This window comes from Brachycentrus maculatus, unplaced genomic scaffold (genome assembly GCF_059751285.1).
Source record: "Brachycentrus maculatus isolate JH-2025_06_01 unplaced genomic scaffold, ASM5975128v1 h1tg000329l, whole genome shotgun sequence".
NCBI lineage: Eukaryota > Metazoa > Arthropoda > Insecta > Trichoptera > Brachycentridae > Brachycentrus > Brachycentrus maculatus.
Genome location: NW_028281078.1, coordinates 223546 through 367724, shown reverse-complemented (window position 1 = coordinate 367724; position 144179 = coordinate 223546). Strand labels below are relative to the sequence as shown.

Below are 144179 nucleotides of genomic sequence, written 5' to 3'. Positions count from 1 at the left end.
GAAAGCAGTCAAAATTTGATCTCTCAGAAGAATGTGCGGCAAACCGATGCATGATAGATGTTCGAATGGTGAAATAAGGAAGGAATGCAAAGCTGAGATAAGCATTATCGATAAAATTAAGAAAGGTGTGTTGAGATGGATTGGACTTGTGGGACGAATGGCGAACGAACGAATGAATTTTAGTTAGTTAGTGTTACTTTTAGGGATCAACCTTATTCATTTATTATTTACCACACACATTTAATAATAATAAAAAAATATAAAACCCTTATCCGCACCCAATGGTGCATAGGGCACTGCGTCATATAAACGCAGTGTTATCTTGATCGTTTACACATGAAGGAAAGGTGATTAGCCCTCCGCTTCAGGTATTAGTCCAGGGTAATATTGAATAAATATTAGAGTGAAAAAATCACTAATATTTATTTTACCCTCCTTGGGAATCGAACCCGGGACCTCCAGAACGGTAGCCGAGCGTGCTGACCATTACACTACGGAGGCGGACAAAACATTACTAACATTTTAAAGTTATAAAAAAATAAATATGCTATAAATCCGTCTACATAATAGGCAAGGAGAACATTCTTAGGTAGGTAACGTATAAATATTTATAAAAAAATCGATTAAAATGAAGTGTTTATTAATTTTCTTAATGAAAATATTAAAATAGCCAAAATATTTTTTGTATGACGATACCAAAAATAATATTTATCATAAAGATGGTAGAAGATACCTACACATTTCTGCAACGAATCCTTTTATAATAACCGTGTATCACACACACCAATACACCACAGTCAGATAGACACGTCCTCCTTCCCCAAGGATAACTTGGGGGATTTTACTATCCAGGAAATTTATTGAGCGAACTTTTATCGTAAAAAATACGATAAAATTAAGTTACTCGCAAGTGCTAACAAAAACAATGGATTCAATACATTTTAAGGTTAGCATTTTTACAATACACATGCTAAGATATATTAAAGATGTCTCGACAGAAACATGGTATCTATTTAAACGATGGTTAAATGAAAACCAGGGCATTAAAAGGGCTTATATATTGTCATCGGCTACCTTATGTCCAGAGATTCATAGGTTTTCTTTCTTATAAAAATATGTTTTCTATGTGTTGAGACTAGGCATGATCCACCGAATAAAAAACCTAAATTAAATAACGTGTTGTTTAAAAGAAGTCATTATTTTATTAGGTTTTTCGATCACACTTGAGGGTGCATATATTTGGTTGAATATGACATAAGAAAACAAGCTAAGAAATTTAAACAATTTTTTTTTATCCTAATTGGGTCTCCAAAAACATTAAACTTATCCTTTACTCATATTTCTAGTTAAAATATAATGAATGGGCAATGTAGGTAGGAATTTTTTTTTAATTAAATTGCGTCGGTTGTTAAAATTATTAGTTTAACGATGTTTTGATAAACGTGCAAAATTAGTGTATCAAAAAATACTTGAAATGTTGTTGTTACAAGGTAACAACAACATTTTTTTTATTAACTTCTCGATTTTGGCTTAAAATTTATAAAACTATGAATGTATTATGGAAAAAATAATTTGACAAGTGTTGTTAGTGAAATTGTCATTTTTGTTGGATGTGTAATGTATTAAATTGACATGTTTTATAATCACTCTTTAATCCGTATTTATTGTTAAAATTCAAAGGTTTATAAATTAAAATGGTTTAAAATATTATTGGTATCTATAGGCTGATGCTTTTAAAAAATATTTTTCCTTTATTATATCGCTGAAAACGTTTTTAAAGGTGACAAATTATAGCATTTTTTAACAGAAGATAAGCTGTCAATTGGCGATTGTCAATTCAAAAGGTTATTGTATGTATGGACAGTTAACGGATGGATGAAAAATGAAAAAAAATCCTTTGAGATAGATAGATGAAAGGTGCTCAGATATTTTTATTTTAAATGAAAAGATCTGAGAAAGTAAAGAAAACGATTAAGGTTTTCAAAGAAGTCTTTGTTTGGTTTACTGGCACCAATAAATTACTCAATGAAACAAATTAAATAAAAAATATATTTCATACTTAAACTTTTTATTGATTTGGCATTAACTTTATGGAATGGCATGTTGATTATTTAAAAAAATAAACACATCTGTTAGACCACGTAATGAGTATTATTTAATTTTACATTTCTAGATTCGAAAACTACAGATGTTTTCATCGACAGGTGATCACAAAAACATTTGTAATCATCTGTCGATGAAAACATCGGTAGTTTTCGAAACTAGTCGTGTGAAATGAAATAAAACTCAATAAGTGGTCTTAAACAAGAGTTTTAAAATATTTTAAATTTAATTTCTTTAAAAAATGGAAGATATGACTGTATTTAAATGGTCATGATATTTAGTGGTACACTAAATTGTAAAAACAGGCCCACTATATAATATAACTATCTTAAAAAACTGACTTACTATCACGTCGCTTCCCTGCAGGGGTAGGCAGAGAGAATAGAATGCCATACCAATCTGTCCTAAATAAAATGTGTGAAATAAAACAATGTTTGATTTATTTTAACCTGAATTGTTGGAAATGGTAAATTTCTCTATGCCCTTTTTATAAACTGAAAACAATACGCGGCACATCAGCTCAGTATACCCGACTTTCACACACATTCAATTACAGCAAATAAAAAAAAAACAATTAATGAAAAAGGAAACCACGTATTCCAGAAATTCGAAGAACCCACATATTGTTATTTCAACAAAAAAGTGGTTTATTGAGGTAAACTCATTGTTTCATTAGCAGTATTGTGCCGAAACACAAGAGGATTTTTACGTGAGTTTTTGGCATTTAGAAAAAAAATGTGCTCAGTTAAATTTATAAAAACAAAAAAACGTATCACTACGTATATCGTAAGCAAAATTATTAGTTTAAAATTTGTTTTTCTATTACGTTTAATATTAAGAAAATGAAACCTTGAGGGGTTTCTAGCCAGAGGATGAATAAAATGATTTTTAATAAAACAACGAATGGCAGAACAGAATTAATATAACGAAATAATTTGAAATTTTTCTCATTTAAACCCATATTTTGTAAAATTCTGCTGTGATGGAATTTAATTGGAAACAAAAACAGAGATTTTTTGTTGTTGTAAAAGATATGTTCGTATCAGATTCTTAAAAAAACGTAAACGACGTAATCTTCGACTGAATAATGTAGCTTAGCTTTTTTCCATTTTGTGTATTATCCAACATTTTTAAAATTTTGATTATTTAAATTACGTATTTCAAATTCTTAAATGTGATAAGGTGGGAGAAAAAATGGACGGGTATGGATGAGGAGATGCATGAAAATAGAAGAGGCGAAGATTGTTTTGCGAAGATAGATTAGTGTGGCGTTATATTCTCTTTACCTTTTCCTACAGGAAAGTGGCGTAATAGTGTATTATATTTTTTTAAGATATTTTTTTGTGAGAGAATATCTGTGGCTGATTTGAGTAAACTGATTAGCAGAGATCTTTTTACTCAAATATTTGCAAGATTTGAGATTACTTTACACACTAGGAGACACTAGAAAACGTGATTTACAATTATAAATCAGTTTGAAATTCGACTGGTTATTTTATTCACAACATTTTGGATACATTTAAACCTTGTTCACGAATTTGTGAACAAAAATTTAGACAAAAATATTCAATAATCCGATGTTATTCCCTTGAATTACGTTTTGGATTATACGAACTGCAATTCCGCTGCGTTATATAGTAGAAAAGTTTGAACAAGTTGTCTGATATTGAACAAATAGGATTCCAGGTTGAAGTCCTTATAAGATGTTATCATTATATTTTGGATAAAAGCAGTAGGATTTAGTCGATAAGTCTGAATATGGTGTCTAGACCTAGACGATATCCATTATACCGAGCCTCGAATCAAAGAGGAGATAGACGATTATGTGGACATTATTTTTGAGGTCTCAAGAATGTGGAAATTTGAGCATTTACAGGGTTTACGACCGTCAAAAGCCGGTTTAAGTGATCACTGTGTAACCCACACAATGTTACATACGTGTAACATTCACCAATTCTACCCATGATTGACAACCACACTACTGAATAATTCTTGAAACTACTAGATATATTGGTCAAACCTGAAACACCGTATGGGGAGAGTCTATTGAGACTTTTTAATTAATAGAGTCTCTTTCATTTGTATGTGAGGTCCGAATCCTGGATTATATTCACATACTTAAGAAAACATAATTCTCAATTTTTAAGCTTATATTAATTTGACCAGTTTATGTACCTACCTACAACATTTTGAGTGTGTGAAAATGAAAAACTTTCTGCCTAGTAAAAACTTTCCTTATCTCACCATGTATGTCGTTAGTACACTGTGTTTCGAATTTGATCATATATCCAAAAGTTTCAATAATTTGAGTAGTTTGGTTGTCAATCATGGGTAAAATTGGTGATCAGCCTATCACGGTCGTAAGCCCTGTAAATGCCCAGACATACATATTTTTGTTCTTCTATGTTAAAATGTCAAAAATAATGAAAAAATTAACTCCTAATTGGAGATAATCCAGATTTATAAACAAGTATTTAAACAGACTCAAAATGTTGTAGATTGTGTGATTTTCAAATTTGACATTTCCTTCAATTATATTCGATATTTATTTACAGTTCAGCAAGCCAAAATCTTATAATTAATCTACGTTATTCGCACCTGCTGCTGTAACGGCGTTAAAATTGTGTATTACGTAACACGTAAATACATTTGGAGAGAGTTACCAAACACTTTTGGTGAATTTTACTTGATGTATGATTCAACTAACATGAAATATTCCCTTTCTTCGGTGGGATGAGTAAAATAAGCATTGTATTCGCATATTACTCTAATTATATTAATAATTTAAATTATCCTTCTTAGAAATAAATACTCTTTTAGAAATCTGTGTAATGAAATAGTTTTTACAATAATTCGCACACTTTATTTGATTTACTTTATTAAATTAAAATAGCTTAGATACTTTACCAATATTTTGAGTAGGTTTTTGAAGAAATAAACTTATATATTATATCATCTTGGGGCTATAATTAGGATATCTGAAGACAGTTTTTTTGTTTAAAATGGTAGAATAAAGTAAACGTTAACGACCTCTCATAGGTTGATTTAACCGATTTCTTTATATTCTGTAACATTCGTTATTGCGTCTTTATTTTTTAAAATTCTTTGTTTAAGCTACAAATTAGTTATGTTTTAAGTATATTTGGTTTAAAAAAACAATTTGGTCCGCCTCCGTAGTGTAATAGTCAGCATGCTCGGCTACCGTTCTAGAGGTCCCAGGTTCGATTCCCAGGGGGGTTTAATAAATTTAAGTGATTGTTTCACTCTAATATTTATTCAATATTATACTGTACTGGTACCTGAAGTGGAGGGCTGAACACCTTTCTTTCATGTGTAATCGATCGAGATAACACTGCGTTTATATGAAGCAGTGCCCTATGCACCATTGGGGTGTGGTAAGGGTTTTATCAATTATGTCGAGTAAATATGGTATGATAAATCACAGATTAAATGAATGTTTCATTAAAGCCTACTTAAACCAGCCTATAGCGAGTCTTTGAAAATAATGGCCAGAGTTTCTATACCATTAAAAAAAAAACTTCCCTCATTTTGAGATATTTGTACTATCTAGATATTTTATCGATACACGTCACATTTTTGTACAAATTTACTTTAATAATAAATTTTTTATTATTCGTTTTCGTAATATTTTAAAAATGAAAATGATTTGTCCGTTTCTATTTCTATGGTGAATTGAAATTTAGGGTGAAAGGTTTTTAATCGGTTTAGGAATAATGTTGAGTAATTATTTATTTTGCAACTTACTCAGAAAAATCGATTGAATTGCCGATAAAACTATCAACCTGTCACTAAGTTCATTAGCTTGTGCGAGTATGACTCATAAACGTGATCCCAGATAATTGGGAAACGCTATTTCGAAATCTTGTCATCTCTTTTGAATGTGCCAACTTCCAACCTTTAACCCATATTTCCATTATGCTGGAGGGGGAGGGAGGGTAGGTCGGGGTCAGGACACCCCACAGGGTGCAGCGTCAGCAGCTGTTCACCCCCCATTGTGAGAACCTTCCCCACTCGCCGTAGCTAAGGCTTCAACCCGACTTATTGCTACGGAAAAATACAAAAGAAAGATGGCGTAATTTAAATACATTTAAATGGCTGAAAAAAGCAGATGAATATTGATGAATTTTGATTTTAAATAAAAGAGAATTATTGTTTAATCGAGGATACTAAATATTTCATAATTCCGGTATTCCAATTTGTGATACTATAAAATCAAATGATGATAATTGCTACATTTACATTACTCGGCAATTAAACACCAAACGGAAACACCATTTAGGTTTCATTGTTTTATTAAATTGGTACTACATAAATAATGTTAAATTATTTCTTACTTTCATAATACAATGGTACTTTAAAAAAAATGGGTTTGTGTTTGATTTGATTCATATTACAAATATTTGGTATATTTAAAGGATTAACTTTTGTATATTTTGAATATTAAAGGCATTTACTGTGTGAATCATTGTGATATATTAATTTGGAAGTAATAAGACTTTGTTTTTTGATCCCCTCACATTAGGTAAAAAACGAAATCGTTTTATTTCTCAAAATAATACATTTACTTTTTGTTATTTTACCAAATGTTAATTCGATGGATTAAAACCACTTACCAAGATTTTGGTTTACCGATTTCGTAACTGGTTTCTTTATAAAGACAATTACAACATTGCCATAGCATGCCAGCAAAACTATTCACCACTATTATTGCACATATCACACACTTTAACCTACTAAAAATATCACAATTCGTTGTATCAATTGTTGTATCGAAGAACTATATGCATTAAATGGTGATAGTTTTAATTCACAAAGTCGAACCGTTTTCCACTGAGCTGACACAAAATTCAGAATGTTAACACAAAGTAGAGAGGCATTATGCATATGTACTATAGTCAACCTGCCTGAAGCGAGTTCTCTTCATTTTAAATCCCGTTAATCTATGCAAGAAAGGTGCTCCACTCACGATCTTCACTCCGCCATACTTAATGATGGATACAAAGCCGCATCTAGCTCATCTAAAAATAAATTCATACTTTTATTACAGACTTTACCTTCCATGTTGCTGAAAATTTTTGAAGGGGGATGAAATATTTTTTAAAAATAATAAAATTTTGATGCTTTAATGCACTTCGTTTTATTAACTAACTCGCGAAAGTATTTAAAGTATTTAAAGTAGTACATTGAAAGTGTAGTTTTATAATATTCCAAGATGTTTTATAGGTGAGTAACTTATATTTATTTATTTATTTTTCATTATACACATAAGTAATTACATATTGCGGTTAAAATAATGTGTCAAAGTTCTTTTGACCAAAAGAGGTATGGGTTTGTTTCTGTGTTTTGGATTTTGTAGTTCTATCTACGTTTACATAAAATATGTTGTAATTTGTGTACTTTACTGGGAGATGCTTTCTTGTATTGTGAGAGTAATTCCTTAATTTATTTATTGATTTTCGTTTAATTTGTAGAACTCGATTTTAATTAATTATCAATTGTTAAATCAAACACAGATTTTTTGAGTCTACTAAGATGTATTTTAATGTTAAAAAACACGTAAAAAATAATATTGTGACAATAATTTTGCCTAGTTATGGCATTTTCAAACGAATGTGAAGATTAAATGAACTGACGGCTCTTACAAAGCTATACAATTCTAGGTACTTAAGTGATAGTTTTAAAATGTGCAGTAATAATTTACGGGAGACAACAATAGTTAGTGGGGCATGTAGGTACGTATACTTATATTTATTTTCTGGGAAAGGAAGACTCTATTGACATGGCAATAGTGAGAGAATTATTGTTTTTAAGCGTTTTTACGTATTTTTAACAATAAAATACAACTTAGTAGACTCAAAAAATCTATGTTTGATTAAGCAATTAAAACATGAAGTAATTCTTTAATCTATCACAAGTTGTACTATAATTTATTGAATATTTCCTCTGTCGGAGTCCATTTTGGAACATGAAGTATTATTTTCATTATTGATAGGCATTAATACGCAGTTGATAAATGTAAACTTTCATAATTGTCTGATCCTTACCCAGAGAAAGAAGGATTAGTTTTATGTGCTTAATGTCAGATGGTGTTAAAATTTGAATGAAATTGGGATTTCGCTAATTTTTCGCTTTCGATAAAAGTCTGTTTTAAGAATTAAAACGCCTGTTCGAAAATCACAGCATTTAAGTTAACTTTTTGACACAAGAGTTATTATTCTTGTCATGTAATTTATCAGTAATTATTTTTGATTTTCTTAAAAAAATATACATTTCTTAAATGCTCAACACACAATTGATTGTTTTTTTCTCGGGAATAATTTAATGTTGAATACAAAGAAGTATAAAATTTTACTTACAAATTTCAAGAAAGGTTCATGTCGACAAGTTTTCCATCCTCGTCTAAAGTTACACGCTGCCTGAATGTCCATTTCTCCGATCGTACTGGACACTTTTATTTTTTTATTCTGCCTACGTCAATAAGTAAGAGAATGGAAGTGAACTGGGTAGGATAAAGACATCGTCAAGATTCTTTCAATAACTCCTTCTTTTCTAGTCGTTCTCTCCTCTCCTTTTCCGTATTGATTTGTGAATATCACACGCAATAAGATTTTCAATTCTATATTAAATTCATTCTATAAATTTCAATTTCAGCAGCTTAATGCGTTTATGATTTCGCTAAAACATAACAGTCGGTGCAATAATTTTATTTTATTTTATTAAGAAATCATTTTATAAGTGAATATTATACAACATCTACTCGTATAGGTAACTATCAAACATTTGTATGGATAAAAAAATAAACATTGAAATATTATTTACCTTGTATCGTAAAAATTATTATAACAAAAAAAAAATCATTTTACAAAACTAACAATAAAAATAAAACCTAAATTATAAACTAGAAATCTCAGCTCACATTGCCTAATTGTGTAGAAACAGACGATGTTCGCATGTTTAACTGGATTATATCTCGGTTTTGACAAAGGTATCAACCCAAAGTCAATACCAATTTAAGTAATACTGAATCGCAATGTATGGAAAAGGCTGAGAGGGTGTACAATCAGGAAAAAGGGAGATCTATATATTTTGTAAAGATAATCTGATTGTGTTTTTAGATGGAACATAGTTCGGAATATGTTTTTAAGATATGTTTATGAATCTGCTTGTATTATATTAGATTCACAAACGTAATAAATAATCAAAATTAAAGAATAAAATTTATGTTAAATAAACACATAATAAAGGTTTTTTTCAAAGAGATTCTAGTTGATAATTAAATCACAATAATTGAAAACTAGGATTTCTCTGTAAAAAATTAAGCTATGTATTTTTAACAGGAATTTTTGTAATTTTAATTTGGACGATAATTACGTACTATAAAATTAAATATTTATGCATTTCGAGAAAATAGTAATAATAAAAAAAAGTAATTTAAATAGCGCCATTTTCGTAAAATATTACCTCAAGGGCGCTTAATGATACACGCTTCCTGGATTTTGGTAAGAATTATGAATAATAAACACTGAATTGTTTTGTGGACTGTTTGTGAGTATTTAAGTGAATGTAACGGGAATATCGAACTAGCACCTATCATAGGCGATTTCTAGATTTATTTGAAAGACTCTGAAATTGCGAAAATTGCTTTACAACTGACCATTTACTGTGAAAAGGGATAGACGAATTTGAGTCAAAATTTTAGGCCATCCCTTGTTATTGCAAATGATAAATATTTATGCCTTCACCAGAAACTGTCGTATTTTATTGTTATAACAGCCGGATAGTGTCTGGATACACCGAATGCAAAACCTCGGCAATGATTTCGCGGACCATATCGATATCTGGAATATGTCACTTTCTAACTTTAAACTGTTTAGTAAAAAACTAACTAACTAACTAACCATCACGCAGCTTCCCCGCAGGGGTAGGCAGAGAGAATAGAGCCACACCACTCTGTCCTTGCAAACATTCTTCGCCTCGTCCACGTTCATGCATCTCCTCATACATACCCGCCAATTGTTACGACTCCTAACTTGACCACTTTCAAGTATTTGGCATGCCTGATCGTGCCATGTTTTTCTCGGTCTTCCTCTGCTTCTTTTCCCACTAATATTCGCCTCATAAATTTGTTTTACCGTTCTTTCCTCACTCATTCGTTCTACATATCCAAACCATCTCAAAACACCTTTCTTAATTTTATCGATAATGCTTATCTCAGCTTTGCATTCCTTCCTTATTATACATCGTTTTGTCGCACATTCTTCTGAGAGTGCCAACTTTATAGTATAAAGCAATAATAATAACAATATTTCTTTATTATTAATATTCCTTGTTTTACATTTTTAAAGAGAAAAAACATATTATTTGACCATATTATTTAATAAAACATGTACGTAAATTGGCTACGGCCGTTAATAAAGGAAAAAAGAAAAGTCATGCCAATATTAACATATCTTAAAACACAAGTTTTCATACAATGTAACCACACCACTCATAATGATATGTTTGTGAGAATTACGCATTTTATTTCTCTGTATTTTTGATACATGTCTTTAGATTCATTCTCCTTCTAGTTGCTCGTTTATTTTATCACTTTTCTTGTAATGAATAAATTATGTCGTACATTTTTTAATTTTTCGTCGGAAGAAATAAATTGCGAGTTGCTATTTTCATGATACGTAATCTCCGAAATGGAGGAGAGTTGAAAAATGTTGATTGTATCTTTTAAAACGCGAAGTTTCAGCGTGGATGTGGTAAGGCGATGGATAAATAGGAATTAAGGCTAAAAAGCCAAAAAGCCAAAAAGAGGCGACCGCATTTTTTGTGCTCTGTGAAGAAGATAAGTACGTTCATATTAGCATTATATAATTATATGGCTTGAGATCAAATGGGATTCCAACCACGTCCATGCCGAAAAAATGTTGTTTATTATTTTTAAATAGTATATTAATGGTGCAAAAATAAAAACGCAAATATTACGAAGTTTTGAGTGTGTCCAAATACTTGCTCACGTATTTGAATTATATCCAATTATAGGAGTTATTTTTCGTATTATTTTTTTACATCTCAACAAAGATGAAGAAGAATATAGCAGTCTGGGCATTTGCGGGGCTGACGACCTATTTTCATGATGTCTCTAGTAAAGTTTTAGTGAATTAAGAACAATTTTTCAAAATTGGTTCATATATACATATGTATATATATATATATATATATATATATATATATATATATATATATATATATATATATATTTATATATATATATATATATAAATATATATATATATATATATATATATATATATATATATATATATATATATATATACATATATAAACATATAAGTATATATATTTATGTATCATATATATATAGAACTTCCAAAAAATTGAGAGAATGGTTGTCAATAATAGGTACAATTGGTGAATGTGACACGTGTGTAAAGTGATCACTTAAACCAACCTATGTCGGTCATCAGCCCCGTAAATGCCCAGACTTCCATATTCTTCTTCATCTTTGATGAGATGTCAAAAATCGAATAACAAGAAAGAAAGACATTACATTAGTTTACACTTACACAGTAGTTTGATGATGCCATAACACGGCGAAACAATTGTCACAAATTTAATTTGAATACAATTTCGTAGACTCTGAAAATCAGTGTTTCGTTTAAAAATTTAATATATAAATTAAATGCAGGTCTTAAAATTAAACGCAAAATCTTAAAATAAATAAGTAAGAGAGAAATATACTTTTTTTTTTATAAAAAGAGGTTCTTATATAATACAAGTGTTTTATTTTTATATTAAAATGAAATTATTGTTCTACAAAGTTAAATGCGAAAGCCAAATCAATAAGCTTTTTTACAATATAATCGATATCTTGAAATTGTAAAAATTTAATATTAGAAATAATTTAGCTTAAAAATTTAGCTTAAAAATTAAAATACATTTTTACTTGAATTTTAAACAAAAAATTTAGGAACGAAAAATGGTCTTAAGTGTTCGTTTGAAATGGTCTCAAAAGATGAATCCATTATCATGAATTGTAAAATATTTGATAAAAAATTATATTTGATTCAATAGCCGCTTCAATTTTTGATGAAAATCTTTGGAATTTAATATGAGTAACAGTTTCGAAATGTTCAGAAAAGTGAGTCCCAGACATACCATGGGTTTACTTGGCACTAGCGCTCAGGCACTTGCTAACAAGAGAGAGGAGAATGATGTGCTCGTATTAACTTACAACGCATATATTCCTACCCATTTTAAGTAAGTGACAAGGTGCTAGGTCAATATAGATCCGACGCTGTTTTAAGAAACATGTAAATAATATTTAGAAGGTTTTTTTGTATTTTTTCTTGTTGCGTAATTTATCATCGATTTTTTTTTTCAAATTCAAAGGATGTAACATTTTAAATTTAAATTTAACAGCAGTTTGATGAAAACATTGAAAGAATTGAATAATCATGGTAATCAAATTTGTTTTACGCGGCTTAAATGTTACCCAGATTTAAAATTTATCATGTAATGTATACTATGACTCATCACTTCATCATTAGTACAATAAAAAAAAATTGACATGAATTGAGCTTTATTTGCTTCAGAAATGACTGCTATAGTAAAACGAAGCGCTGGATTGATAACTTTGCCTTCATTCAATAAACGATCAGAATAACGCTAGATTCATATGATGTAGTGCTCTATGTACCATTGGGTGAAAATAAAGGTTAGTAGAAGAAAAATAAGAAAAAATCCGAAGGTTCTATTCAAAATAAGAATTTTAGTGCTTGAAAAAAATTGAAAATGTTTTTTTTAAGTATATTGTAAAATATATAATAATTTTAATATCAATTAATGTTAATGTCTTTATGATTTAATCTCCCGATATATACTTGAGAAAATTAATAAAAAAGAAAATACGTTTTGTGTGTCTTCATATATATTTCGTTTATCGTATTGAAATCGTAATTTTGCGACGTTTGAAGTGGACGGATTTCCAGATAGTATTTTAATATCATATGAGATCTACAAGTGAGGTACTAAATTACTTGAAGTCGAGTCCAATACAACGGTACACAACATTATTATAATCTTGCTACGGCACTCGTACAATATGTCTTCCACAGAACGCTTCACAATATTTTATTGTACTCAATCAGGGTTGGTCCATATCTGATCCAGTAAAGAAATTTCAACATAGCCCAAAATGGATTTTAAAACGGTTGACCGTAATCAAAAAATCAATTCATTCATTTAAGAGTTTCTTATGTACATGAAAAGAAAAGTGATTGTTCAATTTATGTTTAAAAATAATGAAAAAAGGGATAGTGGAATGCGAACATCACAGTTTACAGATGAATTCACAATATAGCCACAAATCTCCCTGTCACATACTGTTAGATAACGTTAGGGTTGGTCTACTATCGAGGTTTGGAAAAAATATAGATGTTAATATTTACACAATTACTAAAATTTTAGTAGTTCAATTAAAAATAAAATATTTTTGAAATAAAGTTAGCTGTAATTATTTTTACTTCATAAGATTATTTAATTTATTAAAAAATAAAACATGAAAAAAACTAGACTCCTAGTTTTTGTCTACCCAAAAACTTTACATGAAACTGAAGTTTTATATTAATATAAATATTACAATAATCATTTTACATTTTTTTATCGTAATATCTCACGTACCCTTAAAGGCAGATAACAGAGAGGTTTTAGAAATTCACCTATGATATTCTTTGACCGGTGTCAAAATTTTATAGTTAACAGTATTATATATAAATTTATACACAACTCCATGCAAACAAAACTTTAGAAAAAAAAAAAGTTTTATCTGACAGTTATTGTGAAAATGCGTTACTATTTATTTTCAATACAAAGTTTTTTTTAAATGAATTGTGCATTGTATTAAGAGTTTATTTTTTTGAGTAAATAATGCTTGTATTGTATAAATGGTGATTGTAGAAAAACAACTGTGACTTTAATCAAGTATACGTAAGAGCGATTTAAGGTATCTTTTTTAGTAATATTTTAGTACCTGCTCCAAATTTTTAAAACTACTAAAAATTCATAGTTTTTAAAACTACTAAAATTTTATAAGTCAATATTTTTTTATCTTTCTATAGTGTAAAAAAAAAGAACTCGATATTGTTTGCGCATCTTTTGTTATTCTACTTTCATTACGACAGGTTAATAAAGTAATTGAATTTGACCTCAAATATATGATTAGTATTTAATTGGGTGAATAAAATTTAAAATTAAAACAATTTTACTAAACTTTAAAGTGAATCCTTCTAAAGTTTAGGGGATGTTGTGTGATTTGCCACCCCTAGCTGTGTCGTCGAAATTTCTATCGGATAGACGTGTGAAGCGTTGGCAGCGATCAGTAGCGACCGTTACCGATGCCACGCCGCGCGGTAACGGAGCGTCGCGACATCGACTTGCTGACTTCTAGCGCCTTTCTAATAATATAGACTAATTTTGATACTTTGCGTTATATTTTAAACAGAAAAAATGTAATTAATTTGATACGTAAAATATTATGCAGTACAAAAGTAAAGTTGTTTTAAATCGTAAATCCAAGTTATTTGAAGTGATCGAGGGCACGTTATTGTGAATTGTAACTTGTAATTATGTGTAAGATAAAAAAAAACGTATAAAAAGATAAATTATTATTGAAACACCACTTGTTAAAAAAAGTGTTTTATTTACCGTAAAAGAATTTAGTGTAAAGAACCGGTGAGTTTGAAAAAAATATAACTCGAATATCATTACATTTTTGATTAATCATTTTCTGCATTTTTCGGTGAAAAATACTTGTTTTGTGTAATAGAAGGTTATAAAACAAATCATTAAATTTGTTCCGTGGCCTATACAGGAAAATTTTATTTAAAATAGTACGTGCGATTTAATTGTTTTGTGAAGGTTTTGTGTAATTGAAAAGTTTATACTGTGACTGTGGTTTTTGTGAATTGAAAATATAAGTGATTTGTTTTATTTTGAAAAGGGTTAAAATTTGTTACGATGGATCCGGAAAAGATACCCTTAATTAGAATACATGTAAGTTAAAAATAAAATTCATTTGATATTTTTTAAATAGAATTTTGTTTTCATATTCTGTTTTTATTACATTATAGGTATCATTAAGTATTTGAAACCAAAAAAATATTTTTTAATATGAGAATTAATAATAACAATCGTTTTGTCAACAACCTTGTCAGGGCATTATCCAAACTGTGTGTAAATCTACTTTATAATTTCAAATTTATTTTTAACAAATAATTTAGTTCTTTAACCCTGAATTTATAACAATTTTTTTTCATGTGTATATATTTTTTTAAATACTGAGAAATACACGAATAAAAAAATAAGAATTTAAATTTATGTGAAGATTTGAAATGTTTTTTTTTAAAGACAAAAATAAATTTTTCATGTTTTTTTATGTTTTCACACTTTGGCTCACCAAATCCAATTTTTAAGAGGTGATGCCAACCGTAAAATTATTTGCAAGTTTTAATTAAAAAATAATTAAACGACAATGTTATTTAATAAAATATAGTAAACCAAGTTTTGTTAAAAATGGAAGGCAGAACTGTAATTAATTTTGTATGCTGATTTACTGAAATTTCTTATTGAATAAAACTAATTCATCCAAAACAACAGTAAAAATTATAAACTCTATTAATAAATAAAATACAATTTTATTTCACTTGCATTTTTAGTACCGTTATTCCAAATATATAGTTTCAAAAGGCACTGGTTAGAAAAATAGTACCAACAAAATAAAGCGGTTTAAAATAAAATTAGCGTTATATTCATTTATAAAGTTTATTAAAAATGTCACAAGCTATCAGAAAAAAAAAACATAAAAAAATTGAATATTAAAGTAATGTTTAGCTTAAACATTTATATTTAAGAAGAAGAAGCTTGACGTTAAATTTTTGCGATTATTAGTCTCGATTGAAGCAACGCACGTGTACGCTTCGTTATAACATCAGAAAAAGTTCACAAAATTCTACTCTAACAATTCAGCTTTATGATTTCATATCAGTACATTTTAATATCCAAGCAAAGATCAAAAAAAAAAAAAAAAAAAAAAATATATATATATATATATATATATATATATATATATATATATATATATATATATATATATATATATATATATATATATATATATATATATGTACGTTTGCCGATGTTACGTATAAAATATGGTTCATCATACTTTACGAGTATTTGAATAATTTCGGTATGGCTTCATTTACATTAATTTAAAATCTTCGTTTTTTGTTATTTTACTCCCACATAGGACTTTGACGTTTTTTTTTTCAAAGAATGAAAATGATCATATTTTATGTTTTCAAATTGCGAAAATAATTTGTTACGTAACATAGGTTTTACAAACACGTGTACGTACCTAAAACAAATTAAGAACGACAAATCCATTTTATAAACAATTGTAAATTCATTAAAGCTTTACTTATTTGTCATTAAGATTGAAAGATATATTAGGGATTTTATTGATATTGAATAATATTACCCGATTTAATTAACATGGATCACATAAATGACAATATGATCCATTAATTTATCAAATGTGGGTTAAAAGATTAACTTGCATTTATGCATTGATACGTTGATAAGCATATTATAATAATATTGAAAAAAACATAAACAAATGAGTATATATCTCAGTAAATTCCTTTATCTTTTTCATCAATATTACGATATAATTATAAAAAAAAAGAAAAGTGAATTAAACAAAAAAAAAGTAATTGATTAATCGCTCTGGATTGTACCGACCCTACAGTTCGTACCGTTTTTTGGGATATTATCTAATAAAAGGTCATTAACCCTTTTCGCCGACGTTTTTACGAAAGAGGAATGACACGTTGGATAACATAGAGAAATAAAAACGCTAAAAGGACGTTTTCATTAAGTAACTCTTCCATCACATAATTATTTTTGGCACGTTGATCTAATTAAATTTTGTCATTCAATGATTCAGTTATCTCCCTGGTTGTTTTCATATTACTTTATCTATTCTCGAAGCTTTAAATTTACTTTTGCTTTGATTCCTGTACAGGAATTTAATTACGCCATGTCTTTTGGTCCTTTCATGATTTTTAATTCCGACAAAATTCTCATTGTAAATCTGTTTAAATGTTTTTCCTGCGATTTATTTCCCAGGCTCGTTTTCGATTACTGGTTGAGTAAACACGATAATGTTGATTTAGTCAAGGAGTTTCACTTTCATAATATGGTACCCTCCGCTGGCATCTGATGTCAAGTTGTGAGTGATCTCTACCGTTTTGTAATTTGCGATGAGGAATGTAGAGGATCGATTAATATTATGTCGATGGATTCTAAGAATACCTACTCGGATATTTGCATACTTGATTCCAACTTTACACGATAGGCAGTTGAAGGTATACACTATTCGAATTTATATATTATAGGTGCCTCAACTGAGACAAAGCAACTTTCATTTTTATACAAAGGAAGATAGAAGTCTTAGCATTCCAGGGCTAATGATCTGCCATTCAGCGTGATTTACTTGTTTAAAGTTCACCATTTTACCCTTTATTGATCATCAACTTTGAAGGTAGGTAGGAATTGTAAAAGAGTGTTAAAGTGAATATAATTAAGATTTGAAAAAAAAAACAAAAAAATTAAATAAAATTAAACACTCTCTGGCTAAAGTTTTATCCAAGCAGAAGTGAGGGTCCTCTTGGTAACTCCTTCCCAAGCCACGAAAGTCCCGGTTCACAAGTGAATGTCGTGAAAAAGGGACTTGCCCTTCCTTTGTTACTCGTTATGCGAAACATCGCTCGTTAAGAGAGCAAATTTTTAAGAATTTTTTTGCTCGCTATGCGAATTACTCGTTATGAGAGGTGCTGTTTATGAGAGGTTCCACTGTATTATTTCTATGTTGAACTTTCATATCTTCCTCTGTAGGTTAATAGTTAGGTGTTTGAAAATGATGCGGAATGCATCGAAACACGTGTCATAGTAGATTGTAATAAATAGTGGTATTTACTAAGAAAAACATTAATTAAAAATAATACTAAAAGGGCTAAACAACCAAGTTTTCCTGGTTCAATTCACGCTACGACTGATATTTTCGACGAGATGTACCTGGCTAAGCGTTATTGTTACTCAAAAGGTATTATTTTTTGTTAATGAAAAACACATATTTCTGAAACTATAGTTTCACAATACTTGTAAAGCAATGAAAATATTTTTTACTTAGAGTATACCACTATTAAAATCTATTTTGACATGTGTTTCGATGCATTGCGCACCGAAACACGTGTCACAATGGATTTTATGTAAAACTTAAATTTTACTAAGCAAAAAAAATGAAAATGGATAGATTTTACCACAAAGTGACAGCCGAATCAATTAATGAAATCAATAAAAATATATTCAAAACAATCTATGAAACGACAATGCAATCCAAAACAATGAATAACCACTTAAGAAGCATCGTGTCCGCTATGAGCATTGTTTAATGTTCTGTGCGTTGCTGCTCAACAGATTGCTGCCATCAAGTATTTTTTTCACATAGTACTTGTTACTTTACTTTGACAGCATCTATCAAGAAGCACGCTGACCGCTATGGACATCGTTCAATATAACGTGTATTACTGTTACATTCAACAAATAGCGCTGCCATCGCAGTATCGGTGAATAACTTAAGCATATTTTAGTTTTTGAACAAACGTCAAGTTTGTAACTCCTGTAATTGGAGATAATCCAGATTTTGTGAACAAGTATTTGGACACACTCAAAATGTTGTAAATAAATTATCTGGTCAAATTATAAGCTTAATAATAAAAATGAAAATGGTATTTTCTGGCGTTTCTCATGTGTGTGATTATAATCCAGGATTCGGATCTCACATACTAATATAAGAGTTTCTGCTTAATAAAAAAGCTTCTTTACATCTCACCAATAGATGTCTCTAGTGAAGTTCTAGTGATTCAAGAACAAAGTTTCTAAATTGGTTCATATATATAGAACTTACAAGAATTTGAGTAGTGTGGTTGTCAATAATGGGTAGAATTGGTGAATGTTACACGTGTGTAAAGTGATCACTCAAACCAGCCTATGACGGTCGTAAGCCCCGTAAATGCCCAGACTTCCATATTCTTCTTCATCTTTGATGAGATGTCAAAGAATAATATGAAAGTAACTCCTGTAATTGGAGATAATCCAGATTTTGTGAACAAGTATTTGGACACACTCAAAATGTTGTAAATAAATTATCTGGTCAAATTATAAGCTTAATAATAAAAATGAAAATGGTATTTTCTGGCGTTTCTCATGTGTGTGATTATAATCCAGGATTCGGATCTCACATACTAATATAAGAGTTTCTGCTTAATAAAAAAGCTTCTTTACATCTCACCAATAGATGTCTCTAGTGAAGTTCTAGTGATTCAAGAACAAAGTTTCTAAATTGGTTCATATATATAGAACTTACAAGAATTTGAGTAGTGTGGTTGTCAATAATGGGTAGAATTGGTGAATGTTACACGTGTGTAAAGTGATCACTCAAACCAGCCTATGACGGTCGTAAGCCCCGTAAATGCCCAGACTTCCATATTCTTCTTCATCTTTGATGAGATGTCAAAGAATAATATGAAAGTAACTCCTGTAATTGGAGATAATCCAGATTTTGTGAACAAGTATTTGGACACACTCAAAATGTTGTAAACGTCAAGTTAGTTCAAAACGTTATTAATGACAAGTGAAATTTAATAAATATTGGAATTATCTTATGTAGTACTCTTTGCACTATTGGATATAATAAAGTTTTGTAATAAAAATATAAATTTTATTATATGGTAGACAAGGTCACAAAAGAAGCAGCAACTTATAAAATAAAGAAAAAATCAGAGACTGCTTCGATTTTGATAATATTCCGCAAAATTCGTTCTCAATCTTTTAGCCGAAAAAAATGTAGCAATTTTGCGCGAATAACCTAAGGGTTGACTGGGTTCCTTGTATTTTTCAATAAATAAACGCCATTTATTTTGGTATTAAACTAAATTCAATCGAGCAAAATGATAAGCAGGAAGTATTTACTTTATCCAATACAGGTATGCTTAAATTTTATATTGCTACAAAATATAATTCAATATCCTTTCGACGTATTTTTGGTACGTTGAATCCAATAATTTTTAGGATTTCTGAGATTATCTTCTTTCACTCAGATTCCACCCGAAATTCGAAATGACGCTTCCTGAAATATTGTAATATTTTGAAAATGCGATACCATGTAAGTACGTTTCCGCTGTGGCAAAATAACGGAATAGGCACGATATATATCCAAGTACACGAAAATCGAGAAAAATCGAGTATCTTTTTCGTTCTGACAGTAAAAATAATATTTTCTGATCGAATATAAGGGGAAAATATTTTATTTCTGATATTCATTTATTATTTTCAAAGTTTTAGTTACATTTTTTTTTTCGTTTCTAACGGAACTCGATTTTCACAGTTGATGTTGCTTATTTCAAACGATGTATGGGTTTTGCTATATTTATGTTGTATGCTTACACAAGCCTGTATGATTACGGATATGTAGACTCATGTACCCTAGCCATTGTTACATTTTTTTCGTTTCTAACGGAACTCGATTTTCACAGTTGATGTTGCTTATTTCTAACGATGTATGGGTTTTGCTATATTTATGTTGTATGCTTACACAAGCCTGTATGATTACGGATATGTAGACTCATGTACCCTAGCCATTGTTACATTTTTTTCGTTTCTAACGGAACTCGATTTTCACAGTTGATGTTGCTTATTTCTAACGATGTATAGGTTTTGCTATATTTATGTTGTATGCTTACACAAGCCTGTATGATTACGGATATGTAGACTCATGTACCCTAGCCATTGTTACATTTTTTTCGTTTCTAACGGAACTCGATTTTCACAGTTGATGTTGCTTATTTCTAACGATGTATGGGTTTTGCTATATTTATGTTGTATGCTTACACAAGTCTGTATGATTACGGATATGTAGACTCATGTACCCTAGCCATTGTTACATTTTTTTCGTTTCTAACGGAACTCGATTTTCACAGTTGATGTTGCTTATTTCTAACGATGTATAGGTTTTGCTATATTTATGTTGTATGCTTACACAAGCCTGTATGATTACGGATATGTAGACTCATGTACCCTAGCCATTGTTAAATTTTTTTTCAGCCTATTTTTTTTATGATTTCGAATACTAATGATACTTATAAAAAGGCTGTATATAGGGGAAATGTCCTTCATATAAAATTTTAACAATTATTAAACATTCGTATCTTGAATTTCATAAAAATTATTAAAATTGCTTGTTTACAACATTTTCAGTGTGTCCAAATACTTGTTCACATACTAATATAAGAGTTTCTGCTTAATAAAAAGCTTCTTTACATCTCACCAATAGATGTCTCTAGTGAAGTTCTAGTGATTCATGAACAAGGTTTCTAAATTGGTTCATATATATAGAACTTCCAAGAATTTGAGTAGTGTGGTTGTCAATAATGGGTAGAATTGGTGAATGTTACACGTGTGTAAAGTGATCACTTAAACCAGCCTATGACGGTCGTAAGCCCCGTAAATGCCCAGACTTCCATATTCTTCTTCATCTTTGATGAGATGTCAAAAAATAATATGAAAATTGCTTGTTATGAAAGTAAAATTCTTCTTCTTACAATGGTACATAGGGTACTGCATCGTATTGACGCAGTATTATCTTGATCTTTACTCACATAAAGGCAAATCAGTTATGCGCTTGAGGGACCAGTCCAAGTAATATTAAATAAATATTATAGTGTAAAATCACATTTAAAATCAAATCACAAAATAAATTATTGGAGTATGTTAAATTCAAAATAAATTTACCCGGGGATTGTTTGCATTATAATCAATTGCTTCGTTTGCTAAATTTAATAAAGGTGAGTGATAGGAGAAAGCTGTTTGATCTGATTAACTTATACAAAATTTTAAACATTATTTTAGACTGTCCCCTGTTATTGCAAATGATAAATATTTATACCCCAACCAGAAACATGAGAAACTGGCAAATATTTTACTGATATAACAGCCTGATGTACTATTCCTTGTCCAATATGTTCATCTTAGGTTAATAAACTTAAAAAGAGATCAGTATTTTTTACACCAATTATTACATGAATTATATTTATTTTGTATAAATTGGCTACGGACGTAAATAAAGGTAAAAATGTATATATCTATTTTCACCCCCCCCTGGAAATCGAACCCGAGACCTCCAGCATGGTAGCTATATGCTAGCTATTACACTACAGCGGTGGACTTACTACAAAAGTAAAATTTGAAACAATTAATAAAAATATTTCAAATGTGTACATTTATTGTTTTTCAAATCATTAAATCTCGTGTTCAAAGTGTGGGCAGTTTTTTTATCTAAAAGTCATGCTATAAACAAAAACATTTGTTGTATTTTTATCTAAATTATTCGGTTGATATTATTGAACCAAATATAAATAACAAAGGTTATCCAAGGAATAAATTTGTTTAGAATACAAAGTTATTCTTTGACTGCTTTGAAATTTTGGCAAAGCGTTGCATTCAAACACGCGCATGATTTTATGAGCTCTTTTCTTTCTTTTCCGTTTTTAACTTGACCAAGCTCTAGCAAGACGTAGCATATAACACCATTTGAAAAAAAATAAATTGAACGGTCAGTTGTATGAAATCGCCGATACTTACGTTAGTGAATATATTTATATACATATCCGTACAAGTCTCCACATATGTGAAGATATTTATGTGTTTATCCGAAAGTTTGTCCAAGTATAGATGTTATTTTCAATCAATATACCTTTTAGTTTGGAGTAAAGTTTCCTAATGTGTTTTATATTACACTATTTTTGTGGAAACTTGCACACACCATCATACCACAATAGAGGTTAGAAAAGTAACAACGACTTCAAAGTGTGTAGTTTATATAGAGGAAATTTCCAGATTACTTGGCTGGACGAATTACAAAGGATGTCTTTAAACGCACGAACAAAATATAATAAAATACGAGTACAAAAAAACTTTTAAAACGATATTAAAATTCAAGATGTTTAAATTATCTTATTAACTATAATGATATACTCTACATGAAAAACATTTGTTTTTTTACCACTGGAGATTTTTTTATTATGGCGACTAGTTTCGGAAGATATGCTTCCATCTTCAGGTCAAAATACACTTAAATATTCTAAAAGTTAGTTTATATTTACACCTGAATATGGAAGCATAGCTTACAAAACTAGTTGTCATAATAAAATAAACTCAAGTGGTAAAAGAAAAAACAAGTCTTACGACAAAGTAAATGCTGAAACAATAAATAAAATATGATTTACTCGCATTTGCTCATAGTTTACGATACATGCGAAGCTCTATGGAACATTGGTCCCTGAAATGGTTGGTAGAGAATATGGAATTGAAATAACCCTTTTTTAAATTATTTATATTTTCGGCATTCACTTTGTAGTTAAGATATGATTACATTATAAATAACATTTGTTTTTTTTACCACTTGAGTATAATATTATAACGATTAGTTTCGCAAGCTACGGATGCTTCCATCTACAGATTTGAATAAAAACAGTTTTTATTCAAACCCGTAGATGGAAGCATCTGTACCTGCAGAAACTAATCGTAACAATATATTACTCAAGTGGTACAAAATAAGTGTTTTTTTCATTTTAGTTTTTATTTGATTCATGTTCCTTTTGAGTCCGAACCATACAATGGTGCATAGGGCACCTCATAGGACCGAGACGGTGATTCGCACGTATTCACGTTCTCAATTGTTAATAAAATTAGCTCAGAGTAATCAATTAAGATGATATGGGAGTGGAATATATTAGATTGGATACAGACAACATAAGTGAATAAGATAATATATCTCTAGATAATAAGAGAGAAATATATCTCTGCAGTACCAGTAGCAGGTATTGAGAAGGAAATGGTGGAGCAAAAGTAGGTAGGAAAAGATGAAAGCAGCAATAGGTTTAAAAGATTTTAAAAGTCTTGAGTAAAAAAATCAGCTATGCTAAAAACTATGAAAATACTGTTTTAAAATCTAATTTACCTCGTCATCTCAGAAATTGTCAATTTTTTTTATTGCTTATTCACAATTTGAGCCATTTCTCTTTGTTAATTTGAATGGCATTCAGTCCAATCAGACAGCTCATGGCGGTGGCAAAACGGCCCAGTAAAAAGATGGTCGTGAAACGGTGATTAAGGAAATGCAATTAATTGGTGGCCTTAAAATCTTCCACTCTATTTCCATCGTTATTTTACTACCTTTAAAAATTTATTGACTTAAATCCTTTATTTAACGAGAACGGCGATGTCGACTATTCGCGATTTAAAATAATTTTTAAAATTATAAAAAGTCTAACTTACTTAACTACTAACTAAACGTCACGCCGTTTCCCCGCAGAAGTAAGCACAGAAAATAGAACGCCACACCAATCTGTCTTTGAAAATAATCTTCGCCTATTCCACGTTCATGCATCTCCTCCATTGTTGGAGATTGTTCCATTATATTATTAATCGTACCATTTTATTTTTAATTGGTCTGGGTGTTTGTGATGTATTTTTTTACATTAACCTTCTATATCCTTACTATCCTACCTGCAGACAAGCCTTTTAATGTAGGGGCTTTGCGGGTTATTCCTTTAAAAAAATACATATATAGAATGAACACGATTTTTAAAGTAGTTTTTTGTGTTTTTTATATTGATATATTATAAAGGTGTTATAAAAATATGTTATAATTTTTAATATTGGCTTTTAGTGTCAGATCTAGTACATGTCACTAACTAAAAAGGCACAAGAATACGAATTTGTAAACTTAAACGAACGCCTTCCTTTGTAAGCCAGTACCAGTACAACAAAAATCTGTGTACATCCGGTGCCGGTGACTTTATAACGTTCAGGTGATAAAAAGTGCAACTACAGTTCTAAAATTTTTCTGATTATTTACTAATTTTCTGTTATAAAATAATTTCTTTAAAGTTAAAATAAAAGTACTTCGGTGATAGTATCTGCCACCCTTTTTCAAGGAAATAATATCTTTGATTTTCTTCCTGAAAACTGGTGCTTAAAATATAAAAATGTATCGGCAGTAAAATCTTCTACTCAGTTAAAATTTTAACAGGGTTGTTTTTACATTTCAATTAAATGCTGAAATTTAAATGACTAAAGAAATACCTAAAAAATGTTTTATTTTATTTATTACTTCGTGTTTAAGGTTTTATACAACAATTGTGAGTACATTTGGTTTATAAAATTTACGTTATTTTACATTTTAAGGAAAAACTTTTTTTACTGACGTTCTGAATACAAAATCATTTGTATTCAGTACATCCTTAAGAAACTCGAATAAAACAAAATTATAATTTGGGAAGGATTTATGATTTTATTTATGTTACTTCAATTTTTTTTCAAAGCAAATGAAAATATCATAGTACGCATTAAAAACACTTTTGCAAGAAAAATGAAAAAAAAATTGGAGTTATTATTAAAAAATCCGTGCAATCAAATATCATGTTTTGATTAATATTGATTAACGGCTGTATGTAATGATCGGACATTTTTTAAGAAAACATAATTAATTGATTCGACAGTCATAATGTAGTAATATTTATCCATTTTAATTTAATTTTCACTTATTGAAGAAAACTCTTGTTTTTATACCACTTGAGTTTATTTATGACTACTAGTTTCGAAAGCTAAGCTTCCATCCTCAGGTCAAACTAAAACATAATTATTAATAAACAAATAGTCATAAATAAACTCAAGTGGTATAAAAACAAGTGTTTTTTTTAATAGTTTTAACATGTCCTACCACAAAGTAAATGCCGAAACATAAATAAATATAATAAGTTTCACTTGATAACTACCATTATTTGTAAAAACCTATTTTGACACTTGTCGACCCATTCCGCATCATTTTCATTGAAACGCGTGTCACTTTTCGTTAGAATGACAAACAAAAAGTTTAGAAGATTTTTCTCTATAAAATTTGTCTGGTATTCTTTAGTACAGCAGTGAAACTTATATCGCTCACTCCTTTCAAGAACGTCATAAATTAAAAATTGTAAATTTTTAGTTGCGCATGTTTTTGGAATGCTCAGAAAATGTACAATATCCCAGCAAAAGAGGCATATTTTTTACTTAATATTTACCCGCTACAGGGCAGAAATTGTTGTTTTTGCATTTTGAAGAAAAGGTAGTGTTTAATTATTTTTTGTAACTTTCCTAAATAATTTTCAAATGTAGAAAAAACCTTCAGATTTTACCTTAAAAGGTCTGTTGCACAGTAAAAAGTTCAATAAGTGGCTAAATATTTATTTTTAATACATTGTGTTATATTTTTAAACTTTAAAAACGTTCTCGTGAAATATCTAGTTTTTTTATTTATGACGTTCTTGAAAGGAGTGAGCGATATGATGACTAAGAGTAATAGAGAAAAGAAACATTCGAATTGTGGTGTTGGCATGGGATGGAAAAAATGGCTAAATGGAAAAAGAGAAAGAAACGAAGAGGTTTTAAAAAGAATAAATGGAAATTAAACTAGTAAAAGAAAAACACTTTTTTTACCATTTGAGTTTATTTTATTATCACAACTATTTTCGGAAGCTATGCTTCCATCTTCAGGTCTAAATGTAAACATAATAAAATAAACTCAAATGGTAAAAAACAAGTGTTTTTCTTTTACTATTTCATCATGTCTTACCACAAAGTGAATACCAAAGCAATAAAATAAAAATTAAACTTATTAGAAACAAAAAAAATACGGAAAGGAAGGTAAATGACGTATTCTTTGGTACGAAGATCTAATCACTTCAATAACAGAGGAAAAATAGAAGGAAAAACAGTTGTATCGTATAAAGTTCTGAAAAATGCGTTGAAAAAGAGAGGTGGGAGATGCAGCACTGATAAGATCTTAGCCTACAAATTGAAATAAAGAAAGAAGAAAAATAATGTACACATATAAAGTCAGTTAATATCCTATTTCGATACACGACCGATAAAAGGAGTAGTAAATTCGTGAAGAGAGAATCGAAATATATATAAATAAATGAATTCGTTTCCAGGCCTATCGACAGGCGAGTTGACATAATAATTGTTTTTTCGATGCATGAAATTATGTTCAAAAGCACTTGATGTGTAGTGCTACGTGTAGGTACTCGAAACAAAACAGGGCATCGATTACATACGGAATAGAGGTTTAACTATATAGTGTATATAATTTAAACATTGGAATTTTCATTTATAATTACTTTAGAATTTTTACAGCAGTTGTCAATTCGTTTTGGTGGAAGTTAAAAAATAAATATTGATTAAAAAAAAAGGTTTGTGTTATTTATACTAGGCAGTTTAAACGTTAACTTTCGCATATGATTAATCCGTTTTACGCCAAGTATAATAAATAAGGTTGGCTTATTTTAATATTTAAATTATTCATTTATTTACAACATTTTGAGTGTGTCCAAATACTTGTTCACAAAATCTGGATTATCTCCAATTACAGGAGTTATATTCATATTATTTTTTGACATCTCATCAAAGATGAAGAAGAATATGGAAGTCTGGGCATTTACGGGGCTTACGACCGTCATCACTCAAACCAGCCTATGACGGTCGTAAGCCCCGTAAATGCCCAGACTTCCATATTCTTCTTCATCTTTGATGAGATGTCAAAAAATAATATTAATTTATTATTTGAATGGCGATTACAAAAGAAGTTTAATATTTTATTTATTTTTTCGACATTAATATAGTGGTACGACATGATGAAATTGTAAACGAAAGTACTTGTTTTTTACCACTTGAGTTATATTTATCTTATCAACTTATTTTGGAAGCTATGATGCTTCTATCTTCGGGTCTGAATATATGGTAAACTAAAACATAAATGATTATCTGTACTGTAATATACTATTTGATGATCCATATTTGATGTGATTTTTATTATCCTTATTCTCACGCAAATGTTTCGCAGGGTACTGTATTGGATCAATGCGGTGTTAACTTAATCGTCAATTCTGCCAATTACATGCAAACAAAGTGATCAGTCCTGTGCTCCTTATTTGAAATGAGTAAAACATATTTGATAGGTCGTTCTCGTTATGTTCTCCAAATATCATTTGTTCTCTATTCGTTTATAATATAACCATTCTCAAATAACCTTTCTTAATATTTCAACTATCCTTAATTCATCTTTTCTTTTCTAGTTTCTCATTTGTAAAATCTCCATTTTGAACAGATGTTTCCAAACATTCCTCTAAAGGATCGCATTTCAACCTCATTCACATACTTTTATCTTATTTTGATGTTTCCACATTTCACTTCCATACGTCAGTATTGGCACTAGCAATCAGTAATGTTCTATTGTATGTTAGGTAAAATTATTAATATATTTTTTGCTGAATTTTCAAGAACGTTTATAAGTAATTTAGTACTTTTTGCAAATCATTTGGATGTTTAAAAAAATCTTAGTTGTAAAAAGAAGGTCAGAATAGTATTTATATTAATTCAGTTTTTATTTTAATTTTAAAGGAATAACCAGCAAAGCGTCTATTTTGGATGCTTGTCTGCAGGTTGGATAGTAAGGATAGGGAAGGTAAATGTAAAAATGCATCACAAACACCCAGACCAATTGAAAATAAATGTTTTTTGATTTTACTATGCACTTGGTAGGAATCGAACCCGTGACGCCAGTTTCGCAGTCGAGCGTCTATCCAACTACGCCACAGCGCCTGACAACAGTGTATTGTATTATAAACAGTTTCGGAAAATCATAGGGTTCTACGTAATACGAGTATTATCAAACGTTCCAGAACTACGCATATTAAGATAAATTATTGTATTAATATACTCGTAAATTAACAAAATGGAACTGAATGGTTTCCTTTATCAAATAGAGATAATATACTATAATATATTTTTGGGGCAGGAATAAATTAATTAGTTAATTTACATTAAGGTCGTTATATTATTTATTTGTATATCCGTCTTCATAGTGTAGTGGTTAGTGTGTTTATTAGGGGGACTCAAATTTCAATATTGAGGGAGATCAAAATAAAGTGATTTTTCAGTTGAATATTGATTGAATATCACCCTGGACTGCTATTTGATACGCGGAGCGATTGACTACCTTTATTTCGTGTCATAAATGATCAATGAAACATTCTTTTGATATGATGCAGTGCTATATGCACCATTAAACGCGTATAAGATAGGAGAAGAAAAGTAATTGAAGATGCATTTTATAGTAGTTGACAAATATTTTTTTCAGATTAAAAACCTGAAATGTGTACCTTGCGTAGTAAGGGTTAATACAAGAAAAAATGTTTTGTTTCAAAAAAATTGTCCGATTAGGCATTGTAGTGGTAAGTGTATTTGGCTAACGTATTAAGGTTCCTGGGTTCATTTTGAGGGGGTTAAAATAAATAATCTTGATCTCAATGCGATTTTGCAGAAAAATGGCACAATGACGTATGATAAATGTTCGAGTGGTCTTCTTCTTCTTCTTCTGAGGTTAGCATTATCGATAAAATTAAAAAAGGTGTGTTGAGATGGTTTGGGCTTGTGGAACGATTGAGTGAGTAAAGAGACAGAGTAGTGTGGCGTCCTATTCGCCTGCGGAGAAGCAGCGTGATAATTAATTAGTTAATTTTAATAAATAACATTGATTTATATCGTTTACATTTATTTGTAATGATGTATGAATGAATGTAACCTTGGTAACTGGTACAGGTTAAGTTTCTTTTACGAAATTAACGATTATGATTACTTTTTTATTGTAATTGCAGACAGTTGGTAGAATTCCATATTGAACACAGTGTTAGATAATGCCCTAAGAAGACAAAACGCGTCACGTATTCAGATATAAATAAATAAATGTAGAATTCAATCCAACAAAAACCTTGTTTTATTTTGGATATATTACCCAACAATTGATTATGATTACATTTATTCTATGTGATACAGTGTCCTATGCACCATTAAGTGCATTTGAGAATAAGGAAGGAAAAATGAGAAACTTTAAATGAAGTGGTTTGTCGATTAAATAGAAAATCAATGGATTCAACTGAATATGCTTTTGTCTGGATAAAACTAGTATATAGATTTTTCCTGATTGTGATTTTTTTAAATATGTCTTTTAATTAACCAATTACAGCGTCGCTGGAAATGAACCGCGACCAAGCAAGTGACCGGATATGATTTATTGTCCCGGGTACGAGAAAGGCGCAGCGTACAGCCGGCGAGGGTAGTCTATAGGGGTAGTTGCGAGGCTTCCACGGTATGATCGATCACTGGGCTTGTCTAAATAAATTAAACCTTACAGGTTTAGCGGTTCGTTACACAAATTACTCGGCAGTATCCTGGCAGGATAGTCTTCTATCCATTCTCAATTCTGAATGGACATTAAGGATAACGAAAACGCTTATTTAATCCTAGTTTCAAAGTAAAATAATGGATCTTTTGCACACGTACATAAATTATGTTGAATATGCAATAATATACTTGCCAATATTATTAAAAAAGGCTCAAAAATATACAAAATACGAATGTCTCAAAGCGAATAGACGAAATCACTTTTTGATACAGGGAATTTGTAGATTCACAAAATTTTTAGTGTCCTAATACTTCACAAATCTGGGGCTCTCCGACTGGAAATCATTTTAACATTTTTGATATCTCAATAAAAGTGAGGATAAAGATGAAAAATAACTACTTAATAAGAGTTTCAAAAATTTAAGAATTGTAATTAACGATCATGGGTAGTATTGTGAATGTTAAAAGTGTGTAAAGAGATCACTTAGCCAGCTTATGACAGGGAATAAACCCTGTAAATCCTCCGACTTCCATATTCTTCTTCATCTTTGTTGAGATATCAAAATTGTTATTTGTAGGTTATTAACGATTATTGGGTTAAGTAATAATTTTGTAAATTCGTGTTATGTTCATCAATTTGTAATTTTTTTTAAAACAAGTATATACGGGTACATAAATTCAATATGCAATCATTAATTTATATATAAGTTCTACGCGCTATATGATATTAAAAGCAGAGACCTTTTTGTGATCGTATGTGACATTATTCATCAAATATATTTGAAATGTGTGCTTTCTATTTCATTTCTTTTTCATTTGACAAGACTGAGCCACAACAACGCCTGGCTAATTCCATATAGCCAGTAAATTAAGAAAGTACTTATCAACCGTTTTTTAGAAAACCTCTCACAAATCAAAGGTCATTCAAATTGTACATTAACAGTAGCTTGAAGATTGTAATGAAACCGAAGAAAACTACTAATTATTATTCTCAATATTATTCATATTTAAAGCGTTTACTTTGTGGTTGGTCATTTTTACTTTTATTTTTAGTTTGCAAAAATGTTAAAAGTACTAGTATATAACCACTTACCGAGATTTTTATGTCTACCGGTTTCGATACGTACTTGTCTCTTCGTCAGGACAATCACTACCACAGCATGCAAACCCTTCACCACCATAGCACCATTAACACACTTAAAACTACACGAAATGTTTAACACATGCAATTTTTGGTCGACCCGAAGACCAACATGCACTTAAGGTTTCAGCACAAACATATTGATTATTAATTTATCCATTAATTATTAACTTTTGTACTGAAATTGAGGATGCAAAAGATTATTTTGTTCAGCTCTATTTGAGTTTCATTGGTTGCTATTATGAACATAATATTCCCACTTATATTTATATGGATTTGAGTTAATAAAATAAGCTCTTTCCATGTTCAGGAAAATGCCACGAATGGGACGACTATTAGAATACAAATTCATATAACAGATGGCATAAGTTTGTTGGGATTCGTCTCACGTACTCGCCTCCTTGACATTTCGTATAGCGCAGGATATTGAAGGTAGACCAACTTATTACTCATTAAACAACTTTCCCGGTATTAACGTAGATAAATTGGCTTCTTATTAAGTGAACTTTCTACAGTACGATGACTTTATACGGGGAATCTGAAGAACGAATCACGAAAAAACATATTTATTTATTTATTTAAATTCTTGTACAAAATAAAAGTATTTTTTTGTTTATTAAAAACATTGTCAGCATTTAAGTATGGTAATATAACACTCTCCTATCATGCATCGTTTTATTTGTTCGTAAATGCCCAGAATTCCATATTCTTCTTCATCTATGTTGAGATGTCAAAAAATAATACGTAAAATAACTCGTATAATTGCAGACAATCCAGATTTGTGAACAAGTATTTAAACGCTCTAAAAATGTTGTTAATAAATTATCTGGTCAAATTAAAAGCTAAAATAATAAAATGAAAAGGATACTTTCTGGCATTTTTTATGTGTGTGATTGTAATCCAGGATTTGGACCTGACAAACAAATATAAAAGTTTCTGCTCAATAAAAAAGCTTCTTCATCTCACCAATACATATGTATATATCTAATGAAATTCTAGTGATTCAAGCACTACATTTTAAAATTGATGTTTATAAAACTTCCAAGAATTTAAGTAGTGTGGTTTTTAATCATGGGTAGAATTGGTGAATGTTACGTGTATAAAGTGATAACTTAAACCAGCCTATGGCGGTCGTAGGCCCGTAAATGCCTAGACTTTCCTATTCTTCTTCATTTATGTTTAGACGTCAAAACATAATATGAAAAATAACTCCTATAATTGGAGATAATCCAGATTTGTGAACAAGTATTTTGACAAACTCAAAATGTTGTAAACTTATATGTTATTGAAATAAATATGCAATTTGATAAATAAACGGTTTTTCAAAGCTTTCTGGAATTTTTTGAAAAATGTATATACAAATACTAAATCCCTGAAAGGATACTTATATTAAAAATATATGTTTATAAATCTCATTGTTGGTGTTATGTTTTCATATTACGTTCTCTCCGACGCAGCTTATTATGAAGTTAAATTAATTAAATTTTTATGTAAATGTTTAAAAAAAGTGGCAGTAAATAAACATCCTTTGACATCAGAAGCTCAAATAATATTATGTGAAAACATTATTTGTTTGGCAAAGTCATTTCGCGTATATATGGCTTCGAGCTTCTAGAAAAAACACATTTAAATTCAAATCACGCTACGATGCCACGTTATGGGGGTTTAATGACAAATCTTTGTGGTTTTATTGCTGCTCTACGATTTTTTTAAGGATTTCAAGTTCAAAATTAACGATTTCAGCTTCTGAAACTATTTGGCTTAGAAGATGATTTAAACAAAAATTAATTTAAAACAAAATTTGATTGCATTTTTCATGAAAAAAATTACTTATGTTCTATTAGAATGTAAATAACGGTTCATAAAAATGTAAAATACGATTTTTTTTATTGTAAAGCGCATTTGAGGGAATTTTTAAGAAAACAAGTCACTATAATTGGCCATTAGCACAAATATAAACATTATTTAGATTATTATTTTTTGATATCTCATCAAAGATGAAGAAGAATATGGAAGTCTGGGCATTTACGGGTCTGACGACCGTCATAGGCTGGTTTAAGTGATCACTTTACACACGTGTAACATTAAATAATATGAAAATAACTCCTGTAATTGGAGATAATCCAGATTTTGTGAACAAGTATTTGGACACACTCAAAATGTTGTAAATTATTTAGATTGTTATATACTATTCTACAAATATCTTTACAAAAAATGGTACAGTTTAGAAACGATATTGATATGCACACGTGTTCCTCCGTTAAATTAGTTAGCACACTTGCATAAATGAAATATATTTATACTCATTGTATATACAATAAACAAAAATCGTAATTTAATCATTTGTAGTGTGAATAAGTACAGGACAGAGTTTTAGATGAATTTGTTCCTGCATCCGGCATTTCCGTTCAAACTTCACTTTGGTGGTTTCACGTCCAGTATTTCAGGATCTCGCCTAACCGCACTTTACACCCTCAACCCTTCCCCATTCACACCCCAATTATTCACGTCAAGACAAGGTAATTGTATAAAAGGGAAAACCGGGTTTGTATGCATAATAACTTCTCGATCATGAAATAATCACAGGAATGTGTATTTCGTGGTTAGCACGTTATTTGGGAATACATAAGTAATAGGTTTCATGCTATCATAATAAATGTTTGGGTCTGTTTTTGATCACTCTATTTCGTTTAATTGTTATATGCTTGTTTTTTTTATAGAACAATCTCTTATTTGAAATATCTCTATTTGAAATATCTCCATTTGAAATATCTCTATTTGAAATATCTCTATTTGAAATATCTCTATTTGATATATCCCAGAAGCTACTTATTGTATCGCTTTGCTCTAATTTTCTGCGTAATCTAGAGGTTATTACTAAAGTTCTTGGGTTAGAATTCCCCCTAGACTAGTACGAGAAGCGCGAGACTAATCAACGATCAAGATAACGCTGCGTTGATACGATACTATGCTCTGTGCACCTTTGGGTGCAGAAAAGGGTTAGAAAAATAATTCTTCATTTATTCAATGTTTTTTTTCTTACAACATTTTGAGTGTGTCCAAATACTTGTTCACAAAATCTGGATTATCTCCAATTATAGGAGTTATTTTCATATTATTTTTTGACATCTCATCAAAGATGAAGAAGAATATAGAAGTGTGGGCATTTACGGGGCTGACGACCGTCATGAAAAAAAAAACAAAAAAAAACATACAGAATAAGAATAGTAAGAATATATTTCCAAATAAAAATTTAAAATAGTAAATTAAAGCACATGTTTTAAGACAGAATAACATTTTTCAAAACCTGTTTTACAGTTGTTTTAATTAACGTATGTCAAAAACAGACGTTTAGTAAAATAATTTAAATTATCGTGTCGTACTACTTTTCTTTACATCTATTGGTTAGAAATGGTAGACAAAAAGTAGAAAAAATATGTGTCTATTACAATGATAAACGTTACAATTAGTCTGTGAGTTCCTATATATTTTTCATTCCTTCTTTCCCCATCCACTTTTTACCTGTAAGTACCTAAGCCTTTAAAATAGAAGCGGGTTGTTCCTTACAAAGAACATTTTTTTTACGAAAAATGGTAGTAAGCTGAATTTTTCAAAAGGGGTAGAAAGGGTTAATAGTGTCAGAATATCAGTCCTAAGGGATGAACGTTTTAAGAGATTTATGTGCAAACCTGATTACAGGTGTAATCTAAAATTTATTTCCACCGGTAAAAAAATCATTACTGTGCCAAAAAAATAATTAATTAATGCAAAATTTCGTCTCTTTGCGGTCACAACGGTTGACCTACATAATTGGTAAATGAGTGGGAAACGATAAAGAGGTTCCACGTGACATTTTTATATAAGATTAAAATTTCAATACATAAAAATGGAATATTGAAATTCACAATTTATTGTGAATGTTGAATTCTGATAATAACCCTTAAAAACTTCAAAAATATATTATGTTTTCGATATACAATGTACATATGTATATCGAAAATATTAAAACACATGGTATGTAACATACAAAAGATAGGTAAATTAGTTTCATTATCATAATTTCAATAAATATAATTTAGATTTACACATTCAAATTAAAAGTTTCACTATTTCAGTCTTAAAAACAACCATCTAACATTTATGTGCTCCTGGAATCTGTGCTTTTTGAGCCAGCAGTATCTTTGGTCCATATTTCTTTGAGAATGCTAGAGGCGAAGCTATAATTGTTATCGGTGATCGTAACATGTTGCTTAAATTATTTTTTTGTACTAAATTGAATCAATCAGGCTAACAGAATATCGTTCCAACACGATGGTGCCATAATATGTTCAGTGTACAGCTGTGTACAGTATATGTTGTGTTACGATGCAAATTTCGTCAAAACTTTTCCCGGTCTAACCTTATGAAAAAGTGACAATAACGATCCCAAATTTGACCACATTATTTCCTATAAAATTGTTGTATTTTTATTATTTCTTTTCAAATAAAATTGATAAGTGAACAAAAGTAAGCCATTATAATCCCTTTGCTTAATTTGAACATTCATAAAGAAACTACTGAAATACAACGAGAATTTTGAAAGAAAGTTTTAAAATATATGATTCGATTGAAAATTAGACTGTGCTGCGGACCAAGGCAGCTATTTGACAGACATTTTTTCCACTTATAACTAACCGACTAACCACCACGCCGTTACTCCGCAGGGATAGGCAGAGAGAATAAAACGCCACACCAACCTGTCTTTGCAAACCATCTTCGCCTCTTCCACATTCATGCATCTCCTCATACATACCCACCAATTGTTATGATTCCTGACCTGACCACTTTCAAGAATTCGTAATACTTAATTATGCCAAGTTTTTCTATATAATTACGTATGTTATGGTAAAAACCATTTAACCAAAAAGTAGTTTTTTGAATATACTTTGTGCACATTTTATAAAACTGTATAAAATAAAACAAGAACTTTTTTTAACCACTTTTATTTCTGTTACTTTTTCCAACCAGTTTCGATAAGAACCTTTGTCATCTTTAGATTTAGTACATGTCTATCCCAGATTTTAAAAACAAAGTTTTATACAAAAAAATATAAACAATTATGTTGTTTATAAAAATTGTTAAAACAAACATCAGCCTGGAACTTGAAGCGCACCTGACATCATTGAAAAAATATATACTCACCGTACTGAGAAGAGTTCGATGAAAGTATGTGAGTCTCGGATATGTCCTAATTTAATCAATATTGTATCAAGCATTATAAAAAGTATATAAACCAATTTCTTATCCCCGATTTTCCCCGTCAAAGAAGCGTATGTAACAAATGTTTTTCAGATTTACATTTAAAAATTAATTACTGATGACAAACGTCAACATCAATGGGAATCTACCCATAGAAAAAGTCGAAAGCTATGTTTATCTTGGTCACAAAATCACCATCGGCAGAGACAACCAGACCAGCGAGGTGGGTAGAAGGATAAATCTCTCTTGGGTGGCTTTTGAAAAGCTTAATTCCACATTCCGAAGCCCCATTCCCAACTCACTCAAGACTCGAGTGTTTACCCAATGCATTCTCCCCCTCCTAACCTATGGCGCGGAAACAATGACTCTGACCAAGCAATCCTCCCATAAGTTGCAAGTTGCACAGAGGAGCATGGAGCAAATTATGCTTGGAATAACATTAACAGACAGAAAAAGGAACGATTGGATCCGACGCCAGATACAGGTCTGTGACGTGGTAGAGCGAATTGCTTGGCTGAAGTGGAAATGGGCCGGTCACGTAGCCAGAATGACCGACGACACATGGAGGAAACGCGTTCTGGTGTGGAGACCGAGGAACCAGAGGCCTCAAGGACGTCCACCGATGAGATGGGTGAACGACATCAGGAAGTTTGCTGGAAGACAGTGGATGGGGACGGCGTAGGATCGGGAGGAGTGGAGGCGGGAGGGGGAGGCCTATGTCCAGCAGTGGACCTTAACGGGCTGATATGATGAAATAATTAAAATATGCCATCAAAATATGTAAAAAAATACCCTAAATAAACATGGAAAGGGTTGTTTTTAGTTCGAAAAATGCTATCCAAATTATTTAATATCTTCATAACGAGCCCAAAACACAAAACTGCTGAATTGTGTGAATTTAAGGGACAATAATAAAAAGTTAACACAATTTCTTTCTAGTGAGTAAACGAAATAATGTAATTATTTTTTCATAAATTCAAAATTCAATTAAAATGTTAAACTTTTGAACACATTATTAAAAACGAAGTTAGAAAAATTGAACTCGATTACTCTGATGTCCAATTAAGAGCTATATCTAACTAAGCTTTACAATCCGCAATCGTATTTTTATTTTTTCATTTTATAAAATTTTATTTACTTATCAATTCCATCATATTAATTAATTTTGAATTATTGAATAAATAATTGAAATTTCTTTAATTTTTCGATTTACATAGATAGTTGACTACATAGTTAATAAAGTTTTTTAGAACCTGGGTTTGAATCTTTTGATTTGAGAATTTACTTTCACCATTTGAAATGATGTAATTAAAATTGATGACAAATTTGTAATTAACAATTAATTCACTTTAAAAAATATTTACTCTTTTCTTTATGCATTTCTTATAAAAAGAGTTACTTTTTCTATTATTGCTAGTAATTCAATTTTTTGCAGTTTAGAAATTAAACGCATAAATAACTTTAATGGGTTTTCTATTTTTCGTAATAATAAAGTCTGGGAGGTAACAGGATGCTTGTATACATTATATATACGTATAGGATATCCTTTATATAGGACGATTTACTTTCCGGACCAATGAACGCGAACAACTTTTAGCCGTCATCCTACACACCCTGTGGCAGGAGTATTCAACGCTAAATATAATTAAGATATTCCTTTTTATTTCCTTCAAGATAATAAAATGAAGTAATATAAAGCTTTAAAATTTCATATATGAGTGGTGTTGTCTTTTTTCAATACAATTTATTATAAGTATCAAAAATCAACGTTCGGATATTCTATCATGGGCGGAATATAATGAACGTTATAAATAAGTAATTTCTTATAACTAAAATTATTTCTCCAAAATTATATTTTGCCACGTACAGTTATTTTTTTTATAAAACTTACTAACAATTTGTCTTTGCAAACAAACGTCACCTCTTCCACATTCATGTGTCGCCTCATGCATATCCGCCGATTATTCCGATTTCTGACCTGAGTACTTTCAAGTATCTGAAAAACTTGATCATGCCTAGTTTTCCTTGGTCATCATTTCTTCTATAAAAAAACGATTATTCTAGACGTTATATGAAAAGAAAGAAATACAGCAATTATTTATTATACTAAGTGATTCAAAAACCAAGTTTTTAATGAAGTTTAAAAATTCAGATATTGATTGCATTCTTTTTTACCTCTGAGCGGTTTATTTGTGTTTATTCTTTCTACGTTATTATTAATTTATTAACCTAAAACTAGAATAATTATGAAACTTAACCAACATTTTTGAAAAAAATCTTATTAGAATAAAGATTTTGTTAAAAACTAAGCTAAAAAGTTGACAATTCCTGACACACGCCCCACATGTATCCCCATGGCAACCAGGGATATATCTCACGCAGGTGCTCTCTATAAAAATCGGTTTGTGAAGTGATGTGGATGATGAAAAAGATCGTGGTCAATTTAAATTAGATACACGAAAGAACATGAATCGATATATCGTCATACATAGATACGGAATACTTGCAATAAAATTTAAAAATTATTATTAGGTATTAATGTGACTACAGCCCACTTTATCATTTACTGGTTAAGAGAATAATTTCTTTTTTCGTCAGATATTTGCGAATTTTAATTAGATACACGAATGAGTATGAATAGGATATATAGTCATGCATAGGTACAGAAAACTTTTGAAAAAAAAAATTAAAACATTGTAATTTTTTATTGTCAGCTGCCTGATATACATATGTAAAATAGAACCTAGTCAGGGATCCAAAATGAATGAACTGAAAAAATACTTCATGGAAAGATATTTGTGATATTATTTTTTGACATCTCATCAAACATGAAGAAGAATATGGAAGTCTGGGCATTTACGGGGCTGACGACCGTCATCGGCTGGTTTAAGTGATCACTTTACACACGTGTAACATTCACCAATTCTACCCATTATTGACAACCACACTACTCAAATTCTCGGAAGTTCTATATATATGTATATGAACCAATTTAGAAACCTTGTTCTTGAATCACTAGAACTTCACTAGAGATATCTATTGGTGAGATGTCAAAAAATAATATGAAAATAACTCCTGTAATTGGAGATAATCCAGATTTTGTGAACAAGTATTTGGACATACTCAAAATCTTTTAGATATTTGTGATAGTGATTAGTTATATTTTCTCCTATTTTTTCTTTTATCACGCTCCTTACCGTCTATTGCTTTATATTATACATTTGATCCTGTGTTTTCTTATTTGTTTTTCAGTCTTGTTAATCTTGATCCCATGTCTAGTGGTAGTAATGGAAATTACTCATCGGGAATATTATAAATTTATCTTCTTATTATGACTAACCATACTGGTGCATATGTATATTTAAATAGATTAATAGATTTGACTGCTTAAATTTTGAATTGTTGGGTAATATATCCAAAATTAAACAAGGTTTATTGGATTGAATTCTACATTTGTTTATGTATTTGTCAATATATGACGCGTTTCGTCTTATTAAGACATTATCAAACACTTTTGTGTTTAAACACAATTCAATAAGGAATTCTACCAACTGTCTGCAGTTACAATAAATATGCTTAAATTTTTTCACCTAGGGCAAATGAAACTGGTTTAAAAAATAACATAAAATAAAACATATACGCACATACACATATACACGCGTGCACACACACACACACACATGTATATATATATATATATATATATATATATATATATATATATATACATATATACAAACATACATATTTGTATGTATATATCTTTATTTACGAAGATGTCTGTCGTGTGTTTGTCGTGCAGATTAAAAAGCTGGAATATGTTTTCATTCGCGGAATGGGGGAGATACGAAGACATAAGAAGACATAAATCGTCTCCAAATGAAGGAGTCGGGAATATTTCATATGGAATGTAGGGGTGGAAGTAGTGCTCGAATTAAATGTGAGTAAGCTGTCAAACGGAAAAATGGAAATTTAAAATATAATATTATTTTGTTCGTGGTAAGCTGTTTGTGATTGTTTCTTAAGAATGAAAAAAAATTCTTGTATTTTGTATATATTTTATGTTTTATTTATTGTTTCGGCATTTAATTTGTAGTAAGACATGTTACAATGATTAAGGAAACACTTGTTTTTATACTACTTGAGTTTATTAATGACTACTAGTTTCGGAAGCTAAACGTCCATCGTCAGGTCTGAATAATAACTATTATTCAGACCTGACGATGGAAGTTTAGCTTCTGAAACTAGTAGTCATTAATAAACTCAATCGGTATAAAAACAAGTGTTTCCTTAATCATGTTTTATATTTAAAAGCATTGATAATTTTGTGGGATGGTAACAAACCCTCTCTTCATCATCTATTGTTACTAAAGTTGTATTACACACTTTTGTAAAAGTGGTATTACACAAAGTAAACAATGGGTAATAAGGAGATTGTTTTATTTCATACAAACTTATTCCAATATTTTATTGATATCTCAAAACCGATAAAATATGTGCCCTTAAAAAATTGTGTTTCCTATAAGAATAATAAAAGGACTGCATATGTAGTGAGGTAACTCGGGTAGGTCCCTAAAAAGACTGCGGACCTGTCAAACTGTCAAGTTGAGAACAGTGAGTTAGCGAGAACAGTGACGTGGCGAAGGCTATAAAAGCCCTTACACACTAAATTTGCAATCACTCTGTTTTCACCAACCCGCTCGACCAACTGCATCCAGAGCCAGGACCTTTCCGCGGCAAGATTATTGTTCAGTTAATTAAGTTATTTTTATTCATTAAATAGCTTTAGAATTCTTAAATTTAAATGTTATTTTCAATCTAAATTACTGAACAGTGTATTTTAAGCAAGTAAGTACTACTTAAAGCAAGTAAGCAAGTAAGTAAGACTTTCATAGCTAAACAATATTTTGGTGAGTACAAAGAGCAAGATATTCACAAATCTTCATACAATACCCTCACCTCAATAGCAATCTTAACAAAGAAATGGGATAAATACTGGGAAAATTTATATATTTTTTTAAAAGAGAAATATTCGTGTTTTCATTATTTTCATAAATATTTCAATTTCATCCTATTGAGCATACTATTATTCATATCTGTGAGCCTAAACGGCTCATGATTAGAAATAGGTATCAAATTTCGGAAGAGGGGTTCGAGTCCGTGACACTAACTACGGGACCACAACCCGAGACTGACGATAATTTATTGTTTTATGACGATAATTTATTTTATTCATTTTCATTCAAACCCTTATCTGCACCCCAATGGTGGATAGGGCACTACATATATAAAAACGCAGTGTTATCTTGATCGTTAACACATGAAGGAAAGGTGATCAGCCCTCCGTTTCAGGTATCTACTATGACGTACAGGTATAATGATAAACTTTCATTAATATTTCAATTTATTATTTTACTCAGTACACAGAAGTAGCTTGTGTTTAAAAATAGGAGTAAATTATAGCAGGGTGGTACTGAACTTAGAAACTTGAAGTCCGCGACACTAACCACAGCACCACAGCCCGATTCATGTTAGTATGCTACTTCGTGATATTTATGAAGGTTGGTCCAAATTGAATCGCTTTTTATAATAAATTGAGGTTTAAATAATTAACTATTTATTATATTTTGATGGGTCTAAAGGTCTCATCCAAAATATAATTTCACTGTTTAAATTTATTTTACATCAGTTCAATTTAATCATCCCACAATGAAATGAAATTTTACCTTTGCTCTTTAGATATTTTAATCAAAAAATTCTTTTGGAAATAATTTTGAGAGTCAATTCAAACCTGTTTCGGAGTTTCAAATAAGAAATGTAATAATGGTTTCTGAAAAATGTTGCTCTTCCTTTTTGAATGTGACTTTAACATAACTTTGTACTTAATTAATAATAATTTAATAAAGCAACTCTAGAAAACATAACTTTTAAATGTTTTTATATGTTATGTATATTATGTCATGAAAATCATTTATAATATATAGGCGTTATAACTTATTGAAAATTTCACTAAATTTTACGAATTTCAACACTAAGACGGAGATATACTCATGGCTAATTAATTGAAATAAATGGCATTTAATTATAATTGGTTATTCACACATATACAAATATTATTTTAATAAATTTTACTTCACGTTTACGTAACGTGATTTTAATTTATCACCTCGTAATCATGGTCTAGTACAGAAACACCCCAAGTTCTTTTTTCTTGCGTTTTATCCCACGTGATATTTTATTTTACAATTTTATCATATCCTAGATATTTCGAATATTTAACAATTCTTTATTCGTCTTAAAGGTGAATGCAGGCAACAATTTATGAATTTTCTTGGATTCGATTTGTATCGATTCATTCGTCCTACCAGAAATAGCACTTTTAAATCAAAGAAGCTGTGTTTATTTTTGGGAAAAGTAATTTTTACTGGAAAATATATATCAAAGTAAGTTTTCTTACAGAGATTTATTTTTTGTTGATTTGCTAGTATAAATAAGGGTTATTTTGGTAAAAAATTATTTCTTTGGTTTTAAAAATATGAAAATAAGTCATATAAATAAACTTGCATCTACGATATATAAATTCAGCGTGATACAAAAATTTGTGAATTGGTTATTCCGAAGATAATATTTTTATATATTAAATAACAATAAATTCCACGATTTTATCAGATCTAAGCAGGGGTTAAAAATAACCATCTCATTGAAGTCAGTTTATATAAATTTCATTTATATCATGAAACCTTTTTAGTTCAGCTAATATGTTTGTTTTTGTATAAAATAAATAATGCCCAAATTTACCCAAACACACAAAGTATTATGTAAACTTACTCTTACTACAAAAGTAAAATGAACTGCTCAGTTGAGTAGAGGCAATATTGTAAATGAACACCGACTTCAACGTCAGTTATTGCAAAACACGAATGCATCCACAGCGACTTATTAAAACTGTTGTCAAAATATAACTAATATATATTTGAAAATTTCGGTCATTTCACTGATATTTTTTAATGAATCTGAATTTTATAGGAAAAATACCTACATAGCTTTTTCAATTTAATTAAATTTGACCATTGACTGGGTATCATCGTTGCTTGGTATCTGGTCGAAAAAAATAAAAGCACGAAAAGCTATATAGTTTGAAGACTATTTTAGAATAAACATATATAATTAAAAATAATGTATCGGTACACAAGTTTAAAAAAAATGAAGCGAATATTCATTTTAATTATTTGCGAGGAACACAGGTTGTTACGTAAAAAAAAGTAGAATATTCATTTCGTTTTATAGGCGAATGCTGTTTTTTCTTCCAATTATTACGAGGATATAGGGTATCAACATATTTTAAGAATATAATTTAAAAAAATAACAAATAAGGTAAAACATTGCATTAGATCTTCCACTCAATGCTGTCGAGTTGTTTTTGAGCTTAGGTAAGATAATGCAAGTCATATTCGTACCATTAATATTCGCACGAGTATTATTGTGAGAAGCAGCATGTGATGCCTTGCAAAAATCGACTACACTACCTTCCACAATATTATTCCAGCGAGTGGTTGGAACACCAAAGTGAAACAAGGGTTGAGAACAATAATACCGCGCTAAGTTAGTACTCCAGTACTCTCGTTAGCATGTAACTTCACCTTGAAAGCCTGACCAGAAGCCTTACACAGTGCCGGAGAGCATGGACGGTAATGTAGAGTCGTGAAACATCGATCGGCCGCATTAAGGGTAGGTTTTTTACTAACAAATATAATGGCACATCTGAAAATAGTTATTTATTTATATTTCAATTTTTGTTTACCAAAACAATATATAAACAAAGTATATCATTAAAATATTATTATGCAATATTTCGTACAAAATTTATTTCCATTATGTTTTACCATATCCATTAAAATATTTATGGTGAAATATTTAAAAAAATGCAGAAACAACAATAAATAAGAAATAAATATAGCATACGAGTATGTTCACAAAGTGGCTGACAAATATAATAAAATAAATATTGATTTATGATGGACGACGTGACCAATGTATCAAAAAAACTAAAAATTAAATTTTAAAAAATAACAGATAATTTTTAATTAAATAATAACAGATAATAACAGATAATTTAATTTTTTTGATAACAGAATCATTTTTTTAATATTTTTTTTTAATTACAGATAATTTAATTTTTTGACCGTCCAATGTATTAAAAAAACTAAAAATTAAAATTAAAAAAATAACAGATAATTTTTAATTGGTCTGGGTATTTGTGACGTAAATTTTATAAGTGTTCTTATTATCTTACCTGCAGACAACCATATAAAAGAGAGGTTTTGCGGGTTATTCTTAAAAAAGGGCAATTAAACACAAACTTATTTTTTAAACATTTTGTTTTCTAATACAAGGCTTGTGTTTCATTAAATTTTAACAAGTTTACAAAATTTGCCAGATAGAGAACATAAATAACTTTTTTCTTCAAATTCATGGAAATAATAAGTGTATAATTTTACTGGGGTTATTGCTATGAAGGTTATTGCTATAAACGCTATCTTAGTAACCAAGTGTAAGCTAGTGATAGTTAAAGAGTGCCACAATGAGTGTGAAAAATCGTTAGACAAATATTGCTACTACATATAAATAATATAAAGTTGATAAGACTTACAAATTAATAAATTTTAAATAACGAATATAACAGTTGTTTGCCGCATATCACACACACCATATACGTGAAAAGAGGAAAATCGTGCCTTTAAAATAGAGATTTTACTAGCAATTTTTGTGTAAAATACGTACAAATCAACGATTAAATTTAAATTCATCCGAGCTATTGTCATAGCTGGAATTAAAACTGAAGAATTAATGGTTAATTTGTTTGTTATGTATATTTTCTAACTAAGCCATGGCTTGACCCGTTTCCTACTGGATTATTTCTGTGTTGAACTGAAAGCCCGCTCGAATGAAAGGTTTAATTTTTAAACCCTTATTAAAGTAAAATAAGAGACACGAAAAATAATTAAAACCTGCAGATTACGTTAAACAAACCATTTTTATCTTGAACATGAATTCGACCATGTAATACATATTATTGGCTATTAAAACAGGCTTAGATTTAATTTGCCTCTTAAAAAATACGTTTATACTTTTATGATCAGTTTTAGGGATAGGGATATAATCCCTCAATCTACGTGCCATCATAAAATACCAGTGAATTTATTTTCCCCAAAAATTAGCAGTAGTGATTCATTAAACTTGTCTATGCTCCAAAAATATTAAACTGCGTTAAATTTTTATCCAGAACGCCAAAAAATATACGACCACTATACTCGTATGTACTCGTTTTTATAACATTTATCCCTCAAAGGACTCATTATTTATTTTGATTATTTTATATTAAATAATGAGGATTATTTTAACAAGTTTTTTGATTACAAAATTTGACGTGTGTCCAAATCTTTATTCACAAATCTACGTTTGTCCACTTAGGAGTTACATATTTATATTTTTTATGTTTTCAATTTTATTTAAAAAAAAAATGTTTTTTGATAGTCAAGTATTTTTTGTATTTTATATTAACACTATTATTCTAGTTGTACTTATAATACCTATACCCCTATACCCTTTTCTATGACCTAAATTTTATTGTATACCCACACACAGGCCATGCCTTTGTGGGATCTTTTTTTGTATTTATATTTATATTTTATTCATATTTTTTTGTATTTGAATTTATGTCATGTAATGCAAAAGAATATTGTGTAGGGAGGGGGGGTTAAGGAACAACATTTTATTGTAAAAGGAAACATTGATAATAATAGTGAATAAAATATAATAATAATTCAAAATATTGTGAATAAAATCTAGATAATTGTACTATATTAACTGATGTAGTATCCTATGCAACATTATAAGTGCGTCCAAATACTTGTTCACAAGTCTGGATTATCTTCAATTATAGGAGTTATTTTTCATATTATTTTTTACATCTCAAAACAAATGAAGAAGAATAATAATAATAATAGAAGTATTTACTATTACGTTTAAGTGATTAGTATTCACCGATTCCACCAATATATATATATATATATATATATATATATATATATATATATATATATATATATATATATATATATATATATGTGTAATAAAATACCTAGGTACCTACCTATATATTTTATTAAGTACTTACAAATAGTACCTACATAAAACAGTTCTACCACCAGATGTCGCATGCGTCGCACAGAATAAAACAAAAGACTTCCGATAGAAAAAATATAATATTCTGAACTGTCAGAATCAGATAGATAGATAGAAAAAATATTATAAAGATAAATTAAGAATAAACTTTAATTATAAACTTTAATTACAAAGCCACGCATTGTTTATTTTATTATTATACACCCACTTTACACATTATTTACACCCAATTTACAAAGAAAAATATTACCACGTTATATATATATATATATATATATATATATATATATATAATATATATATATATATTTATATATATGTATGTATATATATATATATATATATATATATATATATATATATATATATATATATATATATATATATATATATATATATATATATATATATATATATATATATATATATATGTATGTATATATATAAACAATTATAATCCTATTTCTATTTATTGTACTTGAATCACTAGAACTTTCACTAGAGACATCTATCCTATATATATTATCCTATGCATAATTGAGTCCAAATTAGAGACAAATAAGTTGTACTTATCATTTTTTTGTTCACGTTGAAGAAGAATAAGATTCCACGTGAAAAATGTAATAAAATTCAGGGAAACGTCTGAATGTTGCGAATATCTGAGCATAATATTTGAGTTAGTCAAGTGGCGCCTGTGAGTCCAAGGTAGAGAAGCTCTGGCCACGGGTGGGAGTCGGGACTGAATTTTATTGATTGAAATAATGTATTAGAAACATACTCGTAAATGGACTTCCTCAAATATTATTTTATTTATTGTTTGTATGAAGTGTAAAAAGGATATTGTTTTAAGCTCTGCTTATTATTTAAATTATTATTAATTTTTTATGTTTTTGAAAATTTAACCTTTATCTTTAAACCATTTTTTTTCGTAAAAAAACTATTTTGGTTAATTTATATAGCAATGATTTTGTAGAAAAATGTCTCAAAATATGTTACTTATTGTTAAAAAATATAAAGCTTTGTCCGCCTGAAGCCCTCAAATGACTCAAAGGTATCAAATCTGACTCACTAACTTAACTGACTATCGTGCCAATTCCCCACAGAAGTAGGTAGAGAGAAAAGAACGCCACATCACTTTGTCTTTGCAAATAATCTTCGCCTTATATACCTATGGTAATATTTATTTTAAAAAAAAAACAATGATTTTTTTTTTTGTTTAAAAAAATCTAAGTCTTTAAAAATTTCGCCTACAAGTAAGATTATTTAAAAAGTAGGAAATTTCGAAATAATGTTGGTGGAAAAACACACGTCACGGAAAAAAGCACTCGTCATACATATGTTTGTATGGCGAGTATGTAGGAGATAATTAAATGGAAACCGTATCTAGACGACGATGAGACATCACGCTATCATTGTCTCGGTGGCAATTTTATTAACTTCTTATAGTCAACACGCCAAAAAAAAAGTACTGTTTAGTTCACAAAGATATATGACGTCAAATATAACGTCAAAAAGTGATGTTTAATTATGTAGAAGTCCGCGTCTGATTAAATTAAGAAAATTTAATATCCATGAGGCATTCCGTCTTCAAACTCTTAACCAGAAAAATATAAATGTTTATCCATACAATTTTCCATAAGTATTATAAAGACAGACACCTTGTAATTGTGATTAATTGTAGATAAGAACTAAATAATTATAAGGGGGGTCTAAACACTCCCATTTCCTGCCGACCGCAGATTATAGTGGATTATAGCGAAAACAAGTTAAATTTGCGAAAGTTTTCCCCGACCAGGATTTGTCATTCTGTCACAAAAGGTAACAGTTTAGTCAAAGTTTCAGTTGACAGTAAACATCAATATTCTCCGAAGTGACAGGGATACCGGGTTATCAATTTGTGATTGAAAAATTCAGTCATTTTAATAAATCTATTACTTTGCCCTTTTCCTGAAATGTTCAAATTAATTGTAGTTCATGCTTGGTTTAGATTTTACACAAATTATTGTCTCTTCGTGAAGAGATACCAGATATCGTGATACAGAGATATCGTGATACCAATGTATGTAGTTCAATATAAGCCCCCTTGAGGTTTTATTTTTTATATATGTCAATGATTCCTATCAATTTCTCAATCAATATAATTGATTATTTGTTATGTTATTATTGATAGATAATTGATTATTTTTTCTTATTAATTGATTCAACAGTCACTTCATGGCAATGTCTATCTATTTTTAATTCATGTTTTACTCGTAAATATAGCTATTTTTTGTTTGCGGTGTGTGAAAATGATGCAGAATAAATCGAAACATGTGTTGTCACAATGAATTTTAAGTCATAGTGGTATTTACCAAGTAAAACTAAAATTCCTTCTCCTTCCTGCTAAATGTTTTATTTTATATAATACCCTTTTTTTATCTCTGAATGTTTTTTATAGTTTTATAACATAAATGTGGAATTGTTTAATTGGCTTTTTTTTAACGGTACTATTTTTAGATAATGTAATGTAATGTTTATTATTGTTAATATAACAATTGTTTATTATATCATTTTTTATATGTTAGCTGTACAATTCCCGAATAAATAAAAAATAAAATATACAATTGATTGATTCGAGGTGATATATAAAGAAAATCCATAAACAATGCACTAACATTAACTCTCTCTCTATCTCTCTCTCTCTCTCTCTCTCTCTCTCTCACACACACACACACACACACACGCACACACAATGAGCGTTTCAAAAAACCCTTTTCAATCCCAGTTTTGAATCGCAGTTTATAAAAGTTTTAAAATGACTGTTTCATTAAAGAGTTAACTTGTTTTAAGGGCTGGGAAACAGAACTTTACTAACTACTCATTTGTGGTGTAGATTAAATAACAGTAAAAGTATTAAATAGTAACATGGATTTAAGGCCTTTACTTTTCATAAATTTGATATTTTGAAAATGCTAGTCCATTTGTTTTATATTCAGAAGTTAAAAAAAACCGACAAAAAACATGGATATTTGTTATTTTATTGACCGGAAATAAAGGTTACCCACACTGCGTTGTTAAAACGTTAATCTCCGCACGTAATCGGTGTCCAGAAGTTGCTATAATTATCCAAGAAAGGTCACTCACCAAAATCGAGTTGGTATCACAATACAAATCCTATCGACAACGAAAGCCAAAAATAACTTAAAGGTCATAAAAAATTTAGCTACTTTTAATCCAATTAAGATAACCGATGGATCAACTTCTCACAGAGTGACATGATTTTTTAAAATAATTATAATAACTTTAAAAAAACGGTGTTTGGTATTTATAAAAAAAAAAACTATTTAATGTTGGTTGGTTCATAAAACTGCTTCAAGAGAAAGATTTTTAAATTTTGGTTTATACATACATATCTTAGCTTTCCTTGATAAATTAACATTTTAACTGATTTAGTATTGTTGAAATTTAACACTCTGTATCTAGGCCTTTTAAAACTAATGACAGCTATATATTGGTTTAACAGCGATGAAAGCTCAGTGAACTAACCACTGTGTTGGCACTCTTCCAATTATTCCGGAACAAATGTCTTAAAAAATCCAAGGTACAGTCGACAGCTCTACCAGGTATCTTCACATATTTTTCCAAAAAAATATAATATTGTAAATCGTCTGCGTTCTTAGTACAGTTCTTTACGTGTTTATTTAGTTGTAAAGCTCCACTGTCTTTCCTTTTTTCTCTGAGGAATGACAAAAATAGTGAAAGCTCTCCAACGTTCTTCTACGGTCATGAAACAAATAGAGTTTGATTTAGTGAGGTAAACACAACTCGACTTTAAGTTGATCAACGCAAAGTGTTTCGAGAGCTTTTGAAAGTGGCAGATAAACGTGGGCGAACAAAAAGATTTTTTTAAAGAAATCCTTTTGCTATATGGTATACATATAAATTTTATTAAGGGCAGAGGACACAAATAAAGGAAAATACAAAACAAGAAATGTAGACTGTTTTTGAACATATTGAGAAAACGGCGATGGGATCCAAATTTCGCGTTTTTAGCCCACAACAGAAAAATGGTTTAGTACAAGAAATGTATTTTACGCTACTACGCATTATATAACTGAATCTAATCTGCAATATCTACAAATATAAATATGCACCAGAATTTACCATATGTTACTATTACCTTTGTAATTATTTTACAAATCCCTTGATTGGTTCCATTTGGTCAATTCAGCTAAAACAGCCAATTCAGCCAATGCGGCTAATTTAGCCAATTCAACAAGTACGGCCAATACAGCCAATACGGCCAATTCAGCCAATACGGCCAATTCAGCCAACACGACCAATTCAGCCAATACGGCCAATTCAGCCAATACGGCCATAGCCAATACAGCCAATTCAGCCGATATGACCAATTCAGCCAGTTTTCGATCATTTTTTCGATCAGACCAATTCGATCATTTTTGTAATTTCGACCGATTTGGTACATTCTTTTAATTCATCGATTCATCATTTATTACATCTATGTACTATTATTTACTGAAGAAATTATCATATGTTTATACATACACGTCTATACGGGTGAAATAATAAAATTTAAAAAAAAAAACTAAAAATGTCAAAAAGTTGTTTTCGAGCGAGTGTTTCGGTTCGTTCTTTTTTAATAAATATTTTTTGAAAAAGGATTCTTTTTTCTGTATTTCCTCAATATTTTCTATATTTTTATTTATTGAATTTATGAAAAACAATTCAACTGTCACTGACCAAACACAAATGAGCCAGACGGGTGTAGTGTGTAGGATTTTTTTCTATCGTTTACATTAATATTATATAGAATAATCCTCAATTCAAGGATTCGAAAGCCATCGAGTATTTTGTGATCCGGTATTTTAAAAAAACGGAAAATAAGACGATTTTTTTTTTACTTATTTTAAAAGTAATCCTATATATTAAATTTATTATATTTCAAATCTTAAATGTATTGAGAATCTAGTACTGGTAAAAATGCAGGTTATAAATACGTCAACCAAAATGACAGTTTGAATTGAAAAATATATATCCACCCGGTTGTCATTATGGATTTCACTTCTTGCTATTGTCATTCACCCCACAAATCCTGTTTTTGTTACTTAAGGAAGCTAAAAAGAAAGTAAAGTTGTTTACGTCAGTGGTCCTAAAAAGGGCAGTTTATATTGCAACTTTACAACCGGACGCACTTTCCAAGGACGAATAGACGAATAAAGCCGTAATGACCCATTTGTTATTGCTGCTATCCTGGTATTCCAATATAACGGATACAGTGTATCGGAACTAACGGACCAAGATATAAATTTGAAACGGATATATTGCGGATTTCGGAAGCAGTCTAAGCTTCCAGAATGTTAAGGCGTACAAATTGGAGAACAGGAATATATAAAATGAAGAACGATCGAGTTTTTAACTCTTTCAATCCAAACCAATTTCAAATTTTAAAAAGTGTTTAATACTGTATGTCAAATTTCAATAATAAAATTCAAAACCATACTCGTATTGTATCAGTCGTACACTGTTATTATTTTATTTAATATTAAATATTAATGAATTATCGTCATAAGTTTAATGTTCTTATTAATAAAGATTTAATTGAAATCTCAATACTTATACACTATGTAAAATTAACTTCGTTTGTGCTGTATTTCGTTTAGCTACCGAGCTAGAGGTCCCGGGTTCGATTCCTATGGGAAGGGGTTGAAAGTAAATAAATTTATTTTACACTCTAATAAGTTTATTATTAGATTAAAACCAATATTTTTAGCTTTTCCACTTTTATTATTTGACCAGCGACCGGGTTTTGTCGTTACCGACATCCAGTCTGATGATGTCGGTAACGACGAAACCCGGTCGCTGGTCAAATAAAAAAAGTGGAAAAGCTAAAAATATTGGTTTTAATCTAATAATAAATTAAAAATGCAATTCCATCACGAAGTGTCAGTGGATAATATAAATCTTTTAAAAACTCTAATAAGTCCCCAATAGGTCCCTGAAACGTGATCACCTTACCTTCATGTAAGTAACGATCAAGAAAATTTACTATTTTACTTATATTATGATTGACAATAATGCTGAAAAAAAATCAATATCCTTATGCAAAATCAGAAAGTACTTTACATATTTTTTATTTAGGTCACATGAAATAAAAATATTTTTCAAGATTCAAAGTGTTAAAATGGATTTGAAGGACGAGAGAAAACGACTCGGGATGTTTATGATAATAGATTGATTTTAAAGCTATCAGTAATTCTCTTTTTCAAGTTCTTTGAGATTGCCGTTTCCCATTGATTTATCATTACTGTAAATGATAAGCCGTGTGAATTCATCCAGTTTGGCTTTAAATCTTATTTTAGGCAAAAAATATTAATCTTCAATAATGTAAGTTGTAAATATTATATAAGACATGTCACAAGAAATTCTTGAATGGATACTCTGCATTAGTTGTTGTTTCTTAGTTAATCTATGACATAATTTTCAAGGATATGGCGTATGAAATGGTCATATTTATTATGTTATTAAGATTTGTTCCTTTTTGCAGCTAATGATGCATGAGGCACCACATCGGATCGATAATGCGTTACATTGTCATTAATTATGTAATGTGTGCAAGTCATTTTCAAGCGCTTCGCAATATCTGGGTTCGGATCTTGAATACAAATTTAAAGGTCTCTGCGACATAAAACCTTTCTTTATCCAATCAAAAATGGCTGTTGTGAACTCAATCACGGAATGTCATGAGATGGATCATATATGGTATCTATGACTTCCAGATTTGAGTAGTGTGGTTGTCAATTATGGGTAGAATGGTGAATGTAACTCGTGTGTAAAATTATCACTTTATTAGCCTATGACAGGTAGTAAGCCCTGTAAATGCTCAGACTTACATTTTCTTCTTCTTCTATGTTGAGATTTCAAAAAATGTAAATTTTTATTCGTTTCATAGAATTTCATTACAAGTTTATCTCCTAAAACGAAGTATTTCAAATGGTTATAAATGATAATTGATACATGATAAATATACGGTCTCATTATTTTGTAATAAGATGAAAAATATTTTTTTACAGAAAAATCAACCATCTTCTAAATAATGATGTAATGAGGGAAAGTATGGAAAGTAAAAAATAAGATAAATCTAATTTCTCTAATTGGAGGAACATAAAAGAAGCAATTTGATATTCAATTAGATTATTCTGGATCATTATTTATTATAATTGATTTTTTTTTAAATTCTCAACTAAATGCTAAAATTTTATCTTTAAGCATATTTAATGAGATAAATTATTGTGATCACAGCAAAAGTATGCTGAAAATAATTTTAAAAAATAACAATAACTTTGATTTTTGTAATTTAAAGATTACACAAAGAAGGAAATATGAACAAAATAAAGTAAAACAATTCTTTGTATGTAAATTTGAGTAAATAAATTTAACTAAAATATACATAAGGTCAGATTTATATTGAGTCAATAACTGACTTTAAACACAAGGTAAGTTAATGGTGACTTGGTGCTGCTGTCACATAAATTGATTTCACGTCAGTACCTACAGTGCTGGCGAACCAGTGCTGACTTCAATGTTCTCGACTGATAACTACATTTAAAGTAGTGTAAGTCAGCTATCAGCCCCAGTAATGACGTCAGTAACTGACTCAATGTAAATCCGCCTTAATAAAATTTTAAAATAAACATGAGTAGACAGGTTCAAACGTACAATTTGTACCAAATATTCTAGATGTAAATACAAGGAAACCTGAAGTTAAAATATGTAAAAATTCATTTCAATATTACAAAGGCAATTGATAAAACGAACAATGAATAAAATAGAGCATTCAATGGTAAGATTTAAAATTCATACTGACATTTCTTGATGGAACTGCATTTTTAAAAATAATTTAACATCTACATAGTTTTTAGTTGGAAACAGTGACCGGGCTTAGTAGTAACCGACATCACTAGTCTTATGATCTCGGTTACGTCAAAACCCAGTCACTAGTCAAATAAAATATATGTGAATAAAAATAAATAGTTGTTATTTTATAGTATATTTTCTTGTGTAGAAAAAAAATAGTTTCCCTTGTTAAAGATAAAATAGAAAACATTTCAGTTAGCAGTATTTTACTATAAGTACAAAAAATCGAACATTTTACTTTTCTCAGATTTTCCGAGACCCACAGAGAACGGTTTAAGGTCATATTTTACCATAGCGACATTTCAAATGGCTCCGCAAAATAGTTTAGGCAGCCACCAAAATAAAGCCCTTTCCGTTACTTATTTCAAATTTACGATTTTAATTCAATGCCAGCGATGATAACTCATTTTCGGTAAAGTTTGTTTTAAACGAAGTAGTTCAAACTTTAAATGGAATTCAAACTTATGTTACTCGTTTTAAGATAGGATGAGATTTCATTTTTTATCGTTTTAAAGCAATATTTTTATATTAAAAATAATAGAGTAATTTATACTAAGGAAACGAATAATTTATTTTAACATTAACTGAACCATTTGCGTTATTTCTTTGGAGTTATTATATTTAATTGATACCGCGTAAACAAATTGATTTGTTTTTTATTTTTATTTATCAAAATTCCAATTCTCACTTATAGTCACGAGAGAAAGCTATTCAATCCATAACTCAACACAGGCCATGCCTAAAGAGCCGTAATACATATAATAAATGTATATATGAAAAGAATATGTATATTTGAATGTATCTATGTATTATGAAAAAAATAATAATAAAAAAATAAATAAAAAACGTTTTAAGAAGATGGTAACTGAAATACGATTTCTACCGAGATACGAATGCGACTGTTACAATACTGCATATATGCAATTTAGTATGAATAACTGTGGTAATATGGATGGCCAGAATGATGAACGAAATTCTTAAAAGGGATTTGGAAGGGTCATTATAAAAATTAAAAATTTAAAAATACAATAAAAAATAGAAAAATAAAACAGAGCAAACTAGTTGATTAATTAGTTTAATTTTGTAAATTCATTCAAATGTATTATTGTTAATATCACATATTAAAAAAAATATATATATTTTGAGCGTTTAGAAGTGAATTTGTGAAAATATCAAATTATATCGTGATCCCCAGCATGGTTACCCAAATGTGCTCACCACTGTTAGAGTGGTCAAATATTAACGGATATTATTTATTTAATCGGTTTTAAATTTTCACCAGGATTGTTTTCAATATTATGTTGGATGAATAATTGCAATGAAACTTTCAAAAAATAAAACAGCTTTTCGAATTTACATTTCGATTAACAAAAGATACATTTCATCACCGTTTTGATATCAGCATAATTATCTGGTCCATTATCAATTATCGCTAACGAGATAAATGAGTTTGCACGTTCCAAACAAAATTGCATTGTTCTATTCATTGTTCAAAGCCATTGAGTGTTGATACAATTCAGTAAAATACACATTTCAATGAGTTAGTCCAAGCTCAAAAACTAATTGATTACTTTAAATTTAAACTGGAAAACATTCGACATAAAAGCGTCTCATTATTCGGCTTAAGGTCTCAAATTATTACTCTTTTAAAAATTTTCAATTAGTTATTTATTGTAGAAGAAAAATAAGTTTGATTTTTACTCAAAAAAATAAGTGGTAAAAAACAAGTATTTTTCTTTTACAATTTCATCATGTTTTTATCACAAAGTTAATGCCGAAACAATAATTAAAAAAGTTATTTATTTTTTAAATCTCTTTTCAGTTTTGTTATTCAAGTACAGAATCATGGGGCTTTAAAAGTTAAACTTTCGAATATGCATATTATGTACATGGAATTAAAATTTATACAAAATTTTCGCAATAAAAATAAAAATACATTTAGTTATTTGAATGTTTTTAATGACTAATAACTTTATTAAAAAAATCTTACATTGATTTCGAACGATTTTTTGGTACTATTTTTCTAACCTTACGTGTCCATCCCTGAAGAAAAAAGACGCTAGTCAAAGCCTGTTTCATTTAAATACGTGTACGGTAAAAGCATTTTCTCCAAACCTTGTAATTTTTAATTTTAAATTTGAGAAATAAAAAATATAATTCTTTAAAAATATGAGTATTCTTGTCAATTCCCTGTAGCAAAACTTTAGACCTGAAAAATCGTGAACAAATAGCTGTATATTCTCGTTTCGCAATAAAAATGCCCTAAAGTATTTATTTTTTGCCAATAAATAAGGATTACTTGCTCTGTGTGCTATTAGTAGTATTGCTTTTGGTGCAATAACTTTGTAAGATATGTATTACATCTATAAATATCTCAGGGGGTCGGCGTAACACAACAGTTGATATGATCCTGACTAACGCAAGCGGGGTAAGATTACTGAGGGATGATTGTGTGATTTAATAGGGTTATGTGTTTTATGTAGGTAAGGATATACAAATTTCCCACGTGTAGTTTTGATACCTTGTACATTTTGTGTCAAAATTCATCAATATTGACGTTATCGGTAATCTAATCTGGTGGTACCACAAGGATCACAATTTGTGATAATATATAATAATACTTATTTAAAGCTACTTCATCGTTTATGTATTTTGAGATAAGATATTTAGGAATTAATACTAACTGAGACAAATTTATGAATGAGTGACGTTATAAAGCATGTCCCACCGAGGTTTCCCATGCCGAGGGCACATTTTACAATACACTAAGACCTCACTTTGCGTCATAGATACGTTCCAAAATATCGCGACGCGAAATTGAAACAACGCAAAGTGAATTGCTATTTTCCATTGGAAATCATATATACATCAAAGATAGGTAACCGTATTTTATTCAGTCCTTCAATATTAAAAAAAAACGAAGAATATTTACATAACAAAACAAAAGTAAAACTTTGAAACTACGCAAAGTGAAACGATGCAAAGCGAGGTCTAAGTGTATTTATTTATAAAATCTTATGAATGAAAATGGATTATAACAATTAATCAAATACAACATGGCCGAAAAATGCGATGTATTTCTGATTCACATATTTCTATTGTCCATTTATGAATAGCTCTTCTATATTTAGTTTATATTTATAATGACTTTATGGATTGCATAATAATAAGTCCTTTTTACCAAATGAGATGTGTTAATTGTGAGTGAAATATATATATATATAAATATATACATATATGTAAATATATATATATATATATATATACATATATATATATATATACATATACATATATATATATATATATATATATATATATATATATATATATATATATATATATATATATATATATGTATATAAATAATACTTCTCTTGCGGAACATAGCTGACATCTTTGGTACAGTAAAAACAAGATACTCGTATTTGTATTGATTTGGTCACAGTTTCCAAGATTTAAGGTTTAAGACCAATTTTTAATCTAATATCTGCTCTGTTCAGATCAACTCCAATCTAGCTTCTCATGCAATTGGTCCTACAACACATAATTAATAATTTGGTAATTATGTTTCGTCAGGTGGAGGAGCCCGACCAAGGAATGCCAGGAGGAGGTTCATCCGAGGAAGCAGGGGGCACAGGATCTCAGGGCCACTCGCTGGCCACTTCCAGGGACGATGACGATGATGACTCCAGCAACAACGCAAGCTCAGAGGGGAAGAGTCCAGGCCAAAGGTGACAATACAGATTCTTTGATTTTTATCTGCTTTTTATGAATAAGTACCAAAAAAATCAACTAATTTGGCGATTGTTTTTTAAAACATGTTTTTTTGTTAAATACAAAGAAGAACAGTGATTTATTATTGTAGGTAGTTGTTGATGAATAATACATTTATGATTGTAAATATAAAGAGTCATATTTATACATTATGTTACTTTGACTGACATTTTTTTATTTATTTTTGGAAATCATTAATCCTTCTTCCTCTTAAAATCATGAATTCATATACGTATAACTATCGTTTATGTGTAACTCGTTTGAGGATTTAGACAATACTTATTTTTCTTACTTTAAAAGGACACGTAGTGCCATTTATTTCAGATCTACCGACTTCCATTATCCATTTGTGAATAACTCTTAACATTCCTATAGCCTTCTCTCAAGCTTTCAAACCAGGATATGAATATTTAATTCTATTTTATTGTTTTGTCTGATAATTGATTTGTTTTTTTTTATGTTAAAAATAACCACTGTCTTTCTTAATTTCCTCGATAGACTTAGAATTAGATATGAATAACGCACCAATTTTAGGAAGCTTCACTCCCGTCGAACTTCCATGACCGTGGCGCCTTGCTCGTCCCGGGTGACGTCACCCCAGAGTGAGAAGTTGCTAGAGGAGTGTCCTGACGAAGAGAGGCACCCGATACGGAGTTACGGAACTAGGGGAGGCGCGCACGGTAGCCGGACCGGACGCAGGATGTCCGGCAGCCAGAACTGGAGCAATGTCCGGGCGGTCATGGCTTATTATTGCTCCTTGAGGAAGATCAAAAGGTTCGGGACTCTCGCGGAGGTGGCGTAAAGGATTATGCCGAATGCGTGAAATTGGCCACAAAATAACAACAAAAAAAATCATAATACTCAAAACATTTTGGCACTTTCCAAATTGAACAACAAACAGTATAACGTTTGCGAGATTTAATTGAATTATTATACATTTTTTCACACAATACTTATGATTTTACGAAGCATTATGCCACATTTTATTCAACGTTCTACATTCTTAGTTCTTAGTTCTTGATCTGCTTGAGCCAATGGACCATTACAAAAAAGTTCAAATGACTACTTCTACAGCATTTTTCACTTTTTTAAATGAATTATATATCAAAATGCATGTTTTTCTAGCCCTATCTGTATTGAGATGAACCAAAAGCTACCGCACTCGATTAAAGTGGTGTTAGTTCGATCATTAATTATATGGAGACAAGTTTATTAGCCCTACGCCAAACCTTTTTGAATCTAGGAGGAAAGTAAAAGAAGGGGCTCAGTGTGAAAGACAAAACTGTTATACAGGAGAATAAATATTTTTGCTTGTGAGATTGAAAAAAAGTAAATGGCAAGGCACTTAGGATTTGCAACTCATGCTTATTTCTATACTGCTAATGTGTACAAGTACCTTAAAATAGAACATTTACTTCATACCTGAAAGAGTCATTGATTATTTTTTTGGATTTTAAAAGAATTATTAACTTTGTAATATTGTAATACAGCGCTTTCCTTATCATTAATCGTTCACTTTGTGTAGTACTACATACTTTATAAGCAGTATACTACAAATCCAAAGTGGCATTACGCAAAGTGAACAATGAATGGTAAGCTATTGTTGTTTTTGTTTCGCACAAAAGCAAAATTCTACCCCTGAAGGATTGATATCGAGGTATTATTTAAAATATTTATGCTTAACTCAAACTCTTGCAATGAAATCTAATTGAAAATTAAAAAATAATTTATTGCATTCATATTTAATATGAATTGGTTTCAGATACATAATTTAAGGTCTGATTTTAGTTTAAAACTGTGAAAAATGCTTTAAAAAAATCCTGTTTAAATATGAATCCACCCTTTTGCGCATATTAATAAATGGTCTTTTGAGAAAACGATCACGAAGAAAGTGATTTTTTGGCGATATTTTGGAGCGTATCTGAGTCTCATTAAACATAGATGCCATGCGATCCAAAAATCGTCAAGAAATGCATCGCACGTCATAATAACCCAGAAATACTCCATCAAAGCACTAATCACATTCTCCATCTTTCTTCTTCATCATTTACAGAATTCTGGGAATTACTTTTATTAGCAGTAACCCAAACCACTGCGTTGCAAGTTATGTATGTTTCTAGGTGTCCCATACCTGCGCAAGGTATATTTCATACTCTCGGCCTCTTCGGAACATCGTGTTGCCAGTGTTTGAAACAGTAAAAACAATCATCTTATCTAGTTTACTGCACTTGGAAAATGCCACACAATTTACACAAACCAATAGCGAAATAAGAATACAAAATAGGTACAAACCACTTATTTGTATGTTTAGATGATAATCCTGAACACGAGCACTCTTTATTGAATAAGTTAGACGGAATTGCCGACCTTTCCTACCCTTTTAACTTAAACTAAATACACTTTAGATAAGAAAACTAAATTACCTAAAATAAAAATATCTATGAAACTAACAGAGAATTGCCTAATATACATCTTTTTAATAGATTTACATTATCCACTGACACTTCGTGATGGAATTGCATTTTTATTATATTATTAGATTAAAACCAATATTTTTAGCTTTTCCACTTAATTTTTATTTGACCAGCGACCGGGTTTCATCGTTACCGACATCATCAGACTGGGTGTCGGTCTGATGATGTCGGTAACGACGAAACCCGGTCGCTGGTCAAATAAAAATAAAGTGGAAAAGCTAAAAATATTGGTTTTAATCTAATAATATATTTATATACCTACATCTTTATAAAAAAATTATAAATATACATTTCTCACATTTCTCTTCATTCTTATTATTTTTCACATGGTATTCTAAAATTGATCTCATTTTTCATTCAACGGTGCGTAGGGCACCGCATTCGGTCAACACTGCGTTAACTTGATTGATACAACCATCTGAATGACATAAATAATGCATGGAAATGAAAAAAAATGAGAAAGAATTGTAGGCTGGAAAAAGAGGACAGTAGTTATAGTGACGGCACTCGGCATCGCATACTCGTAGTCGTTTAAGCTATTGTAAATTGCGTACAATAATATCTTTGAAAATTTTAAAAGAAAACAACGCTACTTTTGGAGAAAAGAATATTAGAACATTTTGAGTGTGTCCAAATACTTGTTCACAAAATCTGGATTGTCTCCAATTACAGGATTCTATGACGGTCGTCAGATCCGTAAATGCCCAGACTTCCATATTCTTCTAAAATAAAAATAAAAAATAATACGAAAAAAATATTAATTTGCTTTGATTATTTTTTTATATAATAATATATTTTACATGAACGTGCTTGGCAAAAATTGCAATAACCGTCTATTTTACTAAAATTTATTAGTTGTTCCATATCATTTTTATTACTTTTAATACAAGTATAAAATACCAACAATACTGATCTTCTTTTATCTGTTATCTCGACAAACATAGTGTGTATGTGACCTAGATAGCGAAGTGAGTAGGAAGAATATAAAAGGAACTTAAGTTAATCACGGAATTAACCGATGGATGCAGTATCATCCCTCTTCATCCCTTAAGGAACGTCTGTTTAATTAAATAGCTAGTCGAGATAAATAAAATTACGAATGAGAAAATTTCATTGATTCAATTTGAGAAATGGATTTTCCATAGACTCATGCAATAAAAAAGTATTGTTTATAATTAAATCTCCAAATGAATCGTTTATAATGTTGTGTTATGTGTTTTGAAATACAATTATATAGTGGAATAAAAAAAACATAATTTTAAACATAAATTAAATAAAAATATTGGATTAAATATAAATTATAAATAAAAAGAGTTCGCTGTGGTAAAGAAAACTTGCAACATTGACGCTAAATTACTTTTCTTCTAAAAAGATTAATATTTTGAAATCCGTTGTAACATAACAGGTCTCGTATGGAGTTGTTACCAATAACTGTTAACGTAACACAAAATGCTAGGATAATAACTTAATATTTTACTAAGGACGTGCCTTGATATTTTATTATATACTTGTCAGACTTGATATATAGATACTTCATGTTCGATTTTTTTAAATGACTGCAAAAAAAACAGATGACTGCGTTTCCCGAGCTCAAATTGCAACCTTTGATTGTGCAGGCGATTAAAGTACTAAAACAGTATTCTTCTTCTAACCCTTATAAGCACTTAATTATGCATTGGTAACTGTAATGTATTGACACAGCTTTATCTCCCTTATTACTCTTACATCGAGATACGGTGATCAATGCTGCACTTCAGGTACCAGTCCATGGTAATATCAAAATTCATATACGCGTGATAAGTCATTCGTATTTATTATTAACCCCACCCTTTAGAAATAAAAATCTCGGGGCCTTCAACACAATTACAAAATATTATTTATTGATTCGGCATTAACTTTGTGGAATGACATGATTATTTCAGTTTCAAAACACTGATTTTTCGATGAAAAATGTCCTAACGCCATGTGTTGGCAATCTGAGAATTGAAACAGTTTTGTCAGCAAAAGTATTTTATTATTAAAAATTATCTGGAAATACCTTCTTAGAACATTGGCTTGGGTAATAAATGGAACAATTATGTGAAAAGTCTATTCGGTATTGTTGTATTTATATCCCAGTATCTTTTTATTTCTTTCTCGTCTATACTAAAGAGAATAAAGAAATTAAATGATAATCTATTTTGATATTTAAAATCATTTATCAAGTTGTGTAGCTACATACGTACGTACAAATTATTGTATGGTAGCAAATATGATGCAAATATCCATTTTAATAAAATGGAGGTTAAGTTTATAAATATGTCTTCGTAAGTCAATCTAAAAAGCTTATGTTGAGTTCTGTTCAATCAGAAAAGCGAGAGTCATAGATTTAAAATAGACAAGTGTAATTTAACTTATTAGAAAATATTTATTAAAACTGCATTCCTGCAGTTTTTTAATTCTATCAATAAATCAATAAAACTGGTTTAAAATAGCGTTAGTGCACGGAATAATTGATAAATCTTGAAGTAGAGCAAAATTATTCTTTGAACGTTTTTTTTTCCAAATTCGATCACTGAAAAACGTTTTATTAGAGTGGCATATCCTTTACGAACCTAAGCTTGCGTCACATATTCCTTCTGGTAATGCTACGTGTGACTATAGCTGGAACAAGGGTCTTCGACCTCACTGGCCTTCTTCTTCCTCGTGACTTAGCTAGTGGAAAGGGAATGGAGCTTGGATGTGACTAGCGGATCTCTTGATTAGAATTTTGCGGCGAAAAATCCTCAACGGATCATTTCCTAGTAAAGCAAATTCACAAAAAAAAACTAACGATAAATATGTTGTAAGGATAAAAATAGTAGCGTTAATGTCCCCATATCTGACAGTCCCTAATATCGTTCTAGGTGCTTAAAACCGGACACATTTTTTCTTAAGAGTGTATCGACCGTTGAGTATTTTTAGCTGATTTTTTAAACTTACTTTCATTAATATTACAAATATTTTTCGTCATTGGTGTTTAGGTAAATATCTAAATAAACATTGCAATGTGTGTCCTTAAATTATCTTTAGAAATGATATAGATTATCATCACCTGTTGATTTATTTAACTTTCTTTCTTATAGCAACTGTTTTAGTATGTTTCTGAGATGTGTAATTTTAAAAATGGTTTCTTACTTCTTTTAATATACTTGATTTAGAATTCTTAAATATGTTAGATACTAGATGTGATTTCAAACTTGTTACCTATAACCTTTATATGAATGTTTTATGTATTTGACTTTCATTTTCCTACAGGCATTTAAAAATAAACACGACTAGAATTAGATGTAATATGAAAAGATGTTTCAGTAAAAAATATTTTTTAAATCAGTTTTATCTTCGTAAGCATTTGGTGCTATTCTATGATCTTATTTATGATTTTAATATTTCAAATAATTTATATTATAGTGAGGAATATTTCCTGAAAAATTCACTGAAAATATATAGATTCTGTCTTTCTGTAAACTTCCTTAAGCATGGAGTACATATGCAAGAACTTGAGAGGTTTGCACGATGTGTTATGACTTGTATGTGTTAATTACATTGTTTGTTAGATAATAATCATACATAGATTCATATTTTGTTTAAAACATCATATTAAATTCTTAAACGTCATTTGTTTTCCTTTACACAATTAAATCTAAGTTTCATAACGGTTTCACATTTTGTCAAATGTGGTACAGAATATAAGTAATTTGAATAGTAAAAGATTGCACGAAATATAAAACTTTTCGATCAAAATTTCAAGAAAACCATTCTTGAATTTCAAAAACCTTTTTGTAAATAAATACTCATCTCTTTACATATATTAGCACGCATTTAACAGTATTTAAAAACGTTTTTTGTAATTCATAGGACGAAATCGAACCAACGGTGGATGAAGCTCCGCACAACCGTTCAACTTAGTTCAGCAATTTCTACAATTCAGAAAAAACCACCACTTAAAAGAGAAGACTCATTTTTGAAGAGGTTTTCTACGAGACAAATACCAGAGACACAGGAAACAGTGAGTAAATGTTTAAAATTATACATTTTTCTTTATTAATCTGTTTATTTTTTTCGATATATCGTTTGTTTAATCTCCCATAAGATTAAAAATATTCGGTAACGATTATTTGGTACAATAAAACTATTCATACGCGAAATTCTGCCGCTGGAATCTCACGCCCGAGTGAGTAATGGGACGTCATTCATTTTTATGGTTATTTCTCCGGCAGTACCTGCCTTAGGAACCCCTACCTACCGGGGGTGACAAATAGTGAGCAGTCAAGTATCACGTTTTTGATATGGCTACATTATTCTGCGTGTACTTTAAGGGAGAACAATAAATGGGTGAGGACTTAATAATTAAGTAGGTATAATCTACAAATTCACTTGATATATTGAGTGTAGTTATACCTAGGTACTCGTGTTGATATCATTTTTGTAACAGCGATACGATATGGTTATTAACCCTGAAATTTATTACTTATTTTTTTTACAAAAATGTTAATAATATTAGTTTATAACCACTCAACAAGATTTTTATGTCTACAGGTTTCGATACGTACCCGTCTCTTCGTCAGGACAGTTACTACCACAGCATGCAAACAATACCACCCTTCACCACCATAGCACCATTTACACCCTCAAAACTACACAAAATATCTAACACATGCGATTTTTGGTCGACCCAAACTGTGGTACTGTGGTAGTGATTGTCCTGACGAAGAGACGGTTACGTCTCAAAACCAGTAGACATAAAAATCTCGGTGAGTGGTTATATACTAATATTATTGACATTTGTGTAAAAAAAAGTAAAAATGATTAACCACAAAGTATATGCTTTATATATTAATAATATTGAGATTATTTATTAATAATTTAATTTTACTTACGTTATTAGTGAAATTTGATTTAACGTACATTATTTGTACAACTTGTTCATTATTTGTGATTTATTGTAACAATCATCTTTATTTAATAGTTCAGAGGATACAAAATCATTATAAATAATTATTACATATCTTTGTTGTTAAATTAATAATTAGGGCGATTGCGGGGGTGAAATGGCCTTTTGGTATTGCAAAAAGTGTTGTGAGTCATTTGAAAACATGTAAAAACTGTGGCATAACCGAAAACAAAAAAAAAATTGGTTAAGGCATCGGTTTTATCAATGTTCATCCATATCCTGGAGTTATCGACACTGAGAAATTTAAAGTTAAAAAAGAAATGATTCTGATAATGAATCTAATTATTTATAAAACCAAAGAGTTCTTTACAAGAAAAAATGTTTTGTAAACAATAAAAAAAACATAAGAGCTTGTTTTTTATGTTTACCCATCTCACACGAGAGTACGGCGAAAAATCTAAAAGCAACGATATAAAACCAATAAAATACTACTAAAATCATTCAATTTAAGTTGATCATAATTATTAACTATCTTGTTACATATTATAACAAAGAATTTTGTTTAGCTTCCCAACAGCCTGATAGTGTCAGTAACGACAAAACTCGGACACTGGTCAAATAAAATAAATGTGAAAAAAACTATGAAGTTGTTATTTTATTACATAAAATGGGGTTCAACCAAGCTCTTATTAGTACAAAATTGCTCTTATTAGTACAAAATCTTGCTCTTATTAGTACAAAATTAAATATAATATACAGTAACAACGGTTTAAATATAAAATACCCGTAATAGGTACCATAAATAAGATTACAGCGCCTATTTTACTAACGACATGACGTCAATTAAACGCACTAAAAGGTAAAATGTATTTCGAATATCAAACAATTGCAGTTAAGTTCCCTGCATGTAATGCTGAAAACAATTACCTGAACGTGATTGACTTGATATAACTGCTCTAATTAAAGTGATTGCACTCCGTTTTGATGACACATAAAAGTGATCAGTATTAATCTTGAAAGCCTCTTTCCATCCCTCCGCCATACAGCCCCGAGAGTATTATTCGTAAGAGGGAAGCTTATTCTTGTGAATGCAGTGTTTCCGTAGGCTTTGGAAGACGTTTTATGTTCTCTGTGTTTAGCGTCGTAGCGTTCCCTTGAAATCGGATCTCCTTTATGCAATCTTCTCCACAGTGAAATTTGAGAGCTTTTTTCAAAAGCAAAGAGAGTAAATTTTAAACTCTTTTTTTAAAAAAAAGATACTTGAATTCTTACTTAATAAAAAATTCTCGCCTTTTCGCTGGACTCGTCTCTTATAAGATGAATTCAAGAAACATGAATCATTAATTGATATGGGAGTTTGTGATATATTTTTCATATATTTTTTCCCTCTGCATACTACCTCATTTACTATGTCCTATTAACTAAAATATTTATGTTTATATATATAAATAAATATATATATATATATATATATATATATATATATATATATATATATATATATATATATATATATATATATATATATATATATATATATATATACATATATATATATATATATATATATATATATATATATATATATATATATATATATATATATATATGTGTGTGGCGTTCGATTATTTCTGCCTACTCTTACGGGAAAGCGGCGCGATGTTTAGTTGTTTAGCTAAATAATTATGTATTTAATTCGGGATATAAATCAATGCAAAAAAATCTATTTTGTCGTACATTACTTATGTCGAGATATCAAAGACCTCCAGACGTCGCGACGTCCGACGCGTCCGGATGAAAATAACTTGATAATTTTTATGTTTGAATAAAAATCCCTCGGTATAACGTTTTAACCCCTAATTACTGCTTAGGGCGCTATAACCACTAACCGCTATAATGTCGAAAATATTTGCGGTAACCTTCGTTATTAGGGTTTATATGTTGGTACTCAATTATTGCCTTAAGGGCATTTAAGTACATATGTTAGATATGGTAGAGGTAAAGTGAGTGTTAATGTGAATTTCCAAGTCGATTTTCAATATTTATAAATGATAACGTGATTAAAAATTATCGAAGTATACGAATATTTAATACAATACATACACATATAGTTTTGACACCTCAACAAAGATGAAGAAGAATATGGAAGTCTTAGTATTTACAGGGCTTATGACTTATCGTAGGCTGGTTATTAGTCCTGTAAATTCCCAGACTTCCATCCTTTTTTTAAAAATGTTTTACTTAGTAAATACCACTATTTCTTAGTAAATATCACTAATTAAAACATTAATTAAAAATGTATAGATCTTACCACAAAGTGACTGCCGAATCAATTAATGAAATTCCATACTTTTTCTTTACTTTTGTTGAGATTTTAAATGTGAAAATAACTCATACGGAAAAAAAATAGGGAAGAAAACAAGATAGAATTAGTTGCATGCCCGTACTAATACTAGCTTGTATAACTTTGCCATTGATAATAATTGGTATTCATAAGGATGAATGAAAAACCTTCAAACTCACTAACTAAAATTTAAAATGATTTATTTCTTTAAAAAGTTAAATATTTTTTTTCCACTCTTTTCTTTAATTTTTTTCATCCTATGAAGTAATAATGATGGATCAAATAGGAGGGATGATTCTGGGTTATGTAAGAAAATTATATCTCTGAATTACAAGAAATTTTAGAGGTTGTTTTTATGGTAGATTATTTGTCCGTCAGTGGGCGTACTTCGTGACGAATGTGCTAACGTAATAATTTAAAAAAGTCTTTCATCTTCCTGAGCGAACGTTATATTTTCCGAATGACGCACGACCCCTAATTAATAAGGGTTAAATAACGAGACGCGATCCGAAGGCTTCGTTTCGGGTAAACATGGAAAAGTTTTAATTGCTAAACTTATAACTACAGTGAAGCCATTCCATCAGATTGAGTAATCTGTAACTACACTAAACGTTTTTCTTGACTCAATTACCTGTTTTTTCTTCTTCTTTTTCTTCTCATAACCCCGTAAACATCAGCCTGGTGCTGGCGGTGTCAAAAGTCTGCTTAATCGGAGGGCATGTGTGACTAGATGTATGGATGTGAAGGAGGCGAGGAGTGTATGTCAGGACAGAAAAGTATGGCGTTCCATCCTCTCTGCCTACCCCTGCGGGAAAACGGCGTGATGGTAGTAGTAGTAGTATTATTTTTCGTTGATTGAGGGACATCTCTGGTTGAAATTGGAAGGGTAGCAGAAATGTACTCCCATCTCAATGGGTCATTGCATCTATATTTTGAGATTATCCAAATTTTTGTTGAAAAATCTGGATTTATCTATTTAGAGGAGTTATTTAAATTGATATCTCAGGGTAAACGAATAAAAATATGGAATAATGTGTATTTACAGGGCTTTTTAAAGATCTATGCTAATTACAAATAAAACTGTCTATGGTTAATTCAATCATAGATGTGCCAAAAAGTAGCAAATAAAAGAACGTTTTAATTGAAGCATAAATACCATAATGACCTGAATTTGAGTAGTGTGGGTATAACAACGAATGTCACACGAGTAAACTTAAACCAACCAATAGGTCATAAGTTCCGTTAATACTCAGATTTTCATATTAGTCCTTATTTATGTTGATATATCAAAATGTTTTGTGTACTATAAGAAGATGTAAATATATATGATGTAAATTAAGGTGACTGAGGAAAAATGATGCGGAATACATCGAAACACGTGTCACAGTAGATTTTAAGAAATAGCGGTGTTTACTAAGTAAAACATTAATAAAAAATGGATAGATTTTACCACAAAGTGACTGCCGAATCAAATAATGCAATTAAAGTAAAAATGTTGATAGTCGACCCATTGTTAATGCAACGTGTGTTGTCCCAGGTAGAGGACACCGGGTCGGAGGGCGGCGGCGCGGCGGGCGGCGCGGGCGGCGGGCTGCACCCGCGCCGCCGCCGCCGCGCGCCGCGCCCGCCGCGCTCCGTCGTCAACCCGGACGAGAACTTCTACTTCTACTGGCTGTGGGTGCTCACGGGCTGCGTGCTCTACAACCTCTGGACGCTCATCGTGAGGCAGAGCTTCCCGGAACTGCAGGTACACTTTACTTTAGTTATTTAAACGTATTACAAACATATTAAACCATATCCGCTCCCTAAGTAGAGCACATGGACTCTACAAACTATCTCTTGGCTTTTCTGTCAGCTGCCAGGTCCTTTGTATCTCCCAAGTCAGATCCGCGCTCTGAATTTCTCTCGAGAACTGCTGACGAATTTTTAGTGTTTCTAGGGTTCGAACCCAATCTTTCACAATTCGATACCCATTTTGAAGAGATTTGAAAATACTTTTAATACAACCACTTATTTTGTTTGTCACGGAGGTTGCATTATACCAAAGTCACATATTGAAATGTGATTATTCTCAATGATATTTCTAATAAAAAAAAAGTTTTAAAAAAATCCCTCGAAAGCGTCACAGCAAAAGAATACATAAATTGATTTCTTGATTTATTTGTCACTTACATAATTGACGGTAAATTTGAAAGTGTAAAGGCCAAGTGATTTATTTTCTCAAGTGGCACTTTTCAGGAAATTTCTCGCGAGCTCAGCAGAAAACAGGAGTGATTCAGTTCAGACAAATTATGTGAGAGAATTGCTGCCTCGGAAGATTTACTTCAAATAAATCGTGAACCATTGTGATTGTTCGAATCAAACCAATATAAAACACTGATTGAATCGACTGTACATACAGGAATACCTTTATAAGATTCTGGGGGTGTGAGTATCACAATTACAAAAATGTCGGGTTGTAAATAACGTGAAATTATTCCCCACGGGTCTCGGGGTAGGTAGGCCGTGAAAGAGTTCGTTACAATTCCGATTCAATTATATATCTATCACGAGTTCCAAAGCTAAAACATAGGCAATAAATACTCTACGTAATTCATTAAGTTATGGTTGTGAATCTGAGCCGAATTCCTGTGACCTATTTCTATCTATTTATTATTCCTACCAATGCCCCAATGAACTGATTCCACGTATTATAGCGCGACTATATGCCTAGTAATATGAATGTAATGTATGGATGTAGTCAGTTCAAATATTTGGAAATAACTAGGCTGTAATAATGGAATAATATCAAGTAAAACACAGTATTTTGATTATATCCAATTTTTTTCACATCTCATCAAAGATGAAGAAGAATATGGAAGTCTGGGCATTCATCGGGCTGACGACCGTCATCCGGGATTCGGATCTCACATACTAATATAAGAGTTTCTGCTTAGTAAAAAGCTTCTTTACATCTCACCAATAGATGTCTCTAGTGAAGTTTTAGTGATTCATGAACAAGGTTTCTAAATTGGTTCATATATATAGAACTTCCAAGAATTTGAGTAGTGTGGTTGTCAATAATGGGTATAATTGGTGAATGTTACACGTGTGTAGAGTGATCACTTAAACCAGCCTATGACGGTCGTCAGCCCCGTAAATGCCCAGACTTCCATATTCTTCTTCATCTTTGATGAGATGTCAAAAAATAATATGAAAATAACTCCTGTAATTGGAGATAATCCAGATTTTGTTAACAAGTATTTGGACACACTCAAAATGTTGTAATTATATCCAAATGTACCATACTTAGTTTATTGGAATTATTCATGAAGAGTTTATTTTTTATTTTTTATTTATCAATATATATATGTACGTACACATTAAGATGGGAATGAAAAAGTCTGAGTATTTATAGAGATCAAAATATGTCATTGGCTGGTTGAACTGATTATCTACTATGTACAACATGAATCTATAGAAGCATTTGAATATGAGTATCAATCAATCTTCAAAAAAATGAACGTGATTATGACCCACACAATACATACCTACATATTACGGTATATTGTATTGCCGTTAAAGTTTAAATTACTAAATAAAAGTCTTTTCTTTTAAAACTTTGCTATTAGTACATAATTTTTTATGGAACTCGATAAGCTTTACCCATGATAACGTTGACCCAACTGTTCACAATAATTATTTTTGTTGGATTAATAAACAATTGAACATAGTATATTCATCAGTTCAAAGTTCAAATATATGGTTTCTCCGTGTTCTGGGAGAAAATCACCACGATTATGGAGGGCCCTCTCAGTTATATGGTATTATTTATACACACCAGTATGTGACTGAGTTACTGGGCGTGCATTTATCAGCGATCTGCATGCATCAGACATAGGATCTGGTTGAAACAACTGGAGTAGAATAACATAAATTCGTCTTCGTTTTTATGCAAATGCGAGCATAGCCGAGCAATACCAAAATGCAAATGGGGAGGGATATTGTTTCCATAATATCCATCTACGAGTGTGTATGTATGAATTTGAATATTTTATATTACGTAACGAAAGACACGTTATCAACAATATTTTTCATTTAATTTCAAGGGAGAATACTATATTGATAGAATGAGAGACATAAAGTACAAACATGAGACAAAAAGTAAATAGAGCTATGAAGTTATCGCTGATTGGACACTATCTACAGGGTGACACAAAGGGATTTCAAAAAGGGTGTTGTACGCTCTACTCAACGGTACAGGGTATCAGGAAAGAGCAATTCCAATAAATTACTGCAGCCACTGCCAATTTCATTTTGCTTTCATTAGGCGCTGCCTTCGGGCACCAAATCACCGTGTACGTGTATTGCTCGAACAAGGAGTAACCTACCATTTCAATAAGAGTTCTGATTTTTTCAATTATGATAAACCAATATGTTACAATTCAGGACAGCAAAGCGGATTTTTTTTCATAGGCAGTTTTTTTAATAACATTTTTTAAAATAAAAATTGTATGAAAATACCACACTTAATTTTTTTGGTAATAAATGTTTTTACCCTGGTATATCAACCACCTTAGTGTCCGCTTGTCACCGTTTGTCCGCCTCCGTAGTATAATGGTCAGCACGCTCGGCTACCGTTCCGGAGGTCCCAGGCTCAATTCGCAGGGAGGGTCAAATAAATATAAGTAATTTTTTCACTCTAATATTTATTCAATATTACCGTGGACTGGTACCTGAAGCGGAGGGCTGATCACCTTTCTTTCATGTGTTAACGATCAAGATAACACTGCGTTTATATGATGCAGTGCCCTATGCACCATTGGGGTGCGGATAAGGGTTTGACGAAATCAACTACATGGAATATCACAATTAGTTCTTAAATTAGTTTTTATTTAGAATTTAACTATTAACTTTTACATTTTGAAAGTTTATCCAAATGGACATATTTTTTTTTATAAATTTTGGTATTATTTGGTAAACACCAGTGTATTTACCAAGTAATATTTTAATTAAAAATGGATAGATTTTACCATAAAGTGACTGCTGAATCAATCAATGAAAAAATATAGTATTTGGTTTAATAAAACAAGAAAGGTTGTTTAACTACATAAGATAGGTTCAACTAAAAATATGAGTTAACAACTTAGATTTATCATTTTTTTTATTTCATTTTATTTTAATTGATATATCACAGAGACAAATCAATTTATGGAAGGAGAATAGGTATTTGGGCATTAATTGTGCTTTTGACCTGTCAATTTTGAAAAAAAAAAATTCGGAAAATATTTTTTTAAATTAAATATATTTTGAATACTTTTGAATGTACTTCATGTTTTAAAAACATAATTAAATTTGTATTATAGTACAGAAATATAACATTCTGCTTATCATATATCGTTCACTTTGTGTAATACCACTTCAGTCCATAGTTGACCTGATGAGGGAATCGTTTTTCCAAAACCGATAAACGTGAAGTAGAGTTTTTATGTTGCAGTACACAAAATGAACGATGAATGAAAGGGAAAGAGTTATATCCAAATGTATCATAGAAAAAATACTGGATTTGTCCTCTGATGTTTTTGAAAATGCAGACACTTTTAAGCACATTACAAAAAAAGTGATAACATCGAACTCATTCATGAAAACAAATCGACTTATTTCCATACTTGTACCAATCTGTTTCATCAATCTCTCCTATTTTCTGAGATTTCAAGGATTTACAAAAAGTTATCGGCATTTTGTGCTTACGAAAAAGTGATTCTTGAACGTGATTTGAAATTCAAAATGTCAAAGTTAAGGACGTGTTCGGAATTATGTGACGATTTTTTCAAGAATTATTCTGACAAATGGCCCTATATAGAAACAATATGGCCCCAGCGGGAAATCAGTCTACCTTATAATATATTGAATTGATCATTTTGAGCCTTAACTACTGTATATTTACTCATTATATATATATATATATATATATATATATATATATATATATATATATATATATATATATATATATATATATATATAAAGATATATATAAAGATATATATAAAGATATATATAAAGATATATATATATATATATATATATATATATATATATATATATATATATATATATATATATATATATATATATATATATATATATATATATATATATATATATATATATATATATTTATATGTATATATATATATATATAAAGATATATATATATATATATATATATATATATATATATATATATATATCGCTCACTCCTTTCAAGAACGTCATAAATCAAAAATCGTCAATTTTGAGTTGTGCATGTTTTCGGAATGCCCAGAAAATGTACTATATCCCAGCAAAAGCGGCATATTTTTAACTTAATATTTACCCGCTACAGGGCAGAAAGTGTTATTTTTGCATTTTGAAGAAAAGGTTTTGTTTAATTATTTTTTTAAACATACTAAATATTTTTCAGATGGTGAAAAAATATTCAGGTTTTACCCAAAAAGATCTGTTGCATAGTAAAAAGTTAAATAAGTGGCTTGATATTTATTTTTAATACATTGTATTTTATGTTTGAACTTTAAAAACGTTCTCCTGAAAAATCAAGTTTTTTGATTTATGACGTTCTTGAAAGGAGTGAGCGATATATATATATATATATATATATATATATATATATATATATATATATATATATATATATATATATATATATATATATATATATATATATATATATATATATATATATATATATATATATATATATATATATATATATATATATATATATATATATATATATATATATATATATATATATATATATATATATATATATATATATATATATATATATATATATATATATATATATATATATATATATATATATATATATATATTCTGATTATATAGATTCTGAGGTGTTTTTAAGGAGATATTAGGACGTTTTTGTCGACTGTTAATATGTGTGAAGTTCACAGCATCGATGACGCAGAAATGATAGCGCATTAACTATGCAATGTAGGTAACATTTACTTATTATCTAGGTAATAAAAGAAAAAAAATTGATAACTTTTACACCTTGACAAACGGTTTAAAATGCGTCAGATGTAAAATAAAATCTATCTTTTTAAATTTATTTTTCTTTTAACCCTTATCCGCACCCCATGGTGCACAGGGCACTGTATCATAGCGACAAAGTGTTATCTTGATCGTTAATTGCATGACGGCAAGGTAATCAGTCCTGCGTTTATTGTACCAGTCCAGAGTGACTAGATAAATATGAGACTGAAAATCACCCAAATTTATTTTAACCTACCCTTGAAATTGAACCCCGGACCTCCAGCACGGTAGCCAGACGCGCTGACTCATAATAAAATAAAATAAAATAATAAACTCATAATAAAGACAGAAATTTTCATTTCAGGTTATAAAGTATCGCAAACACTACGTATGAGTTACTTAGTTCTAGTCCTTTCTGCTTCAACTCTTATTTTAATATACAACACGATCAGGCAGTACTTGATTAAAACGTTTCAATATATCATAATTGAAAAAATCAGAACTCTTATTGAAATGGTAGGTTACTCCTTGTTCGAGCAATACACGTACACGGTGATTTGGTGCCCGAAGGCAGCGCCTAATGAAAGCAAAATGAAATTGGCAGTGGCTGCAGTAATTTATTGGAATTGCTCTTTCCTGATACCCTGTACCGTTGAGTAGAGCGTACAGCACCCTTTTTGAAATCCCTTTGTGTCACCCTGTAGATAGTGTCCAATCAGCGATAATTTCATGGCTCTATTTACTTTTTGTCTCATTAATACAGGGTGGAAAGAAGAGGTGCTTTTAAAAAATCTGGTTTCGTTAAAATAAATATTATTCAAAATATTATTTTGTATAATTTACATTTGAAGCACTTACTTTCTTATTTTACATTTTATAATGAAAATGTAACTTTTATGTAAAATCACTATTAAAACAAAGTTAAGTTAAATAAAAACTAAGCCAACTTTTAAAACAAAGTTTTATAGTGATTTTAAAACATTTAAATTTTAATATTATTTTGCTTCAGTAGATAGTACATATTATATTATATAATGGTAAATTCTTAAAGTAATTTTTTCACTGTCATATTTATTCAATATTACCCTGGACTGGCACCTGAAGCGGAGGGCTGATCACCTTTCCTTCATGTGTAAAACGATCAAGATAACACTGCGTTTATATGACGCAGTGCCCTATGCAAAAAATTCATTACCACTTGGATTTTGTCGTGAATGGTTTTAAAAAGAAAAGTTTTTTTGTTGAAATTTCTTGATGGAACGATATTTTATATATTAAAATAACACCTATTTTACAAAGCTTTCTGCTATTTTTGTATTTGACTAATAACCAGTTTTATCGTTACCGATATCATCGAACTATTGAGAGGCAAGACAAAATTCAATGTTTTACACAACAAAGCAGGGGTTGACAACCATGATTTTATAAAAAAAAACTGACAAAAGGAATTTAACTTTAATAAATTTAGGTAGAGTACAATAATCATAATTACATACAAAAAGTAAGAATTTAGAGTAGGATTTTTATAATAAAACCAGTTATTAGGATTATTTTAATAATGCCATTTTCGTAAAATATTTAGTAAAATATCACCTCAAGGGAAGCCACCCTAAAGATTTGGATAAGAATATGAAGGTGACGATAATGATAGATAAACATAAAAATAAAATAAAATAAAACGTCGTCAATCGGCCCCAGGGGCGTCGAATGTACAGAAACTGGTCTTAAAAAATGTATTTCTTTAGCAAAATCCATTTCTATCGCCAGATTTTATATGTTCTTACACTAATTATATCTTAAAACACTGTCAGTGCATTAAACTAGTTTCCTTTTTCTTCATCAGGATCTAGCGTCGACGTTCTGGTTCACCTGCGACTGCCTGACGGACGCCGTGTTCGCCGCAGACCTGGCGGTGCAGCTGCGCACGGGGTACCTGGAGCAGGGCCTCATGGTGTACGACTCCAGGAAGCTGGCCGGCCACTACCTCAACTCCAGGGCGTTCCTGCTCGACCTGGCGTCACTGACTCCCCTGGACTTGCTACAACTGAGATTTGGCTCGCACCCCATGCTTAGATTCCCTAGATTTTTGAAGGTAAGGGATGATGCTAATTACATTATATCAATATGCGAGGAGGTGGAAAGATTTGTTATCTATGATAGATAAAAGATCAAATCAGTTTCCGGTTTTAATTTATGGTTTTTCATTCTTCACAAAGATTATAATTTTATTTCTTGAATATTTTTCGCACATACTTTGTGGCACATTTTATAAACTTTATAAAATTAAATAACTTTGTTTTAACCACTTTTTAAAAAATTATTAATACACTTTAACCAACCGAAACCGGTTGTTAAAACAAATAAGTGAGTTAATAATAAAAAAAGTGGTTAAAACAAAGTTGTTTAATTTTATAAAGATTAAAATTTTAACTGGCTGTTTATTTTAAATCAAATAATAGCATTGGAATGGCAACCTGTAAATTTAATTATTTTTCATAGACACTTGGAATTGACAATAATTGTAATAATCTTAAAAAAGTATCTAACTAACCAACCATCACGCCATTTTACTGTGGGGGTTGGCAGAGAGAACAGAATACCACACCAATCTGTCACAATATTGTGCACAATATTCACCTCTTCCACATTTATACATCTTATAATACAGCTTTCTAATACATACCGATATTTTGACTCTTGACCTGACAACTTTCAAGTATATGAAATATTTGATCTCGCCAAGTTTTCCTAGATCTTCTTGTGCTTCTATTACTAACCACATTTGGCTAATAAACTTATTTTCGTTTTTTTTTTCTTCACTCGGAACGTGCAGCTAAACTTACTAATAGCTATTAGTAAGATAATTTGTCCGTTTTGCAAACTTGTCATTAGAAGCGACGTCGAACGATCATTTTGCTTGAATTTGCTTAAATGAAAGTGCCGACAAGACTGACACCTGCTTGTTTTGTGCCAATGCATGATAATATTAATTTCATGAGAGCAGAAGTTCAGTCCTGGTGACAAATATGACACCAACTAAGTGTGACGATTAATAAGTTTGTCGTTGTATTTTTGACATGTGAGATTACATGATAACAGATGATAGTTTGATAAACTACATGGTGTGATGAAATTATTACACTTTCATTTTTAGATGAAATAAATTACAAATAAAACAGAGCGAACAAGTAAAAAAAACAATATTATGATTTTTAAATGGTGATTTAATTTTATAAAATTGCTTCTTAACATAAAAGGAACTTTCACTGGCATAAAACGCCAAGTCACGAATTGACTATTTTGGTTTAAAGATGTTAAATTTAAAGCCTGCAAAATAATTTATATGAAAAAATTTTATACACATTTTAGACGCTTTTATGATCAACTAATAATATTTGCTGCTTTTATTCACAGACTATAAATACTTATATTCTTAATATATTTTTTTAACACAAGTTTTTTGCTCGATAAAAGATAGATCAAAATTTACATTCGTAATATAAGACTTCTCAACATTATGATTTTTTTATTCATTTTTTCATTGGTGTTTTGATTTTAGGTGTACAGAGCTGTTAACTGTTATTACATCGTGGAGTCTAGAACCGTGTATCCTAATTTCTGGAGAGTCATCAACCTTATCCATATTCTCCTTATCTTGGCTCATTGGTTTGGTTGCTTCTACTTCCTGTTATCGGAAGCTGAAGGGTTCCAGGTTTGTACATTAACAAATATTTTATTGAAAAAAAACTCACATTTATGTACCAATATCTCAATTTTATACAAACCATCTTAGTCTCAAATTTTTGTAAAGACACTTTAAGTGTCAGAAAAGTAGAATTTTTTTTTTTTTTTTTTTTTGCAAAAGAAACATTTGTTTTTTATCTTGCACACATATTATAAAGATTTTTTATAATCTGCAATTTTGATAGTTAATACAGGAAATTGATTGTGGCGAACGCATAAACCTAGACTCAGAGTTTGGCGACAGTAACTATGGGACTAACAACCCGTATCTTATTACTATGAGTATTATCCCTGAAAATAATTTCATATTACGTACGAAATTTAATTTCAGTTTTGAATGTATCGGTTATTTGACAATCACTTATATAGTTGGCATCGGTTATGAGATAAACTTAGCCAACAATTTATCAAAAATATAATATTTATCTTTTCAAGCCATAACGCATCAATAGTCATCTGGTTCAAATACCAAAACAACGTATCACCGCATTGCAGAATTTCTCAGCTTGCCAAACTGAAACGAGCAAATCACGCTGGTTTGAGGCTTCTCATTATTCCCTTTCAAATTTCAATAAGCACACTTCCTTTATTCTACAAAAAGGGTAAATTATATTTTATTCAGCTTTTCATCAAAGGCTCTTGATACCTTTTCGAACTGAATTTGGCTTGAACGTATTTTCTATTTAGAGAAATATATTTTTTAATAAATTTGTAAAGAAAATATTTCTCCACCAATTTTCGAATACATCTAAATGTACATTTGAATGAAAAATAATGTGTTCATTATTTATCATTTTTCATCTGAAATTTGTACTTTGAATCCACAATTTGATAAAAAAAACATGATTTTTTTTATCTGAAACAAAAAAAATAATGAAAAAATACGGTTCTTAGAATTCCGAAACAAATTCAATTGAATAAGTTTTAATAAAAGTTTGGTAATTAGTTAACTTGTTTTTTTTTAATGTTTTTAAAATATCTTAAAATGTAATCAGGAAATAAACAAAAAAAAATCGCTTTTCAAACTTAATTTTAAAACTTATAACTATCGAATTTTAAGAGAATAATTTTTTCTTGGAATGTTTTCATTTGTAAATTTTCAAAGGGAAAAAATTATTAAAAACGTTATTTTCACAAATTAATTTGAAAAAAAATAGTGTTAGATGACATTGAATCAATTCAATGGCTGCAAAAACAAATATCATTATATTTTGTCAGTAAACCAAGTTGATGGACTACTTTTTCTCCTTAACATTTTTTCTACTTAGCCTATATTTTAATGTAGAGTATTTTCATGCCGGTATATTTTTGTTAAATTATAGGGAGATTGGGTGTATCCACACAGACCTGGCGACTACGCGACCCTTACTAGGAAGTACCTCGGCTCTCTGTACTGGTCAACCCTCACTCTGACCACCATCGGTGATCTACCAACACCAGAAACCAACGCAGAGTAAGTTCTCAAAATTTGTCATCAAATATATGAATACAGAGGTATATTTAAAATATTATATATACAGGGGCGTATTAGAGACATATTTTTATACACAAAAAATGAACAATCCCATATGCAAAAGCAATCATGGCTCTGAAATCTTAGCATTCGTTAATTGATTTAGTTATCATATGTCAATATCAAATATGGAATACGTTATTTGTTTAACTAGCCTTTGTATGTTTTCATAATAAAAACCTTCGTCAAAGTAAATATAAAAGAAATTTCTTATAAACAACAACAATTATTTGACATTTAAAAATCAGATATCGTTTGTAAATTTACAAATGAAATGGTTTATAAGCTATTTATCAGAAAATTGCAATGTTTAGTTCCCATACACTCAATCATTCGTCCTTAACCTAAATTAAACATAGCAACTAAAAAAGTATTGACGAAAACGTACAAAATATGCCATTATATTTTTTATCGCTATTTTCCCATAAAACTGGTATTTAAAAAAAAATAACCTGAATTTTTTTACCATTAAAAAGTATGAAATGAATATCTACAGAGTTATTATTCATACATTACTTAATTTTTTACTCCAACTAGTTATACGATTTGATGATTTGAATATTTTTTAAGATATGAAGAATGTTTGTTTGTGATATCTGTTTCACCTGATATTTAATGCTGTTACATAACAATGTATCACTAGGGCCTCTCAGTCAGCGGACGGGCCCAAATCTCTGCCGCGAAGAGGCCTCAAGTCGCGCCTCTTGCAGTTCAGGTCGAACAAGGGGTATGTGATGACCAAAGGTTAACTAATTTGTGGGAAATAATACCCACATACGAAGGCAAAACGCAAACCAAATAGAGTTACTACCAATTAAATACAACTACTACAATACACTGCACCTAACTAACCAAGAAGCGATTTGGATTCATCTGAATTTATGTTATTACTTTAAAACTTTTTACTTTCATATAAGTTCGATGAATTGTTTTCGGGCATTTATTCCAACAGCTCAAACAAATACTACGAATAGTCGCATTTGCATAAGGCATATTTAGTTATTATGTGGTGTTATCCTTGACAATTCATTTAAATTTATTTATTTGACATTAACTTTCTGTAATAAAATAATGATTTAAACAGAAAATTAAAACACTTTTCGAGTTTATTTATGTAACGACGAATAGTTTTAATGAACTCGAAACGTGGTTTTATTTATACAAGTGTTTTTTTTTTTTTTTTAATATTTATAATAATAATAATAATAAAATCCTTATCCGCACCCCAATGGTGCATAGGGCACTGCGTCATATAAACGCAGTGTTATCTTGATCGTTTACACTTGAAGGAAAGGTGATCAGCCCTCCGCTTCAGGTACCAGTCCATGGTAATATTGAAGAAATATTACAGTGAAAAAATCACTTATATTTATTTAGAATAATATTTAATAATTTAAAAAATATTTATATAAACTCTTTTATATATTGATAGAAAATACGCATGACACATTTTTCAAATTCATAATCGTTCATGAATTTCACAAAATTGATGCGAAATCAATAAATTTTAAAAACAATTTTACGTTTTTTTTTGTAAAATTGATTTATTTTCTAATTTTGTGACAAGCAATGACGCAAGTATTTTCGGCACTGCCAAGTTTTGGTTTTTACTTTCGAATTCCGACTACGTTTTTCTATTTCACGGTAAAATAAACAGGAAATCTGTATAAAAATAATGTGCCGATTGTAAAAAAAATTGGAATACCTGTATTGTGTATTTGAACTCAGTTTGATTTAGCGTTTTGACTTCCGCCAGAGTCCCCCCTCCCCCCTCCGCCCTCTCCCGTCCACGTCCCGCTCCCGCCCCTACGTATTACTTTTGTTTAACATTCCGAACACATATGTAAATAGACCCCCTTCTCCCTCTAACGTAAATACAGTCGGGGTGCTTTGGCGGCGGCAGAAATTTGGAGGCTGTTCGCTGACTCTTGCGAGGAATTGTCGCAAACTATAAACTTTTCACATCAAACATACATTTCGTGATAACGTTTGGAAAAGACCGCCGATCCGACGCGCCCGGATCCGCAATTCCATCCGCCGTCTCGTTTCCAAATTTGGCGTATCAATTTTTTTCGTGCGAAATGTATTCAAACAAAGTTTTCGAACAGCCTGCCTTATTTGTACCGCCCGCCAGAAGATGAATTGCCGAATTTATATATCACTGTTGATAATTTTTTTAGTGTCGAGTCGATGACCGCCTCGATCTTGTCTCCCCGAGAACGATGCTGTTCGAAAACTTTGTTCGTCTACTTAGTTCAGTTTCAATTCGCTTTATCTTCATCCGACATGTAAAACGAATGTAACGAGACTTGGTTCACCGTTGCTTTTCCAATACGCGATCTCAATAAAGAAAACCGCCATAAAACTATAACCACTGTGAAAATCCAACTGAAAAACGAAATATAAACTATAAGACTTTTTTTCCTATACATGAAGTTTATTTATTCAATTTTTTTACATATATTGGATAGGATCAAAAAGTATGATATTCAAAAGGTAAGTATATTCGTATATGATTCTCTTCATTGATTTGATATTCATTTTTTATTTCAAGACAATGGCACTTCTAAAGGCCATTTAACTTTTAAATTGAATATCTAAAAATATTTAAAAAAAAACCTCTTGAAATGTGAAAATTTTGGAACGAAAAATGTCATTATTTGATTGTTATTTCGATTTTCCATCCAGTTTTGCTTCGGCAACCCTAGACTAGTTGAGATATCGGAACGGAGGAACAGTATCTGGTATTTGTCACACTTCTTCCCTTTGACGGGAATGTCACTATTTATTGCCTTCAGTCGTCAAAGCCTCCATATCGATCCGCAGGCAAAGTGAAGATTTATTACTATCCTCGGATCGCAGGAAACATTTTGTGATATCTGTATGTGTATTGATGTATTGCCTCCTTTTTGGCAAAAAAATACACATACTTCAATTGTACAATCTATCTTTTGACTCGTCTCTACAGAAAGCATCGGAAAACAGCGATTTTCAAACATCATTGTTTATACTTCTCTTGAAAATCTGTACCTCAAGATTGGCTGAAAACGGTCAATAAATTGTCAATGTTTCTTTCCTTTTTGACCCCTATCCGTACCTAGTGGTACATAGGAGTGCATATGATTCAAGCGTTGAAAAGCTTTGATGTAGCCCAAATTGTTCTTTAAAATTTTCTGCTAATTTAAATTGAACGACAACACTTTTTGTGTGTCCAAATATTTGTAAACTCCGAGTTTCTTCGCTTATAAATTATTTTGAAAACGAATATGGAAGGCTGGGCATTTACAGGACTTATGACAGTTATATACTTGATTAAGTGATCACTTTACAAACGCGTCACATTCACCAATTCCACCCATGATTAACTTTATGCTTTAAATATTGAAAATGTTAATTAAAACGCAAATTTTTACTTGATGCATGTGAGACTAATATTAGACTACAAGCTCTCTATTTAAAAAAATATACTATCCATATACCTACAATTTATTTACGATTTATCATGATAAGAGTAATCTACGTCTAATACAGTTTCTTTATATTTGAATGATTTAGGTATCAATTATAGAAAGAATAGTAAATGTATCACAGTGAAAACTTAAACAAGTCAATGACACGTTGTAAACTCCATAAAAATACCTACAGATATATATTCTCATCTAAATTATGGTCTTCTAATTCTTGGCTGAGATTAAATTAAATCTTAATTGTATTCATAAACACAGCCCCTCATTTAATTGCCTATTTTAAGGGTAGAGGTTATTACGTTTTAAAGATACTGCCGAATTATATATAAACTAGCATATTTTTCATCCGAATATTCGCGTTTTATTCTAGTAAAATCTATTAAACACCCAATAAATCATAAATCTCCATCTTCCAGCTGTAATTGAATTTCCAAATATTATAATCTGAGTGGGAACGTAATGTCTCGGCTGTTTTGGAAAATAACATTCAATTTCGCTTTTAAGATTTCACACCGCGGCGTAAGAAGCTTTCCAAGGGCTCTATTAAGTTCTGTTAATTAAAGTTCCAACATTAAGTCAGCAGTTAATAAAATGTTTTCAAACTCATAACAAATTGCGACAGAAGATAAAATCGAGGCGACGTCGACTGATCTACACTAATCTTGTAGTTAAGGAATAAGAAAAATCTTTTTAAGAGTTGTTTATTTATAAAAAAAAACGATTCATAGAAATCTGTTTATTTTTATTTTAATTAAACATTAGTGATGAATTTATGTATTTATTTTAAATCAAACACAGATTTTTTGAGTCTACTAAGTTGTATTTTATTAACAAAAACACATAAATAATTAATATTGTTTTAATTGTTTCGCCTAGTTATGGCATTTTCGTTTGAAATGCTATGACTAGGCAAAACAATTGTCAAAATACTATTTTTTATGCGTTTTTGTTGATAAAATACAACTTAGTAGACTCTAAAAAATTGTGTTTGATTTAAAATGAATACATAAATTTAAATGGAGTTCTACAAATTAAACGCCAAATCAATGAAAAAATTAGTGATGAAACTAATTAGTTATTCTAAATATTTTTCTTTCAAACACACACACACACACACATAAATACGTACGCACGCATATTCTTGCTATGGCGGCAGTCAAGAAACACGCTGTCCACCATGAACAATATTTAGTATTGCGTTCTGTTTACATTTAACAGATGACGCTGCTTTTGAGTTCAATAAGTTTTTTGAAATATAAAACATGGTTTTACTTGTCACAGGTAAAAACACTATCTCTGGTGTACTCGTATAAGATTAAATACCTATTTAAACAAAATTACATTTTCATTTATATAAATAAATAAAATACGCGTATTTGAATAGTTTCAAAATTAAAAATAAATCAGAGAATATGTTTACAATATTTATGATTTTGAACGTACAAATATTTACATTTTTATAAAATCAAACTTTAATTTTGTTATTACCACTTTTATTTTTGGTAATTTTTCCTACAGGTTTCGGCAGGTACCTTGTCATCTTTAAGGATGGATATGTAAATAGCCATCCCTGAAGATGACAAGGTAGTAGTCGAAACTAGTTAGAATAATGAAAAACAATAATGAAAGTTGGATGAAAACAAAAATTGCGTTTAATTTTATTAATTTTATAAAATGTGCCACAAAGTATCAGCAAAAAACATTCAAGAAATTTACATTTTTGTTTATAAGAGTACAAATTTATTTGGTATGTTTATGTGTGTGTGTGTGATTTATTTGTTTGATTTAAAATGTTTGCTTATTTACGTGTTTTAAATCAAATTGATAAAAAATAATTAAATTAATTCATTGAAAATCGATTTATTGAAACACTACATTAATTTTTTTAGGTACGTGTTCACCATTGTAAGCTACCTGATTGGCGTGTTCATATTCGCTACTATTGTTGGCCAAGTCGGTAACGTAATCACCAACAGAAATGCCAATAGATTGGAGTTCGAGAGACTTCTCGATGGAGCCAAAACCTACATGAGACACCATAAGGTACAAAAAAATTCTCCCTTATGTTATGTATCAAATAACATATCCAATATATAAACATATTGTTTTAATTTCTTGGCTGTAACGCCAAGTATGTAATTTAATTATTCAGAACTCATTATTCGGTTGCTGATAACTTGTTTAGACTACATCCACCTTTGCCGATAATGTAAAATAGGCCGTAGAACATAATTTAATATGGAATGTGTTCCAATTTCGGTCAGAATACATTAAACAGTATTTGTTATCATAGTAGATCAGACAGGAATTGTAAAATCAAATTGTAAACTCAAAGTTCGTCTACCGTACATACTCAAACTTGTCTACTGTATATACTCAAACATTGCCCACTGTATATGAGTATACTCAAACTTTGTCTTTCATAATTTAACCTTGTTTACATACTAAAGAGATTAATAAATATTTTTAAAATGATTCCATAGTAAAAAATATAGTTTCAAATGGTGTAATATTTAGTGTAAAAAGCTTTTAATGAATTTGTAGGTTCCCGGAGGGATGAAAAGAAGGGTTTTGCGATGGTATGACTACTCATGGTCTAGGGGTAGAATCCAGGGAGGAGGCGATATAAATACAGCCCTTGGTCTACTACCGGATAAACTTAAAACAGAACTGGCCCTTCACGTAAACCTCAGTGTTCTGAAGAAGGTTTGTTATCTGAAATCTGAAAAAATTGTTACCGTGAAAAAAAAACTTTTTTGTTACTGAACACATTATTTTAAAAATGCCTTTTTATTTATTATTCCAATTAGAAGGATACAGCTGATGATAAAATATATGACTTTTAATACCCAATACCAGGGGTTGGCAAAGTTTTTGTTTTTGTTTTTGTGAAATGCCATATTCTGAAAACTTAAGGATCAACGGATCAGGAAACAAATTTAAGGATATTTAAATGAGTGATTCTACTTATAAGGAACCTACTTATAAGGTTTTTCTCAAGGTGTTGTTAAATTAAACCTCTTTATTAGATACAATTTCATCTCGCTGGAGTTCCAAACTAGTACTTGTCTACTAATGAAACTTATTGCAAACGGTGATCTTTTGGTAGAGGTGATCTACACATGGATTTTCGTACGTCATTAAAAATAAGCCTTTTTGTATTATTAAGCACTACTAAATACAGATCAAATTTATAATTTTGTTTGCGACTGTATTCCGCCGCGGGCCGTAGTTTTCTTACCTCTTACTAATACCCGTGTTTGAACCAATGCAATTGATTTAAAGGTAACAATCTTCCAAGAATGCCAACCGGAGTTCCTTCACGATTTGGTGCTCAAAATGAAAGCGTACATCTTCACTCCAGGAGATTCCATCTGTAGAAAAGGTAAAGTTTTTTTTCTAACTTAACTAGGTTTGCGTTGTTGGTATATCTTACTTTAACAGTGTTTTATTATTGGTTGGTTCCACAGGGGAGGTAGCAAGAGAAATGTTTATCATAGCTGATGGAATTCTTGAAGTCATCTCAGAAACTGGAAGAGTTCTTACTACTATGAAGGCTGGTGATTTCTTTGGAGAAATTGGAATCCTCAATCTTGATGGACTGAACAAGTAAGTAAAATACAAAACAGACATCAAAAATATTTTTGTTTGTTTATTTAATTATTATTTTTCTTTGATTAAATTGTCATTTAATTTGTAGAATTGCGTATTATATTCATGAATGATAATCGAAGCAGGATTTATGATTATCTACTATTTTGCCTTGCGAGAATAAAATCTAACAGTTTGATAATGCCCTAAAACGCAAAACAGCTGTCACGAAAATAAATATACAGTAAAATCACGAATTTTCTTTCAATTTTTATTCATAATACAAAAATAACTGTCTATCTAACTTAACACCATGCCGCTTACCCGCAGGGGTTAAGTGAGAGAATAAAACGCCACACCAATATGTTTATGTAAGCAAACCTCGCCTCTTCCACATTCATGCATCTCCGCATACATATCCTCCGATTATTCTTGACTTCTGATACTTAATCAAGCCAAGTTTTCCTCGGTCTTTCTCTGCTTCTATCACAAACCACATTTGCCTCATAAATTGGTTTTTTGTCCTTTAATAAATTAAAATGACAATTACTAAAATTAATCCAGTGAGTAAGATTGGAAATTTTAAAATATTTTTTTTAGACGAACAGCTGATGTGCGGTCGGTGGGATATTCAGAACTATTCTCCTTGTCACGGGAGGACGTGCTAGCTGCCATGAAGGACTATCCGGAAGCACAAGAGATCCTGCAGACCTTGGGAAGGAAACGACTTCAAGAAGCCAGAAATTGTTCTAGAAAGGCTAAAGGTACAAAAAGTATGACGAATTTCTTATAAAAAAAACACAATTTAAATCATTGCATGGAGTCCTAAATCGTAAATGTAAAGGGAAACGGGTTTGTAATAATTTTTGAGGTTATTATTGACAGAACTTAAAATACAGAAGTTCGTTAATGTAAAAGTTACTTTATTGATGGACTTTTATTTTCCTTATTATTAACTATTGACAAGTATTTGGAATGTGGATATTTAAGCTAGTCGAATTTTTTCAGGAGAGAAGGTTGATGATAAACTCGATGCAGATGATAACAGTGGACCAAAAAGGATTGTCCACAAATTAAGAAGTGATGTTAAGGTATCCATTGTTCTATTTTTTTTAAAAATATTTTTCAAAAAAAAAAATCTTACAAATAATAAGTCGAGAAGAAAAGGAAAAATTCTCTTGGGAAACTAATTTGAATGAGTAAAAAAAAAAATTCAATATGACTAACGTATAAAAAAACGGCAAATTTTAAATGAAGTATCACAAAATTTGTAGCTTTGCAAAAAAAAAAAATATGTTTACATTGTCATAGGCTGGTTTAAGTGATCACTTTACACACGTGTAACATTCATCAATTCTACTCATTAATGACAACCATATTACTCAAATTCTTGGAAGTTCTATAAATATGAACCCATTTTGAAACATTGTTCTTGAATCACTAGAACTTCAATAGAGACAACTATATAAAAAAAGAGTTTCTGCTCAATAAAAAGCTACTTTTCATCTCACCAAAAGATGTCTCACTTAGTTACTGCACTGCAATAATTAAGTATTTCTTAATGATCATTGGTGTCGAAATACGTTAAGTATATTGAAAAACAAAAAAAAACTTCAATTCACGAGAATTATTTTTTTTTTCTTAGTACAAGAGCATTAAAAAGAGTTTATGACTTTTAAGGAGAAATTTTAATGAAAATTGTTGGATAGGAAAAAACTGTATTTGCATTATTTTTTGACATCTCATCAAAGATGAGTATATACTAACATACTAATAAGAGTTTCTGCTCAATAAAAAAGCTTCTTTTCATCTCACCAATAGATGTCTCTAGTGATTTAAAAACAAGGTTTCTTAATTGGTTCATATAATATATAGAACTTCCAAGAATTTGAGTAGTGTGGTTGTCAATACTGAGTAGAATTGGTGAATGTTACACGTGTGTAAAGTGATCACTTAAATCAGCCTATGACGGTCATCAGCCCCGTAAATGCCCAGACTTCCATATTCTTCTTCATCTTTGATGAGATGTAAAAAATAATATGAAAATAACTCCTGTAATCGGAGATAATCCAAATTTTGTGAAAAAGTATTTGGACACTTTCAAAATGTTGTGAACTGTATTTGTATTCAAGTTTGAAATATTGCTGTCAGGGTCTGCGCAATGCGCTTCGCACGAGGTCTCGCCCGACTCGCCGATCGGCCGCTGGAGCTGAGTCCTTAGAGCTGAGAGCGTTGAGCGGCGGCTCTCCGGGATCAGGAGCTAATGGATCTGGCGGGGGTAAAGGAGTTCTCCGCAGGATGCCGAGGGTGGAGAGCGACGAGAACCACCATGCTGAGGTACGAAGCTCTTCTGAAAACGGAACCTGGATATACGAGTATAAGATAGATATATTCATATTTATTAACCTGTTAACCGGGCGGGACTCATAAATACGTCAAACGCAAACAATATCTGGTGCGGGTAGGGCAAATGAATACGTCCTTGAAATATGTGTTTATTTTATTTCATATATGTACGTATATTATTGGAACAACAAAGGTATTAGTCATCCATACATGTCTCGACATGAATTTAAGACACGGAGTGAATCAGTATTCGCGCCTGTTACAAGTTGCGGAATTGGACAGCGGACTGCCCGGTTAACAGGTTAAGAAGCTAAACTGGCAGTACACAACGGAGTTCTGGTTCCAACTCTAATGTATGGAAGTGAAACATGGGGTTGGCAAAAGAAGGATGAAAGTAGACTGAAAGCAGTCGAAATGCGATCTCTCAGAAGAATGTGCGACAAAACGATGTGTGATAGATTTTCGAATAGTGAAATAAGAAAGGAATGCAAAACTGAGATAAGCATTATCGATAAAATTAAGAAAGGTGTTTTGAGATGGTTTGGACATGCAGAAGGAATGAGTGAGGAATGAACGGCAAAACAAATTTATGAAGCGAATTTAACTGGAAAAAGGAGGAAAGGAAGACCGAGAAAAACTTGGCACTATCAGATATGCCCAATACTTGAGAGTGGTCAGGTTAGGAGTCGTAATAATGGTCGGGTATGTATGAGGAAATGCATGAACGTGGAAGAGGCGAAGAATGTTTGCAAAGACAGAGTGGTGTGGCATTCTATTCTCTCTGCCTACCCCTGCAGAGAAGCGGCGAGATGGTTGGTTAGTTATTTAGTTTATGTTAATATTTAGGAGAGATCTTTGATCTGAGAAATAAAATCTTTGATGACTTATTTTAAAATTTTAGGATGAAGGGAGTTGCCCCGAGGCTGGACCATCACACAAAGAAGAAAAGGTGATATCTCCTCTTGGTGCTGGACTTCCTCTGCTAGCTCGTCTCAAACTTCTTAAAGAGAGACAGGTAAAAATGAAAAGCTACAATAATTATCTTGTTCGATGATATAAATGATTTGATAAAAGTGTTCGTTTATTTACTACCGTCATCATTTAAGATCATTATTACTTTGACTTACTATTCATTTTTATCGATTTAAGGAAAGAGAAGAAAAGGAAGTAAACAGACAACGAGGTGGATTAACTATACCACATCTCTCAGCCCCATCTCAGTCGAGTCCTTCTACTTCAACTCCTAGTGAGCCAGAAGTCATCGGAGCTGGACTTCCATTACTTCAAAGACTACTGCTTCTCAAAGCTAAAGAAGACCGAGAAAGAAACCTGATCGCAGCCTCTACAAGCGGACCTGAGAAGATCACTCTCAGTAGCAACCCTCCTTCTAGCTCTGACACGATCAGTCCGTGTTCTCTTAAAAGTCCACTAAGTCCCACTGTAAAAACTCTGAGTCCCATGAGAAAAGGCTCAGGATCTAATTCTCCCTTGAAATCTCTCAGCCCGACCACAAAACCTTCCAGGAAAAATTCTTCCGGATCTAGTGATTCATCGTCTAAACCTAAAGTTAGTTTTAAGGACAAAATAATGAAGCTTCAACAGGACGGAACGTCCGTTTCTCGACCATTGCCAATAGAAAAAGATGAAAGTGATAAGAAAAGTGTGCCAATTTTTGTAACGAGTGATAAACAAAGTGCCATTTCGAATGATCAGAATCGGATTTCTCAAACTATCTCTATTCCGGCTAGTGTTGTCAGTAAAATAAAATCTCCCGCCAAAGCTATGGGGACCACATTCAGGGATAAACTTAAACTTTTACAAAGTGTATCACCAGGTCCCAAAGAAACGCCAGCTACAGAAACAGTGCCAAATAAAGTAGAGACTACTAGTAGTGTTAAAACGAATACAGAATCAAAACCTCAGCAGCCAACGGAGTCATCAAGTTCTGTTGTAGAAAAAATAGAAGATAAAATAATGGGAAGTAAAAAACCTTGGTCCAAGCTAAAAAAAGCATCTATTTTAGGCGAAACAAGGGATAAAACAAGCCCTTCGCCGAGTGTTGCGCCAGTTACACCAGACACGAATGGTTCCAAAACGGACTCTGGTGCCAAATTTTCAGCTTTATCTAAGTTAGGTTTAGGAAAATGTATCCATACGCCTGTTGCGTCCCCAAGTACTGTTCCATCCCCTAGTATAGTTACAAGTGATAATAATAATATAGACCTCGATAATAGAAATTTAGAATTAAGTAATGCGGCAAGCAGTGTCGCAACTCTGTCGGAACTTCCCACTAAAGATGCCAAAACACACGAGTCAATTAACAAGGTGCAAGAAATGAATATCTCAAGTGAATCTGGAATATCTCAAGCAGAATGTTCTAGAAATATTTCGGAGTCAAACAATAGAGTTGCAGTTAGAGTCGCCCCTAAACAAAAAGTATTTACACTAACGAAAAAGAATAAAACGTACGCTTCGGTAGAAGATCTTTCTCCTGAATATGGAGCATTGCCATTTGTAAAGAAACTTAAAATTTTAAACGAGAGGCAGAAATTAGAGGAATTAGAAAAAGTTATCAAAACCCGTAGTTCTAGTCTCGATTGTCCGGAGACACCGATCGACATTGATACGTTGACGAGAAGTAATTCCGAAGGTAGCAAAATGGACAAAAGAAGATCCAAGCAGGTGGCGATGTTAGGTCCAGGATCTTTTATATCTCAAGAAGATGGTTCTCAACCTCTCACAAGTCCCGAGTCAAATGAAACCTTAGAAAGAAGAAATTTGAAATCTATTTTGAAGAAATTATCGGAAGACACCCAAATACAAGACCAGCCAATATTTTGTCCCAAAGAGTTTAAAAAGTTGATTAGAGCTCCAACGATAGAAGGTTACGCAGCGAGACATTCTAAGTTTACGAAAAGTGTAACTTTTAATCGTGATACTTTAACGTCCCCTCCAAATAGTGCCAATGAACAAAAAACCCTTTTCCCCTTATCTAATCCGTACCAAAGGTTAACCAGTGTTCAATCTAACGAATCGGACAAGGTCGAAGACGTTGATGACATGTGGGTCTGCGAGGATGATGTTGCGAGTCCCACAATGAGTGGTAGTTTGACTAATGTTCACAGAGATAGTGATGATTCTTTGCCGTTAGTGCCTGATGCAACTTCGTTGATTGGTGAATTGTTGGCAGAAAAGCAAGCGAGGGAAATTGAGGAAATAAGTTCGACGTTAGACCCAAAATACAGGTATACGACACCAGGATTAGAAGCGTTGCGTCCCGAGGAAATCAGAGTGCCTAGCGATAAGCCAAAACTGAGTTTGATAGCAGCGGTGGCGAATCAGCGAAAATTATTTAGAGGTAAAAAAAATACTTGAATAAAGATGACAGTAATATTAGTTTCATGAATGCATTAAAAAAATATATTTTTTTTATTAAAGGTTCCTTAGAAGAACAAGAATATTTCAGCGAAGTCTTGCTAGGAATCAAACATGTTATTCAAGGACATCTCCACGAGGTCCAAGGAAAATTTCAAGAGAGGTTTATATTGCTTTTTCTGTTTTATCTTTTCGAATAGATTGATTTGTATTTTCCTATTTTTTGAGCTGACATAGACATTTGGTTATGTGTTATTAGTAGATATTTGCTTTTAGCATTGAATATTAAAACATCAAAATAAAAAAAAAGTATCAAAAAGTTAGAGGAGCGATGTTGATGAATATTATTGATTTTCTAATTTTTCTTTCATAATTAGACCGGAGTAAGTATGACGACGAAGTATGCACAAAATAAATAGCAAAGGCAATATTTTAACAAAACGCCTTAAACAATAATATAATAAAACCTTTATCCGCACCCCAATGGTGCATAGGGCACTGCTTCATATGAACACAGTGTTATCTTGATCGCTTACACACGAAGGAAAGGTGATCAGCCCTCCGCTTCAGGTACCAGTCCAGGGTAATATTGAATAAATATTACAGTGAAAAAATCACTTATATTTATTTGACCCCCCTGGGAATCGAACCCGGGACCTCCAGAACGGTAGCCGAGCGTGCTGACCATTACACTACAGAGGCGGACTTAAACAATAGGACTGTTATAATGTTTATTTAATTCTTTTGTTATAATAATGATTTATTTATTTGTTTTATTATTCTTACATTATATCTTTCAACAGGTTTAATAGTCTAGAAATGGAAGTTAGAAAAAGAGATGAAATCATTTCTCAACTACAATCCAGAATACTGGAGTTAGAAAGAGTTGGACTACCAACTGACATAGAATCAGAAAATCGAGATGAAAGGTTACTTGAAAATCAACAACACAGATCGCCAACTCAAGATGATAATAATGGACTAATAGAAGAATCATCGATGCAAGTGGATTTAGCATCAGCACTGACAGCGAGTTCTGGAAGTGATGAATTTTCACAAGAACAAGGGTTTATGGTAAATACTTTTTATATAATTGAGAGATTATTTCATGACCAGGGTCATTTATTGATGATTTCAATGCCGGTGTTTATACTTTCAGAGAGGAGATTCTCTCGACACACTATTCACGACGTCACCACCCAACATGGCAGCTTTAGAAGAAGAAGCAGCTTTTACAACAGAACAATCAAATTACCTAGCGTAGGTTTATTTTTCATATTATTTTTTGACATCGCATCAAAATTGAAGAAGAATATGGAAGTCTGGGCATTTAGTTCTAATGATTCAAGAACAATGTTTCTAAATTGGTTCATATGTATAGAACTTCCAAGAATATGAGTTGTGTGGTTGTCAATAATGGGGAGAATTGGTGCATGTTACATGTTACGTTTACTTATTAAAATATATTTTTTACCACACAATTTCTTCTCTATAATAATAAAATGCTATCAATTCTTATTCTAAAATATTTTTATTTACTTTCAATATATTCATTCAATAATTATATTTTAATTATCCTTAATCTAATATTGCTTTATTTTTCATAAGTCTTATTTATCATTTCATCTTTTAAAGTTGTTACAAATAAACATAAAAGTATATTCCTTTTTTACATTATGTTTATTGCAATCTTTTCCGTACACCATCTTAGTAACTTTATTTTTACAACGTACGACATCAATTCTTGATACTATCCGCTGAAAATTCTACTCATCGCTCAAAATAGCATCGTCAAATGTAAAAGGTTACTGATGGTAAAAAATTTAATATATTTATATTTAAATTTATTTAGTGATCAAGATCCTCTGCGAGGAGATACAATGTCTTCCTTGGCAGCCGAGCTGAGTGACAATGGACAAGATAATGAAGAAACTCTGAGAAGGCTAACCGAAGAACTGGAGACACTAGCAGCTGCAGGATTGAATCCTGAACAATTAGAAATACTAATGGGTGGGGATAGAAGACCTAGACAGCCCAGCAGATCTGATCTAAGGTAATAAAAAAATATTTCCTAACTTACTATACATTTTGGCTTTTTTTTAACTGTACTGGCTTCAATAATTTCATTAATTGATTTGGCAGTCTCTTTGTGGTAAAAACTTTGCATTTTTATTTAGTTTTACTTGGTAAATACCATCATTTCTTTAATATTTATTGTGTGATATGGTGTTTGAAAATGATGCGGAATGCATCTACACACGTGTAACAATAGATTATAAGAAATAGTGGAATTCACCAAGTAAATGTTAAATTAGAAATGAATTAATAAACGAAAAAAACATTTGTTGCAAGCTAAATAAAAAACAATGAATTTTTTAACTATTAAAATTATGCAATCATTTTAGGCTAGAAAAATTAGACGTCACGTACTCCAGGCAGAGAGCAACTAAACTTAGAGAAAGAAGATCTTGGGAAGAAAGTAGTGACCAAGAAAGTATGGAACTGCAAGAACTACCCAGGTTAGTATTAATATTTTTAGAGCACATATTAAATGCACTTTAGTTAATTTTGCATGTCCAAAAATGGTAATCGTTTCACCAGGTCTCTTTCTCCCCACACAATAAGCGACCACCGTGCCTTGCTGAGCCCGGACTGCAGGAGGCAGTCGGAGTCCAAGAGTAGGAAGTCCAGCTCCTCGCACCACTTCCATCTGTTTGGCTCCCACCTGGACCCTGGCAGGAGCAAGATGAAGAAGACGCTATCCGTGGATACTGGAATCCATCAAACGGGAACAAAATCAGGAGGTAAAGCTAGCATTTAGTCAAACAAATATATGACGTGAATGTAGTGTGAAATATGAGTTTTAAAAGTCCGAGAAAAAGTTGGCATGATTTAGTTTGTCAAACACTTAAAAGTGGACAGAATAATAGGCAGGTATATATGAGGAGATGTATGAATATGGATGACGTGAATATTGTTTGCAAAGACAGAGTAGTGTGGCGTTCTATTATCTCTGCCTACCCCTACGAAGAAGCGGCGCGATGGTTGGTTAAGATATTATTTTGTAATTGCAGAACGTTGAGAATATGATTTTAAGGATTTTAAAATTTGGACTACTACTGGCACCTATTGAGGAGTAGCAAATTTAAAGTGACTTAACAAAACATTTAGCCTGGACTCAAACCAAATTCAATTGGGTTTTAGAGATAAAAGGATGCACACTATTTTATGAAAATAAAATGCCAAAATATTATAAACTGTAAATATATTAAGTTATAATCGAAGAAAAATATGTATAAATATTTATATTCTTTCCACAATATTGCAATTCAATGCTATTCTAAACGGCTTGAATTTTTGACTAACCACAAGACCATACCAGACTGATTTTATTAATTTATATATCTATTTGTTTTGGAGAAAAAGTTAACAACGCATTTTTGTTTCAAATAAAAGCCAATAAAAATTACAATCTTCAAGATATATACAATACCACTTGGTGTTTTGTGTAATGTGTGAGTGAAATGTTTATTTTATGTGTGTTAATGTTTTTATATTTATATATTTTGGGAAGAAAAGTTTAAAATGCATAAAAAAAGAGGTAATTCGAAAATTCAAATATATGAAAATATATAATTAAAATAAGATCAATAAGCAATAAATCAAGAAGCATGAATGAAGCAATTATAATAATATTTTTTTTAATTAAAAAGAAAAAGTCAAAAAACAGTTTTGTCTTATCATGAAAAAGCAGAAAAAATATCAATAAAAACTATTTCAACATTAGTTTCAACTGGTACTAGTGACAATAAATACAAAAAAGTAAATTGTAAGTTATGTAGTAAATTGTTAGTCATATAACTCCATAACTTACTATGCTTTTTCAATGATAAGACAAAAAAAAATAGGTTAGGTTTTTACTATTTCCTTTAATTGAAAAAATTATATTTATATGTAAATGAATACCATCTATTTATTTCATCATTTAAATAAAAAAAAAATACAAATCCTTATTGCATATTTGAGAAAACAAACATAATTTGCATGATACGACAATTCATCTTTATGAAAATATTATATAATTTAAGAATAGAGAACTTGAATTATTTCATTAATCATCTAATGTGACTGTCATCCTGCGTTCTATGTCTTGTGTCTTACAAAGTTTGCACACACTTAGTCAAACCCAAAGATGTGAAAGTGCATTCTCTCTCCACCCTTATTTCACACATCATATTGTGGGTATACTGGCACAAAACGTTAACTCTAAAATTCCTGAATGAATAATCCCTGTTATTCAAAGCAATTAGCCTGCATAAAATACCTGCTATTTAACTTAAAGTTGAATTTACTTTTAAAACCACTTAAATAAGACATTTTAAAACTACTTTTTTTGCCAGTTTATAACTTTTGAACACTGAAAACTTTATAATATGCATCATTAATTCAAAATTTCATATTTTCGAGTTTACGTTTTAGCCAGTATACTAACAATATATGATACAATAATATTTTTTTTTAATGTGTTGAAGTAGTAATTATCTTGTCCATATTGCAGGGCCGAGATCAGACCACGAGCATCGGAAGTTTAGTTTAGGATCTTTCTTCGGTTACAACCGCGGCACCCAGTCGGCAAAGCAGGGCTCGTCCAGAGTGACCACTCCACAGCGGGAGGACACCGTGGTGCTCGACATGGGCAGTGAGAACGGATCCAGTGAAGGCAACAGGTGAACTCTCATTCCAACTTCATCACAGATGGAGTACAGTCATTACTCTCCAAGTACTCAGGGAGTAAATATATTCAAACCACCTGACAAATGCCATTTTGAATCTTTGTCATATGAGAAGTCCCATCTTTTAATGTCTATTGAATTATTAACAAGTAATAAAAATACAATATATATTTAAAGCACAAGCTTTGTGATTTTCCATTTTATAATTAAAATGTAACTTTGTTTTAATTATAGTAATAAAAACATTGTCTATTTTTGATTGAAATTAGTATTTATTTACTTTTATTAGAACTCATAGATAAGACAAATTTATTGAGGGTAAATATACTTTTTTTTTCTTGCAGAAGAGCAAAGACAATGTTTGGATTTGATATTTTGAGCAGGTACATTTTATAAATATTTTTTTATTTAAATGCTTTTTGTAATTGGGTATTGATCATAATGTTCCTGCTCAAAGATAGTTTAATGAGGTGATTGATTAATTTTTAATGATTTAGCTCTCCATCAAGCAGTAGCGGTGAATCTGACTATCTCCCGCGCACCCCGGTGTTTGAGCACTTCCAAGAAGTTCGACTCGGCGAAAGCAGTTCCAGTCGGGCAAGCGGGTCGGGGATGGCAGCCGGTGGAAGCGGGGGGGACTGGGAAGTCAAAATGCTGGCCGAAGAGTTGGAAAGGAGGGAGAGAGACGAAGCGAGGAGAGGGAGAAGAAGAGAACCGGTTCCTTTGAAAAGTCTCGAGGAGGTAAGGAGATATAGGAAACCAAGAAGACAGGTAAAACTCCATTTGGAAGCGAGCATGGCCAAACAAGCGCTGGTGCTGGCTTCAAGCTAAGCATACATCATCCTATTCGTGTAGTTACTGTTTGGTTGGTGCTGAATGGACCATAAGTATTTCTTCCTTTGTGTACGATCTTCGAATGTTCATTGCTTGATTGTTGTCATGCTTGTAACTTAACCAAATCAAATTACATTTCTTCAATGTTTCATGGTATACCTTCATAATTACGATAAGTAAAAAAAATCTTCATTAACATGCTTAGTAATCGTCTCTTTTTGATGGAATTCAGTTTTTCTGATATTCGTTTGTACTATTATTGGATAATTATTGAAACATTACATCGTTAACAGGACTCATCAACCAGTTTTGAGATATCTTGAATATGTGATAGATAGCATTTGGTCGAAGTGGAAGTTAGCCAATTATTATGACTTCTCCAATAGTGTACAAGCAAATATATTTATTTTAAGTGTAACCGGATAATGTCATTTTATTATCTTTTTGAAGGCATCAGTCATCAGCAATATATTTGATGTACGTAATTATTTTGCATTGATGTTTCCCTTATTTTTATGTGTCGATAAACGCATTCTTCATCGAAAAGCTGGTGCTTTGCTTTTTATTGTGTGCAATGCCTTAAATCAAATTAAACTTCCATAATTTATTTTACTGTCTGCTTTTAGGAATCAGACAGTCCGACGCCTCCCCAGCACACAGCATTCCCCGAAGAAGAAGATCAGCCGACCCAAGGGTCTCCGTACATTTCTCCACATCGGCTTCAGAAGACCGGGTCGTTTTCCGGTCGTCGTTCCTCCGCCTCATCCACAACTCCCGACTGGTTACAGCGGAGATCTCGAGGTCTGATACTGAGAGCATCCAGCCTGGAGCATCCCGAGCCCTCCAGATCCCCCCCATCTTCAGGGTTGACCATCAAGTCCAGCAGTACGGAAGGAAGTCACAAGAGACTCTGATGCCTGTCGCTCTGGTGTTTAGTGAATGACGGAAAAGAGTCCCACGAACTAATTATATTCTACTGTTTTTATTGGGACTGTTACATCATCTATTACTTCTCATTTTGATTCCATCTTATCAATATAATGGTTTTTACTATCGACAAGACCAATGTTATTGTGTTTGTATCATATTCATAGTGTGAGTGCCAAGCGCTCTGTAACTCTTGTTGATTGATCTAAGGGACAGTTTATTTTAATAAAGACTTGTGAAAGGAATCACCTAAAGTGAGAAAAAACATTTTGTGGATATTTATAACGAAAAAAAAAAATAGAAACTGTGTTATTATTTTAAACTATTTTCTTGTAAGTAATTCATTAGATAGATACTCTTATGTAGTTTTTGAAATGTTTTTCATGATCCAAGCAGTTTATTCCTTGATATTTTTTTCTTGGATGAAGTATGTATATTAAATTGTTTTTATTAGGTTAAATCGTTATCCACTTTTTCATATTATTGTTTTTATTACAATACGTTGAGTCAATTTTCTTTAAATATAAAATAGTTTCTTTATAAAATTTTACGATTTTGTAGTTATATAGTTTTAGTTAGGTAATTTAGGGAAAACTTCTTAAGGTTTTATTTCTCTAAGATTGTTCAATAAAAAACTATCAATTATTTATAAGAATATTACTCTATAATTCTACTAAACTTATTATTAATGAGTTAGATTTGATCTTCTTCTTATTAAAATTCTAGTACATCGTATCGTAATAATTTTTACTTAAAAAAAGTGATAAATTTATAAATATTTGTAATTATTAAACATATTTTTTAATGGTTTTCTTGTTTTATCCATTTTATTAAAAATATCGCTCACTCCTTTCAAGAACGTCATAAATAAAAAACCGTCAATTTTCAGTTGTGCATGTTTTCGGAATGCCCAGTAAATGTACAATATCCCAGCAAAAGCGACATAAATTAAACTTAATATTTACCCGTTACAGGGCAGAAAGTGTGGTTTTTGCATTTTGAAGAAAATGTATTGTTTAATTATTTTTTTAAATATTCTAAAGATTTTTCAAATGGAGAAAAAACCTTAAGGTTTTACCTAAAAAGATCTGTTGCAAAGTAAAAAGTTTCATAAGTGGCTTGATATTTATTTTTAAAACATTGTATTATATTTTTAAACTTTAAAAACGTTCTCCTGAAAAATAAAGTTTTTTGATTTATGACGTTCTTGAAAGGAGTGAGCGATATGTGTTCTCTTCTTACAAAAAATAACTTATTTTTGGTTTTTAGTTTTGAAATACATAGATACAAAAACTACAAAATTATAAGAAATCTTATAGAACTGCACAAATAATATTATGTTAAAAGACTAGATAAGATTCAAAACTCCAAGATATTTTGTATTCAGTAATGAGAAAAAAAAAATGTTAAAAAATGTAATCAATCAAAATAAAATATTTCTTTATATTATGTAGCAAATTTTGTTTGAAGACTTTGGAGAAAAACGAACGATTAATGTAATTATTTTTTTAATTTGCCAGTACATGATTGCACACAACTCTCTTCTTCTTCGATACTAATTTGCACTTAAATTATGCATTACATACATTGTTAAATTGATCATGGTTATACGAAGCCAAGGTGATCAGTCCTTCGCTCCAAATTCTTGTATTCATCTACAGTTGGAAATTTATAATACCATGCAGATGATTTGAGTGCAGCAGCTGAATGTGACGAATATTTCTTATAGGATAAGGAATGGATGTGAAATGTTGTAAAAGAAAAATAGCAGCAATATCCAAGGCACTCGGGGTTACATGATCGTACTCGTACAAGCTTATGTAAGTTTATGCTTTTATACTTCTTATGTGTACGAGACACGAGCTTCCATCATAAATAAAATTCGAAATAATGAAATAGCTCATTTGGTTATCGTAATGGAGACCCTTGGTTCGAAAATAAGAGATTTGTCATTCTAGTATTTATTTAATATTACCTAATGAGAGATCGGATGGTTTAGCAAAGGAAGTCGAAGTGGTTATACTAAACATTCTCGCTCTACGATGGCCGACTTAATCTCCTCATTAAAATGTATACATAGATCAATCTGGGACAAACATTGGGAAGAGTCCAAACAGCATCGAGGAACATATTACGCCAACATTCAAGCTGAAATCCCATTCAAACCATGCTACTGGAACTTATCTTTGTCTAGATCTTCCATCTCGATGTTAGGTCGCCTAAGGTCTGGGCACTGCTCACTGCCTGTGCATCTCTATTAGATAAAGTGCGTTGCATCACCATATTGAGAATGTGGACAAGATATAGGGGATGCAAACCATACATTCTTTCAGTGTCCAATGACAACAGAGAATGAAAACTTTCTAAATAGCTTAACACGGGCAGGAATCCAACTCCCCACCCAAGTATCCACCCTTCTTTCTGAATCTTATTCTAGAATTGCGGGCATAATTTCTAAAATGATAAAGCTAAACGCATTTAAACGATGAAATTTTGTATTTATTGCTATTAATTTTTTGTTTATAAATAAATATAATACTTGACATTGGCAGAAACATCTTTTCACTGGGTGACTGCCAAATAAATAATAATGAAAAAATAAAAAATATTACCTGAAGCTTTGGACTGGTTACCTAGCCCTTATAATTACCCTACGTCTGAGTTATCATCTGTTCGATTTTATAAAGTATTTAGTGAGGTTGAAATGCATACATTAGTTGTGGAGAAGAGGGAGGGGAAGTATTTTTTCACCACAAAAATCAGGGTTCAATCAAATCATTGATGTATTATTCATTAAATTTCTGTTCAAAATATTTTATTTGACTAAAAACAATATAGTGAATATGGTGTAACTCGTAAGTTTTATTTTTTAATGTCTAAAGAATGAGATTTTTATATAAAACCTTCAGAAATATATTAAACAAAAATCATAATTTTCACAAAACGACCAAATTTAACATTCACCTCAGAAATATATGAAAAACATACTATATCCCAATATTATTTATAACGTCAACAAAAATCCTATCCCCATATAGTATAGTAGTATTATATACTGTTAACTTGTTAATAAATTGATAATAGCCAAACAATATTTTGAATAAGATGTAAAACAATGAAACAACAATGTATTGGTTAAATACGAAAGAAGAATTTTTTCAGCTACCATTATCAATATTATAAAAAACATATTTTTAGACTCAAACCGTGTATTATATTGATATCATATCTGTTATTAACGTGATAACTGAATAGTAATCATAATGACTTAACTCTATTAATGATTGTAAAAGATTAATGTATCCATATTCAGAAATCCTGTTAATACAAGTGTTGATCCATATAAAGAAAGAATTTCTACCCCCAACCAAATAAAAACTATAATTTACCTAGTAAATTGTCTTTGTCTCTAATTGATGTGCTTTAATAACGTAAACCCAGTTCAGTATTATTAAGCACAACTAAATTTCCAACAGCAAAAAGTGTAATTTGGAATAACTCCATACATATTTCCTAGATTTTCTTTGTACTTTCGTTCGTTCAAGAAACGTAATATTGTCATATTTTAATGGAAATAATCCATATTACAAAAAAATTCTGATAAATATTATTTCAAAACAAATCATTCAACTTGCTACAAAAGTCAAAATCACGCGAAATCTTTGTTAAGCAATTCTTAGCTATTTTCATAAAAATAAAAATAATGTTTCAAATAATAGTTTGACTTGGTAAATACCACTTCTTTTATAAATCTATTGTGACACATATCGCTCACTCCTTTCAAGAACGTCATAAATCAAAATACTTGATTTTTCAGGAGAACGTTTTTAATGTTTAAAAATATAATACAATTTATTAAAAATAAATATCAAGCCACTTATTGCACTTTTTACTGTGCAATAGATCTTTTTAGGTTAAACCTGAAGGTTTTTCTCCATCTCCAAAAATTACTACTTTATTTTAAAAAAATGATTAAACAATATCTTTTCTTCAAAATGCAAAAACAACACTTTCTACCCTGTAGTGGGTAAATATTAAGTTTAAAATATGCCTCTTTTGCTGGGATATAGTACATTTTCTGGGCATTCCGAAAACATGCACAACTGAAAATTGACGATTTTTGATTTATGACGTTCTTGAAAGGAGTGAGCGATATGTATCTTTTGTTTGAAAATACTAACATTCACTAACTAAAAGTTAAATAGAAATGGATAGATATTACCACAAAGTGACTACCGAATCAATTAATCAAATAAAAAATAATCATTTATAACTTTTGTATAATATACCTAAATAGCTATGCTAAAACCAATTGAAAAAAAAACAATAATAAGATAAATTTGGTAATTATCTTTGAACTTGTCCAAAAAGATTTGTAAATTTTTATGATAACCGACATACATATGACGTTTGAACAACAATTATAGTATTTTTTTATATTTAACAATTTTGAATACAGAACTCTGAAAAGGGCCCCTGTACGGATGGCCAATGTTTAATCGAAGGTGTTCTATCTACATGGAATATATACTTAAATATATTACACGGAATAAACTAAAAAATATGTATTTTATTATATTTACTGCCAACGATCATTGACATTCTCGTAAACAAGATCTAATATTTGAGGATTATTAAACATTATTAATATAGTGCAATATAAATATGTAGAGTAATGTTATCCACAAGTTTATTTTAATAAATGTTATTATATTAAATTGCAATTTTGCAGAAATTGAAAACAGTTCATGATGAGGGATACTTTTTCCGTAAAAATAACTGCTTTTATACAGGTTATTACCCAAAAGCACACTAATTATGTTTTACTTAATTTTTTTATTTAAAGTGGAATTCATAACGAACGTCGAACATATCAGAAAGTATCATTTTCTCCACATGATTAATTTTTTTTAAGTATGTACATACTCAATTTGTTCAATAAACTGAAATATCTCAATTTATTATTAGATTAAAACCAATATTTTTAGCTTTTCCACTTTTTTATTTGACCAGCGACCGGGTTTCGTCGTTACTGACATCATCAGACTGGTCTGATCTGACCTATAAAAAAGCTAAAAATATTGGTTTTAATCTAATAATAAATTAAAAATGCAATTCCATCACGAAGTGTCAGTGGATAATATAAATCTATTGAAATATCTCAGTTTTTTCATCAGTTTCATTATTATTTATTGAATATTCTCACTGTTTGTGGATAAACTAAAAGTATGAAACAATATTATTAATAAAACATAAATATTATTAGAGAAACCAAATAAATTATGTAAATTGTATGAGATATAAAATATGATTAATTATTACCAAAAAAGTTGAAATATAAATACTATTACAATGTTATATAAATGCATGCCAAAGGATAGAACAAATATATTATCCGAAAAATTATCTTTTTAATAAACTAATAAACAAAATGACTTATGACCATCCAGAGAATTTTATTTAATTCCTTAAAATTACGACCCCCTCAAAAGTGACGAAACAACTTTTTGAAATAAGAGAATATTGAAATCTAGGTATATACAAAGCATATGACCAATCATCATCTACTGGCTTGAGAGATTACTTTAAACTCTTGTGATATTTACTGTTCATACAATGATTGAATAACAATTTTAATAATCTCCCAATTCATTTGAAAATGAGAATTAATTTGTTAATTGCAATTTTAACCATTTAGTTACAAAAAAGTTATAAAAAAATCAAGAAAATACTAAGCAAAAATACAAAATCGTTGTCAGTCAAAGCTACAAATCGTAAAAAATGATTGTACATAAAATCTGATCTGAAGAGCTGTAGCTTTTATTATTCAAATGTCTTTTAAATGGTCTTTCTGCGCTAAGGTGAGAGTGACAGTATTGAAGTCCAAATTTCAGATAAAACCCTGTTTTCTTTTATTTTCAATAGATCTATAAATCAAATAAAAATCATTACATTACTTTTGACATGTAACGAATTTATTTTAATTGCTGTAATTACTGACATCTATGGGAAAAAAACACACTTTAAAGCGTTAGAAAAACGAAGAGTAGAAATCATTTTGTTTGTGATATTAGTTCGAGGAGATTTACACAGAGTGAAAAGCGATGAATTACTTTTGAATAAAATGGAACCAAATTGTCAAATGATATTTGCGATTCATAAATAGTAAAAAAAATAATTGAATTTAAGTGATAAAAATTATCTTACGGATTCAGGAGGCTAAAAATACCTTAATTGATACGGTAGTGACTGTGTGCTATCCATTATTAATTTTAGTTTTACCCAGTAAATGCCAATACTAAACGGTAGTATTTACCGAATTAAATTTAAGTGAAAAAGTGAAAATTCAAAATCTAAACTTATCTGTTAAAAATTAAATCAAATAACGAGAAGAATAACACTCTCCTTATCATTCACCGTGAAAAATAAAATGAAATTGTTACGGTCTGACAATTTCATTTTAATGACCTGATGATGGAATGATTATTTCGAAACCGGTAGCCACGAATAAATGGATTTTTAAAAGTGGTATTACCCAATGTGAACGATGAATGGTAAGGAAAGTGTTATATTAACATACCACAAAGTTAACAATGATTTTAATATACAAAATATAATGAGAAGAATAGTTCTTGGTCAGTCTATGTTTTTTCTTTGTTATATTTTTAAAATATGCTCTCCCATTCATTTTGCAATAACTTAATTATACATCCGTAGTGAACATTTTGTTCTCTATGTGTATATTATACAAACATTACTGTATGCGAGTCCAAAGAATAATGATGTTTGTAATGTCGTGTGGGGTAAGTGTTGTTAAGGTCCTAATGGTTTAATCAAGTGGCTAATGGCCCTCACGACCATGTATATAGATACTCCATGTGCGAGTACCCACCCCGAGTAACGTGGGGTGACGCTGGAAGCTTATAAATTACTTTAATAAACCCCAATACCAAAGCACTATTTTTTTTCAGGTATTGTGATAGTAAGCTTATATGTAAATTTGTATATATTGGAAATATTACGATTTAGAGTGCATTATAATATTTATTAAAATATTATTCAATATATTGAAATATAATCTAATATAAAAATCATTTGGAATAGATCTTATTTTGCAACAAGTAAAAATTGTTAGTTTTTTACTGTTGGTTTTGTACGTTTAAATGAATTCTCACTACAATATAAATGAAATATTCAAATACTTTTTTTCATTCTATTAATATATTGTATTTAGTTCCCAAACTGGAAGTCCCGGGATCGATTTCGAGGAGTGTAAAGTAAATCCAAGTGTTTTTTAACTCTAAAACTTATTTGATATCACCTTAGACTGCTATTTGTATGATATGATATCACCTTAGACAGGATTGATTATCTTGTCTTCATATAATTCATGCAGTGTTTTTAAATCAATTTGATGTGGACCATCGGATTCAAGTAAAGTTAAATAGTCGATACAGAACGATCTTCTCATATTTTTATTGAAAATAATTTTTGGTAATTAAAATGTTCATTTTTACCACTACAATAATAATTTTTCATCTCTTCCATAGTAAATCCACTGCCATCCATCTTAAAATCTATTGTGACACGTGTTTTGAAGCATTCCGCATCATTTTCAAACACCGTATGTAGATTGAGGTAGACCGTATGTGAAATTTAGACTTACCTTTAAATAATTAAAAATGGATATATATTACCACAACGTGACTGTCGAATCAATTGATGAAATAATTAAAATGTTGTTAAATAAATAGTTATTAAAAAACTTGTATTTTATGAAATTTAAATAACCAGTTTTGTATTTGATGTAGATGAAATCAATATTGTAACGTTTTCATTGAAGTAGTGTTTCAAAGCGTTCATTATTTGATGTCACATTTGACGGGTCCTTTTCACTCGCGATACATTTGAATAATACAGAATTGATGTTATTCGATGGCGTATATATTTTTTGGAATTCCCAACCCTCTTCAAGCGAGTATCCCCAGTTGTCAATTCAAATGTCACATTTCTCTGCGCGATATTATTGCGAGGTCCTCGGCTCTAATAAGAAGACAGTGTATAGATTTGAATTTGGGGTCCGAAGGCTTGTCTACCCGTATAATATTGTTGACAACATTACTTCGTGGTTGCGCACGCTCTGCGGCTCCATTTTACCCCGAATTACACCCTTAAGCGGACTCTCGAAGTGGAAAATTATATCAAAAGCTTTGATCTCCCGGTGTTAGTTCTTCGGCGTGTCACGTTATTTGTGTGTTTAGGAGGAAATTAAGAAACTCTGATACAATTTATAAATACGACTTTACGTCTGAGATTTTCGTAACGTTTAACATTTAAAGTTAGAGTGTTTATTAAAAATGGCTTTAAATCAACATTATTAAGAGATAAGAAAAATAGCGTGGAACATATGGATGAGAATTTAACACACTATTCTTGTCGGTTTTTTTTTTCACCTCAATGTAATAAAAATTAAACCTCGTCAATAATCAAGCTTGTATGATTAATATTTTGTTGTTATATACATTAATTTATTATTAATTAACAAACAGCTAATACATATAAGTTACAATAATTCCTTGCTTGTAACCAAAGATTAAAACTTAATTCTAACAGTGTCCTATTGTGCAATGTGTATTTATTGTGAAATTACACAGAAGACCAAAAAAAAATTAAGGAAGGAAAAACAGCAAGAAACCAAAAATATTTGATATTTATTACTTAATTTACGAGACCGAAATATTTTATTTGCAAATGCATATACATTTAACATTCGAAAAAGCATATAATATGATGCTAATTTTTCAATGATAATGTTCGTTCGCAATTGGACATTTTAAGATGGACTTGATCAAATTTAATAAATACTCGTAGGAAGACCTTATTTTATAGATCAAAAAGTATTTTTATATGCATGGGTAAAGCGTATAATATAGTTTACAACACGAATTGAGCTGTGTTGTACAAAACTTATAAATTAACATAAATATATATTTACTTTCGTCACATTAAGAGTAGGATTATTACCATCTCGGCGACGATATGCAAATGGATAGTAAAATGTAAGAAGAAAAATTAAAATGTTTTGAAACTCTCCTTATCATTGATTGCATGAACTCTCTGTATAATTTATAATTCATTTTATGTTTTTGAAATACAAAATATAATGTTTTGAAACTCTCCTTATCATTGATTGCATGAACTCTCCTTATAATTTATAATTCATTTCATATTTTTAATTTACAAAATATAATGTTTTGAAACTCTCCTTATCATTGATTGCAGGAACTTTCCTTATAATTTATCATTCATTTTATTTTTTAATTTACAAAATATAATGTTTAGACTTCAAGAGACTCGTATAAATTTTCAGTGAATTCTCAACACAAGTAAGTTTTTATTTAAAAAATATTATTTTAAGAATAACAGCAAATATTTATAAACATTTGATGTGAAGTAATAAAAGGAGTATAAAATAAAAATGAAATATATTATGATTTGAAATATCATATTTTGAATGGTTTATCATGATACTCACCGTTGTTTTAATAAAAGTGCATCCCAAAGCTTTATGCGTTCTGTTTATAGACGTTTTCAGGCACTTTCATGAATTTTCATGCATTTTCAGCCATTTGGCACTTTGCATTTGGTTAACGGTCAATAAAGTGTACCGCCGCAACGCGTTACTTATTGCAAATATCTTTTATTTGTGTTTCATATGGAACCGAGATAATATGCATGGTTTTGTATTTTTACTGAGTTTGAAATATTTTATGGTATTTATCAACTCATTCATAAAATATACTTTTGAACTAATAATTATTTCAAGATATGGACTGGAAATAAGAGACCAACTTCTATTTTTTATCATACCCAGGATTAATAACCACTTGACAAAAAGAAAAGTTTCATAAAAAATATTTTATAACAGACAATATTATTTCAGAAAAGAAGTCATAGGTGACTATTTTAAAATGAAGAAATTAATTCAATTTTTAAAAACTTTATTGGTAACATACTTAAGATATCATATATGCAACTTTTTGCATTTTCAATAATTAGGAAAAACTAGATGAACCAAGAAAAATTGGAAACAAAATAATGATACGAGTATATGAATAGAATCGTGAACAATAATTGAACCGTTTTCGATTCATGTTTCATTTTAAAATTCAAAGGTGACCCTTAAAGGTTGTCCAAGAAGTTGTAACTTATTATTAATAACGTCATCTGAAAGATTTTTTCAGTTTCCTTGTTAAATTCCCATTCAAACGGGGTGGGAAGGGTAGTACAAATCCTAATGTATATTTTCAATACTTTCCGAAAATTCACATTTTTTGCCTTGAGAGTGTTTCAGATGTTGGATATTTAAATTTTATTCAAAAAGGAGAATTTACGATCTGTTCCATGTTAATGTCCAGTAAAGCCTGTGTAATGTCAAACCTCGGGTACAGGCTAAAGTAGTTAGGCTATACATTTCTCTAACTACCAATGTATTATTCCCAAAAGAAGAATATTAATGGCGTTCCATTGAAATATACTTCAAAGAAGTACTCCATTTTTAGAACCTTTATCGTTCATAATGTTATTGTTAACAGTTTATAAGAAATATATTATTTTCGAAAGTTCTTTTATTCCAAGCACATTTTACATATTATATTATATATTAAAAAAAAACATATTTTCAAGCTTATATTTTGAACATAATATATATCAGACCAAATTTGGGGTGAGACATTTTAACAATGTGTTAGTTACAACATTTTGAGTGTGTCCAAATACTTGTTCATAAATCTGGATGATCTCCAATTAGCAGCTATTTTTAACATTATTTTTTGACATCTAAACGTATATGAAGAACAAGTATGGGCGATCCCTAATCCCACCATAGATGTCTATAATTAGTATGGCTTTGAAATATGAAAATTATTTTAACTTTAAAATAAAATATTAAATATTTATACAAAATATTATATTGTTTACTTATTTTGACTGCATCTAAACAAGAAATCAATTTCTGTACAACCTTTAAATTCTACTTTATAGCATAAAGTTACAAACTTAATAGAAATATTAAAACTTAATGTATTGATGTGATAAGCCATAGTCTAGAGCAAGCATGGGGAACCTTTCTATTTCAAAAGGCCACATTCACTTATCTGATTCAACATGAGGCCGCAGTAAAGAAAACTTTGACATCCCCCCTATAAACTAAATATTTTAATTATAATACAATATAAATTGTTAAAAATGCAAATTAAAAAAATATGGAAAAATGCCTATTTACAAAAATTTTCATCAGTCAAAAGGCCGCACTAGAATAGCCAAAAGGCCGCATGCGGCCTTAAGGCCGCAGGTTCCCCATGCCTGGTCTAGAGTCTAAAATTTCACCGAATTTTTGTTCAAACATTGAATATTCAAATTTAATGTTGTTCAGCCGTTTCATGTTTTTGAAATATAAACCATCATTTAATTTTATTTTAAAATAATTGAATAATCCTTAAGTTCATTTGATTTTTTAATCATTGTTTCTAACATAAGTCAATTATCTTAAAAAATGTGATAAGAATTTATTTTCAATTAATTTATGTATTTTTTTCATTCAATGAAAAATATATTTATTGATTCATGACGACATTTCACTTCATAAATAATTGTGGATAAATAAAAGTGGAAAATGGAAGTTGTTATTTGAAGTAATGATTGATTACTTAATAACTCTGATTCATAAATATTGAAATATTGTTCAAATTACTTAAGGGAACCGATAAAAATAAAAATGACAATCTCCAAAAATGTAGGTATTCGGAAAAAATAGCAATTGTGATTTTTTCTTCATGAATGTAGAAATTAATACTAAGATTAAAAATTAAATAACACAATTTAAAAAAATATATATCACCGTATTCATGAGGCAAAGTCTTAGGATTCAGTATGTTGCTTTGAGAATTCCGGATTCAACAAAACATACTTGGTTTTCGTATTTTTAAATGTAATGTAAATCATTTTCATGTTTATTTTTATTTGAAAAATTTATATATTGTTGTACCCAAATATCTCGAGAAAGCTTTTTATTCTCAATTATGGTATTTTGTTTAACTGGTTGAATTAATACATATAAGTATATTTTAAATTAAAGCATTAGTTGGTAATTACTACTGTTTCTTAAAATCTATTGTAACATGTGTTTTGATGTGAAACGTATGTGAAGCTAAGTCTAAATAAGAGTGATGTCCTTAGAAAAATGATGCGGAATTCATCGAAATATGTGTCAAAATAGATTTTAAGAAATAGAGGCATTTACCAGGTAAAAGTATTATTACAAACGGATAGATTTTACCACAAAATGACTACTATAAATATAAATATATATATTTATATATATATATATATATATATATATATATATATATATATATATATATATATATATATATATATATATATATATATATATATAAGTATATATATATATATATATATATATATATATATATATATATATATATATATATATATATTATATATATATATATATATATATATATACACATACATACATATAATTTGGCAAACTACCCAGAATTGGGTGATTCGCGAATATATTAATATGATATTCAAGGAAACAAAATAAAATGATTCAGCAGTTTTTCCCTAATTTCATGTAATTATGCACCGCATAACTTTTTTCCAAATTTGGAGATTGCCAATTTTCTTATTATATGTCTAAAGTAAGATATTCAAATTTAACCATTTCGAAGCCTACTTCCTTAGTTAAGATACAATTAAATTGCTCCATTGTAAAGTTTGTTACGAAACAATTGTCAATCTTACGGTGGTTATTCAAATTTATTCAATTTTATTTAATTTGAAAACAAAATTAAAATGCAGTTAGAAGGTACGCAATAGGTCTTAAAGTTTACTAACGATTTCCAAAATCAATTAAAAAAGTTCTGAATGATTACAAATTACCGATTACCAGAGATTAGAGTACAAGTTATTAGGCATACATATAATGATACTCATACATATCAGCATTATCCAATTTATATAATAAAATAACAAGTATATAATATTTTCCACATGAATTTTATTTGACAAGCCTCCGGGTTTCGTCGTAACCGACATCATCAGACTAGTGATGTCGGTTACGACGAAACCCGGTTGCTGGTCAAATAAAATTCGTATAGAAAAAATGACTTAGTTGTTATTTTACTCGTATTACATTATATAAAATGTAGTTCCACCAATAAATGTCAGTACAAAACATAAATTGTCCAATTTAGCTTATATGAGAACCGATATGTGGCTCACTAAGGAGTGAAAGGTCAACAACGTTATACTTATACCAAAAATCGTCCATTTTCAGTTGTGCATGTTTTTGGAATGCCCAGAAAATGTACTATATCCCAGCAAAAGCGGCATATTTTTAACTTAATATTTACCCGCTACAGGGCAGAAAGTGTTGTTTTTGCATTTTGAAGAAAAGGTATTGTTTAATAATTTTTTATAAACAATACCTTTTATATTTTTAGTAAATTTAATATTTTTCAAATGCAGCAATAACATTTAGGTTTTACCTAAAAAGATCTGTTGCACAGTAAAAAGTTTAATAATTGGCTTAATACTATTTTTAATACATTGTATTGTATTTTGAGGAAAATGTATTGTTCAAATAAACTCTAATTTTTCCAATGGAGAAAAAACATTCAGGTTTTACCTAAATCTTTTTATGTTGTTGCACAGTAAAAAGTTCAATAAGTGGCTTGATATTTATTTTTAATACATTGTTTTATATTTTTAAACTTTTAAAACGATCTCCTGAGATATGAAGTTTTAATTTTATTTATGACGTAGTTGAAAGGAGTTAGCGATATGTGTCACCGAGTATCCCTAGGTATTGCATCTATTCTCCATTTCCTTTCCACTACTCTTTCTCCATTTTCTTTCTTGTAAAGCTAATTTTTTCTTTACTTTAAGCTTCTTCGCTAAGTTTGCTTACCAATATCTTTTACAAATTACCAATTAGCGTTCTATGGACCATTAGGTGTCGGAAGAAGTAAAAATAAAAATTTGCGGAAAATAGATTTAAGATGGTTTTTAAGGGACTTTAGGAAAATATTTAAAGATTAACTAACTAACTAACTTACCATCACGGCGCTTCTCCTTATGGGTAAGCAGAGAGAATAGAACGCCACACCAATCTGTCTTCGCCACGTTCAGGCATCTCCTCATACATACCATGTTTCTCATCCTGATTATCATTAACGTTATACTCGTAAAACAATTTTCCCACGGTTGAAAATATTAATGGATTATTATATTTATTATATATTGGCGAAAAGCATCGATTCATGAACTGCAGGAATCAACGTCCGCAATACAACCAACTTAGCCGCAACATGATTTATACGAGTATCATCGGCTTTAGCTATGCGTGGTTTGTATTATATTAATCACTCGACTAGATGCAGTGATATACCGGTTTCGAACACGCCTGAATGAACTTATGTTACTTATTATCATGTTATCACTGTAATCGGAGAATACACAATTTACTTTATATTGAAAAAAATATTTAGATGTGAAAAAGTGATTATTCGTTTGTTCAAAATAATTTTTTTCAACTTATTCACCAATGTTGGAAATTTCAACACGGTATTGTATTTAAATACACACGTGTTTTTATATACACTAGTGATAGTTAAAAACACATTTTACCACAGTCAATGAGAGCGCCATTTACTGAATGTAACAGCAACATACTCAACACTAAACAATCCTCATGGCGGATAGCGAACTTTTTGAGTTGATTTTTTTATAATGGCAGTGCCTTCTGTTGAATGTAGCAGTAAGCATGCTGAACTAAATATTGCTCGTGGTAGATAGGGTGTTTCTTGATAGCTTCTCTTAATTATCATTTTCAATGTTTTCGTTGGATTATAATTGTTTTGTCGCTTCACAAGCATTGTGATATTAAATATATTAGAAATAATTATGTATTTTTTTTTATCTAACCAGACTGAGCCACATCAACGCGTGGCCGGGTACATCAAGTATTATATAAAAGTTTGACAGGTCATATGTGTAATATGTATAGAAACAACAATAAAAAGCTAAGTGTGACATTTCCTCCTTTTACGAGATTATAAAGCGAAATGCAGTTTAAATTGCCAATAAACCGGGATAATAGCGAAGCAAACATCCCCTGTATGGTTTAATAGGGTTAAGGTATGTTTTCCTGGAAATTATCCCGACAAAAACCACTTGAGAGCCTATCCGTGGAGCCTTTTAGTATCTCCACTCAATCTACCCTCACACCATATTGAACATACCCACCATATTGAAGGCTGTAAATGCTAGGGTTGTAATGCATTAAGGGAGGGATGCATTAGGTTGTTTAATTTACGATTAGATAGGAAATAAGAGCTTTGAAATTATGTACTTTTACGAGTTTATATGGAAAATGTATTGATTATTATATTGATCAGTTGTTTGCAGCGGTGAAAAAATATAACCATGTACATATTTAAATAATCTTAAATACCTACTAAGATTTAATTTTTACTTTAAAATTTACTTGTCAAATACCGCACAAAATGATGCGAAATAAATTAAATATATGCAACAATGGATTTTAAGCTATCTATCAAGCAAAATTCTTGGACAGACATTACAAAGTGATTATCACAAAGTGATTACCAAATCAATTAATGAATTGAGCTTAGCAGTTTGTTGCCTTAGTCAAGAAATTAATCAAACTCTATACATAGATATACAAACCCTATACATATACATTCTGGAGGTCCCGGGTTCGATTCCCAAGGGGGGTAAAATAAATATAAGTGATTTTTTCACTGTAATATTTATTCAATATAACCTTGGACTGGTACTTGAAGCGGAGGGCTGATCACCTTTCCTTCATGTTTAAACGATCAAGATAACACTGCGTTTATACGATGCAGTGCCCTATGCACCATTGGTGCGGATAAGGGTTTATTATTATTATTACACATATACATACATATACAACCCTATACCGTAGAACTGGGCTACTTGAACTTTGATATGTTACTTAAGCCCAGTACAAAAAATAGATTTAAATCTGTATTTGGTCTACAATAATAAACGTATCGTGACAATAAGTGTCACCGGTCATGGAAACAATAAATCCCTTTGATACGTTCATTATTTTAGACCAAAAACAGATCTATTTTTTTGTACTGGGCTCAAGTAACACATCAAAATTCAAGTAGCCCCGTTCTACGGTACATACATATAAGCAATTACTTGATGACTTGTATTGCATTTTAGAAAATAATTTCCAGTCTAGCATATGCTATTGTCACATATACAATTATTTAATTTCTCTTTTGAATAAAATTTCTGTACAAGCGGCCAGACTATGGAATGAATTACCTCTCCTTGAAAAAATGCACCTTCTCTAATAACTTTTAAGAAACGTCTGAGACATAACTATTTATCATTAAAATCCTAACTGTCCATCAAACCTCCTCCCTTAGTTTTCCTTTTACCTCCTTCCCTAAACTACCTTTTTATCCTCTTTATTATCATCTTTTGTAATATATGTTTTTTTTTAATGTAAATTTGTAATTTATGTTTTTTTTAAATGTTCAAGTACTATCTACCCTCTTCAATTATTACAAACAGCTATATATGGTATCAAACGTTTTGATTTATATCACTATTTGTCTGTTTTTGGTCGGTTGGAAGATATTGCTTTTTAACAGTAAGCCCGCCAATAAACTTATTTATTTTCTGTACATGAAGTATAAATGCATGAATAAATAATTAGCTGTATGTCTCCATAGAGTAGCGGTTAATGCATTTAGCTGCCACGCTGGAGGTCCTGGGTTAGACTGACAGAGGGGTGAAAAAAATTTTTGTAATATTTATTGATAACATTTTGAATGTGTCCAAATACTTGTTTACAAATCTGGATTATCTTCAATTATGAGAGAACTTTTTCAAAATATTTTTTTGGGACATCTCAACATAACTGAAGAAAAATATGGAAGTCTGGTCATTTACGGGGCTTACGACCGTCATAGGCTGGTAGAAGTGATCAATTTACACACGTGTAACTTTCACCAATTCTACCAATGATTGACAACCACACTGCTCAAATTCTTGAAAGTTCTATATATATGATCAAATTTCGAAACATTGTGCTTAAATCACTAGAAATTCATGACGGTAGTAAGCCCCGTAAATGCCCAGACCTCTTTTTCAGCTATGTTGAGATGTCAAAAAAATAAAAATAATACCTTCGATAGGTATCGGAAGCGCAGAAATGATCACCGTTTATTCGTGTATTCAACGATCAAGATATCACTGCTTGCATTCGATGCAATGCCTTATGCACCGATAGCTGCAGATAATGTTGAAAATTGTAGAAATATGTGTCCTCTCAGTTATTTCGATCCAATATCGAACCACCTTGTGTTTTTTACATTATGGTTTTATTTCTTCTAATTTTTAAGCCACGTAAAGTCAGGTAACAATAATGGGTAAATAGTAAAAAAGCAAAACATACAAAATACCTTTTATTGTTATTTGATATAGTTACCATTAGAAAGGAACGCTTCAAAATCAGGGACCCAAATTGTCATTCAAATATATACAAAGGATACTATAAAACTTCACGTATAGTTTCTTTATGTAGGTTCTTTAAAGCAGTGGTATGTCGTGAGTTTTTGGACAGCAAATCTAATTTATATATTTAATTTAAAGATAAAAATTTATTACACAATATAAACTGTACATCTTTACCCTTTAGTTTATTTTACGAAAGACCAGGTTTTATTACTACGGACATCATTAGACCATATCTTACGATGTCTTATAAAACGAAATTTTACTATATTATTTATTGATTCGGCATAAACTTTGTAGAATGACATGATTATTTTATTAAAAATTAAACACTTGAATAATCCACTTAATTGAGTTTTATTTTTATTTACGACTAGTTTCGAAAACGACAGTTGTTTTCATCTTCTGGTACAAATTAAAACTAACGAATAAAAATATATTTAGGTGTATATATAGGTTAATAAATATAGGTAGGGGGGTTAAGGAACAACATTTTTTGTAAAATTTTACTAAGTCAAGTGTCAAATGTCAGTAATGTCAAGTGAAAATTTAAATCAGATATATGAAATGCATAAAATGATCAAAAGTATAAAATGTGGAGATTTGTGTGAAGAAAACATATGTGTGAACAAGGATTTGGACACTCACCAAAAAGCACTGTGCGTATTTTGTAATTTTTGTTCATCCGCCTCCATAGTGTAATGATCAGCACGCTTGGCTACCGTACTGGAGGTGCCGGGTTTGATTCCCAGGGGGGGGATCAAATAAATATACGTATTTTTTTCACTCTAATATTTATTCAGTACTACCATGGACTGGTACCTGAAGCGGAGGGCTGATCACCTTTCCTTCATGTGTTAATGATCAAGATAACAATTCGTTTATATAATGCAGTGCCCTATGCACCATCGGGTGTGGATGGAAGTTTGAAGAATATGAATTTTTTATAGGATTACAATCATATTGGCATTAAATATTCATGAGGTAATTTTATATTATTTTTTGACATCTCATCAAAGATGAAGAAGAATACGGAAGTCTGGGCATTTACGGGGCTAACCAGCCTATGACGACCGTCATAGGCTGGTTTAAGTGATCATTTTACACACGTAGAACATTCACCAATTCTACCCATTATTGACAACCACACTACGTAAATGCCCAGACTTCCATATTCTTCTTCATCATTGATGAGATGTCAAAAAATAATATGAAATATCCTCTTATAATTGGAGATAATCCAGATTTGTGAACAAGTATTTGGACACACTCAAAATGTTGCAGGTACTTTTATGTTTTTTATTGTATTTTTTCATTAAAAACTGACATTTTTACATGAATAGATATTGATATTATAATTTTTTTTAATCCATCTTGGTTAATCTATCGAAAATCGCTTTTTACCATTGGCACGTCGCTGGTACACGGTGTTCTGAAAGTCGAAAGCCTCGGAGGAGCATGCAAAGATATTATAAGATATTCCGACGAATCGGCATTAACGCAGGCTATACAGATCAAAGCCTTTTCCCCTATCTACAGCCTTCAAAACAAAGCGTCTCGCATTTCCCTTTATGTAGAGTCATTTTTTTTATTTTTCCAACGAAGCCTTCCCTCGTTATTTGGTTTAGACGATTTCTCATACCGTGAAGCACCCTTCCGATATCCGTATACCGAGCTGTTCTAAAGTGGAAACAGCGCCCGAAGATGTGGAACCATATTTACATATTTTGTTTTGTTTTATCCTCTTTAATAGATAAACAGATTTTTTCTTATCATACGCACCAAATGGTGCATATGGCACTGCATCGTAGTGATGATATTTTGAATTGATCGAGTAATACATATATGAAGGTATGGCGATCATTTTAACAGTCCAGGGTAATATGAAACAATTTAGAGTGGAAAACTATCCCGTGGGAATCTAACCCGGGACTTGCAGATTGGCAGTCAAATATGGCAACTACCACACTATGGAGGCGACGAAAAACATTTACATAACCATAAATGGAAACAAGTAAACTTTTTTCTTTTTTATTCATTTCGAAGGGATAATAATTGGTTTTTGTACTACACTTTACATTGGATTTTTATCGTTTTCCTAATTGAAATGATAAAAATCTGCCAAAATTGATGACGTACTTAACAATATTTCATGTGCAAAAAGTATTTTAAAAGTACTTCGATTAAACACTTAATTTTTACAAAATTCTTTTGAGAATGAAGCGATGAGTCAAAATTGAAACAAAAAAATAAACACTTGGATATTACTTCATTTATTGTTTCGGCATTTACATTGTGGTAAGACATAATGATATTATTTTTTTTAAAAAAACTTGTTTTTTACTTGAGTTTATTTTATGAAGACTAGTTTCGGAAGCTAAGCTTCCATCTTCAGGATTAAATATAAACTGTTTACATTTAGACCTAAAGATGAAAGCTTAGCTTCCGAAACTAGTCGTCATAAAATAAACCCAAGGGGTGGAAAATCGTTTTCTTTAATAATACTTGTTTAATACCACTTATTGAGTTTTATTTCGAAAACTATTGTTTTTATCGACAGATGATTACAAAAACATTTGTGTCTAAAGAAATAAAACTCAGAAAGTAGCAATGTAAAAGTGTTTAATTAAAAATAATCAATAAGTCATTCAATCATTAAAATTAATTAATTAATTAAATTTAATTAAATTTAATTTAATTCATCAATAAATAATATAATGTTTCTTCGATGATTAAAGAAAACACTTGTTTTTTACCACTTCAGTTTTATTAAAGACTACATGTTTCAGAAGTTAAACTTCCATAATTCAGGTCTGTATAATAACGATGATGTATGTCTGTATAATCTGAATGATGGAAGTTTAACTTCTGAAACATGTAGTCTTAAATAAAACTCAAGTGGTAAAAAACAAGTATTTTCTTTAATCATTGTAACATGTCTTACCACAAAGTTAATGCCGACACAATAAATAAAATATGTTTCTTCGAATCCGAAAATAAGTGCTGATAAAGGGGCCATAAACTCCTAGAGATTACGATAAACCTTTTGACTCCACAGCGTGCAAATCGAAGATATTGTTCCTATGTTCCGAACGCCACGTTACAATAAATCACCCACCACATAGTAACAACCGAACTAATAGCCTTATTTACAAACTTAGAACTCAAATACTTGTATTTGTGATTCGATTAATATCAATAACTTATTGTATATGGACATTGGGCACGAATTACTGTGGCTCAGTTCGATAAGATGAAAAAGGAATAAAAAAGACATCACACATTTCTAAAATGTATAATTTCACAATGCTCTTATGAGCATTTTCATTGCTTCATAGAAATGAAAAAATAAAAATATGTTTATCATAAATGTTATGTTATTTATTGTTTCAGTATTTACTTTGTGGTAAAACATGATTAAATTATAAGTAAAACAGTTGTTTTTAATTAACAATTATTGATTTTTAGTTTAAATTTTCGATTGCGGAAAATCTGTGTTGAAAAGTCAAATGGTGAGCATATTGCCCTCTCGGGGTCTTTAAAAACTATGTTTCTCTGCATTGTATGTACAATATGTTCCTACTGAAATCAACATCACACACACACACCCTCTTACACACATTTTCTCTCATAAATACGTGTTTATTTGCTATATCTACACTAAATATTTTGTACTAATCTTTATGTTTCTGTAGTTAACTATAATTAGCTTGTTTAACGTATATCCTTTAATGTTTGATTTACATATGTTGCTGTTTTTATCCAAAATAAAATAAAAATAAGGACTTGAGTAATATATTTTAAGAAAAGTTTCGTATGCTTCTGATGCTGTTATCTACGGGTGTGAATATAAACGAATTGAATGAATATTTAAATTAACCCGTAGAGAGAAGCATCTGTAGTTTCTGAAAGTAGTCGTTAAAATGTAATACTCAAGAAGTAAAAAACAAGTGTTTTATTTATAATTTCAAATAAACGACAAAGAAATTGATGAAAATGCTAAGTAACACCAGCTTAAGAAGCACGCTGTCTGCCATCAACAATATTGAGTATTGCACGTATTGCTGTTGCTTTCCAAAGATGGCGCTGCTATTGCGTTTATAAAGTGGTTTAGAAAAACATTTAGTATCTTTCATCCATTACTATTCAGATAGATATGTTAAAACTCCATGCATATTCGAATGCAATGTTGTGTCAAAAATTAAAAACAATATATTTATTTTTATTTTAAAAAAATATTTCTTTTTTACAAAGAAATCTTAACTCTCATACTATTTCGGTGAGCCTAAGCGGCTCATTATCAAAAATTGGTATAAAATTGCGATAGGGTTCGAACCTCGAGACTCTGACACAAGTTAATTTATTTACAACGAATTGGTCAAATTATAAGCTAAAATAAAAAAGGAAAACATATTTTCTGACGTTTCTCATGTACGTGAATATAATTCGAAATTCGAACCTCACGAGTTTTTGCTCAATAGTTTTTTTTCCATCTCATCATATGTCTCTTGTGAAATAATAGTCAATTAAGGAAAATGTTTCGAATTAAAAACAATATATATGTATAATATATGTACATATATAGAAGATCCAAGAATTCGAGTAGTGTGGTTGTCAATCATGGGTAGAACTGGTGAATGTTACACGTGGGTAAAATGATCACTTAAACCATCCTATGACAATCACAAGCCCCGTAAAAGCCCAGACATCCATATTCTTCTCATCCATGTTGAGATGTCAAAAAATAATAAAGTACATTAATATTTGTATTTAAGTATTTATATTTTTATTTATACTGATAATGATGTAAATCTTTTCTACCCTGTCTTTCGTCAACCCTGGAGGATTACATTACATTGTTTAAACAGTTGAATTCGAAATCACTCGAGATGTGAATACACGAACGTACATATCAGAGATAACTTTACCTTATTTGTATAATTAAATTAAGTATATAGTACGTACTAGATAATAATACATTGCTCTACAGTGGTTGTTATCTCGTACATATGTACGCCCAGATACGAATACAAACAGGGTGTGCTAATAATCTAAATATTATTATTTGTACGCACAAAGCCTTCTCCTGGGGATGCTGGTAGGATTCACTAATAAAGTTATATATTGTGTGGTGAACACACGTAAATTTTAAGCATACATACTATCTATGTATATATATATATATATATATATATATATATATATATATATATATATATATATATATATATATATATTTATTTATATTTTTAAACATTACTCTGAACTGGTCCCTAAAGCGCTGGAATGTTCACCTTGCTGCGTCAAGACTACGTCAATAAGATGCAGTGCCCTATGCACCTTGGGGTTTGGATACGGGTAGAATGGAAGTCTTATATATAAAAGTTAGTAAAAGAAGGAAGAAAGTAAAATGAATGCAGTAAAAATGCAATCCCTCAGCTAAATATGCGGCAAAACAATGTATGATAGATATTCGAATAGTGAAATAAGGAAATGTATTATCGAGTTGATATAAGAATGATCGATAAAATTTAAAAAAATTGGAAATAGTGGAAAATGAAAAAAGGTGTGTTGAGATGCTTTGGAAATGAGGAACGAATTGGTAAAGAAAGAGAAAAGAAAATTATGCAGTCGGAGCAGAGGAAGACCCAGGAAAACTTTGCATTATTAGATAAATCAAATACCCAAAAGCGGCCAGGTCAGGAGTCGAAATAATCTGCGGGTATATATAAGAAGATGCATGCATGTGGAAGAGGCGAAGAATGTTTGTAAATATAGAGTAGTGTGTAGTTTTAAATCCCAGACTCATGTGTTAATTTGTTTAATATATTTACAAATAAATACTTTAATTCTATACATTATTACAATTTAATGAATTTAAATCTTGTAACCTCCAAAAAACTGTTGATAGACACCGCGCATGTAAGTGATGGCTTTGCGTATAAGTATGTACCATATAGGAACTAAGTGCTCAATACATGTAATATTCAGATATATCTCTAATGGAGTGTATTTGAACTTATCTATAAATTAGAGGATTGTGCCAAGATCCTAAATTAATTTCTAGTCAGTAGTATCCTTAGATAATATTAATTTGAATCTTACAAAATTAATACAACTGATATCAAATTGCCAACAAGGGATGTGTGTTGTCTGAAGTAATGGGGATAATAGATAGCTGAATTTCACACCAAATCTAGTGTTTACTGATAATAACAAATTTTCGTGAGTATCTCAACAGAGAAGAAGAATATATAGATAAGACAAAGTATGTGCAATATACAGTGCTTGTGTGTAAACCGATCACTAAAACCACCTAATGACATGTCGTAAGCTCTAAAAAAGCTATTAATCTCATATTTTTATCACTTTTTTTGTCCTTGTAAACATACGAATAAAATATTTTTTTAAAATCCTTTGGGAATCAAACCCAATATACCTACATACATATGTACCTGGAAAAATGTTTCAGTTATAATATAAGTTTTTAGTTTTGTGCTGACATTTCTTGATGCAACTGCATTTTATTCAATACATTAACAACTATGTAGGTTTTTCCACATATGTTTTTTTGATCAGTGAACGGGTTTCGTTGTTACCGACACTGTCTGACGGGTGTCTAGGTGTTGTTATTCTATTACCAATAATATTGTACATTATAAGTAATTTAAGAATTGGTTAATTTGTGAGAATTGTTAACTTTCAAACTATTTAAAATACAGCGAGACAGGGAAAATAAACCTTTTATTTATTGGATCAAATAATATGGAATATGAAATATATTTTACTCACATATTATGGGGTACATTAAGCGTTTAAATATGATTGATCATATAAGAAAAAAGTCAATAAACTCAACTCTCAAACTTTTCTTGTTGTCAATCTGTCACTGTTCTATCATTTCCAAATTTTTTTGTAAAAAATATTGCGTGTGTTTGACATCAAATGAACTAATATTTCACGTCTTACGTCGATCAAGACAAAAAATCTACAGTAAATAGCAAATATTTACAGTAAAAGGAGAATTGAACTATCGGTTTGGCGTTTTTAGGGGGATCAGTAGACTTGTGAATTTTATATATATATATATATTACAGGAATTTGTATATATTACAGGAATCAGATTTGTACGAAGGTCGAGGGTCGTCTACATATGTCAATGAATTTTTTGTCATAATCAAATAAAAAAAACTGATATAAAAATATGTCCAACCGTATGTAGTTAATCGTCAGTCAAATAAGGATCTTGACAGGATACTGCAGACTGAGCAAGTACATGTCAAAAATTGGACTGCATGATTTTTTATGGAGGATAACGAAATATGTGGATGGGCCACATTATCTATAATTGTGACACACTCACTCGCAACCGAAGTCACATCCTTGGAGGACCACTACTGGACTGCGAGAAGGTGAAGCTCCTACCACCAAGACAGGTCGTGAGCTACATGACTGACATAAGTCTTGAGAGTGAGCTATGACACAGAGAGAGGTCACAAGAGACCTGATATACGTATGATCGCATAGACATAAGGGATGCAAGATCCCCTGACCTCTTAAAAAATAAAATAAAAAATGGTTATTCATCTATTTATATCTATTTTAATATCTTTTAGTTAATAGTTATAAAATGTTTTTCGGTAATAATATCTTATTATTTGCCAACATTCTTTGATACGTTTCTGAATGCAATAACTGGTTATTTGGCAAGAATAACGACCAAAGTGGATTTCAGTGGGAATATTACAAATTTCATAATGCTTTTAACGTCACGAATTAAATGAATTGCCCATTTTACTAATAAGTACTTCTTTTAATCCACCATAAATTTACTTGGCACAGGTTTTTGCAATCTGAGTGGTCTACTGTGTAAGCGATGGATACCTCTTATCAAATGCATTGATCTCCCTTTCTGTTTTTTCAAAGTTTCCTTATAACTTTTAATTTCTTAGTATTCTGTTACCTATTAATTATAAAATGTATAAATATTTTTTTCACAGTTATTTCGCCTTACGAAGTCATTCTCAAACTATGATCAATAAGAAATCTTAATTTATTTATTTTTTATTTCAAAACTTTTATTTTTATGAGTTTGCATGTATTTTAGTACAAAATTTGCCATTTTCATAAAATACCACCTCAAAATGGTGAAAATGGTGCGAAACGCATCAAAACACGTGTCACAATAGATGTAAGAAAGTGGTATTTATTAAATGTGATTTAAAGTATAAAGTTGTGTTAAAATTTCGCTACTCAACATTTTATGGTACAAACATTCATTTTTAAAACAAATTAAAAAAAATAAAATTCTCCCAGAAAAACAGATTTAAAGGCATGGCAAAGAGTGAAAAATATAAGAACAATGAAACAGTTAAAATTATTTACTTATTCGGCATTAACTTTGTGGAATGACATGTTTATTACTTAAAATAAATTAAATGCTTGCATTATACCACTTAATGAGTTTTATTTCATTACACACGACTAGTTTCGAAAACAAACAGACGTTTTCATCTATAGGTGAAAATTAAAACATTATTTTTCACCTCTAGAAGGAAACGTCTGTTTGTTTTCGAACCTAGCTGTGTGTAATGAAATAAAACTCATTAAGTGGTATACTACAATTGTTGAATTAAAAAAAAAAACAATTAAAAAATATCATAAATGTATAAACATTATTCCTTCTAACAAAGCCTCCTTTTCTAGTTGTATCTCTTAAAAGCATTCATGTAATCATGACGAATTTGAGCACGTGCCTTTAGGCCACTGAGCTTGACCACTCATATAGTTTACTTATGGTCGGATGGAAGATATTCTTGATATCAATTAGTTGTCCAATGTGAGCCATTGTACATGAAGTTTAAAGCCATGGGTTGAAAAAACAATGTGCAACTATGTACATACGCAGTTCATACAGAGGGTATATGGCTAAAATAACACAGCTCCATACTATATGTACACAGCTAAAATTACATTACGTATGTAAGGGCTAAATGGAGGTCGCTTCATTTCATCTCATTCGCTTTATTGTTGTATATTATACAGTTCCAGTATGTGTGTTTGCTACACATTACGTAGACCCAAGTACCGCTGTAGGATGCCATGTTGTGTTGTATAACAGCAGCTTAGTACGAATGTTGCATTGCTAAGCGTCAGCTTTTGGCAAATATTTCAGCAAAAAAACGCACCCCTAAAGTAAAGTGAAATAAAAACTATTGGCTTTCTTTTTACTATAACCTTTTTCATACGAAATGTGTTTTTTTTTAACTTAACTGATTTTAAAACATCTGCTAACATTTTTGTACATTTTTTCAAATATATTAAAAGAATAACTTATATTCATCATAATAATAAACAATTAAAAAATTAAAAAATTAATAAAGATGAAGAAGAATATGGAACTTTGGGTATTTAAAGGGCTTATGATCTATCATAGGCGTTAGAGTGATGAGGTTAAAAATGTAAATATAACTGCTAAGTAAAAAAAAGCAGATATATGAACAAGTATTTGGACACAATCAAAATGCTTAGAATAAGATAACAGGTGAAATTATAAGCTCTATAAAAAATAATCATGTTTTCTCAGTATGTTAAATAATCTGGAGTTATTAGGTTCTTGCAAACATCCAAATAGAAAAATGTCTCTGCTAAATAAAAGCTTTCCCAATCCATCTATCGATGGGTCCAGTGAACTCACATGTGCTTAATTATTAATATACGTGCACTTTTTTTTAAGTAGTAAGTCGTTCGTAAATTTATCAGTTTTTAGAAAAATAAATTATTTTTACTAGCGATTTTTGCAATGTCTGGTTCTCTTTTTGGTGAAAAGTTTCCAATCCTCGATGGAAATATACATATAAATATAATGTGCACGGTACGTATGTCTTCAAACCAAAAATATGGCGGTGAACAGACATGCCTTAAAAGGTTTTTTGTTACGTTTCTCTGCTAATGGTTGGGAAAAAATCAAAAACCATTACGAGTACCATTCCGTGTAACTACATGACATCGGAGCCTTTGTGTATCGGGGTGTAGCTCCGTGTATGACCTAAATTGTGAGTACCTCCATACATCTAAAAAATAATATTTTTTTCATTCCTGAAAAAGTTTCTTTCAAAATGAAAAATGATAATAAATAAAATAACTATGTTTTAACGTTACATGTGTATAGGCAAAGAGAAATACAATTCTAAAAATAAAATACGAAACTTTGTATAAAAGAGCGATTCATAAATGGATAATGGAAATGGCCATATCGTATCTGTATCAAATCGCATGTTTTTAACAATTTTCTTTTCATTTGGTTTAAAAAAAAGTATTGTTAAATGTTCCCTCGTCACGAGAAAACCCAGTAAGGGTACATTATAGTAAATTGTAATGATATGTATGTAAAAAAATAAATAATTATTGACGATAATATATTTTTTTAAATAAACGTTTAAATAGTCTTATTTGAGTAAATAATACTGACGTTCTACTTGTTTTGATTTATTTTATTAAATATTATAAACTTACAATGAAACATCAATCGTTTTTTTTACGAAAGAAGATGGAAGTCTAATCATTCCTGAGCTTACGACCTGTCATAGCTCACTTAAGTGATTATTGAAAATCATATTGGATTGCTTTTGAAAGCTGTAATTTAATTTTAGATGCTTTTTAATTAACGAGCAGAATATTTACAATTATAATTATTTATTATAATAGTTACTAGATTTTCACCATAAATATTGATAGTTTATATTTTAACATCAATTTGGTGAAAAATCAAGTGTCTAAAGGAATAAGTTATAAAAATAAACTTTTAACCAACCCGAGTTATTACTACAAAAAAACATTTTTTTTACATTGCAGTGTTACATAAAAAAACAAACTATTTTCATAAACGTTTAGTATGCGATTTTTTATGCAAACTAAAATAAAGGGTTTTGAAAAAAAAAACAATAAAATATACTAACTTGAAATATACTAACAAATTTAATATAACGAAAAAAAAATATTTATTAAAATTGTAAAGGTTCTTAGAATACTGCTTTTCAAATGTCTCGTAATAAAATAAATCTGTAGAAAAAGGTTTTTTTCCAAGAATGATTCTGACCCGATATTTTTAGGAAAATGCTTTAAATCTTATCAAATTGAATAATCTTCTTCCACTGAAAAAATCTCTTCCATTTCTCTTGAAAAATTCAAGCTCTCTCCCGATCCAGTTCTATGAATCATTGCCACGCGTCGCTCTAACAATACAGGGACGTTTGTATTTTAATCAAAGCCTTCTCGTGACCTCCTCTACCTTCCTGCGCTCCTGGAGTGGAACTAGGAGTTATGGGAAGTAATACAGGATTATTCCGGAAGGGAATTCAAATACTTCCCATTACGTTTTATATAAGATGTTCCAGACTAAAAATATCGGTAAAAATATTTAAAATATTTCTTTACTCACAATTAAAATCATATTTACTTACGTTAATAAATATTAATTCATATATTTAGAAGTATCTGTAGAAAAAATGGCTTTACAAATTTTGATACGTGTGTTCACCTCAATCGCCAAAATATACTCAATTGTATAAATATACTCAATTATATAAATATACTCAATTATATAAATATACTCAATTATATAATCAAAGAACTCCAATATTTTTACTCAAACAAGTTAGTTCACATAGGGATGCGACCCTGAGTACCCTTGATGCCGTTGTTTTGTGGCTTTTTCTTTCTTCTATATATTTTTTAATGTATTTTCTTCCTCATATACCTGTTATATACATTTATTTTAACAAATGTATAAATGTTTTATTCCTAGAAAAAAAATCTAGATGAAATTATCGAAATTTTTATTCCAATCTGGTGTCTTATGCACCACTGGGGTGAGGAAAAGGGTTTGAATGAATTATTTAAATAGTCCAAAATAATGATTTTTTATTATTATAAACACATTAAAAAAAATATGTATATTCAATTTGGGAAGATATAAGGTATATATTTTTAATTCAATTGAAAAAATATGTTCTCGAAAAATAAACTTACCTACTTTAATTTTTTAGACGATTAAGGCCACGGTCACGAAACGAGCATTAAACGGTAGAACGGTGAGTGGTGTGAGCTAAGAACGGCGGGGGCTGTGACTAGTAAGTAATCTTGCCTTCGTTTAAATTTCCTTCAAGATTCGACTCAGGTAAATCACCTTCAAGTCGCAGCATTATCTAAAGCTGTAGCCAATTCAATATTGATACAGAATTAACAAAAATTGCAAAAAACATGAATAAATATTGGTATTAAAACTGCTTTACTGTTCACATTATATGAAAATACAGCTTAGTGGTAGAATTAATTTAATATCTCGTAGGTAAGTTCAATATTTTATGTAACGTCACAAAACGCAATCAAACTTCATTCTAAATGGAGATCCCTTAATTCTTACGTTAGCCGAGATGCCGACATTCCACCCCACTTCTTACCCCAACCAACCCCTTCTGAGAGAGGGGTGAGGAAAATACGTGAGGGCTTTGATTAAAATACAAATGCGCTCAATTTGTTCAACGTACAGAAGTTTCATCATGTTATACGTACACAAATAAAAGAAAAAATCCTAAGGATGTCAACAAAATATAAAGGGATATTTTTATGCTTTGTCATTTTTTGACATTTTTAACATTTTTTTTTTGTATATTCAACTTACAATTGAATTATTTTTAAATAAAAATATAATCTTTATAATTTGACGTATTTTTTCGAATTTATATGCATATATACCACATGTATTGTAGACTATTCGAAGGGCCACATGCAAAACGTGTTCTTAGAAAATCTACCAACGCATGTGATTTAATTTTTGAAAGTACAATATTATGATACAATATTAGTATACTATGATATGTTGAACAATATCACATTGGATATTGAACTGTTCCATGTGTCCGAAAGAGTTTTCCGAAGCGGGATTCTTCTACGCATTTAACAAGAGTCTTCTTGCTTATTTTTTAATTAGTTTTTTTTAAGTATTCGCCTTAAATTTTAGTTAATAATGTATTAATTATATTAATTATTGAATAAATTGAAATTAAAAAAAAAATTGCTTAAAGTGGTTCTTTAAAGAGATGGGTATATTATTTATTGATTAAGTTTGTGGAATGACATGTTAATAATTTAACAACAAGAAAAATTACACATTTGTATAATACCACTTAATGAGTTTTATTTCAATCCACACGATTAGTTTAAAAAACTAACAGATGTTTTCATTTACAGGTGAAAAATAAAACACAAATTATCAGTCACGTGTAATGAAATTAAACGGTATTTTACAAGTATTTAATAAAAAAAAGAGACATGGGTACGCTTCGAAACCGGTTGACTGGATGCTCGAAAACTCTATATGGTTCATATAAATCTATATATATATGTACATAGGTACTATAAGTATAGATTTATCTAACGTAACTATACATTCATTGTATGATGATATTTTGGCGTCTTCATTTTAGGTCTTTGTTATTTAAACAAGCACCAGAAGACATATCGGTGTGTAGATATATAGTTAGGAGGTTGTATTTTGCTTACACAATATTATCACAATGTATTGTAGGAATAAGCCACTTAGATGGGAACAAAGTGTAGATACGCTCGCGAGCGCAAGGATTAAGAAATTTCACCCTTGTTGTGATACGACTGATACGGCCTACGCACTATCATTGCGTAAAGAACAGAGTAGACAATTTTAATTAAAAAAGGTTTTATACTATACCTTTAATATACTACCACTACTGACATTTTGTCCGCCTCCGTAGTGTAATGGTCAGCACGCTCAGATCCCATGCTGAAGGTCCCGGGATCGATTCCCAGGCGATCAAATAAATAAAGGTCATTTTGCACTCTAATATTTGTTCAATATTACCCTGGACTGGTACCTGAATCGAAGGGCTATCACCTTTCATTCATGTGTTAACGATCAAAATAACACTGCGTTTATATGGTGCAGTGCCCTATGCACCATTGAGGAGCGGATAAAGGTTTGCAGAAGAAGACTGACACTTATCCGCATTCAATGAAGCACTGCATCGATTTGACGCAATGTATATTTGATCGTTTATTCTATGAAAGCAAAATGATCAGTCCTGTGCTTCAGGTACCAGTCCAGGGTAAAATAAAATAAATATTAGTTTGAAAAAATAATTGTTTTTTCAAATGGCCTTTTTCTTTCAAATGTTTAAATACCTGAAAATTTCAAACGTCGTTATGTAAATAATTCGCGAGGAATACTTCTAGTCACATTGAGATCTCAGAACAACTTTATCTGCGTGTCGCTACTAGCAATATGCACACACACACATACATACAAGTATTATATATATATACCTAGTATGTCCCAGGGGTGGAATTCTTGGAATTCGCTATCTGCTGTCAATGTTCCTTAGGTCAGCTCAACAATACCACCCGAGCAGTATTGTTCCTACAATATAGTCGTAGTCGGGCTGTAGCCATATTACTTACATATCCCGAATAATTGAGAATTAAGAAAAATTTGAATTATTTCTCAAATCAACCACTTACAATAAAATAATATTATTACGGGAAACAAGTATCTAAACATGTTTTAAACATTTCAAATTATGATACCTGAATATTTTTATTTATTTGGATTTTCACGAAAAATATTCATTTTCGTATAATATGATCACTACGTTTTTGGAAGTTAGTTAGTTTGGAAGTTAGAGCTCATAAATCAATATGTTTTTTAGAGATGTATATTTTTTACTTCAATTAGTAAAACATAAATATTAATGTTTCATTTAATCTTATGATTTTACTTTATTTTGATTTATTGCTGAGTAATGCATAATGGACCGCATTGTATTTTTGCTCGAAACTCTTTACTTAAAAATTTTAAAGACTAGTTTTATAAATAAGAAAAACAGATTTATCCTTAATTCAATAATTCAATTTATTAATTTATTCATATAACACTATATGTATGTAACTTTATATATATTTCATTTTAAATTCAATACTTACTTTGTAAAATGTTTAACAATATAATCGCTTGCAAGAGGTTATACCAAGTAAATACCTTAAAATAACATTGAATTATACTTATATTTTTATAATGTGTGAGTAAAAAGTGTTATGTGGTGCGTGATTGTTTTTGTGTTTAAGTCTCAGCTCGTTATTGGTCCCTCAGAGTTAGTGAATATAATAGTCAATCAGTTGAGTAACTGGTGTAATCAAAGCCCGAAACTAATTTGAATATTTAACTTTGACTGAAGTGTTTTTAGTAAATGTTTAATTTGATCAACGCATTTCGTCAAAACGATAATACTTTTTAGTTTCGAGGTTTGATGACGTGTTCTGAGTCAATCTGTATAGTAACCATCTTTGTCTCTGTGGATTTTTGGATCGAGTGGTGAGGATAGCAGCGGAGAGCAGCATAAGCGGGATCAGAGCCCCAGGAAGACCACCTAAACGATGGAGGGATAGCTGGTATCCCACCTCCCAGGAGCTGACCGGAGAATGACAGAATTTAGTCTTAAAATAAGAAAAAGAAGAAGAAAAAGATGAAGAAGAAGAAGAGATATCTATGATAAAATATTAATATTAATTCCATATGAGATTTATTTCAATACTTTTTAAAAACAATATTTATTTAAATCACAATATTGTGCAAACTTAATAATGCAAATTAGAATGCAATATTTATTTTTGTTATTATTATCAAGCAAAAGAGTGATCATTTACATAATAGTTCATGAAGGTTGATTACGAAGATAATTCTGAAGTACCTAATCAAAAACAACACCCTTTGTACCATCAAATCTCATAAATGAAATGTGGAAAAAACCGGTACGTTGAAAATAAAACTAGTGATGTAATGAATAATGAAAACATCAAAATGTCCAACACGTTTCAAAATTGCCCAAACATTTATTATGACAATGCAAAATGGCGTCTTATTATATAATAAATCCAACACCTGCAAAAGGACGAAATAAATTTAATATTTGGCAAAAATATTACTCTTTTTTAATATGGCCGGAATAAAAATGGTCCTCGCTGTGTCCTTATGTCTCCCGTCCTAGTGAAAGATTGAGGGAATTATTTTTATTTCATTACATGTGACAAAACGTGGCAATTTTTTGAGTATTTTACGTGGAAACCTCGGAGGGCGCTTCACGTTCCGAGAGTGCTACGGGTACGTTCTTTATTGTGAGTCTCTAACATTCTAATTCAATTTGGCTTTTGTGTGAAGAGAGACGGAAAATGTTTTTACACTTAATGAGAAAATAGAATAGTGCTTTGGAAAATGCGAAATATTTCATACATCCCGTGATGCGACTAAAAATACATATAAAGGTAAGATTATACTCTTTTTTTGCAACCCTTTGAAGATTGAAACATGTAAATGAATAATGTAATGACAGCAAGAAAAAAGTTTCATTATAATTATTATTAATTAGGTTTTTATTGATAACTTTAGTTCTTCTATAAAAAAAATTATTAAAAAATTCACTAAACGATAATTATTTCACAAATTTTCCGAATCTTTGTTTACATTTGTTGGATTTCGCATCAATAAGGAGCTATTCAAATAAAGATTTTTATTGAAATCTAGAAATTCGGACATAACCTAGTATATACGTTTTTGATTAACCGCCTTCTTCTTACTTTTATCCTCACCCAATGGTGCATTGGGCACTGCATCGTTTCGACGATCCATTAATTTTGATTGTTAATTGCATGAAAGCAAAGTTAGCCAAGAGTAATATTAAATAAATATTAGAGTGAAAATTAATTTGACTTATTTTGCTACCCCTTGGAATTGAACTCGAGACTTCCAGTGTAGCTAAACACAGCTACCGCTACACTACAGAGGCAGCCAAACTCACGTGTAGTATCAAGTAATCAATCGCTAGAATTGTAGATAAATATCTAGACTTCCATATTACACATTTTTTCTAATTAAAATGTAAATTTATTTTAAAATCAAATTTTTATAGTGATTTTAAAATAAAGTTACATTTTAATTGTAAAATGGAAAATCACAAAGTTAGTGCTTAAATATAAATTACTTTTTTAAATAATAATGTAATAAATAAAATACATTTTAACTGAATAAAAGTAATTATTAATAAATTAACAATTCAAATAAAAAACTTTTCATTTTTTTTAAATAGAGTAAGATAGTAATTCCCTATTATGTGTTACATGTTGGCGAATAGTCACAGGTGAGTACTAGGTAAGGTTAAGGCATTGATTTTCGGTTAGGTAGGGTTAGTTTATTTTACTTCTCATTTTGATTTTACGATTATTTACCCTAAATATACTATTCAATAGTTTGAAGGTAGCAGTATCTTGCTTTCTGTGTACATTGGTTCATAAGTAGTGTAGTTTTGCATTCAAAATGAAAGTTTTATTTAAAAAAACTACAAGATTTTTGCTTTCAGCCAGAAAAAAAGCTACTGTAAGAGTTTTAAGTCATTGGTAAAGATAGTCATCTGTGACAATTTTGTAAAATCTTTTTTAAAAATTAATTCGTAAACTGTTTTTCCTAGACTGATTCTGTGTTTTTGCGTACACCACTGGTAGTAAGGTTCATATTTCCTTCCATATCTTTGGTGTTTGTTTAAAGTGTTAGAGAGGGAAGTTCATTGTAAAATATCTGAAGTGAAAATTAATTCATTAATGAGTTCCTTCAGTGTTGCTACCCCCAGAGATAAAGCATGTAACGTCATCAGGAAATAAATTACCCCTTATCACCCCTAAGACACTGAGTGACAACAATGTACCAGAATACTAACTCGGGCCTGATATTATTCCTTCCCGTTTTATTATTGTTATAATCTTTTCGGGTTCTTTTCAAACTGGGGGCGTTTTCCCGAACGGAAACTGGGTATTAATTAGCCCTGCCAGACTCGTACATCTTCCGCAGAGACAATTTAAGTTTGCACGCTGTGAAAAAACAGTTCATTTAGCGGTGAATAAAAAATAGCGGGTCATTTGTTAGGGGCGTCTTGTGTCCGGATATGTCGGAATATTGCCAAATATTCTGGGAATTTTGTGCCATAAATAACAATTAGTGTTTTTTATGAATAAATAACTCAATTAATGTCTTAATATATTTAGTATATTAAAAGCTTTGTTAATTTTGTGGTATGGTAATATAACACTCTCCTTATTATTCATCGTTCATTTTGTGTGATACCACTTTAATAAACACTAATTCATGATGATCTGTTTCGGAATAATAATTCCATCATCAGGTTTTTAAAATAAAATTAAAACGGTCTGACATCTATACAAAAATGGAAAGTGGTATTACCCAAGTGAGCGACGAATGATATGGAGAGTGTTTTTAATGTCTCAATTGCAAAGAAACAACAAAAAAATGATTTAATTATTTTTCACGAGTAATGCTTATAATTTTCCCATATCATATATGACCGATGAATTACTAATCAAATAAATAAACAAAAATAAAGTAAAATGTGCCTTCAGTACGGGAAAACTCAGTGAAGTCAAATCATTGCCAATTTGAAATTGTAAATACGAGTATGGTGAATTTTAATTTTTTTAAATTAAGTTAAGATTTTTTTCGTAGTTCATCAATTTTGGTCTTGATGAAAACCTTATTTAATAAAAATTACATGAATTTTTGATGATACTGAACAAGTTAAATTATTTATTTATACGGTATTTTCTTTATTTTACTATTCGAACGACTTTCATATATCGCTTTGCGCATATTTTCTAAGTGATCGCATTTCAACTGCATTCAGTAAGACATTTTAGATATGCACCACTCGTAGACAGTATATAGCAGCTAGCAGCCATCCACTTATGTTTGAAGAATAAAGATCCATCGCTGTAGAGAACATAATGTAAAATCCTATTACTAGTTGGTCCCCGATCCCATTCATTCTCTGGAACAAAGCACTCGCCAACCAGGAAATGTTGTATTTTATAGAGATAGTACGAAAGTTTTATACCTCGCGCAATTAAATTTATTCCTCTGGTAATATATATTACAGGAAGACTAATAAAAGGGTGATTATCCGTGTGGCTTGAATATGTTTTGGTGCAAATCATCGCATTGTTCAGGAATTTACTGCACGCCCAGATTTGTGGCAAATTGCATAAATAATTCGTTTTAAACAGGATTAATCTATGTGATTTCCCATTTATGAACGTTTGATCGTTTATTCAACTAGTAAGGAATTCTCATTCGTGAGGCAATTTTTTTTAAATCATCAAAAAGCTCAATAATTACTTTGAAATAAATGGTAAAAAATTAAAATTAAAATGTAACTTTGTTTTAAAATCGCTATAAATATTTTATTATAACTAAATTATAATGTCTACCGATTTCTAAGCTAACGGCTTCTTTATCAAGACTGATTAATACTATGTTATAAGCGGTTAGCTTCGAAACCGCTAGACATTATAATTTTTTTTTCAAACCCTTATGCACACCCCAATGGTGCATAGGGCACTGCATTATATAAACACAGTGTTATCTTGATCGTTGACACACGAAGGAAAGGTGATTAGCCCTCCGTTTCAGGTACCAGTCCAGGGTAATATTAAATAAATATTAGAGTGAAAAAATCACTTTTATTTATTTGATCCCCCTGGGAATCGAACCCGGGACCTCCAGAACGGAAGTGTGCTGACTATTACACTATGGAAGCGTGTAGGCTCCATCATTATAATTATAAAGTTATAAAAGGGGGGTTAATCATTATAATTAAGTTATAAAAAAATATTTAAAGTGATTTTAAAACAAAGTTACATTTGAATTAAAAAATGGAAAATCAAAAAGTTAATGCTCCAAATTTTAATTATACGGTTAAAAACTAGTCTCTGCCTGCTTACCAATTAGTTTTTTTGATGATTTAAGTAAATAATTTAAGGTGTTGGTAAAAGACAGATCTCATGGCTTTGGAATATATAAGATTGGACGGGGATCAGAGCCGTCGAGCTGCACAAGAAAAGGACAATTACTCTCAAGTGATAGTCAACGTCAGAGGGACCTGACATGACAACAAGTTTTAAGCATGTTTGTCCATTTCGAAATTAATTAGAATTCTTTTGATTGATCTCAACTTGAGTTGAAGCATCTATCGTTTTCATACGATGGATGGATATCTGACTATCCCACGGTTTAAGACCTGGCAATTTACTAGCTAAAATGATCACTTTATATTTTGTTTTTATCAAATATGCAAATTGCATTAATTTTTGAAAGATGCTTTCATACACAGTAGGAGTAGGTTTTTGGTATAAACCTATTAATATATCTTCTTTCTTCTTCTAACTCTTATCCGCACCCCAATGGTGCATAGGGCACTGCATCGTATAGAAGAAGTAGCGTTATCTTGATCGTTAAATACACGAAGGAAAGGTGATCAGCCTTCCGCTTCAGGTACCAGTCCAGGGTCATATTTAATGAATATTAGACTGAAAAATCACTAATATTTTTTATGACCCTCTTGGGAATCGAACCCGGGACCTCCAGCATAGTAGCCTAGCGCGCTAACCACTACACTATGGAGGTGGACAAATATTCATATATATGTAAATGTAAATACGTACTATTAACCATGTATATAAATATGTATATGTCATGACGTCAGAATGATGAGTATATAATAATTATAAAATGTTAACTAATAACTTTGTGTTTTAGTTAAAACAACGAGAAACTTAAATATTATTAATTGAATTTGACTGTTTATTAATGTATATTGTCCTTTTTAGGTTTTTTTAAACGAATCATATGAATTTCTGTTTGAATCTCATTTACATGTCGGTAGCCACAACGTAATTTAATTTTGAATTAGAGAAGGGTGAAGGCTGGCCCGACCAAATTACTAGAAAAAGTCTAATGAAACTTTCATGAACCAATGTATATGTGGAATTTGGGATAAAATGACCAGTAATATTACACTGTCCAATACTCGGAACTGGAAGAAAAAAGATAATAAATTGTCTGACAAAGCGAATCTAGTAAATGTGTTTTTGGAACCCGCAATCAATCTACTTCGTGCACAACTCGCTCCAACAAAGGAATTAACTTAAAACTATAATAAAAAAAACGAGCTTCAGAAAATCGATAGAATTAACGACGTTATCACGTAATTATTTTTTCATTATTTGATTTAATTAACAATTTATAAATAATACATGACAATTTGGCAGGCGCCGTTGCTTAGTTGGGTAAAGGCTCGACTGCAAAACTGGGTTCGATTCTCACTTATTGCCAAATATAGTATTAATAATAATAAAACCCTTATCCGCACCCCAATGGTGCATACGGCACTGTGTCTTATAAACGCAGTGTTATCATGATCGTTTTACACATGAAGGAAAGGTGATCAGCCCTCCGCTTCAGGTACCAGTCCTCCAGAACGGTAGCCGAGCGTGCTGACCATTACACTACGGAGGCGGACATACATTATTATTATTATTATACATATAAGTATTAATACAAATATTTATAAGTATTAGTTTTGGTTATAACAAAAATATTTTTTGTAATTTTATTATTTGTGTTCCAGTCTTATTAACCTTAATCCCATGTCCCAAAATGAGAAATATAAATTACTCATCGGGAATATTATATGTATATATGACTTATGTATGTAATATGTTTAGAAAAAATAAAAAAATAAAAAATAAATTCAGACATTTATATTCAATTGGTCTGGGTGTTAATTTATTAGTCATATTTACCTTACCTATCCTAAGTATCTGCAGACAAGCCTCTAAAAAGGTGGAAGCTTCGCGGGTAATACCTTAAAAAAAGGAAGAATGAAAAGGTAGGTCCCGGGTTTGATTCTCAGGGGAGGTCAAAATAAATATTCGTGATGTTTAGTTCTAACATCAATTGAATATAACCCTGGAATGGTATCAGATGCAAAATTGGTCGCTGTTATTTGTTGATTTAATCAAAATTAATGTTTGAAAAAACTGATATTTAACGATTCACGATCATCATCCGCCTCTATGGTGCATAGAACACTGCATCAAATAGACGTAATATTAAGTCGATCGTTATAGAGACAGACAGATATTTAACTGTACTGTCCTAGACTATAAAAGAAACCTATAATTTAAAATTTATTACTAGTTTTTTTTAATGTTTTCCGCTGATACTTTGTGGCTCATTTTATAAACTTTATAAAATTAAATAACTTTTTTTTAACCTCTTTTTTTATATAAAATATAAAAGAAAACCAAGTGGTTAAAACAAAGTTGTTTAGTATTATAAAGTTTGTTACTAGAATTTATATTTTTTCTAATCAAACGCTAATATAGTCAATACTATTACACTACTTGAATATTTATTTTAAATTCGTTGTAAATTTTACATTTCATTTCTTTTCCTCTTAAGTTTCACATCTCATCATTTGATTTTAGCCATTTGTACATAAAATATTTTTAAATATGACTTTTGGTAATTTCTTGTTTCGTAAGAATGGACATCACTACTTAATGATTTTAATTAACTAAATCTTTTGGTGTTAGAACGTAAAAAAAGGGAGAATTTTTCCGAAACATGGTTTGGGAAGTTGACAGATAAAGGACAACAAAGGACATTAAACAGCGAACAACATGTTTTTTTTTAAATTTTATCACCATTTCCCACGAGAACAAAGTTTTAATGAACATTATCACCGTCTTTTGTTGAATCAGATGACTTATCTTTTCCATTGTGTTGGGAAATAAGGAAAATAAAAAACCCCGACCCTATGTCGGAATTCAAACGCTCAAACAAATTAAAAGCATAATTAAAATTTAAAAAACAATTTTGGATTTTTGTACTCATAATTTTTGTACCTTAATATACTATCGACAAATACATCACAATAATATATCATAAGGATGTTTGCTTCAAAACTAGTATATATTTAAACGGAAATTGAAAGGTTTGAATTGATATTTAAGAATGTAAGTATAAAAAAAAACTTAAAAAAATAACCAAATTAATAAAATACAAGTACATATTTGTCACACATTTGATTATTCACTTTCAAAGGTGTCTCAACTTGATATGAAACATGTATCGTTCTTCCCTTTACGGATTTAATCTAATGAAAAATAAAATTAGTACTAAGAAATAAGATATTTATTTTGTATATATTAAATAATAATATTGATCACTTTACACACGTGTAACATTCACCAATTCAACCCATTATTGACAACCACACTACTCAAATTTTTGGAAGTTCTATGTATGAACCAATTTAGAAACATTGGCTGTCAATTATGGGTAGAATTGGTGAATGTTACACGTATGTAAAATAATAACTTAAACCAGCCTATGACAGTTGTCAGCCCCGTAAATGCCCAGACTTCTATATTTTTCTTCATCTTTGATGAGATGTCAAAAATAATCTTAATACTTATTACACTGTTCCTTTCCGAAAAAGAAACCAATATAAATCATCTCATTTTTGGACTGTGAAGGCCATTATCGGTATTGAGGAATGAGAGGGAGGAAAAGCAATGGCTAGGGCATTAGGAGTTGAATACACGTATGTAAACGAGGTTGTATGCAGGTGAGTCCTTTGACGATAAAATGGAAATTCAACTTAGGTGTAAATGACCAAAAATGAGTAATAAAGGCGAATGCGTTCAGGTATAGGGGACGTGGATGGGTCAAAAGATAGTACGAAACTAAGACATTTTTTCTATTTGTTTTGGTATGAAATGGCTTTGTTCAGCTTTATCTAAAATGGAAGGTTTTGTTTAATTAATTAATTTCCTAATACGCTTATAGTACAAGGCATTGTTAGCGCTTATTACTTTATTACAGAAAGAGAAAAATAAACTATTTGGTTGGTTTGTGGAGAGGGTTCAGTACAGGGCTTTGTACATAACTTCATTAATGAAGGAACAAACAGTTAATTAAAGAGTTTTGTCGTATTTTTGTCGAGTTAATGAATTTAAAATTTGAAAAAATGAGTCTAGTTTAGTGTTCAGCCACTAAATGCCTTATAACGAGAGTCTCGCAGTCGTTATTATGTATGATGCCATCCCGAGGGAGTAATGGAGCTGGCAAGTTTTTTTGGACGTTTAATGTCGATCCGAAATAATTTCCACTCGGCTGGTAGGTCGTTAATAATGTTTTAAAGTGTGAGGTACACATGAATTTAAAATAAAGATATATATGACGACATTTTACAGTCGAAATGAACTCTTATGGATGAATCATGCCTAGTCTGAACCAATTTTTTAAAGATAATTTTACACACACACACACACACGAATATATATATATATATACACAAATTATATATATATATATATATATATATATATATATATATATATATATATATATATATATATATATAATATATATATATATATATTTAACTACCTTAATTTAACTACCTTATGTTTGTAAATATGTACCAAGTCGTAAAAGAATGGGATTAAATAAAGAAATTTTACTCAGATTTCGCAAAACTAACCACAAGACTGTAACCTCGTGTTTTTATTGTTATAAATTCATATTAAACAAATTGTTTCATTTTGATTTCACAATTTTCGCGAGGAATAAATCGTGGATTTAATTTACTCATCGTTTTAGGTAAACAACTACTTATAGGACAGATTTTCTGCAAGTGATGGGAATCGTAGAACATCCATTCAGTATGTAACACTTACTTTGAAACTATAACCCTATGTTTATATTTATTTTTTTATATTACGTGCTAGCCAACTTTTTAACTTTCATTTCATAATTTTCGTTACAAGTAAAATGGTCCATCAACTTTTTTTAACATTTTAGGTAGGTACATACATACTTTATAAAATCAGATAACTTTGTTTTAACCACTTTTTATTGGTACGCTCTATTTAACCGGTTTCGACAAGAACCTTGTTGTCATCAGGGTTTATGTACTGTTGGATAAAGTGTACCAATAAAAAGTGGTTTTTTATAAAGTTTATAAAATGTGCCACAAAGTATCTGAGAAAAACATTGAAGAAAAGGTACATACTTATTCGACAGGTTATTTGCGAGTGATAGTGATGTCAGAATATCCACGCATTAATAGGGGAAGCATATTTATCGTTAGAAATTTGCCTATCGGTCCATTTATAACATATTACTTGGCTTGCGAAATAAATAAACTAATCATTTTATCTTCTTCGAAACGTTTCGCTGACTAACGATACCCAAATTTGCTGCAAAAAGGTTTGCATGCTTCGAGGAATTTATTAATCTGGCTTTCGCGTCCATATGAAGTACAAATAAGGTCATGACTAAGCAAAACATTATTTTAATGCTGCGTTTGCGTGAGATGATAAAAAAAACCAACGTAAATATGGTTAAAAAGAGATTTAAGCTCTGGTTATTATGATCAAAAAATTATTTTACGAAAATATTTTTCGATTATCCATATTATGTATTAAAACCACAATTTCTTATTTAGATTTATAAAACATTATTTAGGTTATATATATATATATATATATATATATATATATATATATATATATATATATATATATATATATATATATATATATATATATATATATATATATATATATATATATATATATATATATATATATATATATATATATATATATATATATATATATATATATATATATATATATATATATATATATATATATATATATATATATATATATATATATATATATATATATATATATATATATATATATATATATATATATATATATATATATATATATATATATATTTATATTTACTTAGAGCATCGAAAATTCAGAGACAGAATTCAAAACGAAGATGTCGTATAATGGAATAGAGAAAGAATAATATTTTGGAGAGACCATGTCTACAGAATAGATGAATCGAAAAACCCCCATACATTGCGCCTAAAGACATACCACCGGGTCACCGCCTTCCCGGAAGACCATCAAAGAGATGTAAGAATAGCCGAGCGTCAACATCACAGATGGAGTCACTTCCTTGAAAAAACAACAGATCTTCAGATCCAATATAAGAAAAAGAAGAAGAAGATAAATATATTATTTCATGGAGCAGCTACTACAAATCACGTCTCATGATGACGTCTGGTATTCAGCAGTACTTCGTTTGCTCGATGTCCCTAGTATAATTAGTCTTTGATCTATAAGAGCATTCAGAATACCTTGCGATAAAGCTACATCCCAAATTTCACCTTCTTTGAGAATCCAGGCTACACATCCATATATTATTACCAGCCTAATTCAAATGCTTTTAGAAGTCAGCAACTCAATTATGTATTTAAATTGAGCTGTATACTAGAAAAAAACCTAAATAATGTTATAAGAAATTGTGGTTTTAATACATAATATGGATGATCGAAAAATATTTTCGTAAATATATATTATATATATATATATATATATATATATATATATATATATATATATATATATATATATATATATATATATATATATATATATATATATATAT

At 30.3% G+C, this 144179-nt stretch overlaps 1 protein-coding gene across 1 annotated transcript; it reads left to right on the top strand.

Annotated features, from left to right (window-relative positions):
* The first annotated feature begins 57419 nt into the window (after positions 1 to 57419).
* LOC148304128 (uncharacterized) lies at positions 57420 to 100599 on the top strand. Its single transcript, XM_088268808.1, has 25 exons — positions 57420 to 57443; positions 58595 to 58749; positions 65143 to 65293; positions 70060 to 70269; positions 77407 to 77655; positions 79123 to 79275; positions 80630 to 80760; positions 86177 to 86330; positions 86832 to 86993; positions 87573 to 87672; positions 87758 to 87896; positions 88479 to 88642; positions 88887 to 88969; positions 90030 to 90215; positions 91126 to 91239; positions 91374 to 93582; positions 93663 to 93762; positions 94403 to 94673; positions 94759 to 94859; positions 95452 to 95652; positions 96005 to 96118; positions 96201 to 96403; positions 98158 to 98326; positions 98830 to 99073; positions 99793 to 100599. The coding sequence occupies exons 1-25, from the start codon at positions 57420 to 57422 to the stop codon at positions 100078 to 100080; spliced, it is 6075 nt and encodes a 2024-aa protein (XP_088124934.1). The 3' UTR covers positions 100081 to 100599.
* The last annotated feature ends 43580 nt before the right edge of the window (positions 100600 to 144179 follow it).

What these genes read in the sequence shown, in the direction of transcription:
- LOC148304128 (XM_088268808.1), top strand. Translation starts at nt 57,420, where the DNA reads ATGATCCTGACTAACGCAAGCGGG. An exon ending in CAAGGAAAATTTCAAGAGAG is followed by an intron (nt 93,763 to 94,402) that starts GTTTATATTGCT and finishes ATCTTTCAACAG; the next exon opens with GTTTAATAGTCTAGAAATGG. An exon ending in GAACTGCAAGAACTACCCAG is followed by an intron (nt 96,119 to 96,200) that starts GTTAGTATTAAT and finishes TCGTTTCACCAG; the next exon opens with GTCTCTTTCTCCCCACACAA.